Here is a 119,177-nt window from a genome sequence, read left to right on the forward strand (position 1 = left end):
TGTCCCAGTCTGAACTGGAGGTTACTGGTACAGAGATCCATTCTCACCAGTTATTCCCAGTATGAAATGGGAGTCACTGGTGCAGCTCCATCCTCCAGTCTGTCCCAGTACAAAAAGGGAGTCACTGGTGCAGCTCCATCCCCCAGTCTGTCCCAGTATGAAATGGGAGTCACTGGTGCAGCTCCATCCCCCAGTCTGTCCCAGTATGAAATGGGAGTCACTGGTGCAGCTCCATCCCCTGCAGCCTCTCCCAATATGAACTGGGAGTCACTGGTTCAGGATCCATCCCCCCAGTCTGTCCCAGTATGAAATGGGAGTCACTGGTGCAGGATCCATCCCCTCAGTCTGTCCCAGTCTGAACTGGGAGTCACTGGTGCAGGATCCATCCCCCCAGTCTGAACTGGGAGTCACTGGTGCAGCTCCATCCCCCCAGTCTGTCCCAGTACAAAAAGGGAGTCACTGGTGCAGCTCAATCCCCCAGTCTGTCCCAGTCTGAACTGGGAGTTACTGGTGCAGCTCCATCCCCCAGTCTGTCCCAGTATGAAATGGGAGTCACTGGTGCAGCTCCATCCCCCAGTCTGTCCCAGTCTGAACTGGGAGTCACTGGTGCAGCTCCATCCCCCAGTCTGTCCCAGTCTGAACTGGGGTTGTCCCAGCAGGGGGTCCTGGCCCGTTTATCAGAGGCCGATTAAGGAGGATTAGGAGCTGCAGCAGCGTCTGCCAGCCCCGGCTGCTCCCGGCCCTGCCGGGGGCTCCTTGGGCACCCCAGGGCCCCCCAAAAACACAGATCACCCCTTTGGGGCACCCCAAAAACACAGATCACCCCTATGGGGCACCCCAGGGCCCCCCAAAAACACAGATCACCCCTATGGGGCACCCCAGAGCCCCCCAAAACCCCAGATCACACCTATGGGACACCCCAAAACCCCAGATCACACCTATGGTACATCCCAGAGCTCCCCAAAACCACAGATCACCCCTATGGGGCAACCCAAAACCACAGATCACACCTATGGGACACCCCAAAACCACAGATCACACCTATGGGACACCCCAAAACCCCTTTGGGGCACCCCAGAGCCTCCTAAAGCCCAAGGTCACCCCTTTGGGATACCCCAGAGCTCCAGGTGACCCCTCTGGGATACTCCAGAACCCCCCAAATCCCCAGGTGACCCCTTTGGGACACCCCAAAAACCCCAGGTCACCCCTTTGGGACACCTCAGGGTCCCCCAAACCCCAAGGTCACCCATTTGGGACACCCCAAATCCCCAGGTGAGCCCTTTGGGACACCCCAAATCCCCAGGTGAGCCCTCCATGGCTGCAGGGATGCAGCCCCATCCCTCCTCCGCTCCTCCTCTTCATCCTTCAGCTTTTCCTCCTCCTCCTCCCACCCTGCAGCTCTCCCTGGTCCAGGCAGATCCTTCAATAAAGCTGCTCAAACCCATCCCTGCGTCTCCTGGCTCCTCCTTGGGTTTGCACTCCCCCCAAAAACCCACCAGGAATGGAGGGATTCACCCCAAAAAACAGCTCAGCCCCTGGGTGGGACAATGGGGGCTGATGGAGGAAGATGAAAATGAGATAAATTAAAAATAAAAAAAAGATTAAACCCCCCCAAAAAAATTCTGGTGATGCTCAGCAAACATGGGAGGGGGAGGGACCAAACCCCAAAACACCCTCCAGGAAGGGAGGGATGGCAAATATTCCCAAATATCCCCCAAATTCCCCAAAAGAAGAGTTGGACACCCGGGTAGAGACACATTTGTAACAATTTATTGAATGAGGCAATAACAGACACTGGGAAAACAAAGGGGGGTCCATGCTCTGCTATTTGCCTGGTTTTTGGGTTTTTTTATTAATTTTATTTTTTGGAGGGAGTGGGGATTAAAAGAACCTCATTTCATTGCCAAAGAAACACTGACTTGGAAAAGCCACCGACATCTTCACGACGACCATTAAAAAAATAATCATTAGAAAAAAAAATAATAATAATAATAATTAATCCAAGGAACTTCATAAATTGGAGAACCAGGACTGTTTCTATGGAAAAAATCTCCCTCCCCTCAGAAAGAACTGTACAAAGAACATTTTGATAGGTTTGTTTTTGTGTTGTTTTTTTGTTTTTGTTTTTTTCCCCCCCTCCCCCATATAAAACAAGTAAATACAAGAATCTGAAAATTTCCTGGGAGAGGTGGAGAACTTGGAAATCATAACTAAAAAAACCTCCCCAAAATAACCCCCAAAATTAAATCCCATGGGAAGTGCTTGAAGGGGGGAGGGGGGTTGGGTTGGGCACGAGGGTTTGAGTAAAAAAATCTGCCCCTCCCCCCAAAAAAGCTCCCCACCCCCACCCCAAAAGGTTTTTTTGGAACCCTCCTGGGAAGGATTTTGGGGTGCACAAGGCAGGAGCAGGGGGGGGTTTGCTCAATCCTCCCCTTTCAGGGGAAAATTCCCAGTGGGAATGGCAGGAGAGGTCAGCAGGGACTGGGATGAGGGAAAATCCTGGGAATATGGTGGGGAAAAAAAAAAAAAAAAACAACCAAAAAACGGGGAGAATGCAGCCAGAGCCCCTTCAGAGGCATTTCCAGGAAATAATAATAATAACAACGACAACAACAACGACAATAATAATAATAATAACAAAGAAAAAAAAAATCCAAAACAACCCCCAAAAACCCCAAGGGTGTAAAAGGCAGAGAACAGGAACAGGTCTCCAGTGTGCACCAAGGGCTCTCCACCCCCTGCAGTCACACATGCATTCTTTTTTTTTTTATTTATTATTATTTTAATTTTTTTTTCTTGCTTTTCCCAGGAGAGGAGTCTTTTTGTGTTTTTATTATTTTTTTTTTCCCAAACTGTTTGTTTGTTGGTTTTTTATTTTTTAATGTTATTCTTTTGTTCCAGGGTGGGTTTTGAAGGAATATAAAAGTCCATATTAAAATCTTTGATACCTAATTTGCTGTCGAGGTCGGTGCTGGCTGGGGGGTGCCCCCAACCTCCTCCTGCTGGATCCCACACGGGGATATCAAGGGTGGCTTTATTTTTATTTTCTTTTCAACCTCCTCAGAATCAAAGTCCCATCACAATTTGGCTCCTCCAGAGAGAGCAGAGCGGCTTTACCAAAATGCACTTTACGCGCCTTCTTCGCTTTTTTTCGTTGTTGTTGATTTAAAAAAAAAAAAAAAAAAAAAAAAAAAAAAGTTCTTTCATTCCAAAATGCCACCTGATTGCATCTCTGGAGAGGGGCAGGAGGGTCACTGGTCCAGGGTGACCACCTCCACGGCCTGGCCGTCCATGGTGACCGCAGTGTCCGCTATCCTGGTGGCCACCGGCGCCATGGCCACCTGCACCGGCCCGTTCCCCTGCGCCAGGCTGGTCACCACCGTCTGGTACATGCTGACAGGGATCTGCACCAGCCCTGGGGACACAGGGACACGGGTCAGGGCTGGGAGGGGACAGGGGGCACAGGGACATGTCAGGGGTGGGAGGGGACAGGGGGGACAGGGGGCACAGGGACACGGGTCAGGGGCTGGGATAGGGGATATGGGGGTTTGGGGGGACAGGGGACACAGCCACTCGTCAGGGGGTGGGAAGGGACAGAGAGACAGGGGGGACAGGGGACACAGGCACATGTCAGGGGCTGGGAGGGGACAGGGGGCACAGGGACATGTCAGGGGAGGGGGACAGGGGGACACAGGGGGGGCAGGGGATACAGGGACATGGGGGTTTGGGGTCAGGGGACACAGGGGACACTGCCACACGTCAGGGGCTGGGAGGGGACAGGGGGGACAGGGGGCATGGGGACATGTCAGGGCTGGGAGGGGACAGGGGGGACAGGGGGCACAGGGACACGGGTCAGGGGCTGGGATAGGGGATATGGGGGTTTGGGGGGACAGGGGACACAGCCACTCGTCAGGGGGTGGGAGGGGACAGAGAGACAGGGGGGACAGGGGACACAGGCACATGTCAGGGGCTGGGAGGGGACAGGGGGCACAGGGACATGTCAGGGGTGGGAGGGGGATGGGGGGACACAGGGAGGGGCAGGGGATACAGGGACATGGGGGTTTGGGGTCAGGGGACACAGGGGACACTGCCACACGTCAGGGGCTGGGAGGGGACAGGGGGCACAGGGGGACAGGGGGGCAGGGGACACAGGGACATGTCAGGGGTGGGAGGGGGACAGGGGGACACGGGGGGGGGCAGGGGATACAGGGACATGGGGGTTTGGGGTCAGGGGACACAGGGACATGTCAGGGGTGGGAGGGGGACAGAGAGACAGGAGAGGGGTCACAGGGACATGGTCAGGGGGCTGGGATAGGGGACACGGGGGAAACAGGTGTTGGGGGTTCAGGGGACACAGGGACAGGAGAGGGGTCACAGGGGTGAGTGACACAGGAGACAGAGGGACAGGAGAGGGGTCAGGGGGTTTGGGGACTCAGGGGACACAGGGGTTTGGGGGTTCAGGGGACAGAGGGGACAGCAGAAGTGACACAGGGGTTTGGGGGTTGTGTTTGGGTGTTTTTTGGGAGGTTGGGGAGGTTCTTTGGGTGATCGGGGATAATTTTTTGGTGGTCAAAGTTTTTTGGGTGGTTGGTGACATTATTGGGTTGTTGAAAGTTCTTTGGGTGGCTGGGGAGGATTTTTCAGTGGGCAAAGTTCATTTGGGGTGGTTGGAGAGGTTTTTTGGGTGGTAGGGAGGATTTTTGGGTGATTTGAGACATTTTTGGGTGGTTGAAGGTTATTTGGGAGGTTAGAGAGGTTCTTTGGGTGGTTAGAGACATTTTTTTTGGTGGTTGAGAGGTTTTTTGGGTGGTTGGTGAGGTTATTGGATGGTTGAGAGGTGTTTTGAGTGGTTAGAGACATTTTTGGGTGGTTAGGGTGGTTTTTAGGGTGGTGGAGAGGTTTTGGGTGGCTGGGGAGGTTATTGGGTGGTTGGAGTGTTTCTTTGAGTGATTAGAGAATTTTTGGGTGGTTGGGGAGGTTCTTTGGGTGGTTGGAGTTCTCACACCTGGAGGAGGGACCTCAACTCTATAAAGATGTGGAGCTGCTGGAACAAACCCAGAGAAAACCCCAGAGCTGCTCCAGGGCTGGAGCCAGGCTGGGAGAGCTGGGAATGTTCCCCTGGAGAAGGGAAGGATCCAGGGAGAGCTTCCAGCACATTCCAGGGGCTGCAGGAGAGCTGGAGAGGGACTGGGGACAAGGGATGGAGGGACAGGACCCAGGGAATTGGGAAAGGGGAGATTGGGGCAGGAATTGCCAGAGAAGGGAAGGGAAGGGGCTGGGATGGGTGACAGCACCTTGGGACCCTCACCCTGGGGAGGGAATGAGGATGAGGAGGAAAGGAATAATCTCATTTTCGGAGGAAGAACACAAGCCATGTTCAGGAGTTTTCAGCAGGAGTTACCCTGGGATTGCTCCCAGCCACCCCACAGCCCATCAGGATCACCCACTCACACTCCCCACACACAATTTACACTTGATTTACCCACAATTGGGAACTGTGGGGCAGAGAAAGGGAAAATTTGGCTTCTCCCATCCCCTGTAACCCTGCAGGTCACCAGTGGCACACGAGAGGATCCCATTGCTGTGCATCCATGAACCTTCAAAACCTTTCTCCAACACAACTCCCTTCCTCCTGCTCCCTCTCCATCCTCCTGCCCTCACAGGGAAAGGGCACAGTGGCACCAACAAGCCCAGACCAAGCCAAAATGGCACCATAATGGCACCAAAATAGCACCAAAACGGCACCAAAACGGCACCAAAATTGCATCCAAATGGCACCAAAATGGCACTAAAATTGCACTGAAATTGCATCCAAATGACACCAAAATGGCACCAAAATGGCACCAAAATGGCATCAAAATGGCACCAAAATGGCACCAAAATTGCACTGAAATTGCATCCAAATGGCACCAAAATGGCACCAAAATGGCACCAAAATTGCATCCAAATGGCACCAAAATGGCACCAAAATTGCCCCAGGCTGTTTCACATGTGTGTGGCACATCAAACACAGAAATGACATCCATCCCCACACATCAAACACAGAAATGACATCAGTCCCCACACATCAAACACAGAAATGACATCAGTCCCCACACATCAAACACAGAAATGACATCCATCCCCACACATCAAACACAGAAATGACATCCATCCCCACACATCAAACACAGAAATGACATCCATCCCCTGTTCTCTGCCCTTCTCTGGCCATGGGTGGCTCCAGCCAAGCACAAACAGCTTTTCCCAAGGCTGGCCCAGCTGCAGGAATGAGCAGATCAGCCCAGGCTGGGAGGAGTCCTGGTGATTCACCAACCAAGGTGACAACAAAACAATGGTGGAAAGAGGGAAAAGCAGCAAGGAGCACTGGGCAGAGCTGGGAAAGGCTGGGGAAAGGCAAATCCTGCAGGCTGGGAGGAGAAATTCCATGTTTTACTCCAGCATTATCCCCGTGCCCACCTCCACCTTTGGCTTGGCAGAGGGGGATTTGTTCAAGTGAGATAATTTAGACATTTCAGAACTATCCACACCTCTGCTGGGGGGGGGGGGGGGGGGAAATAAATACATTTTTTGAGGAGCAGCAGCATGGGATGGATGGGGACCACAGCAGGTTCCTGAGGGAGCTTTCCCAGAAAAATCCCTTTGGGTGAGGAGCAGAGCCCTGCCCTGGCCCAGGCACTGGTTTGGTAACATCGTGTCCTGGGATAACTCTGAGTGCAGACAGGAAAGCTTAGCAGTTAATCTTGCTGCCAGGGGCTGAGCTCCACTCCAGGAGCTGCTGCTGGAGGAAACAAAGGGGGTAAAGCAAGAGTGAGGGGTGCAAGGGAGAGAGAGTGTCCAAGGGTGTCAGAGCAGGAGAGAGTGGTCTCCTCTTACCAAGTTCAATCTCCTTTTCTATTGAATATTCTAATTTCCACTAACCAATCTAATATAAGATATAAATTCTCTAACATTTACATACAGCCTATAGGAATTGCTTACCACCATTAAAACATCATGTTTTACTGTTTCTTATCTCTAAACCTTATCTGGGACCCTTCCTGCCATGCCTGGGATGTTTGGAGCAACTGGAGTTATCCAAACAAAGGGAGAAGATCTTCAAGCATCCACATTGCTGCTCTCAGCCACTCAGATGAAAACTGCTTTCATTTCTATCTCACTTACAGTTTTTATATTTCTAGCATCTTTTGCTAGGCAATCATATCTACACAGTATTTCTATTTATTCCTCTCCTACACTCCCCACCCTCCCCTGGGGCTCCTAGAGTCTCCTGATCCCCCAGCCCCAGGATTGTGGCCACACACCCCAAACCCAGCCAAGGAATTGGATTCTTGGTTGTTCAGTAGCACAGAGGGAAGAGAGAGTTCTCAGCTCCCAGGGAATTCTCTGGTCAGAATTGCAGAAAAATGAGGAAAAAGAGCTCAGCTCCCTGGGAATTCTCTGGTCAGAATTGCAGAAAAATGAGGAAAAAGAGCTCAGCTCCATGGGAATTCTCTGGTCAGAACTGCAGAAAAATCAGGAAAGGGAGCTCAGCTCCCAGGACACTCTCTGATCAATGGGAATTGCAGAAAAATGAGGGAAGGGAGCTCAGCTCCCAGGGAGCTTTCTGGTCAGAATTGCAGAAAAATGAGGAAAGGGAGCTCAGCTCCCTGGGAGCTCTTTGGTCAATGGGAATTTCAGAAAAATTAGGAAAGGGAGCTCAGCTCTCAAGGAATTCTCTGGTCAGTGGGAATTGCAAAAAAATCAAGAAAGGGAGCTCAGCTCTCTGGGAGCTTTCTGGTCAGAATTTCAGAAAAATCAGGAAAGGGAGTTCAGCTCCCTGGGCACTCTCTGGTCAGAATTTCAGAAAAATGAGGAAAGGGAGCTCAGCTCCCTGGGAGCTCTCTGGTCAATGGGAATTGCAGAAAAATCAGGAAAGGGAGTTCAGCTCCCTGGGCACTCTCTGGTCAATGGGAATTGCAGAAAAGTGAGGAAAAGGAGCTCAGCTCCCTGGGAGCTCTCTGGTCAGTGGGAATTTCAGGAAAATGAGGAAAAGGAGCTCAGCTCCCTGGGCACTCTCTGGTCAGTGGGAATTTCAGGAAAATGAGGAAAAGGAGCTCAGCTCCCTGGGCACTCTCTGGTGAGTGGGAATTTCAGGAAAATGAGGGGAGGGAGCTCATCTGAGCCCTGCTGCTGGCAATCCCCTGCAGCCCCCTTGGGAGGGCACAGCCCATCCCAGCTGATCAGGAGCTGGAGGCTGGCCCGGGATGCACCTCAAATCCCTGCCCAGACCAGCCAACTAAGCCCTGGGGGCGACTGGGGAGTTAACCCAGACCAAAGGACAGGCACCACCCCAAGGCCACAAATCATCACCCCAAAAGTGCCCTGAGCACCCAGCAAAGGGGGAATTTGGGAAGGGTGAGAGAATTGAGTGATGGGTGGGGTGTGGGATTAGCACAAATCGCCTCAGCAGTGACGTGGGGCTGTGGGGTGGGGACAGAGCAGAGGCTGCAGGGGCTGCTGTGCATTAGAGCAGGGCTGATTGCCCTTGGAGAGAGACGATTAAAGCACTGAGATGCTGTAATCAGGTCTGGGATTGGCCCCACGCTGCATCTGCTCAGACCTGCGCCCTGATTAGCCCTAATCTAGCTGGCATATGTTAATCTAAAGCATGGATTTCAGAGCCTTTCAATTGTATTAAAAACAGGAAATCCATCAGACACACACCAAAAAAAAAAAACCTCACAGCAAAAAAAAAGTCACCCCCAAAAAAAATCCACACCCAAAAAAAAATCCCACAAAAAAAACCAACCCCACACAAAAAAAATCCACACCCAAAAAAAAAAAAACCCACAAAAAAAACCAACCCCACACAAAAAAATCCACACCCAAAAAAAGACCCACAAAAAAAATCCGCACACAAAAAAACCCCACACCAAAAAAAACCCAAAAAAAACCCCACCCCACAACCCTACACCAAAAAAAACCACCCCAACTTCTGGAATCTTTGGGAAATGCAGGAAAGTGGAGCAGGGAAATGGGATCCCATGGAATTGGTGGCTGCTGACAGCAGGGACAAGAGCAGAGCTGATGGGTCACACTCACAGCAGCACAAACCAAGGGCTCCCAGAAAATGCAGCCTGTGCTTCCCTTCCATGAAACCACCCCAAAAAGATGTGGTTTTTTTGGTGGAAGATCAGCTTTGGGAGGAAGGAGGGTCTGGGATGGGGGGAATGGGCAGGAGATGCCCCATGGGAGGTTTTGAATCAAAGATCTGGAGCTGAGGTGGCTGTGGCTGGACTCTGATCCTGGGCCAGAGAGTGTTTGCAGCTCAGGGACTGCCAGAGGAGAGAATAAAAATCCTGCTGCTGCAGCAGAAAACAGCTTTCATGGAAGGACAAGGATAAATCAGGATCTACCTGAGAGCAGAGACAGGATTCAGAGGTGAAAAGCCAAAGGAAATCTCACCTGGCACAGAGCACAAGAACTCCTGTTCTCAACAGGTGACTCTGTTAAACCACCCCAAAGGCTGCAGGGATGAGCTGGGGGTGATTCAGTGCCCAGGGAATTGGGACAAGGAGCAGAAATGTCCTGCACATCCAGGATGGTTTGGGTCACCAGTGCCACTTTCTGCCTGGCTTTTGCAGCTTCTCACCCTCCAAAAAGTGAAAAATCATTTTTTTGGTGGCACCAACAGCAGCACCTAGGAGTGATCAGAGAGCTGATCTCCCATGGGAGCAGCCCCTGGAAGGAGGGAAATGCTGCTCCACCTGCCCTAATCTAGCTGGCACAGGTTAATCCAAAGCATGGATTTCAGACCCTTTCAATTGTAATAAAAACAGGAAATCCATCAGAGAAAAAAAAAACAAAACCACATCCCAAGTTCTTGAGTCTTTGGAAAATAAAAAATTTCTGCAAAGAAAGTGGAGGGCAGCAGATATCATCTCATCACCACCCTCATTTCAGAGCCAAGGGAGATTTTTAAAGATGTGATGGAAGAATTCTCCTCAATGGTTCAGAACCATTTGACAGATTTTAATCCACCAAAAAAAACCCTCCAAAAATCGAGCCAGAACTCCAACAAATGAAATGTTTGAAATTAGTGGGCAGCACAACAAAAGGAAACTGGGCATGCTTTAATCTGCATTCCCAGGTGTAAATGCATCAAGGCTGATGCAGGTAAACTGGGAATAATCATCTTTTCTGATTGTCTTTTCCCAGTAAAACATGAAGTGCAGCATGTGCATTTAGGAGATGGGAAAAATCCAACAACAGCATAAGGTTGGTGAAGCTCTGGAGCAAAGTCTCCATCACTGGAGGTGTTTTAGAAGAGATAAAACCAAAGGTGGTTTGGGAAAAAGAGCAAAAACCATTCGTGTCCTCACCAGCTGCAGTTCTGGACATCACCTGGAGTTACTGCCAGCACTGCTCTGCACTAACAGGAAAATGTCACAAAATTGATTTTTATTGGATGTTTCCTTTGAATGGCAACTTGGTTTGTGAAGATTTAAAAAAAAAAATGAAACATTGTTTTCTGGGGAAGTGGCTGGAGAGGCTTCAAGAGGTGGAGGAGGGGACAATCTGGATTTTAGGGAGGGTCTCTAGCAGGTTCCAGCCACAGTGAAATGAGATCTCCCCAAATTTGGAGCATTTCAGGAATCCACCACACTCAGCAGGGACAGGGCAGCAGCAGAAACTCTCAACAGGGACTCTTGGTTTGAGATAACATGAACTGGAAGCTCAGCCCCCCATCTCTCACCACCTTAACTGCAAGAGCATCATGGAGTAACTCTAATTGAAATGTTTTAGATAATGGGAAGGATTTTTCCCATCCCTGGAAGTTTGGATGGGGCTTGGGGGAATCTGGGAGAGTGGAAGGTGTGGCTGGAACAGGAAGATCTTTGGTGCCTCCCAACCCAAGCTGGGTTTGGGTTCTGTGACATTGGCAAATCACAATTCCCACTGCAGGGATTTAATCTCAGAACTTCCCCAGGCTCACAGGTCACAGCTCTTCCCTCTGTGCCAAAGCATGAAGGGTTTCCCACCAAATTATCTGCAAAAATCCACAGTCCTCACCCAAGATCTTCCACCATCTCTCTTTTTAGGAGCTACTCTGGTCAAAACCCCAATAAAGAGCAATTCAATGAGGCACCTGAAGCTTTGATATCAAAGTTGAGTGAATTAAGTGTCTTGGGTTGCAATACAATGACCAGCAATGTGTGTTCTGTCCCAGCTGGGGCAGTGCCCCTGATCTCCTGGCACACATTATCTGCTCATGGGCATCTTTAAACCAGCTGGGCAATCATCTTTATCTTTCCCATGACCCACCCTTCATCCAGCAGGTATCACCTGTTAATGGGCCATTGTTAAAAACTGGGTGTGGCAGTGATTCTTATCACTGTGGGAGATATCTCCTGTTAATGGGTCATTGTTTAAAACTGGGTGTGGCAGTGATTCTTATCTCTGTGGGAGATATCTCCTGTTAATGGGCCATTGTTTAAAACTGGGTGTGGCAGTGCCCCTGATCTCCTGGCACACATTATCTGCTCATGGGCATCTTTAAACCAGCCCTGCCATCCCCAGCTGCACCAGCACAGCTCCATGGTCTCACCTCATCCCTCAGGCTGTCCCTGGGGTCACCTCCTGGTTTAACATTGCCAGTGATCTGTTTTTTTTCCTTTTTAAGGGAAATTTTCCATTTTCAGGGAATGCCTGGGCTCAGGGCTGGGGATGGGTTCTGAACATCCAAACATGATTTATCTCTAAATCACAGTTTGGGACCAAACTTTCTTCCCTAGCTGGGAGCACCAACATCTTTGGGATATTCCTGTTTTCTTTTTTCCTGTGAGGTCAGGAAGCAGCAGCACATTTACAGGGCTCATTCTTCCTCAGCTTCAGCAGAATGTGGGAATTTTGCAAAATGAGTTGTGTTAAATAAAATCTGAACATCCAAACTTGATTTATCTCCAAATCTTGGTTGGGGACCTATCTTCTTCCCTAGTTGGGAGCACCAGCACCTTTGGGATATTCCTGTTTTTCTCCTCCCTGCAGGAGGGAAAAGCCACAGCCTGGCCAAGCCAAGACCTGAAATATCTTTGGCTTAATCTCCCTTATTTCTTCCACTTTTTAATTTTTTTGTGGGGGCTTTTGGGGTTTGTTGTGGATGTTTAGAGAATTTTTTGCCTCCTTTTAAGGTTGCAGCACTTTGAGACAACAAACCCACAGGGCTGGAGCTCAAGATTTACAGGAATTATCTCCTGTGGAGCCTCAGAATGGGAAGAGGAAGATCCCAGTGAGCCAAGCTGATGCCAGACCCTTCCCTGGCACAGCAAAGACCCACAGTGATGACAAAAGTGTCCTTCACTGGTGCCATGGACCTGTTTTTGCAGTGGGGGCAGTCCCAGAAGGAAAAAAAAAAAAACCCTGCAGTGGTGTTTAATTTCAGGTTTAATGATGTGAAATCTTAGGATTTCTGGGTTTTTTGGATGGAAAAACTCCCAAAAAAGGGGGAAAGCAGAACAGCAGTTTGGTCTCACCTGAGGCCACCCCTGTCCCTTTCATGGGGTGAATTTGGAGCTGAGCATCACCTGAGGCAGAATTAAACTGTCCCTGCTTAATTAAGCTCAGTCCTCAGCTAGACCTGCCCCTCTAGTGCCGGGGGTATGGCACCTTGAACCAGAGTGGATTTGTCACTCAGGAGAGGTGACAAACCCAGGGAATGTGTCTGGCTGTGGGAAGGAAGGTTTTTCCTGGGCTGCAAGCTTAGAGAATCACCTGTCTAAGCCTCCCTGATGAGCTGGCTTTGGCCTGGACACACCTGAGAGGATTAGGAGTCTATCGTGGGCAATCACCTCCACACGAAACACAGATAAAAATAGAGAAACCCAGCAAGCCCAAAGGTGCTGGGACAAAACATGGGGCACATGGGGTTAACTGTGACCTCAGGATAAATCTCTTCTCAAAAATCAGGTGTTAAAACCTTGAAGGGGATTCTGAACAATCACCTAAAAATCACCCTGGTTGATTTTGCCATAAATGTTTTGCTGACTGCTCTGTTATGCTTTAAATATCCCCAGGGGCTCTCCCAGAGGAAGAGATTGATTCTTATCCTGCTGTTTTAAACAGCTTTTAGTGTTCTGTATTTTCCACAGGTTTTTATTAATGGCTGCTGTGTGAAGCATGGCAGGGCACCACCTAAAATTACAAAACCATTTTATTACCTGAGGGATATCACCACATCCCAAAGGCATTTCAACCCCAAATGGTGTCCAGGCACAAAAACCAGACAGACCCAGCCCTGAGAAACACCAAGAGGGACCTAAAGGTGCAAAACCAGCTAAATCCCAAACAAGCACCACAAAATTCCACTCACCTGGTGAGCCCTCTGCCACTCTCCACTTGAGACATGAATAATCTGCTGCTACCATGCCTGACAATGAAATGCAAGTGCAAAAAGTCTGAGAAAAAGGGAAATACTGCAGCTGAAGAGGGAGATTTAATGCATTCAGAGGAAATGAATCCTTTGGATAATAACTGGGTGAGAGCAAAAATTCAGTGCCCACACAGGAGCAGCACCCCAATATTAAATATTTCTAATTCCATACTGAACATTGAGTGTGGAAGTGGGAATAAGATACTGCCAGGTATTTTCTAAATATTTAGATAAATGGTTTAATTGGCCCAGAGAGGAAAGGCTGCAGCAGAGCAGTGAAATCCATCACTCAGCCTTCCCCAGCAAAACTCTCCAGCACAGAGGGATGAATGTGGAGCACAAATTGTGGAATTCCCACCCATCCCAAGAGCTTGGGGCTGGGAGTTGGTGGCATGCAGGCACTCCTGAAGGAGCCCCAGGTGATTTTAGGGCTCTCCTGGACTCTGGGGCTGGTGAATCCTGCATCCTACAGAGCACATGGAGACATAAAGCAGCCATTGTGCTGGCAGAAAGGCAATCTGTAACCAGATCCAGCTAAAAGCCATTTTCCCAGCCTTTTTTTTTTTCTTTTTTTTTTGCAGGTTTGCATCCCTGCCACGACAGGGTGCACATTGATGGGGTCCAACCCACAGCTTCTCCCCCCTGTGCCCCAGCAGAGCCTTTGTGCCAGGGAATTCTGTGCTCTGAACCCCCAGGATCCCCCCAGCAGGAGGAGAAATCCTTGGGAAGGTGTGAAAACTTTCTAAGGGGAGCTGCAGCTGGAGCCTCACCTCCCTCTAGGTCCTGCCCAGCTACCATGAGGTAAGTTTGGTTTTTTTCCTCAGGGGAAAAAGGGTTGGAAATGCACCTGAAGGCTCCTTTTTCCCCTTTTTCCTCACAGCACAGTCTCCAAACCCAGCTAGAAAAGCATCCCTGCTCCAAACCAGCACATCCCCTCCTTCATCCTGGTGCCCTTTATAGGACAAGGGACATTTGGCACAGTTCCCCCCAGGTAGGAGCTGGCCCATCCTAAATGAGGTAAGCAATAAATCACAGTGAACACACCACTCAGATGTGGAACTTCTCATGTAAAATCAAGTTTTTACAGTCCACATTCCTCCTTTTTTTTTTGTACACCACAATCTCCCACTGCCTGGCAGGTGGGATGGGTTCCCACCTCACTCTCCTCAGAGTATTTATCCCTGGAATGCTGCTGCCTCTGGCAGATTCCTCCCTCTTAAACTCTGCACATCTGCTGCTAAAAACACAAAGTTTGGGCTCTGGCCTGGTGGCTGAAGGCACAAAATTTCTGTGCCCAAACCATCCAAAGCTGGGGGTTGGAAATGTACTTTGCACACAGGACAAAGCAAAGATGGGTGCAGGATATATTGCAGGGAGAGGGATGAGTTTGATTTCCTAAAAAAAAAAAAAAAAAGAGATTTCCAGCTGTTTTTGTCCCTCTGGGTCTCACCCTGGATGTGCAAAGTGGGGATTTGTGGCACAGGGATAAAATTTGTGAGGAGAATTGAGCAGTGCAAGAGCCTGTCCTGTCCCTCCCAGGCAAACAGGTTGGAAAATGAGAGAGGTGTGGTGCTGCTGGAGAATTCTTTCTGGTTTTTATTTGCTGGCCTGAGCCTCACAGGGGAGGAAGCACATCTCCAGCAAAACACACACACAAACCCTCAAACCCAGTGAGTCCAAATCTTAATTTTCTGCTGGACTTCAAATCTCTTCATACAGAATTCCTATTTGCAAGTACAACCAATATATATATATATATTTTTTTTTTTTTTTTTTTTTTTTTTTTTTTTTTTTGGGGGCAAGGAAAACACATCAGGAAACCCTGAGAACATCAGAGCAATGGGAAATAACCCAGGCACCAAACTCAGTGCTGGCCCTGATGGCACAGAAACCCCCCTGGCTGCTGATCCCTGGGACTTGAAAGCAGCTGAACATCCCCTGCCCACAGCAGCAATAAAATCTCCCTTCCATTAGCTCCATGTCCACCACTTAAACACAGCCCTCCCAATTTCCACACCAATTACAGCCCCCCTGATGCTTGGGAGTACAAAAGCTTTGGGGGTTTTTGTGTGGGTTTTTTATTTCCTGATGGGGAGATGTGGAAGGGAAGAGAGATCAGGGGGCTCAGGGGAATAGCAGAGAGCCTTTCACTGCCAGGGCTCCTGCTCAAATCTGTCCCAGGCCACAGGAACAGATGGTCCCTCCTGAGGGCTGGGCTGTGGCTTACATCAAATGAGGGATTGTCTCAGGCCACTGGTGGACAATTTATTGCAGCCTCCAACACCCTGCTGGTGCTTTCTGCTGGAGAAACCTGGTCCCAGGCTCCTCATTCCTGCAGGGAATTGCTGCCTGAGAGGTGCAGGAATGTGGATCTCAGGCTAAAACCACCTGCTTTAGCTGTCAGCATCAAAACACACTCACTGAACATCCCCTGGGAGGTCTGGAAGGTTAAAATCAGGGGGGAAAGGGAGATGGGGAATTCAGGGGTATGAAAGGCACAGGGAGAGGAAGTTTACTGCAGTCTGGAATGATAAATCCATGATTAATTTGAAACCAGTTCCAAGCTAGAGCTCCCTCAGTCTTTTCCAAGACAAAACTGAACTTCCCATGGGCAAAAAGTCCACTGAGTATCCCAGGAGCCATCAGAAGGTGTTACCAGAGAGAGGAATTTGTGTAAGTGAGGGAATAAATGATGCCAAAAGATACAGAGGGAGGGAGACAGAAGTCAAATTCAAGCTTAAAAATGCCACTCATGGTTTTGGAAAAAATTCAGAGGAAATCACTTGAGGAGAGATGGGGTTTTTTAAATTCTTGGAACTTGTGCAGCTCCCTCAGTCTGTGTCTTCTCCAGGGAAAAACTGAACTTCACATGGGCAAAAAGTCACTGAGTAATTTAGGAGCCATCAGAAAGTGATACCAGAGAGAAGAATAGATATGGAGGGGGGGAGACAGAAGTCAAATTCAAGCTTAAAAATGCCACTCATGGTTTTGGAAAAAAAAAAAAAATCAGAGGAAACCACTTGAGGAGAGATGGAAATTGAACTGGAAATTCCTCTTGTGCAGCTCCACCAGCACTGTCAGGAGGAATCCTGGAATTCTGTGCTCCTGAGCTGGCTTTGCAGGGATGGTGCCAGAGATTTGCAGGGGTTGGAGCTGGGATGCTCCAGACATGCAGGGGTTGGAGATGTGCAGCTCTGGGATGTTCCAGACATGCAGGGCTGGAGCTGTGCAGGAGCAGGGATTGTTCCAGACATGCAAGGCTGGAGCTGTGCAGCTCTGGGATGTTCCAGAGACATGCAGGGGTTTGGAGTTGGGATGCTCCAGACATGCAGAGCTGTGCAGTTCTGGGATGTTCCAAACATGCAGGGGTTGGAGATGTGCAGCTCTGGGATGCTCCAGACATGCAGGGCTGGAGCTGTGCAGCTCTGGGATGTTCCAGACATGCAGGGCTGGAGCTGTGCAGCTCTGGGATGTTCCAGACATGCAGGGCTGGAGCTGTGCAGCTCTGGGATGCTCCAGACATGCAGGGCTGGAGCTGTGCAGGAGCAGGGATGTTCCAGACATGCAGGTTTGGAGCTGTGCAGCTCTGGGATGTTCCAGACATGCAGGGCTGGAGCTGTGCAGTTCTGGGATGTTCCAGACATGCAGGGCTGGAGCTGTGCAGGAGCAGGGATTGTTCCAGACATGCAAGGCTGGAGCTGTGCAGTTCTGGGATGTTCCAGACATGCAGGGCTGGAGCTGTGCAGCTCTGGGATGCTCCAGACATGCAGGTTTGGAGCTGTGCAGTTCTGGGATGCTCCAGACATGCAGGGCTGGAGCTGTGCAGCTCTGGGATGCTCCAGACATGCAGGGCTGGAGCTGTGCAGCCCCTGGCAGCTCCTCTCAGCTCTCCTGGTGTGTGCAGCAGGGAAAATAGGGCGATTCCCTGGAATCTTCCTGCACAGCTGTTCACCCACTGAGGATTATTCCTGCTGTCACATGAGCTGCTTTACAGCAAAGCCAAGCTGTCTGCAGCAGCTCAGAAGGTCACTGGGAGACAGGGCCCTGCAGGGACAGACACATCACCCTCCTGTGCCTCCCCAGAGGGACACAGGCTGCAGGAAAAGCCAGGCTCAGAGGGAAGGGTAGGTTTCACCTCCACGCCCTCTGCTCAGCTGCCACATCACAGGAGGGATGTCCCAGTGCTGAGCCACTCAGCAGGCTCCAGTCCAAGTGCTGGAAGAGTTCTGATGGTGACAAATTTCCCTTCTCTTCCTTAGGTGCCACCAATGTTTTGGGACACCAAGGTGCAGCTGCATCTCCTCCTTGTGCAACCTGCTGCTGCCTCAAATAACCCCAGAGCAACTCCTCAACCCCAAATCTAACAGCTGAACATCAAGGAAGAGGAAAGAGTTTCAGCTGGGAAAAGAGAAATCTGAAAGTTCAGCTCAGCCACTTGGGAAAATTCATTAAAAGCTCCAATTTTCCTGGCTCTGCCAAGGCACAGGGAAAACCTTCCTGCAGGTCAGGGCTCTTTACTGTGTCCCAGAGGCACAAGACAGATGGGGCTGTGCTTTAAAATCATAGCCTGCTCTGGAGATGTGATGAGGAGGAGAAATCCAGGCACAGAGAGATCCTGGGGATGTGCTGGGAAAAAAAGCAAGAGGAACTTGGGAGGTCAGACCCTGCTGAGGCACAAAAAAAGAAGGGCTGAGCACTTTTCAAGGCAAAGAAAACCAACAAAGAAAGAAAAGCTGGAGTTTGGAGAAGTCTATGCAGGAAGTGGGGAACTCACATTCCAAAGAGGAGCAGGGAGGGAGGGAGAACCCAAACCACAGGTCACCCACAGGGAGGAAACTTTGGTGTAAAACCAAAAAAAAACCACGAGTGTGGTGAATGAAGAGGCAGCAGAGCTGAGGGCAGGGAGCTGCTGCAGGGCATTTCTCCTTCCCCTGGCTGCCTGCTGGGTGGGGGCAGAGCTCACAAAGCCCCATCTCATTTCCTAAGATGCCTCCTGCAGCCACGACAGCTTGCTGGGATTTCAGCCAGCTTCCCATTTGGATCAGATTGCAGCCTGCAGCCACCACACAGCCATTAAGGGCTGCAGCTCCTGGAGTGCCCCGGGGTCACAGCAGCCTCCAGCCATTCCCAACACAATTCCCAGTTTCCAGCTCTGCTGACCCAGCCCAGCCCAGCCTGGAGCCAGCAGGGCACCTGCAGGGATGGCAGGAGCTGTGCCAGAGAGCCCCTCTGCACTGCCCTGGCTCAGGGAATTTATTCCTTGATTAATGTGCTGCAGCACTGACACCCCCAAGCCTTGCCTGTGGTGCAGAACTGCCCCTTCCCACCAGCACAGGAGGCCTTGCAAGACAAAATCTGCCAAAATCTGCACTGGGAGATGCTCCAGCTGCTCCACTCCTCAGGCCTGGGCAGTGAAGGTCAGCTGGGATCAGCTGAAGGAACTGCCCTGAACACAAATTCACACTCCAGCTCAGCTGAATTCACAAATTCCCAAATTCAGCTCAGCTCTGGGAAGCAGCTCACAAGGAGGGAGAGCTGGGATCTGTGTTTGGGTCTCCTGGAGGAGCAGGATGAGCAGAGATGCTGCCAGCAGCATCAAACCATGCTGGGATCTCTGCTCCTAAACTGGGAGCTCAGCTGCAGAAGCTGAGATGTGCTTGCCACACACTCCCCACAGTTTGGAGGGAGTTGTTACCACAGGGAGAATCCACCACGTGGGGATTTTATCCTGGGAGAAAGCAGCAGCAGAGCAGAGCTGGCTTTGATTTTGGCTTCATCTGGTGGGTTTGGATGCTCAGCTCCACACCCAGATGTGTCCAGAAATGGCACAGAGCTCTTTCCCCAGGCTGCTGGTGCCTGTGGCTCCCAGAGCCAAGGATCTCACCTGGGTTAGGCCAAATGTGGAGGAGAAGACCTGGAGTAAGGACAGAGCAGCTGGGCAGGGCTGGATTCCTGTCAGGAGAGCTCCCTGTCCCAGCCTGGAGCCCAGACACTGATCCCAGAGGGTGGCTCTGGTGAGATCTGCTTGCAGACACCCCTCAAATGCATCCCATCCTTTTCCAGCCCCATTCCTGGACTGGAAACAGTGGCAAACAAGGAAATGTTTGTCTGTCCAGCTCTGTGCTGCCAGATGGATTTAGGAAAAGATGCCAACTCTGCCATTCCTTTCCTGCCTGGATTCAACCACATTTCTTTTAAACAGGAGCTTGTCCAAGGTTTAAAATTCCCATCTGCTGCAGACACCCCCAAAAATTTGCTGTGACCACAGAGCCAGGTGCCCTGACAGCCCCAGACAACAGGAAAGCTCAGGGTGTGGCTCTCAAAGCCAAACTTGGGGATTTCATCACCATAAACTGAAAAAAAACCTGGAATTGAATGTGAATGTTGGTGGTGGTAAAGTCAGATGAAAAGTCATTAAGAAATCACAGAACTAGGGGATGGTTTTGGGTGGGAAGGGATGTTAAAGATCCTGGTCCAGGGACACCTCCCTCTGTCCCAGCTGCTCCAGCCTCAGAGTCCCACCTTGGACATCCCAGGGATTCTCTGGCAATGCCAGCCCAGCAATTCCTGCCCCAATCTCCCCTTTCCCAATTCCCTGTGTCCTGTCCCTCCATCCCTTGTCCCCAGTCCCTCTCCAGCTCTCCTGCAGCCCCTCCAGGGCTCTGAGCTCTCCCTGGAGCTTTGGTTTCCTGAAGACAGATAAAAGCAAGATCCAGGGAATACAAACACATCCCTTCACCTGCCAAAAATCCTCTTTTCAGCACCCACCCTGCACTGAGCTGCTCCTTCTGAGGCCACCTGCATTCCTGAGGGGCTGTGAGAAGAAGGTGCAGAAAAATCTAGAAAAATATCATACAAATCCACCAAACAAAGGGGCTTCAAATCCAACCTAAACCCACAAAAAATCCCAGTCAAGCATCACATTCAGAGTGTTCCCAGCCAGACTGAATAATTCCTGCTTTGGGGACAAAGAGTCACCATGTAAATTGTGGGATTTAACAAAAAAACCAACTGGGATCCATCAGATACAAAACTTCCTAACGTGACAACTCAGAAGAGTGCCAGATCTGAATTTTCCAAGGGAAGGAAATTCAGGATCAGCCAAAAGAATTTCAGCCAAAAGAATGAATTTCATGGCAAAGGTGGGAACTGCTCGAGGTGCTCAGACCTGCTTTAAATTCTTGCACCAGCCAACAGGCAGCTCCTCTTTCAAAATTTATGGAAGAAATCCTGCCCAGCCTGGAGTCCAGAACAAAAGGGAACATATTGCAAGTGTGCACAGAGAGAGAGAGAGGAGGGCTGCTGTCTGTTCTTGTTAATGCCCTGTAATCAGCTTTAATTTTTAATTTTTAACCCTCCTGTGCATTTCCCCTGATTCACGGGCTGGGCTGTGCCAGCTGGGGGCTGAGCAGTGCAGGGGAGGAAGGGGTTAATGTGGGGAGGGGGTCCCCAAAAGCAGCAGGGCTGGGGGGATGGTGGGAGTGATGGACTTGGCAAGGAAAGGTGGCACAGGTGGGTCCCTGCCCCAGGAATGGGGGATTTGGGGTGTTCTGTTGGGATTTTGGGGTATTTCTTGTGGGATATTGGGATATTTCTATTGGGATATCCCTTTTGGGATATTGCAATATTTCTTTTGGGATTTTGGGATATTGGGATATCTATTTTGGGATATCTCTTTTGGGATTTTGGGATGTTCTTTTGGGATTTTGGGGTATTCCTTTTGGGATATTGGAATATTTCTTTTGGGATATCCCTTTTGGGATATGGGGATATTCCTTTTGGAATATTGGAATATTTCTTTTGGGATTTTGGGACATCTCTTTTGGGATATTGAAGTATTTCTTTTGGGATTTTGGGGTATTCCTTTTGGGATATTGGAATACTGGAATATTTCTTTTGGGATATTGGACTATTTCTGTTGGGGTATCTCTTTTGGGATATTGGAATATTTATTTTGGGATATTGGGATATTGGAATATTTCTTTTGGGATATCCCTTTTGGGATATTGGAATATTTATTTTGGGATTTTGGGGTATTCCTTTTGGGATATTGGAATATTTCTTTTGGGATATTGGACTATTTCTTTTGGGATATCACTTTTGGGATTTTGGGATATTCCTTTTGGGATATTGGGATATTGGAATATTTCTTTTGGGATATCCCTTTTGGGATTTTGGGATATTGGAATATTTCTTTTGGGATATTGGACTATTTCTTTTGGGATATCTCTTTTGGGATATTGGAATATTTCTTTTGGGATTTTGGGATATCTCTTTTGGGATTTTGGGGTATTCCTTTTGGGATATTGGAATATTGGAATATTTCTTATGGGATATCCCTTTTGGGATATTTCTTTTGGGATATTTCTTTTGGGATTTTGGGGTATTTCTTCTGGGATATTGGACTATTTCTTTTGGGATATCCCTTTTGGGATTTTGGGATATTCCCTTTGGGATACTGGAATATTGGAATATTTCTTTTGGGATATTGGACTATTTCTTTTGGAATATCTCTTTTGGGATATGGGGATATTCCTTTTGGGATACTGGGGTATTGGAACATTTCCTTTGGGATACTGGGATATCCATTTTGGGATATCTCTTTTGGGATATTGGAGTATTTATTTTGAGATATTGAGATATCTATTCTGGGATCTCTCTTTTGGGATTTTGGGATATCCCTTTTGGGATATTGAGGTATTGGAACATTTCTTTTGGGATCTCTCTTTTGGGATATTGGGATCTCTCTTTTGGGATTTTGGGATAACCCTTTTGGGATATTAGGATCTCTCTTTTGGGATATTCCTTTTGGGATTCTGGGATATCTCTTTTGGGCTATTCCTTCTGGGATATTGGAACATTTCTTTTGGGACATTGGGATATCCATTTTGGGATATCTCTTTTGGGATATTGGAATATTTCTTTTGGGATCTCTCTTTTGGGATTTTGGGATATCCCTTTTGGGATTTTGGGATCTCTGTCACTGAGATGCTGAGCTGGTTTTTAGGGACAACATCAGCCCTGAGTCACTGTGGTGCCTCCCTGTGAGATCCTGGGTGCTCATCAGAGCAGAATATTCCCCAGGAACACAGAATGGTTTGGGCTGGAAGGGATTTTAAAGCTCCAGCTCCAAGCCCTTGCCAGGGGCAGGGATCACCTTCCACTGCTCCAAACCCCAGGGTCCAACTGGGCACTGCCAGGGATCCAGCCACAGCCAGGAATTCCATCCCAAAATCCCCTCTGACACTGGGAAACCTCATTCCTGTAAATCCAAATTTCACACAGGACAGATCTCCTGTAAATCCCCATTCAGATCTCCTATAAATCCAAATTTCACACAGGACAGATCTCCTATAAATCCCCATTCAGATCTCCTGTAAATCCCAATTCCACACAGGACAGATCTCCTATAAATCCCAATTTTATACAGGACAGATCTCCTGTAAATCCCCATTCAGATCTCCTATAAATCCCCATTCAGATCTCCTGTAAACCCCTATTCCACACATGACAGATCTCCTATAAATCCCCATTCAGATCTCCTATAAATCCCAATTTCACACATGACAGATCTCCTATAAATCCCCATTCAGATCTCCTATAAATCCCAATTTCATACAGGACAGATCTCCTATAAATCCCCATTCAGATCTCCTATAAATCCCAATTTCACACAGGACAGATCTCCTATAAATCCCTATTCAGATCTCCTATAAATCCCAATTTCACACAGGACAGATCTCCTATAAATCCCCATTCAGATCTCCTATAAATCCCAATTTCATACAGGACAGATCTCCTATAATTCCCCATTCCACACAGGAAAGCTGCTGTAAGATCTCCCTGCAGCCTTCTCTTCTCTGTGCTAAACAAAGCCAATAAAATGAGATTTTTCTCCCCCAGCAATGACCATGCTGTGTCCCCACCATGGGACCTGTGCTGGTTCCACCCCACAGCTGGAAGGGGACCCAGGGATGCTCTGCTCAGGGATGTGGGACAGCAGGGTTATTTTTAACCCCAGTTGGTGGGCAGACAAATCCTAATCATCATCATCATCACCACCACCAGCCTGGTCAGCAGGGCCAGGATGCTGGGAGGGGATTAGGGCTGGCAACCAGCCAGGAGGGGCAAATGCCACACTGGCTTCACAGGGCACTCAATGTGCCAGGGCTGGCTGCAAACAGGGGGGCTGGGGGCATATTTTGGGTTTTATTGTGCTGGGAGATGTGGGTGGTGTCCCCAAATCCCAGCAGGTGACATGCAGAGGTTGACAGGGAATGGGGGTGGGCACAGGGATGCAGTTGGGAATTCTCTTCTCTACAGTCCATGGAATTATTAAGGTGGGAAATATTTCCCAGATTGAGTCCCACCATCCCCCCAGCACTGCCAAGGCCACCACTGTCCCTGTCCCCAAGTGCCACATCCACAGGGCTTGGAAATCCCTGCAGGGATGGGGACTCCAACCCTCCCTGGGCATTTCCAGTGCCTGCCCACCCTTTCCATGAAGGAATTGTCCCTAAAATCCACCCTGAGGGTGTTCCCTCTCCTCCTGTCCCTGTCCCCATGTCCCCAAGTGTCACATCCACATGGTTTTGAAATCCCAGCAGGGATGGGGACTCCACCCCTGTTCCAATGCCTGGCAAGTCAGGAATTTTTGTTCCTAATATCCTAAACCTCCCCTGATGCAATTGGAGGCTGTTTCTTCTGCTCCTGTCTCTTGTTGCCCCAACACAGATTAAGCTCCTTTTAGCTGAAGTTTATGCCAAGGTATTTCACTCAGAACCCAACAGCCCTGCTGCTGATAATTATTCATGGATAATCAGCAATTTGTTCTCCAGGAAACCCTTCTCCCTGCTCCTGGAATTCACTCTTCTGCTCTCCTTGCTGGCTGCCACTGCCATCTCTTCTACCCTCTCATCTGAAACACACCTGCAAAAATGATTTTCCTCACCTTTCCTTCAGATTGGGATTAAATCCTACCTGTTTCAGGGTAAACCTTCATTAAAAAATTCTGTTCCCACCAGGGAGGCCCTACAAAAAGCTTGACTCTTTCCTTCCTGTCCTCCTGGATGCAAACATGCTGATCTGAACTTTGCCAAGCTGCTAGCGACTCATTTGGCTCCATCTTGCCTAAAAACGAGATCCAACAGGAAAAACATAAAATACTGCTTTGGAAAAAAGGGATATTTGCAGCCCCTAAGCCTCCCCCACCATGATATTTATCAAGATTTTGTGAGAAAACCAGCAGGTCTCATGGAACCTCCCTGTGCTGGGGAATCCCAAAGCTGTGCTGGCTTTTTCCCTCTGTGCTGGTGCTCTCTGGGAGGCACAGACAGCTCAGGGAACAGGATCCCAGTGCTGCTTTTCCCTCCTTGGATGTGTTTCCAAGTGCAAGCAGCTCTCAGAGAGCAGAGCTGTTCCCATTTCCCACCTGCTCAGCCTAGGCTGGGGACAGCCTCCCATCTCTTGGCTGGGTGTGAGAAGCTTTTCCAGCAGTTGAACCCCTTCCCCCAGTGAAATCAGCACCTGGAGCAGCAGCTGTGTCACCCCAAATCTGCTGGAGGCTCCCTGGTGCTGCTCTGACTCACTGGGAGCTCATAATCCCCCCCTGCCCACGTCAGCCCCTAATGCTCTCCATCACAAATCCTGCCTCAGCCCAGCCCTGAGCACCTCTGGGGCTCTGGAGAGCAGGGAGTGGATTTTTGGGATGGAGGAGGGCAGGACTCCTCTCAGTGTCCCCCTGGAGCATCTCCAGCAGGAAAATCTGAGAAGAGCAGCCAAGGGGGACAAGCAGGATCCACTGGATCTCTGTGACATCAATTCCCTGGTTATGGCTTGATCCCTCCACAGCTTCTTCCTTCCCATTCCATGGGTTTGAATCCCAGCTGCAGCTGGAGCTTTCCACTCCTCCCAGCTTCCAAAACAGCCCTGGATTTGTGGCTGTGAAAGGCTCCCTGGGCAGGGAGCTGCTCTGGGCCTCCCAGGCAGCCCAGCAGGAGCCTCATCAATATTTCAGGATGCAGCCAGGAACTCCTGGCACCCCCACAGCAAAATGGCAAACAAAGGAAGAGGAGGAGGAGGAGGAGGAGGATGCTCCAGCACCAGCACTGCTCCTTCCAGTGCTCCAAAAGCAGCTCCAGGGCACAGATTTTCCTCCCAGCACAACATTTCCCAGCATTTTCCTTGCTCTCCATCCTCTGTTCAATACCAACCACTTAAGAACAAAACCATCTGAGCCTCTGAGTGTGGGGTCACCAGTTCCTGCCTCCCCACTCAGAGCAGATAAACCAAAAAGCACTTAGGTGGTTTGACAGTGCATGGGAGCAGGAGATCTTGTTTCCTTCAGCTGGGAATGGAACAGATCACAGGGTTATGCACAGCCCTGCAAGAAATCCAGCCCTGGATTCCAACAGAGCCAGGAATATTCAGAGGTTTCCTCTTTTTAGCCATCTCAGTTGTCTTGTATTGTTCAAGATAATTCCAGAGAAGGGATGGGAAAAATGCCATAGTGAGAGAGGAATACAAAAAAAAAAAAAAAAATAAAGGAGAGTAATGACACTTAATGGCTAAAATCTGGAATGGAACTTCTTGTCTGAGCTCCAGGAGTTTTCATAGAGATCACAGAGTGTTTGGGTTGGAAGTGAGTTAAAGTGAGCCATGGGGACACCTTCCACTGTCCCAGATTATCCCAAATCTGTCCAACCTGGCCTTGGACACTCCCAGGGATGGAGAGGAGCCAAACTTATCAATAAGATGGAGATCCATTTCTATCCTACCCTTCCAGACAGCTTTTTATCCTCAGAAAATTCCTGCAGAAGGATAAGAGCCTTCCCAGAGAGAAGCATTTATTGGGAATATCAACAACAGCAAGAAGGGGGAGTTGACTGGGGCAATTATTTTCCCTAAAAATCACTCCCAAATCCCACTTTCAGTGGGCAGAAGGGCCCAGAGTGGATTTTTTCCCTGCTGCATCCATCAAATGGTGTCCAGGATGATGCTCCCAGTCTGGCTACAGAGATAAATCCTTGCTGGCAGTGAAACCCATCTGCTCTCCCTCCCCAGACAGAGAGAGCAGCAATGGATACCAACATCTCCATCCCTGAGGGACATCTATTAGCTGGTTACATAAGGAACCAGCAGCATGGAGCTCCCAAGGACTCCAAAGCCCTTCCCCTTAATACCAGCAGAGATTAGAGCAAATCGAAGGAGAGTGCAGAGCAGAGAGGGGCTGAGGGTGAAAAATGAAAATGCTGCAGGCTCTCCCCTTAATGCACTCTAAATCCCATCTGATTTCCAGCCAGGCTGATAGGAACTTTAAAAAAAAAAAAAAAAAAAAGGAAAAAAAAAAGAAGCCCAGCCTGTATTAAAATGATGTCAGTGAGGTGGAGTGACTCAGGGAGGGTGGGGAGAAAAAGAGTTTTAGGGGAAACATCCAGAGGAATCCAGAGTGGGAAAAAGATTTTGGAAGCAGAGCAAAAGGAGCCACAAAAGGGGTGCAGATCTGCTTTTCCAAATCTGATTAGTTGCTGGTTTTGAGCATGCAGTGTCTGATGAGCACAGCCCTGCTGCCAGATGAGCTGCCAGCCCTGGGATGGATTTCCCTTCATTCTGCTCCCTCTTCAGGCTGCCTGTCTGCACAGCAAGGGAACCAAACCTGCTCCCAGGAAATTCCCCTTCCCTCCTCTGCTGCAAACTGAGGTGTGTGCTGCTGGCTGGGGGGGGGGGTTGATGGAACTCACCTGAGCTCCCACCTAAACTCAGGAAAAATGACAATTCTGCCACCCCTCTGTGACAAGCTGTGTCCCAACAGCCTCACCCTGGAGGTGACAACAACTTTACAACTTCAAATTTCTTTTACAGCTTCACCTTTTGTGCCCTTTTCTGGCTGATTTTGACAAACCTCCTTCCACCTAACCCAACCCAGCTTGGGAATGATCCAGAGTGAGGCTGGAAAAGACCTTTGGGATCCCTGAATCCAACACCAAGGCACCAGTGCCATGTCCAGGTGTTCCCCAAACACCTCCAGGCTCAGGCAGAAGAAGCCCAGAGCAGCTGGAGGCAGTGGATGAACCCAAATTCACTGGGATTTAGAGATTTGTAGTTTTATTTCTAGTCTGAAGAGCTGCAGAAGGGTTGGAACAGGTGAGAGATGATGCAGAGAATCCCTGGAATCAAGACTGGGGTGGGAAGATGGAAAATGAAACAGGAGCAAAACAACCTGAGGTTGTCAGGAGAATAAAAAAAAAACCAAAAAAAAGGCCTTGAGAAAGGCAGGAAATAAGTAATAAAAATATTGGTTTAAGAGTTCTGGAGATGAGTTTATTATGGCACCAACTAATTGTGTTAATTGGTCAAGGCTCACCCTACACACAACATGGAGCAATTTAAAAAAAAATAAAAATTAAGGATATAGAGGAGGGAAAGAGCAGAGCACCACAGGAGCCAACAAGGAGTTAATGCTCTCTAGTGGTGTGTTGGTTTATTAATTTCAAATTTTTTTTTGTTGTGAGATAGGAGCAGGAGGAAGGTAATAAAGGTTTCATTTTAAATGGTATAAAGAGAAATTTTGTTATTAGAAACTGTAAGAAAAAAAGACTTAGAATAAAATTTTGGACTTTTTTTCTATACTGAGAACGATCAGAAAATAATTTAGTTATTAAGTTATTTAGTTATTATAATTTAGTTATGATCAAAGATTATTTTCTAAATAGTTTTCTACTAATTTATTTGGAAGATGAGATTTTTTTGATTTTGATTGCGGAGATTTTTTATAAGGAAAAGTTTTTTTGTTTTTTGCTGTTACAACCATTTGGGAGAAGGAAATTTTGATTATTATGTAAAAAAATTTTTTTACAAAATCTTTACAAACCACCACACCTGAGATTACAACTCACAGCTCAGTGACCCTTGCTGAGGAGTATTTCACCCAATAAAAAAGACAGGAAAAAGCTGGTTTTAAAACCCTAAATAAAAAAAATAAAAATACATTAAAAATATTTAAAAAAAAAGAAATAAAAACCTTTCCAGAGGCCTTACCATTGGCATCCTGGACTCCAGTGAGGGCCCCAACTGCTGCTGCAGTTTCCCCAGACAGGACAATCTGTCCCCCTCCCTGCAGGGTGGCCTCGGCCAGCGTGGCCACGGCGTGGGCAGCAGCTTCACTGGGGAGAGAGAGAGGGGGGTGAGCAACACAGAACCAAAAAAACCAGCCAGAGAGGAAAATACAGCAGGAGAATAACCCAGAGCAGGGGCTGGGGGAAATGCAGCCCAAGCAGGGTTATCCCAGCCAGGGTTATCCCAGCCAGGGTTATCCCAGCCAGGGTTATCCCAGCCAGGGTTATCCCAGCCAGGGTTATTCCAGCCAGGGTTATTCCAGCCAGGTTTATTCAAATCAGGAGTGAAATATTCATTCCAACCAGTTTTATCCCAATCAGGGTTATTCCAACCAGGGTTATCCCAGCCAGGGTTATCCCAGCCAGGGTTATTCCAACCAGGGTTATCCCAGCCAGGGTTATCCCAACCAGGGTTATCCCAACCAGGGTTATCCCAGCCAGGGTTATTCCAGCCAGGGTTATTCCAACCAGGGTTATTCCAAGCAGGATTATCCCAACCAGGGTTATCCCAACCAGGGTTATCCCAGCCAGGGTTATCCCAGCCAGGGTTTTCCCAGCCAGGGTTATCCCAACCAGGGTTATTCCAATCAGGGTTATCCCAGCCAGGGTTATCCCAACCAGGGTTATCCCAACCAGGGTTATTCCAATCAGGGTTATCCCAGCCAGGGTTATTCCAGCCAGGGTTATTCCAGCCAGGGTTATTCCAATCAGGGTTATCCCAGCCAGGGTTATCCCAGCCAGGGTTATCCCAGCCAGGGTTATTCCAGCCAGGGTTATCCCAAGCAGGGTTATCCCAAATAGGTTTATTCCAGCCAGGATTATTCCAACCAGGGTTATTCCAACCAGTTTTATCCCAATCAGGTTTATTCCAATCAGGAGTGAAATATTCATTCCAACCAGTTTTATCCCAATCAAGGTTATTCCAACCAGGATTATTCCAACCAGGGTTATTCCAACCAGTTTTATCCCAACCAGGGTTATCCCAATCAGGTTTATTCCAATCAGGAGTGAAATATTCATTCCAACCAGTTTTATCCCAATCAGGTTTATCCCAATCAGGGTTATTCCAACCAGGGTTATTCCAACCAGGTTTATTCCAGCCAGGGTTATCCCAATCAGGTTTATTCCAATCAGGAGTGAAATATTCATTCCAACCAGTTTTATCCCAATCAGGGTTATCCCAATCAGGTTTATTCCAATCAGGAGTGAAATATTCATTCCAACCAGTTTTATCCCAATCAGGATTATTCCAACCAGGGTTATCCCAAGCAGGGTTATTCCAACCAGGGTTATCCCAACCAGGGATATCCCAACCAGGGTTATCCCAACCAGGGTTATTCCAATCAGGAGTGAAATATTCATTCCAACCAGTTTTATCCCAACCAGGGTTATTCCAATCAGGGTTATTCCAATCAGGAGTGAAATATTCATTCCAACCAGTTTTATCCCAATCAGGTTTATCCCAATCAGGGTTATTCCAACCAGGGTTATTCCAACCAGTTTTATCCCAACCAGGGTTATTCCAATCAGGTTTATCCCAATCAGGTTTATTCCAATCAGGAGTGAAATATTCATTCCAACCAGTTTTATCCTAACCAGGTTTATTCCACACCAGCAGTGGAATATTTATTCCAACCAAGTTTATTCTACTCAGGTTTTATTCCACACCAGCAGTGAAATACTTATTCCAACCAGTTTTATCCCAACCAGTTTTATCCCAACCAGGTTTATCCCACACCAGCAGTGGGATATTTATTCCATAACCAGGTTTATTCCAACCAACAGTGAAATATTTACTCCAACCAGGTTTATCCCACACCAGCAGTGGGATATTTATTCCAACCAGGTTTATTCCTACCAGGTTTATTCCACACTAGCAGTGAAATATTTATTCCAATCAGGTTTAATCCACACCAGCAGTGGGATATTTATCCCAACCAGGTTTATTCCAACCAGGTTTATTCCAACCAGACTTATTCCAAACCAGCAGTGGAATATTTATTCCAACCACCATCAGTGAGATTTTTATTCCAACCAGGTTTATCCCAACAATGTCCTGTGAATAAAATTCTGATTTTGACCAGGAACCAGGAACTGTCCTGTTCCTGGCTGAAAATCTCTAATAAACCCCTAATAAAACCCCTAATAAACCCCTAATAAAACTCCTAATAAACTCCTAATATGCACTGCAGCTCATTCAGATTCTCCTGCATAAAGATTGAGGGGAAAAAACCCAAAACCAACAGCCTGTGGAGGAAATTCTGACTTTGCAGAGAGCAGGAACCAGGAGCTGTCCTGCTCCTGGGTGAAAATCCCAAATAAACTCCGAATAAAATCCCTAATAAACCCCAAATAAACCCCTAATAAACTCCTAATAAGCACTGCAGCTCATTCAGCTGCTACTGCATAAAGATTGAGGGAAAAAAACCCAAAACCAACAGCCTGTGGATAAAATTCTGACATTGAAGAGAGCAGGAAGCAGGAGCTGTGCTGCTCCTGGGTGAAAATCCCAAATAAACTCCGAATAAAACCCCTAATAAACGCCTAATAAAATCCCAAATAAACCCCTAAAAAACCCCTAATAAACCCTGCAGCTCATTCAGCTTCTACTGCAGAAAGATTGAGGGGAAAAAGCCCCAAACCAACAGCCTGTGGATGAAATTCTGACATTGCAGAGAGCAGGAACCAGGAGCTGTGCTGCTCCTGGGTGAAAATCTCTAATAAACCCCTAAAGAATCCCTAATAAACCCCAAATAAACCCCCTAAAGAATCCCTAATAAACCCCAAATAAACCCCTAATAAGCACATCACCTCATTCAGCTTCTACTGCAGAAAGACTGGGGGGAAGAAAACCCAAAAACCAATGTCCTGTGGATGAAACTCTGACATTGCAGAGAGCAGGAACCAGTTGCTGTGCTGCTCCTGGGTGAAAATCACTAATAAACCCCTAAAGAATCCCTAATAAATCCCAAATAAATCCCTAATAAACCCCTAATAAGCCCTGCAGCTCATTCAGATTCTCTTGCAGAACGATTTAAGGAAAAAACCCCAAACCAATGTGCTGTGGATAAAATTCCGACTTTGAAGAGAGCAGGAACCTGGAGCTGTCCTGCTCCTGGGTGAAAAACCCAAATAAACTCTGAATAAAACGCCAAATAAACCCCTAAGAAAATGCTAATAAATCCCTAGTAAACCCCTAAAGAATCCCTAATAAACCCCTAATAAGCCCTGCAGCTCATTCAGCTTCTACTGCAGAAAGATTTAGGGGAAAAATCCCAAACCCAATGTCCTGTGGATGAAACTCTGACATTGCAGAGAGCAGGAACCTGGAGCTGTGCTGCTCCTGGGTGAAAACCCCTAATAAATCCCTAATAAAATCCTTAAGAAACCCCTAATAAACCCCTAAAGAATCCCTAATAAACCCCTAATAAGCCCTGCAGCTCATTCAGCTTCTACTGCAGAAAGATTGAGCGAAAAATCCCAAACCCAATGTCCTGTGGATAAAATTCTGACATTGCAGAGAGCAGGAACCTGGAGCTGTGCTGCTCCTGGGTGAAAACCCCTAATAAATCCCTAATAAAATCCTTAAGAAACCCCTAATAAACCCCCCAAAAAACCCTAATAAACCCCTAATAAGCCCTGCAGCTCATTCAGCTTCTACTGCAGAAAGATTGAGCGAAAAATCCCAAACCCAATGTCCTGTGGATGAAACTCTGACATTGCAGAGAGCAGGCAGCAGGAGCTGTGCTCTGCTGGGCCCAGGTGCAGCAGCAGGGGCAGGTGTGGGGGCTGTACCTGTTGAGGGCCATGGTGACAGTGGCTCCCTGCTGCATCTCCTGCGACGCCGCCACCGCCGCCTCGGCCAGCGACGCCACCGCCTGCGTGGCCTCCGACGCCTGCGTGGTCTGGATGGTCATCTCCCCTCCCTGCAGAGTGGCCCAGTTCTGCTCCACCTGCCAGGGGACACAGGGAAGGGATGGGGTCAGTTCTCCAGGGGGGGGTGCTCCCCAGAATTCAAGGTAAGGATTGGTTTTGGCTGAGTTTGGCTCTGAGGTTGGGGGAAAAGGGAGGTGGTTTGCAGGTGAGGATGTGGCTGCACACTCCAGCCCTGCATCAAAGATCAAAAAATTTTCAAAAACCCAGAAATCCCTCTTGTCAGCAAAACAGGGCAGTGCTGGTGCTGTTTTTGTTGTTGTGCTCCACCTGCCAGGGCACAGGGAAGGGATGGGGGTCAGTCCTCCAGGGGGGGGTGCTGCCCAGAATTAGAGATTTTGGTTTTGGCTGAGTTCAGCTCTGAGGTTGGGAGAAAAGATTGAGGTGAGGATGTGTCCAGCCCTACATCAGCCTGAGGCTCAAAGATCAAAAAAATCCTCAAAAACCCAGAAATCCCTCTTGCCAACCAAACAGGGCAGTGCTGTTGCTGTCTGTTGCTGCTGCCAGCCTGGGCTGTTTGTTAATTAGCTGTGTTTAATTGCCATCAATTAAAACACAATCCCACCTCACCATGAAGGAATTTTTTCTTCCATGGAGAGTGGCAAAGAGCTCTGGAACAGCTGCCCAGGAAAGCTGTGGAGTGTTTCTGTCTGGAGACATCCCAAACTCACCTGGACATGTCCCTGTGTCACCTGCCTTGGACTGGATGATTCCCAAAAGTTTCCAATCCCAGCTATTCTGGAATTTTGTGTTTCTGCAGCACAGATTTCCCTCAGGGAAATGGGTTGTGTTTTCTTCCTTGTTTCTATTTTGGGGACTGGTCCATGTTCCCATCCAGGATTTATTTGGGCAGCACCTGTGATCTCAGATGGGATTGATCCATTTTGCTTAATAAAAGATGAAGGTGGCTGGAAATGTGCATTTATCCCAGGAATTTCAATTTCCCTAAGATAATATTCCTATTACCCAAAGTTCACCCAGTTGCTCATTTTTCCCCATATTTTCATGTGGAGCTTCACATGATAATGATTATATGGCCACAAAATCCACCAGGATGAGAATTAAAATATACTTTGGACATAAAAAAAGCAGATTTGTCTGCTGGCAAATCCTACTGGCTGCTTTGCAAGGTGAAGATCTCCCTCCACTCCCCATCCCTATAAACATTTTAGGACACTCCCCAAATTCTGAGATACACCAATAAAAATGTTGTAGGGGGTGATGAAATAAAACCACCTTGATTTGTTGGGGTGGAGATGGTTAAAAAATCCAGAAAAGCAGAGGTGACTTGAGGCTCAAGGTAAAATTTTGCTGCTTTTGGGAAAAAGTTTATCCCAACACAGGATGGAGAGAGGGAGGGAGGGAGAACCTGAAATTGTGGGTGGGAAGGGAGATCCCAGTGATGTCCTGGAGATCCCAAGGAGTTCCAGAACAGGGATGGATCAAGAAAAGAAGGAAAATGAGCTGGGACTGTCTCTACAAAGGTTTAGCTACAGCTAAAAGGGTGTAAAGGGAATTTAAATCCATCCAGATCCAGGGGCAGGGACACCTTCCCTTAACCCAGGTGGGACTAAACCACTAACCCAGCTCTACCCAGCCTTATTTCAGCAGCTCTCAGGAGATAAAACTGGCTCCTGAAACCCCTCAAAGTGTTTCAAGGGCACTCCAGGCTTCACTCAGGGGCTGAGATGGGAGTTTGTGGCCAGTTCTGTGCTGCCACCTCTTGCTGTGACAGCAGAGCAGGGCAGGAGAGGGTCAGAAAGAGACTCATTGAAAGGTTGGGACTCATTGGGGTTTGAAGCCAAGAGAGCAAAAAATAATCATCTTTATAATTTTAAGGGAATGGTTTCTAAACCCACAGAAAGAATTGTATTTTTAACATATTATTTGATTTTTTTTTTAAGAAGAGGGGAATAAATGTTTGCAAGTTTGAGCGTTGAGATTGAGGCAGAGAAATGAAAAAAAAAAAAACCAAAAAAAACCCCAAAAAACCAAAAAAAAAACCCCCAAAAAAAGAAAAACCAAGAAAAAACTAAATAATCTACAGGAGATATACTAAAAACCATGAAATTCAGACCTAAGGCTTCCACTATGATTGTGTTTGTGGAGTGTTGAGTCGAAATAACAATTCGGCGATTTCAGTATCAAAAATTCTGCATTAAAATTAAAAAAAAAATAAAAATTCTGTGTTAACCCTTAACTTGCTGTGAGCACTGGGATGCTCATGAGGCTCAGCCAGGACCTCACCTCTCCATCAGCCACTGCAGAATAATTGACTTGTGCCACGGTGACTGTGGTGGGCAGCTCGGAGGCGTCGGCCAGCGTGGCCACCGTGGCCCCTGTGCCAACCTGTGGAGGAGAAAATAAAGCATCTGTTACTGCAGGCAGTGTGCACAGCACTCAGGAAAAGGGGCTCTCAGGGGCTCTGAGGTTCAAAAGAATCAAGGGGTTTGATGTGAGGGTGGTAAGGTGCTGGGTGGAGGGAGGTTGGGGATGTTGCATTGCTGGAAGTGTCCAGAACAGAGCTTGGAGCAGCTTGGGATGGTGGAAAGTGTCCCTGCCCATGGATATTTAATGTCCATTCCAACCCTTTCAAATTCCAGGATTCTGTGGTTAATTGTAATTGCAGAGCTCACAGGAAACACAGAGCTGTCTCCAAAGGGGAGCAAACCCCAAGCTGGATGTTGTTCCACAGCAGATTCCAGATTGGAACCAAGGTTGGCACATCCCTTGTGCTGTCCCTACATCCCTCAGCCTCCTCCAAACCTCAGGAAGAGCAGCTATGGGAGCCTGGAGGAGTCAAATCCCTTCTCCCACCCACCCTGCAGTGGCTCAGAATTCCCTCCTTGCTCCCCATTCCCTGGGTCTCATCCCCAGGCAAACATGAGCTCATCCTCAATACCCCTTTGGAAATGATCTTTTTTCCCCCATTTAACAGCTGGAAGGACAAAGGCAGGGAGATGGGCAGCTTTGTCCCTGAGGAGAATTAAAAATAAATGCCAGGAAGTCAATGGGATCTCAGGTGTCCAGCACCTGAAAGGACAACAGTCAAAAGGAGATTGTATGGGCAGGTGAGCAAAGAGAACCAGCCTGGCAACTCTGCTGGGCCTTGGTGGGGCACACAAAACTCTAACAGCCACTGAAAAGCTGCATTTGGGGAAAAAAAAACTATTCACACACCCAGTTTTTATCTTTATTATGTCTGAGACTTCATTAAAAATGGGATGCTCAAGGAGGACTGGACTGGGCCAGTGGTGGTTTGGAGGCACAGGGGGAACTGAGATTCAAATCTCACTCCCACAAGGAATTTTTGGGAAGTTTCAAGAGAAAACCTGATTTTTTTTGGCAGAATCTGCCACCCCACACAGGAATACAGGGAAAACAGCAGCAGTGCTAAGAACAGGGTGAGAGGAACCCTTGTTCCATGAGGACAAACCTGTATTTGGTGTTTATAAAATATAACCCACTTCAGGTGTCAGATGAAGACCAGGGACACTGAAATACCTGATCTGCTGATTAAACTGAATTTCCTACCATTAAAGGAAGGCAGTTCCACCAGCCCTCCTCCCATTGCCACACAGGTGTGGTGGCACCAGGGACTGGATTTATTCTAAATCACAAATCCCTGAATGGTTTGACCACATCACAGAAATCCTTGCACTGAAAACAAGGGGTGGGAGTTGGGAAGAGAGAGGATGAGGATGGGTTTTTGTATAACACTGAACAAGTTTAAGCCACAGTAACATATCTGAACAAGTCCAAACTATATTTAGCTATTTTACTCCATATTTTGCTGTTTCTTCACACACTTAACTGTTTTTCTGTATATTACTTAGTCTAAACCAATGTTTATAACAAGTGCACAAAATAAGCCATTTTTAAGGGTTTTTCTGCAACTTGTTAAGACCCTTCAAAGTCACTAAAACAGAAATTCTGCTAAATCAAGAGAAAAAGAGCTAAAAAGAAAAATGTCAAAATTAAAAGACTGAAAATAAAAGTGGGCAGTGAAGTTCTAAACAACCACCAATAATCATGTCTGAAGAGCTTGTGCAAGGAGTGTAAACAACATAAAAGCATCAACCAAAAACTATGTAATTGTGTGAGCAGTAGACTTAAAATGTATAATTAAGGCTAAAAGGCAAACAATAAATAAATCAGCTTCTGCATAATCATATGTCTTAGGCTGCAATGCAGGATGTGGCAGCAATGTGTGTCCTGTCCCAGCTGGGGCAGTGCCCCTGATCTCCTGGCACACATTATCTGCTCATGGGCATCTTTAAACCAGCTGGGCAATCATCTTTATCTTTCCCATGACCCACCCTTCATCCAGCAGGTATCACCTGTTAATGGGCCATTGTTAAAAACTGGGTGTGGCAGTGATTCTTATCCCTGTGGGAGATATCTCCTGTTAATGGGCCATTGTTTAAAACTGGGTGTGGCAGTGCCCCTGATCTCCTGGCACACATTATCTGCTCATGGGCATCTTTAAACCAGCTGGGCAATCATCTTTATCTTCCCACAGCCCATCCTCCCTCCAGCAGATATCTCCTGTTCATGGCCACTGAGTCCCAGGGCATGGCTGAGAAAATTCCATCATCCCACTGGGAGATGCTCCAGCCAGGGCAGGAGCCAAGCCTTTCCTACCCAGAGAAAAACTGACATTTGGGACACCAAGGCACCTTCTTCCCACTGCATTCCAGAGGAAAACCAGAGCCTTGCACATCATCCCTGGAGCTTCAGAGGAAACTGCACCTTCTCCAGGAGCACTGCTCCAGCTGAGCCACATCTGCCCCTGCAGGAGGATGCAGCACCATGGAATGGGACTGTGCCACCACCCTGACTGACTGACTGTGCCAGCTTGGATTCTGACTCTGGCAGGGTTGGGATTGTTCTGTGTAATACTGCATTGCTATTGGAATTGTCCTAGTCAAGAACTGTTATTCCTATTCCCATCTCTTTGCCTGAGAGCCCCTTAATTTCAGAATTATAATAATTTGGAGGGAGGGGGTTAACATTCTGTATTTCAAAGAGAAACTTCTGCCCTTATTGGCAGACACCTATCCTTCACACCAGGACACCACATTAATTTGCTGTTCAGAAGTCCCGTTTCCCCGATAAAGACAAAACAAAGGATGAGTTTAACTCCTGACTTTCCTTTCACCCCTTCCCTGTGCTGGGGTGGGGAGCCAGGGGGTCTCACCTGGATGAGGGACACGGTGCCATCGGGGTTGCTGAAGGTCTGCACCACGGTCTGGGAGGGCACCAGGTGGGCGATGCTGTGCGTGGTGCTCTGCGGCGTCTGCTGGTCCTCGAAGGCGTACAGCAGGTCCTCACGCCCGTGCTGCTTGTAGCAGTTCTTCACTATGGTCCTCAGGGCCTGGGTCCAGGACACCTTCCAGCAGGGAGGAGCAGGGCACAGTCAGGGGGTTGAAGTAGCACAGTGCTGGGTTTGTGTGTTTGTGTTTGCTGGGGTTTGTTGGGTGGTTTGGGACAATTCATAAATTAACAAGTCCAGTAATTAATTTCCCTTTGGTTGTCCCCTCCTTTCCACAAGTGGCTTGGGCTGCAATGCAGTGATCAGCAATGTTAAACCAGCTGGGGCAGTGCCCCTGATCTCCTGGCACACATTATCTGCTCATGGCCCATCTTTAAACCAGCTGGGCAATCATCTTTATCTTCCCATGACCCACCCTTCATCCAGCAGGTATCACCTGTTAATGGGCCATTGTTAAAAACTGGGTGTGGCAGTGATTCTTATCACTGTGGGAGATATCTCCTGTTAATGGGCCATTGTTAAAAACTGGGTGTGGCAGTGATTCTTATCTCTGTGGGAGATATCTCCTGTTAATGGGTCATTGTTTAAAACTGGGTGTGGCAGTGATTCTTATCTCTGTGGGAGATATCTCCTGTTAATGGGCCATTGTTAAAAACTGGGTGTGGCAGTGACCCTGATCTCCTGGCACACATTATCTGCTCATGGGCATCTTTAAACCAGCTGGGCAATCATCTTTATCTTCCCACAGCCCATCCTCCCTCCAGGAAATATCTCCTGTTCATGGCCACTGAGTCCCAGGGCATGGCTGAGAAAATTCCATCATCCCACTGGGAGATGCTCCAGCCAGGGCAGGAGCCAAGCCTTTCCTAGCCAGAGAAAAACTGACATTTGGGACACCAAGGCACCTTCTTCCCACTGCATTCCAGAGGAAAACCAGACCCTGCCACATCATCCCTGGAGCTTCAGAGGAAACTGCACCTTCTCCAGGAGCACTGCTCCAGCTGAGCCACATCTGCCCCTGCAGGAGGATGCAGCACCATGGAATGGGACTGTGCCACCACCCTGACTGACTGACTGTGCCAGCTTGGATTCTGACTCTGGCAGGGTTGGGATTGTTCTGTGTAATACTGCATTGCTATTGGAATTGTCCTAGTCAAGAACTGTTATTCCTAATTCCCATCTCTTTGCCTGAGAGCCCCTCAATTTCAAATTTATAATAATTTGGAGGGAGGGGGTTTCCATTCTCCACTTCAAAGAGAAGTTTCTGCCTTTATGGGCAGATACCTGTCCTCCAAACCAGCAGAACAAGAACCTCACTTTGCAGAGCCACCTGTGACACACACCCACTCTTCCTTCTGCCCCTAAAAAGCCAAAACCACTCCCAAAAAGCAGCCAGAACCCCCTGTGCTCCTTTAGGAGGCAGACAGGGAGACACCCACCCTCTGCTTCTGCTCCTCCGTGCGGACGTCGCTGCGGACGTTGGCCCAGGGAATGTCCTCGGGCCACCAGATGGGCTTGCAGCTCTCCTTGCCCCAGCCTGGCTTCCCACGACCTGTGGAATACTTCAGCATCTCAGGGATGAAGGCTCTCAGCTGTGCCTGGAGCAAAGAAAAGGTTGGGAGGTGTTTAAGAATTCCCAGCTCCGGTGGTTTTGTTGTACAGAATTATTATTGTGTTCAGCCTCCTGTTGGAGGCAACTGGAAGAGGTTTGAATGGCCAAGGAAGGTGGGTAATATTTTGTCATCTTCTCCCAAGAGTCAGTTTGGCAGCAGGTGGAAAAGAAATAAAATTATATCAGCCAAAACAAAATTACAACACCAAGGCACAAACACCCAGTGTATTGACACGTCAAAATTTAAATACTACCAGAAAAGAGCCAACCTGAAATGGAAAAAAAAATTTAAAAATCACAATAACCCATTAAAAACCTCACACTGAAATGTTCCTACAGTGGCAGGAACTCAGGCATGAGCTGATATAACTTTTACAGAGGGGATGGAGCTTCAGTGACTGCTGAAATGTGGAAACCACAATCCCACACTTCTCCAGCCACAATAAATACAGAACTCACACAGGGGATTGTGACAAGATTGGTTTTGTACAGGGACTCCTTGGAGCACCAGGAAAAGGCTGGTTCAGCTGCAGAGCAGCAGGAAGGGGAGAGCTCACTTTATGTCAAGAGGAAATCACATCTAGAGCTTAAACACTGTATTCAGGAGCAGCTGAATCCCTACAGAGCTTTGGAGTAAATTATTTAATAGAATTTTAGTTGGAAAAGACCTTTAAGTTCTCCAGGACCCTGCCCCCAAGTGTCACATCCTGCAGGGATTGGGACTCCACCACTGCCCTGGGCAGCTGTTCTAATGTCCCACAACCTTTTCCATTGAGGAATTTTCCCCAAAATCCAACCTAAACCTCCCCTGTCCCACCCTGAGGCTGTTCCCTCTCCTCCTGTCCCTGTTCCTGGGGCTGTCCCCTCCTGTCAGGGGCTTGTGCAGAGCCACAGGGACCCCCTGATCCCCCTTTTCTCCAGGCTCAGCCCCTCCCCAGCTCCTCCAGGAGTTCTCCAGACTCTTCTCTTTGTGCTCCAGCATCCCCAGCTCTGTTCCCCTCTCTGCACAGTCTGGATGTTGCATCCATTGGCTCCAGGCTGTCCCTGAACTCATTTCAAGCTGCTTTTTCCACATGGAATATGGATTAAAGCAGCTTTTTCCCATCCTGATCCACCTTCCACTGCAGGGCCAACCCTCACCCTGACATGCTCCAGCTTCCCTGGGTGAAGCCTGGTGAAGGCAGAAGAAATAATTCCTTCACAGAGCAGTTTCTTTAAAAAATATATTTGAACTTGTTCTTCAGAAACAACAGCTGGGTTGGGGGGAAGAGGAAAAACCACAATGGAGCTGTAAAAAGCAGGGAGCTCACTCCAAAGGATTATTATTTAGCAATAACCCTGCCCAATAATTTATTCAAATAAACCCTGTTTGGGGTTTTTTTGAGTTGCCTGGTGCAGAAACAGTTAAAAGCTCCTTCCCTGCCCTGCCACCAGCAATGCTCCTTGTTTCCAGCTGGATCAATTACTGCTCCATGGGAGCTGAGGGCTCAAGCTACTCAAGGTACTTGTTAAGGAGGGCTTGTCTTTAATCCACAGGGGAGACAATCAGCAGCACTGTCAGGAGAGAGGACTTGGCTAATTAGTGCCCTAACGAGGCTCTGGCACAGGTAATGTCCCCCACACAAAGCCCCAAGTGGGAACATCCACCTGCAGGAGCCACAAAACCATCCAGGAGCCACCCAAAAATCTGCTCAAGAAAAATCCATTCCAGCCTGTGCCCTTGGCAGCTTGGAAAGGGCTCAGGTAACCCCCCAGGATGGAGGATTTAGGAGAAAAATCTGAGAAATGTTTCTTTGCCACCTTTTCACACAAGCTCAGTGTTCTCACTTTAATGTTAAATTCAAGAATTAATGGTGCTGAGCTCTCCCAATCCCAAATGGAACAGCCCAAAAAAATCAAATTAAAGGACAAATCACCTGTTCGTAAAACAGTGAGAGCTGACTGAAGCACTGAGCTCAGCTTGGTTAAACTCAGATTACCCAATTTTACTCCTCAATCACATCAATGAGCAACTGAGAAGAAGTTGAGGGGCAAACTCAGCTGTCAGCAAAGTCCAGAAAGCAGCAGGACTCCCCTGTGTGAGGGCTGAAAATCCCACTGCAGCACAGGGTGACACTCTCCATTGCCAAGGTCAGAGGAACATCTTTGCCCAGGCAAATAAAGGTTTTATTTCCCTCCAGACCACTGGGGAAGCAGAGCAATTAAAATCAGAGTTATTTTCACCTCCTCACTGATGACACCTCTACACCTGCTGAAAGCAGAGGCCTCATTTTTCCAGTCCCTGATTATATTTATATTTATTTTTGTTCAGGTTTTCCACGGGATTTTATGTAACTTAGTTGCAAAAAAAGCTGATTTTTTTACTAGAAAATACAGATAATTATACTGGAAGTTCTGGGAATCAAGATTGCCACAATAAATGCACAGCTCAGGAGAAACCTTTCCACAAAGTTTTTCTGAGCTACCTTCCTGTGCTGGAAAGATGAGGGCCATTCTTAAAAAGATTCTTGTTTTTCTATAAAGCAGCAGGAGAAGATTTGGAATAAGAGGTTCAACATCAGCACTTTGGGCTGGCTGAGCAAAGGAAGAGAAAAACATTTCCATGGGAAATGAGCAGCTCCTGCAGGTGCCACCTTTCAGAGGAGTTTAAAAATAAAAATAAAAAAAAATTAAATTTGTCTTTTTTGTCAGGGATTGGGGAAATGATCTGCACCAGCCAAAGCACATTTTAAAAAAAATTTTATTATGAGTGTGAGCTTGTGTGATTCCACTAAGAAATGGTGTTTTGAGCAGGGTGTAACCTCTGCAAAGCACAAAAAAAAATCTGCACATCTCTGCCCTGCTCTGACACCTCTTTGTGTGCTGCCCTTTTTATTTTGTGAAAAAATCACCTTTCAGCATTTAACATCTGTTATGGTGCCTCAGGCTGGGTGCACCCAGAGCCAAACCTGCCTGAATTGGGGTCCTGCATCCCTGGGGAGGGAGATTTTATGGGGAGTCCCCTCCACTTTCTCCCAGCAGTGAGGTCAGAAGGGGCTGGAGTTGGAGGGAATCTCAAATGCCCAGGGCAGATAATTCCCTGATATCTCACTCAGGGTCTGATCTGGGGTTAAATCTCTGGAAAACTCCCCTCTGCTCCAATGCACAGCAAGAAACAGAAGAAGGGATGAATTACAGGACACAGAAAGTGGAAAGACACAGAAGGACACAAGTGACCTTCCCAAAATCAGTGCTAAAGGTTGTGACAAAGAGTGGAACAAATTTCCCCAGTTTCTGGGAGGTACCAAACCCATCTCCAAAGGGAATGCTCCCAGTAGCAATTTTTTCACAGAGAAAATCATCATTAATAAAGCTCCACATCCAAGCACAACCTGAGCTGCTCCAACCCCTGGGGGAAAAGAGATCAGAGAATCCCCTGGAGATGCAGCCACACAAAACAACAGGATGTGCCTGCAGGGTGCCCAAGAGCCTGGGTGTGTGCCCAAGAGCCCTGTGTGTGTGCCCAAGAGCCCTGTGTGTGCCCAAGAGCCCTGGGGGTGCCCAAGAGCCCTGGGTGTGTGCCCAAGAGCCCTGGGTGTGCCCAAGAGCCCTGGGGGTGCCCAAGAGCCCTGGGTGTGTGCCCAAGAGCCCTGGGTGTGTGCCCAAGAGCCCTGGGTGTGCCCAAGAGCCCTGGGTGTGTGCCCAAGAGCCCTGGGTGTGCCCAAGAGCCCTGGGTGTGTGCCCAAGAGTCCTGTGTGTGCCCAAGAGTCCTGTGTGTGCCCAAGAGTCCTGTGTGTGCCCAAGAGCCCTGGGTGTGTGCCCAAGAGTCCTGTGTGTGCCCAAGAGTCCTGTGTGTGCCCAAGAGCCCTGGGGGTGCCCAAGAGCCCAAGAGCCCTGGGTGTGTGCCCAAGAGCCCTGGGGGTGTGCCCAAGAGCCCTGGGGGTGCCCAAGAGCCCTGGGTGTGTGCCCAAGCAGCCCTGGGTGTGTGCCCAAGGGCCATGGGTGTGTGCCCAAGGGCCATGGGGGTGCACAAGAGCCCTGGGTGTGCCCAAGGGCCCTGGGTGTGCCCAAGAGCCCTGGGTGTGTGCCCAAGAGTCCTGGGGGTGCCCAAGCAGCCCTGGGTGTGCCCAAGGGCCCTGGGTGTGTGCCCAAGCAGCCCTGGGTGTGTGCCCAAGCAGCCCTGGGTGTGTGCCCAAGGGCCATGGGTGTGTGCCCAAGGGCCATGGGGGTGCCCAAGAGCCCTGGGTGTGTGCCCAAGAGCCCTGGGGGTGTGCCCAAGAGTCCTGGGGGTGCCCAAGAGCCCTGGGTGTGCCCAAGAGCCCTGGGTGTGTGCCCAAGAGTCCTGGGTGTGTGCCCAAGCAGCCCTGGGGGTGTGCCCAAGAGCCCTGGGGGTGCCCAACAGCCCTGGGTGTGTGCCCAAGAGCCCTGGGTGTGTGCCCAAGAGCCCTGGGGGTGTGCCCAAGAGCCCTGGGGGTGCCCAAGAGCCCTGGGTGTGCCCAAGAGCCCTGGGGGTGAGCCCAAGAGCCTTGTGTGTGCCCAAGGGCCCTGGGTGTGTGCCCAAGCAGCCCTGGGTGTGCCCAAGAGCCCTGTGTGTGCCCAAGAGCCCTGGGGGTGCCCAAGAGCCCTGGGGGTGCCCAAGAGCCCTGGGTGTGCCCAAGAGCCCTGTGTGTGCCCAAGAGCCCTGGGGGTGAGCCCAAGAGCCCTGGGTGTGCCCAAGGGCCCTGGGTGTGTGCCCAACAGCCCTGGGTGTGCCCAAGAGCCCTGGGGGTGTGCCCAAGAGCCCTGTGTGTGTGCCCAAGAGCCCTGGGTGTGTGCCCAAGAGCCCTGGGTGTGTGCCCAAGAGTCCTGTGTGTGCCCAAGAGCCCTGGGTGTGCCCAAGAGCCCTGGGGGTGAGCCCAAGAGCCCTGGGTGTGCCCAAGAGCCCTGGGTGTGTGCCCAAGAGCCCTGTGTGTGTGCCCAAGAGCCCTGGGTGTGCCCAAGAGCCCTGGGGGTGCCCAAGAGCCCTGGGGGTGCCCAAGAGCCCTGGGTGTGTGCCCAAGCAGCCCTGGGTGTGTGCCCAAGGGCCATGGGTGTGTGCCCAAGGGCCATGGGGGTGCACAAGAGCCCTAGGTGTGCCCAAGGGCCCTGGGTGTGCCCAAGAGCCCTGTGTGTGTGCCCAAGAGCCCTGGGTGTGCCCAAGAGCCCTGGGGGTGCCCAAGAGCCCTGGGGGTGCCCAACAGCCCTGGGTGTGTGCCCAAGAGCCCTGGGTGTGTGCCCAAGAGCCCTGGGTGCCCCTGGCCCTGCTCACCTGGGTCATTTTGTCCACAGACACGGGGATGCCATCGATGGTGAGGGGTGGCAGCTCTGAGTTCACCTCCTGGGGGGCTGGGGCATGCTCAGCCAGGGCTGATTCCAGATCCTCCAGGATGGTGCTCTTGTACTTCCTGACCTGTGGGGAGTTGCCAGGCTCAGGTAAACAAGGGGAGCAGCAGCAGGTGAAGGCTCAGCCACATTCCCCAAGGAAGGAGCAAACAGGGGCACAGCTGGCAGGAAACACCCAGTGTCCCCAAGAGATTCAGCCCTAAGGATGAGCTGCTGATGAAATTTGGAGTAATACTGGCAAGGGAAGGATGTGTGGGATGGAAGGAAAAGTTTTGTCACAGGCAGCCCCATCAGCAACTCCCTTGGGAATTAAAACCTTCCACTGGAGGTTTTTTGCCTCTCATTCCCTTTTTAAGCAGTGCAAGAAATGGTGGCAGAAACTCCAAAAAAAGTGAAAGCAGAGCTGAGCTCAAGCATGTCATTGTTTGGGGTTGTTTAATCTGGAGAAAAGGGGGATCAGGGGGGACCCTGTGGCTCTGCACAAGTCCCTGACAGGAGGGGACAGCCCCAGGAACAGGGACAGGAGGAGAGGGAACAGCCTCAGGGTGGGATCAGCAGGAATTCCCCCATGGGAAGGGTGGGCAGGGGTTGGAACTGCCCAGGGAGGGTTGGATCCCCATCCCTGGAGTGTCCATGGAATTCCTGGAGGTGGCACTCAGAGCTCTGGGCCGGGGATTGCACTCAATGATCTTGGAGGCTTTTTTCCAACCTGGGATTCTGTGATCATGACCTGTCCCCTCTGATTTTCAATCCAGAGATGTGAGATGTGCCACTCTTGCACAGAGGAGAGAGAACCTCAGTGCTGCCCTCATGTCAGGGAACCACAGCAACATCAAGGCTGGAAAAAAATCTCTGAAACCACTGACTCAACCAGCACTGTACTCCACAAAACCCAAACTCTGTTTGCCAGGGTTTTTAACCCTCACATCCCCACCAGGCTGCCAAGGCTGCCCTGAGCAGAAGGAAATCTGCAGAGGAGGTGGGGGAGCTCTTTCCTCACATTTTTAGGGACACCTACCACGTTCTCCAGGGGTGCAGCACCAAACACTTTGAAGACAGGGTTGGGTTTGGAGGGTGAGATGCACAGGACGATGGCTTGCTGCCCCACCCTGGTGGTGTACTCATCCAGCGTGGCCCGGAGCTTCCTGGGCAGGGAGAAAACAGGGGAAATCATGGGGGAAACGTGGGGAAATCATGGGGGAAACGTGGGGAAATCATGGGGGAAATGTGGGGAAATCGTGGGGAAAACGTGAGGAAATCATGGGGGAAATGTGGGGAAATCATGGGGGAAACGTGGGGAAATATGGGGAAAATGTGGGGAAATGTGGGGAAAACGTGGGGAAAACGTGGGGAAATCGCGGGGAAATCATGGGGAAAATATGGGGAAATTGTGGGGAAATGTGGGGAAAACGTGGGGAAAATATGGGGAAAATATGGGGAAAATGTGGGGAAATGTGGGGAAAACGTGGGGAAAATATGGGGAAAAAAAGGGAAAATGTGGGGAAATCATGGGGAAAAGATGGGGAAATTGTGGGGAAAACGTGGGGAAATTGTGGGGAAAACGTGGGGAAATTATGGGAAAAATATGGGGAAAATGTGGGGAAATGTGGGGAAATAATGGGAAAAATATGGGGAAATTGTGGGGAAAACGTGGGGAAAAGGTGGGAAAAATATGGGGAAAATGTGGGGAAACATGGGGAAAATACGGGAAAACCGTGGGGAAATCATAGGAAATACATGGGAAATACATGGGAAAAAACATGGGAAAAAAAATTGAAAAAAATTTGAAAAAACCATGGAAAATAATTGAAAAAACCATGGAAAACCATGGAAAAAACATGGGAAAAACATGGGAGAAACACGGAGAAAAAAGGGGAAAAGATGGAAAAACATGGAAAGAAACATGGAAAAAACATGAGAAAAACATGGAAAAAACATGGGGAAAATATGGAAAAAACATGGGAAAATCATGGAAAGAAATATGGAAAAAACACGGAAAAACATGGAAAAAACATTGGAAAATCATGGAAAGAAATATGGAAAAAACACAGAAAAACATGGAAAAAACATGGGAAAATAATGGGCAAAACATGGAAAAAAACATGGGAAAAACACAGGAAAAAACAGGAAAAACATGGAAAAACCAGGGAAATAAATATGGAAAAAACACGAAAAAACATGGAAAACATGGGAAAAACATGGGAAAAACACAGAAAAACATGGAAAACATGGGAAAATCATGGGAAAAACACAGGAAAAAACAGGGAAATAAATATGGAAAAAACATGGAAAACATGGGAAAAACATGGGAAAACATGGAAAAAACATGGAAAAACATGGAAAAACACACAATAACATGGAAAAACACGGGAAAAACACGGAAAAAACATGGAAACACATGGGAAAAAACATGGGAAAACATGGAAAAGGCAGGGAAATACATGGAAAAAAAACACAGGAAAAAACATGGAAAAACAAGGAAATAAATATGGAAAAAAACCGGGAAAACATGGGAAAAACATGGGAAAATCAGGGGAAAACATGGAAAAAACATGGAAAGAAACATGGAAAAAACATGGAAAAAACACACAATAACATGGAAAACATGGGAAAAACACGGAAAAAACATGGAAACACATGGGAAAAAACATGGGAAAACATGGGATAAACATGGAAAAAAGCAGGGAAATACATGGAAAAAAACACAGGAAAAAACATGGAAAAACAGGGAAATAGATATGGAAAAAACACGGGAAAACATGGGAATAAACATGGGAATAAACATGGGAATAAACATGGGATAAACATGGGGAAAACATGGAAAGAAATATGGAAAAAACACCGAAAAACATGGAAAACATGGGAAAATCATGGGAAAAACATGGAAAAAACATAGGGAAAAACATGGAAAAAATGGGAAAAAACAGGAAAACCATGGAAAACCTATGGGAAACCATGGGATGGGATGAGCTGCAGATACACAACCCCTGTGAGGAGCAGCTGCTGCCACAGAGCTGTGTCCCTGCTGTGTCCCTGCTGTCACCCAGCAGCTCAAATGACAATTATTGTGTCCCCCCCCACTCTGTCCTCTTGTCACTGATGTAAAAAGAGAAACCACCAGAGCAGCAAGAGCCTGCACTGCCACTCTGTGCTGGCAGCATGGAATTGGTGTTTTGTTGAAGGATTCAGCAGAAGGAACCTGCAGACAGAGCCTGTTTTACATCCAGGCACAGCAGGGAAATTCTGCAGCACCAAAATCCTGCTCAAACCAGGTCTGGGGAATTCCAGCTACAGGATAAGTAAGAATTGGAAATATTGCAGAAATACACCTGCCCCATCAGCAACTCCCTGGGAATGAAAACCTTCCACTGGATATTTTCTGCCTCTTATTCAATTTAAAGCAGTGCCAGAGTCAGGAATGGTGGCAGAAAGTCCAAAAGCAAGAGAGAAGTTGCATTTTGCTCAGAAAACCTGAGCACTCCATGAGGTGACAGCTCAGCCCCTGCCCTGGTCATTTCAGAAGCTGCTGTTGCCAAAAAGCACCAGCAGATCCACAGCCAGGGGTTTGAAATCACCACTGGATTCCCAGGGCTGTGAAAATCAAACACAAACATGTGTTCAACTATCAAAGAGGGAAAAAAAGGATGTTTTGCCATTATCTTAATGTAGGAAAATGAAGTATTGTGTGAAAAGAGAAGTAATTGTGTGAAAGGAGAAATAATTCCTTCACTGAGCAGTTTCTTTAAAAATATATTATTCATATTTCAAGGGAAAAAAGGATTTCTGTTCTTCAGAAACACTGCAATAAACACAGCTGAGTTGGGGGAAGGATGAAAAACCAGAATGGAGCTGGAAAAGGCAGAGAGTTCACTCCCAAGGATTATTATTTAGCCATAACTCTGCCCAATAATTTACCACCAATGAGATCCCAGACAGCAGAAAAAGCAAAAATTGCTCTGTTCCAAAATCTAGGGAACAGCAGGAGGCAAAATTCCAAGTTTTCAGCTGGAATTTGAGGTGCTGCCTCCAGGGCTGTGCAGCCCCTTTGGCTCTGGTGTGGCTTGGGGGCCACCAGGTGGGCAAACAGCCTCAGAGCACCTGCAGCTCACAGGAGGGTTCTAAAACCAAAAAAAAAAAAAAGTTTCAATTGTGGCAGGAATCTCTCCTTGATTATTATTCCTAAATTTGTGCTCTAAACCCCCCAGGGGTTTGTCCAACAGCAAAGGAAATTTGGATTTGCACACTGAATTTATTCCCAGAATGGTTTGATCAAGCAGAAAAGACTTTTTTTTCTTTTTTTTTTTCTTGAGGCAGATAAATCCTTTGCAGAACTGGGATATGGATGGAGTTTCAATTTCTGCTGAAGCCACTGTGGATATCCTGCAATGTCACTGTGACAGATTTAACTGGTGATCAGCTGGGGTTAAAAATGAAAACACAACAATGGATCCAGAGTGTCAGTCCTGGTGATCAAAAAATCACTGCAGAGATGAGCAGGGCTGCAATTAAACCCTTTAATCCAAACTAAAACACAACTCTTTGTGTTCCAGAAAGACAATCTCAAAAAAAAAAAAAAAAAAACCCTGTTGGAACCCTGGGAATTTTGAAATTTTTGTGCTTTCTGGCACTAAACCTCAAAAGAACACTGCTGTTGATTTGAGGCTGTAGAGAAAGCTGCCAAAATTGAGAGATGGAGTTAAAATCACAGGTGTGTAGTAAAATAGAAGTGTGTGATTTGTGCAGAAGTGTGTGATTTCACAGGGTGAAGAGTTTTAAATTTGATGTTTTTATAGCATAGTAATAGGTTTGGGACAAGAGGGAGGTTTTGAGTGTTGTCTTTTTCTCCCTTCTTGTTCCTTCTTCTTCTTAGTTTTTGGTGATTTTTTTAATTTGGATAGAAAATCCCCCAGTGCAGGTCACAGTTGTTTGGTCAAAAGTATAAATAATACAGATATTAGTTTTTAATTGGATAATTAGGTCTTAAAAAACCTTGTCATGAGATCCAACATTTTCTCACTTTTAGCTCGTCAGCTACAAAACTCACTGCACTAAGAATGAATAAACTGCACACAAAAATCCTGGTTTTTTGTGCTCAATCCCAACTCTGACTGAAGGCAGAAGAAAGAAAAAAAGAAGATTAAGCACTAATAAGCCCTGAGTGCTCACCTGAGCAATCGAGTCTGCTGCCTTTTCCTTATGGAAGGGTTGGACTCAAACACATGAGGTCTCTTCCTTTTCTTCCCTGTTGCCACTGCAGCAGCTGCTGCCATCCCCACAGGGCCTGGAATTCAAAATACACAAGATTTTTAACTTTCTATGCTTTCTGGTATTAACTCTCAAAAGAGCATTTTTAACTTTATTCCTGGGAGAAACCTTCCAAATTTGAGTGAGAATCACGGGTGTGTAGGTGGAGGAGTAGTGTGTAATATCATATGGTAAAGGGTTTTGAATTTGGGGTTTTATGTTCTTAAATATTCATATTTGGTATAAATATCAAATTTATAAATAGCCAAATAGAAGTATTTTAAAAAATAGGTATGGGACAAGATAGAGGTTCTTGGGTGTTGTCTCTTCTTGTACTTTCTCAAGTGATACTTTTTTAGTTAGTTAAAAAGTACCACAGTGTGGGTCAAAAGTAATTACTAAGTCAAAAATAGAAATAACATAAATATTAGTTTTTAATTGAATGGTTAGCCCTGAAAAAACCTTGCAACTAGTTAAATACACTTCAATTGTCTCACTTTTAATTTGTTAGCTAAAGGTACTAAAGGAAAACCAGACCCTGCCACATCATCCCTGGAGCTTCAGAGGAAACTGCACCTTCTCCAGGAGCACTGCTCCAGCTGAGCCACATCTGCCCCTGCAGGAGGATGCAGCACCATGGAATGGGACTGTGCCACCACCCTGACTGACTGACTGTGCCAGCTTGGATTCTGACTCTGGCAGGGCTGGGATTGTTCTGTGTAATACTGCATTGCTATTGGAATTGTCCTAGCAAAGAACTGTTATTCCTATTCCCATCTCTTTGCCTGAGAGCCCCTCAATTTCAAAATGATAATAATAATTTGGAGGGAGGGGTTTAAATTCTCCATTTCAAAGAGAAGCTTTTCCCTTTATTGGCAGAACCCTGTCCTCCAAACCGACACTGATGTGATGATGATGATGTGATGATGATGGTGATGATGTGATGATGATGGTGATGATGATGATGATGTGATAGTGATGACATAATGATGATGTGATGATGAGGTGATGATGATGATGATGGTGATGTGGTGGTGGTGATGATGATGATGTGATGATGATGATGGTGATAATGTGATGATGATTATGAGGATGATGGTGATGATGTGATGATGATGAGGATGATAATGTGATGATGATGATGTGATGATGTGATGATGATGATGTGATGATGACAGTGATGATGTGATGATGATGTGATGATGACAGTGATAATGTGATGATGATGATAATGTGATGATGATATGATGATGATAATGTGATGATGTGATGATGATGATGGCAGTGATAATGTGATGATGATGATGTGATGATGACAGTGATAATGTGATGATGATGTGATGATGACAGTGATGATGATAATGTGATGATGTGATGATGATGATGACAGTGATGATGATGACAGTGATGACAATGATGTGATGATGACAGTGATGATGACGATGTGATGATGATAATGTGATGATGATGATGACAGTGATGATGTGACGATGATGATGATGATGACAGTGATAATGTGATGATGATGATGACAGTGATGATGATAATGTGATGATGTGATAATGTGATGATGATGATGACAGTGACAATGTGACGATGATGATGATGATGATGATGACAGTGACAATGTGACGATGATGATGACAGTGATGATGATAATGTGATGACGATGATGTGATGATGACGATGACAGTGACAATGTGACGATGATGATGACAGTGATGATGATAATGTGATGACGATGATGTGATAATGATGACGATGACAGTGACAATGTGAGGATGATGATGACAGTGATGATGATAATGTGATGACAATGATGTGATGATGTTGACGATGACAGTGACAATGTGACGATGATGATGAGAGTGATGATGATAATGTGATGACAATGATGTGATGATGATGACGATGACAGTGACAATGTGAGGATGATGATGACAGTGATGATGATAATGTGATGACAATGATGTGATGATGTTGACGATGACAGTGACAATGTGACGATGATGATGAGAGTGATGATGATAATGTGATGACGATGATGTGATGATGATGACGATGACAGTGACAATGTGAGGATGATGATGAGAGTGATGATGATAATGTGATGACGATGATGTGATGATGATGACAGTGACAATGTGAGGATGGTGATGCCAGCAGAGCCCACCTGCCGCCGCCAGGTGCGCGGTGACCTCGTCGGCGGCGGTGGAGTTGAGGATGTCGGAGTCGTCGTAGGAGGTGTCCTCGGGCGAGGAGGGCGAGTCCTCGTCGGCGCTCAGCATGCTGTGCTCCGTGTAGGTGGCCACGTGCACCTGCTGCACCTGCTGCGCCACCGCGTGCGCCTCCATGCTGGCCATGTGCTCTGCCTGGCCCACCCCGTGCTCTTCCATCAAGAGAGCCTGCACAGGGACACAGCAGGGCAGGGTGAGCGCCTGGGACCCTCCCAACGGCCACAGGGACAAGGGACTTCAGGGCGAAGGACAAACCCAACAGGGAAATGACTCTGCCGGGGAAAAGTCAAGAGGAAAATGGTTCTACCAAGACTCAGAAAAGGAACTTTAAGGTGAAGAGTTTGGGAAAATCCAAGAGGGAAAAGATTCTACCAGGAGATAGGAGAGGAACTTTAAGGTGAAAAGTTTGGGAAATTACAAGAGAGAAATGACTCTACCGGGACACAGAACAGGAACTTTAAGGTGAAGAGTTTGGGAAAACCCAAGAGGAAAAAGATTCTACCAGGAGATAGGAGAGGAACTTTAAGGTGAAAAGTCTGGGAAATTTCAAGAGGAAAATTACTCTACCAGGATGCAGAAAAGGAACTTTAAGGTGAAGAGTTTGGGAAAATCCAAGAGGAAAATTACTCTACTGGGAGACAGGAAAAGAACTTTAGGGTGAAGAGTTTGGGAAAATCCAAGAGAGAAATAACTCTGCCAGGAGACAGAAAAGGAACTTTAAGGTGATGTTTGGTGAAGAGTTTGGGAGACAGAAAAGGAACTTTAAGGTGAAGAGTTTGGGAAAATCCAAGAGGGAAATGACTCTCCCAGGAGACAGGAGAAGAAATTTAAGGTGAAGAGTTTGGGAAATCCAAGATGGAAATAACTCTGCCAGGACTCAGAAAAGGAACTTTAAGGTGAAAAGTTTGGGAAAATTCAAGAGGGAAATGACTCTACCAGGAGACAAGAAAGGAACTTTAAGGTGAAAAGTTTGGGAGATTTCAAGAGAGAAATGATTCTACCAGGAGACAGGAAAAGAACTTTAAGGTGAAGAGTTTGGGAAAATTCAAGAGGGAAATAATTCTGCCAGGATGCAGAAAAGGAACTTTAAGGTGAAGAGTTTGGGAAAATCCAAGAGGGAAATTACTCTACCAGGAGACAGGAGAGGAACTTTAAGGTGAAAAGTTTGGGAAAATTCAAGAGGGAAATGACTCTACCAGGAGACAGGAGAAGAAATTGAAGGTGAATTCACATTTAATCCACATTTCCCAACCAGAGCACCCAGGCATTGTTATCTCTGCTGGAGAAAAAGTCCCCAAGGATCCTGCAGCCCTGAGATTCTGTGTCTGCACCTTCAAGGGTCAAAGGTGGGACTTGGTTTTGACACATTCCAGCTTTCAGGGAGGGTGACACAAAGTCTCCTCTGACCTCAGTAGCTCAGGACACAAAGAGGATTCCAGTACAGAATTCCAGGATCACTGAGGATGGAGAAAACCTCCAAGACTGAGCCCAACCCAGAGCACCAACATCCAGGAATTCCTTGGACACCCCAGGGAGGCTCCACCACCTCCTTGGGCAGCCCCTTCCAAGCCCTTTCCATGGGGAAATTCCTGTGCTGTCCACCCTGAGGCAGATCCCAAATTCCCCTGGGACTTGTGCAGAGCCACAAAATTCCCCTGACCCAATTTTCTCCAGGCTGAGCCCCTTGCCAGCTCCTTCAGCTTTTCCAGACCATCCCAACCCAAGCACAAATATCACAAAAAGCTGATTTATTGAACCAGTGGTAAAGCACTGAGCAAAGTAGCAGCTTACAGAGTCAGCAGGACCCTGGAGCACAGATCTGTGCAGGACCAGGAGGGGAGGTGCAGGGATATTTATTTTCAGTCTGTGCCTGCTGTGCATTTGTGGAAAACAAACAGCACATCCCTAAGATATTTTCAAACAGGAGAGTGAAAATCTCAACCCTCAAAAACAGATTCCCCAAATGGAATCTGCTCCTGCTCAGGGCAAAGAGCAAAAAGAGGTGATGAGCTGCAGGGAATAAGAAAATAAATAAAATAAAGAGTCTGATGTTGTAAGATCAGCCATGGAATTCCAGCAGATCATGGAATGCCACAGAGGGGTCAGTGAGACACAGGAACCCCAAAAAAAAATTTATAAGAGGGATATTTTGACCAAACAAAGAGAAAACTGCAGCCAGGTGAGGGATGGTCTCTTCTCCCAAGCCACAGGACAGCAGCAAATCAGGGTTCAAGGTGTGCTGGGGAGATTTAGATGGGATTTTAGGGAATGTTTCTTCTCCAAAAGGGTTGTCAGTAGAACAGGCAGTTCCCTGATTTATGGGGATGTGGTTTAGTGGTGGGATTGGCAGTGCTGGGGAAAGTTTGGAATATTCCAGGGACAGAATTGTTGTTGAGAGACTGTCCCCAACCTACAGCTAAAGCCAAGCCAGCTCCAGACTCCCAACCCTCCTGAAAAGCTGCTGGAATCCCATGCCCAGCCCTGTTTACAGCTTGGGTTGTAATATTAGAACCACCCAAAAATAGCAGGAGTTCAAGGAAGGAAGGCACTGAGATGTTGAGGTACATTGAGACAAACTGAAAATATCTGGTGGAGAAACAATCAGCCCTAAGCTCCTTCCAAGAAACTCATTCTGCCATCAGCAGAGAAAAACAGGTGGGAAAAAAAAAATATTTCAAGTAAATGTTTATAGACCAGTTTAATTCCTGAAAGGGAACATGGCTGCTTTTCTTACTGGAGCAATGAAATGTTAGGTTTTTCTATTAAAAATTTAAAAATCCATAGGAAAATGTGATCAGAATATGATTGATAGAGCACATAAAGTCCATCAGACAAGAGATGATACCCCTGGAAGGAAAATTTGCACTCAAAGGAAACCTACACCTAACACCACAACCACTGAAAGCTCAGGAATTATTCAAATATTAATATTCAAATTATTCCCAAAGGATACCACCAGAAACCACCAGGAAACAACAGGAACTGGATGGAAACCCCATAAACTGCACACTGAATTTAAACCCAGATTGAAATGAATTAATTGTAATAAATCATAATCACACCCCAGAAAGAACAGGAACTGGATGGAAACCCCATAAACTGCACACTGAATTTAAACCCAGATTGAAATGAATTAATTGTAATAAATCATAATCACACCCCAGGAAACAACAGGAACTGGATGGAAACCCCATAAACTGCACACTGAATTTAAACCCAGATTGAAATGAATTAATTGTAATAAATCATAATCACCCCCCATAAAAACCCCACAGATCATCATGGTTAATGGGTGCTTCAAACAGAACCAAAGAAAAATTACACACCAAAAAAAAAAAAAAAAAAAAAAAGAGAAATGGAAAAACTCCTTCCTGGAATTATTTCAAATTTTTATCCCACTGAAGAGGAGACACAACTGAGACAGACAGAACCTGGAGATGAGCATTTATCCTCCAAAATATCAAATTATGAATCCATTTTTACCAACTCAGCCCACATCTCATTAATTTGAAACCCTGCTCAGATCAGCAATAAATAAAAGAATTTTATAATTAAAATGCAGGAATTAGCAAATTCCCAATGCAAATGGAGAGATCAGCACTCAACATGAAGAAGAAAAGATTCACAATTAAAACTAAAATTTTATAACTAAATTGAAGGAATTAGCAAAACCCAATGGCAAAGGGATAGATCAGCTCTCACACATGAAAATGATAAAATTCACAATTAAAACTAAAATTTTATAACTAAAATGTGAGAATGAGCCAATCCCCAATAGCAAAATGAGAGATGAGCTCACACACATGAAAATGAAAAAAATTCACAATTAAAACTCAATTTTTTAAATAAATAAAATGCAGGAATTAGAAAATCCCCAATGCAAAGGGAGAGATCAGCTCTCACACATGAAAATGAATATATTTCACAACTAAAATAAAGATTTTATAATTTGCTTTGTTTTTTTTTTTTTTTAATGAAATAATTTAAAGGATTTATTTCAGAGTCAACCCTACACTCCCAGGAATAATCCCTCTGCAGGGAATAATCCACTCCTGCAGGGAAATCCTGCTCTGGGTGTTCTCCAGAAAACCTGCAGCACCTCCTGCCCTTCTCCTGCTCTTCTGGGAGTTCATGGAGTCCAGGCTGTGCCAAAATTCATTATTTGCTGTGCATTAAACAACATCAAACTGGCTTTGTGGGCTGGGAGGTGGTGCAGGGCTCCTGTCACCTCTGCAGGAAAAAATCCTTAATTCAGCTTCTGGAAATGACTTAGAACATCCAGAACCAGGCTCTAGAACTGGTTTAGAACATCCAGAAACAGGTTCTGGAAATTATTTAGAACATCCAGAAACAGGTTCTGGAAATTATTTACAATATCCAGAATCAGGTTCTGGAAATTATTTAGAAAATCCAGAAACAGGTTCTGGAAATTATTTAGAACATCCAGAACCAGGCTCTGGAAATTATTAAGAACATCCAGAATCAGGTTCTGGAAATTATTTAGAACATCCAGAAACAGGTTCTGGGACTGACTTACAATATCCAGAATCAGGTTCTGGAAATTATTTAGGACATCCAGAAAACAGGTTCTGGAAATTATTTAGAACATCCAGAACAAGACTCTAGAACTGATTTGGAACATCCAGAATCAGCTTCTGGAACTGACTTAGAATATCCAGAATCAGGTTCTGGAAATTATTTAGAATATCCAGAACCAGCTTGTGGAATTTATTTAGAATATCTAGAACCAAGTTATGGAACTGACTTAGAATATCCAGAAAAAGGTTCTGGAAATTATTTAGAACATCCAGAATCAGGTTCTGGAAGTGGTTTAGAACATTCATAACCAGATTCTGGAATTTGTTTAGAATATCCAGAACCAAGTTATGGAACTGGTTTAGAATATCCATAATCAGCTTCTAGAACTGGTTTAGAATATCCAGGTTTCAAACATCCACAATCAGGTTCTGGAACTGGTTTGGAATAACCAGAACCAGTTTCTGGAACTGATTTATAATATCTAGAACCAAGTTATGGAACTGGTCTAGCACATCCAGAATCAGCTTCTAGAACTGATTCAGAACATCCAGAAACAGCTTCTGAAATTGGTTTAAAATATCCAGAACCAAGTTATGGAACTGGTTTAAAACATCCAGAATCAGCTTCTGGAACTGATTTAGAATATCCAGAATCAGGTTCTGGAACTTACTTAGAATATCCAGAACCAAGTTATGGAACTGGTTTAAAACATCCAGAATCAGGTTCTGGAACTGACTTAGAATATCCAGAGCCAGGTTCTGGAACTGATATAAAATATCCAGAATCAGCTTCTGGAACTGGTTTAAAGCATCCAGAATCAGGAAATTAGCTGATTTAGAACATCAAGAATAAGTTCTGGAAATTATTTAGAATATTCAGAACCAGGTTCTGGAACTGATTTATAACACTCAGAATCAGATTCTAGAACTGACTTAGAACACCCAGAACCAGCTTCTGGAAGTGGTTTAGGATATCCAGAACCAGGTTCTGGAACTCCCTGCTGGGAGGGAGCTGTGCTCACTCCAATTCACCAATTCTAAATTCATCTCCAGGAATCCCAGAGCAAAGCTGGAGCATTTTCCAGCTTCAATGAGAGTGGGCAGAAATTAACTGGTTTGGGATGAGAATGGGCAGAAATGAGCTGGTTTGGGATAAGAATGGGCAGAAATGAGCTGGTTTGGATGAGAGTGGGCAGAAATTAACTGGTTTGGATGAGAATGGGCAGAAATGAGCTGGTTTGGATGAGAGTGGGCAGAAATTAACTGGTTTGGATGGGAATGGCAGAAATGAGCTGGTTTGGATGAGAATGGCAGAAATGAGCTGGTTTGGGATGAGAATGGGCAGAAATGAGCTGGTTTGGATGGGAATGGGCAGAAATGAGCTGGTTTGGATGGGAATGGGCAGAAATGAGCTGGTTTGGATGGGAATGGGCAGAAATGAGCTGGTTTGGATGGGAATGGGCAGAAATGAGCTGGTTTGGATGAGAATGGGCAGAAATGAGCTGGTTTGGATGAGAATGGGCAGAAATGAGCTGGTTTGGGTGGGAATGGGCAGAAATGAGCTGGTTTGGATGAGAATGGGCAGAAATGAGCTGGTTTGGGTGGGAATGGCAGAAATGAGCTGGTTTGGATGAGAATGGGCAGAAATGAGCTGGTTTGGATGAGAATGGGCAGAAATGAGCTGGTTTGGGTGGGAATGGGGAGAAATGAGCTGGTTTGGATGGGAATGGCAGAAATGAGCTGGTTTGGGATGAGAATGGCAGAAATTAACTGGTTTGGATGGAATGGCAGAAATGAGCTGGTTTGGATGGGAATGGCAGAAATGAGCTGGTTTGGATGAGAATGGGCAGAAATGAGCTGGTTTGGATGTGAATGGGCAGAAATGAGCTGGTTTGGGATAAGAATGGGCAGAAATGAGCTGGTTTGGGTGGGAATGGGGAGAAATGAGCTGGTTTGGATGGGAATGGCAGAAATGAGCTGGTTTGGGATGAGAATGGCAGAAATTAACTGGTTTGGATGGAATGGCAGAAATGAGCTGGTTTGGATGGAATGGCAGAAATGAGCTGGTTTGGATGAGAATGGGCAGAAATGAGCTGGTTTGGATGTGAATGGGCAGAAATGAGCTGGTTTGGGATAAGAATGGGCAGAAATGAGCTGGTTTGGGTGGGAATGGGGAGAAATGAGCTGGTTTGGATGGGAATGGCAGAAATGAGCTGGTTTGGATGGGAATGGGCAGAAATGAGCTGGTTTGGATGAGAATGGCAGAAATGAGCTGGTTTGGATGAGAATGGCAGAAATGAGCTGGTTTGGGTGGAATGGCAGAAATGAGCTGGTTTGGATGGGAATGGCAGAAATGAGCTGGTTTGGGTGGGAATGGGCAGAAATGAGCTGGTTTGGGATGAGAATGGGCAGAAATGAGCTGGTTTGGATGGGAATGGCAGAAATGAGCTGGTTTGGGATAAGAATGGGCAGAAATGAGCTGGTTTGGGTGGGAATGGCAGAAATGAGCTGTTTTGGGTGAGAATGGGCAGAAATGAGCTGGTTTGGGATGAGAATGGCAGAAATGAGCTGGTTTGGATGAGAATGGGCAGAAATGAGCTGGTTTGGGATGAGAATGGCAGAAATGAGCTGGTTTGGATGAGAATGGGCAGAAATGAGCTGGTTTGGGTGACAATGGCAGAAATGAGCTGGTTTGGATGGGAATGGGCAGAAATGAGCTGGTTTGGATGGGAATGGGCAGAAATGAGCTGGTTTGGATGGGAATGGGCAGAAATGAGCTGGTTTGGATGGGAATGGGCAGGAATGAGCTGGTTTGGATGGGAATGGGCAGAAATGAGCTGGTTTGGATGAGAATGGCAGAAATGAGCTGGTTTTGGTGGCTCCTGGGATTCCAGACTCCCAATCCCATGATTTCCATTGCACTGGCATCTCTCACTGGGTAAATATCATTCATTAATTTGTATTTAGGGTGAATTTGATATCACTCCTGCATAAAATTGTGCCTAGAGGGACTCACCCCTTTGGGTTGGATAAGCAAACAAGACCATTCACCAGGATGAGCTTGATTAATATCTCACTTATTACCACAACTCTTTTAAAAAGGACATTCACATACCAAAATCCCATTTTCCATGCGGGGATTAAAAAAAAAAAAAATCCAAACCAAAAAAAGCTCCCTTGAAAACAGCAGCTTTTTTTTCCCCTCTTTTTTTTTTTTTTTTTTTTTTTTTTTTTTTTTTGTTTTGTTTTGTTTTGTTTTGTTTTGTTTGTTTGTTTGGTGGAGCACTTGCACCTCTGAAGGTTTTGGGCAGGAAAAACTTTCCAGGACTGGAGTCTCTGACTCCTATCAGCACAACTGATACCAGGTAAAAAAAAAAAAAAAAAAACCAACATGATAAGACACTCCAATTTATTCCCTTCCTATCAAGATTGAAGTCAACATCTTATTTTGCACAGACAGGGTGACTCAAGCACCAAGAGGAACAACAGGAACTGGCTCTGGTTCCACAGCGTCCTCCTGTGGCATAACATTAGTAAAATGATCCTTTTAATTAGCATGGGGAACAAAAAAAAAACCAAAATCCCAATGCTCCCAGAAATCCAATGGATTCTAACAAATAAACTCAATTTTTTTTTTTCTATTATCGAGCTCTCTTTGTCACAATCTCACATCAAAGAGCAAAGAAATCCCCCTGCAGGAAAATCTTTAGGAAAAGAAACAAAAGATTTCACAGGTACTTATTAGGATCAAATCTCCTGCCTGCTGCTGAGAGCTGCCCTTGACAGGACACATCACAGTGGCATTAAAAATTCCTTTTTGCAGCTAAATTTCAGATATTTAGCACCAAAACCAGCAGTGAGCCAGGGGTGAACACAAGGATGAGTTTCCTGAGTTTTCTTGATGCCTCTTCTCAAACTTTTGCACCAAGAAATAACATCCCAGAGCAACCAGCCCTAGCCAGGAAAACCCCAAGTGAAGAAAAAAAGCAAATTTCACATTTGGAAATGCACATCCCAGCCTGTGGCAGCCCAGTGTAACCCAAAACTGGGAGTGAAACTGCACCCCAGGACTGCAAAGTAATGGATGGAATTCTCATTTAGCATTCCTGAGCCTGCCCCAGGCTCTGCAGCATCCACAGGGTGGATTCATAAGTTTGGGGTGACCAGCAGCACCTTCATCCCTAAAACCTTTCTGCATCCCTAAAACCTTTCTGCCACAAATTTAGCAACCAGACCATGATAAATGCCATCCTCTGAGGTAACACTCTGCCACCTTACACACCTTGGCATTTTATTTAGAGCCACACAGAAATCCCAATTTTAACCGATTTTCCTCAGACCTGCAGAACCCAGGAGTTGTTTTAACAGCGTGGAGTGAGTTGCTCATTTTTAGTCGATTCAGCTTTTTTTTTTTAATTAACAGGCAGAAGTGTTAAATGTAAGAATTCTCAACCCAATGAGCACAGGCTGCAGTTTGGGGCTGGTTGGGCACAGAGGCACACAACCCTTGGGATTGCTGCTGGAAAAGACAGAGCAGGGCCCTGGCTGCTGCTGGAAGGTGCAAATGTTCCCAGTTTAATCCTATTTTATGGAGAGAGAGAGGATTAGTGGTTCTGCTGGAGCACAGGAGAATGGGAAGGGGTGACACAGAGAAGGCTGAGAGGAGGGGGTGACAGAGAAGCTCTGGGGGTGTGAAGGGTCACCAGTGTCCAGTGTGGCCACATTTGGGGACATCCTCAACTGGAAATATCCTCAGGGTGTGGGATCCTGCCCCTCAACTGGAAATATCCTCAGGGTGTGGGATCCTGCCCCTCAACTGGAAATATCCTCAGGATGTGGGATCCTGCCCCTCAACTGGAAATATCCTCAGGATGTGGGATCCTGCCCCTCAACTGGAAATATCCTCAGGATGTGGGATCCTGCCCCTCAACTGGAAATATCCTCAGGGTGTGGGATCCTGCCCCTCAACTGGAAATATCCTCAGGATGTGGGATCCTGCCCCTCAACTGGAAATATCCTCAGGATGTGGGATCCTGTTCCTCAACTGGAAATATCCTCAGGATGTGGGATCCTGCCCCTCAACTGGAAATATCCTCAGGGTGTGGGATCCTGCCCCTCAACTGGAAATATCCTCAGGGTGTGGGATCCTGCCCCTCAACTGGAAATATCCTCAGGATGTGGGATCCTGCCCCTCAACTGGAAATATCCTCAGGATGTGGGATCCTGCCCCTCAAGGTGTGGGATCCTGCCCCTCAACTGGAAATATCCTCAGGGTGTGGGATCCTGCCCCTCAACTGGAAATATCCTCAGGGTGTGGGATCCTGCCCCTCAAGGTGTGGGATCCTGCCCCTCAATTGGAAATATCCTCAGGGTGTGGGATCCTGCCCCTCAACTGGAAATATCCTCAGGGTGTGGGATCCTGCCCAACAATCCCACCCCGAGGGTGCCCAAACACCCCTGGAGCTCTGGCAGCCTCAGAGCTCTGCCCATTCCATGCCCAGCAGCCTCTGGAAAGATATTTTCCCTGATTCCCAGCCTGATCTCCAAGCTGAGCCTCCCCTGGCACAGTTTCACAGCATTCCCCCAATCCTGGGCACACAGAGCTGCCCCCTGAGGGAGCTGAGCCTCCCCTCAGCCTCCTCTGTCCAAATCCTACAGCCCTTTCCCCATCCCTGAGCTCCTCCTTTGGACACTTTCTGGTACCTTTGTACTTTTTTTTCCTGCCCAAAATGGTGATGGATCACCTTAAGGATGTGGCATTACCTCAATGAGATCAGCACATGGTAGGAACAGACAGTACAGTCCTGACCATGTTTAATTATCAAATTTCCACCCAAAATGGCAGCCTGGTCACCCTTTCTTGAAGTCCAAGTGGTTCAAGAAGGTGTCTGCAAAATATGCACTTGAGGAGGAAAAATTCCCCCAAAAAATCTAATGGGAATTAATGAACATGAGAATCTGGAGCTGCTGGAGCAAATCCAGAGGAACCCATGGAGCTGCTCCAGGGCTGGAGCCAGGCTGGGAATGTTCCCCTGGAGAAGGGAAGGATCCAGGGAGAGCTTCCAGCACATTCCAGGAGAGCTGGAGAGGGACTGGGGACAAGGGATGGAGGGACAGGACCCAGGGAATTGGGGAAGGGGAGATTGGGGCAGGAATTGCTGGGCTGGCATTGCCAGAGAATCCCTGGATCCCTGCAATGCCCCAGCAAGGATTGGAGCAGCCTGGGATGCTGGAGGTGTCCCTGCCATGAGCTTTGAGCTCCTTCCCAGCCAAGGCAGCCCAGGATTCTGGGATTCAGGACACTCAGCATCCATCCAGAGGGGTTTGGATGGACAGTGGGCATGGAAAAGAGAGGAAAAGGGAAGGGAGAGCCTGGATGGTTCCCTGAGATTGCAAGGGAAGGCCCTGGATCCATCAATGCCTTGGAGAGGAGATGGATCCAATGGGAGGTTGTGGAGAGCTGGGAATTGGCAGCCTGGAGAAGGGAAGGATCCAGGGAGAGCTTCCAGCACATTCCAGGGGCTGGAGGAGCTGCAGAATTTGGAAATTTGGGAAAGGGACAGAGGGACAGGACCCAGGGAATTGGGGAAGGGGAGATTGGGGCAGGAATTGCTGGCTGGGCTGGGATTCCCAGAGAATCCCTGGAATTGTCCAGGTGGGACTCTGGGGTTTGGAGCAGCTGGGACAGAGGGAGGTGTCCCTGCCAGGGCACAAGATGAGCTTTCAGATCCTCCCAACCCAAACCATTCCATGGTGAAAAGGGGAAATGTCCCCTGAGCAAAGAGCACAGCGAGCAAATCCAGTGTCACCCTCACATCCAACACCATCCAAAGGGACAAAAATTCCATTTCCAGCCCAGCTGCAGCAGAGAGATTTCCCTGTGAGCCCTGGGGGTGCAAACAGCCCCAGGCTGGCTTTGCAGCTGATCCCACACTGCCTGCTGAGCAGGGCTGGCTGCTCTGTCCCTGTCCCTGTCCTCAGGGGACATCCCTGACCCACCCCAGCTCTGCTTTTCCTGCTCTCAGCACAGGATGCAAATCCTCTGGGGATTCCCACAGCTCCTGCACCAGCCAAAATGGACTGTGGGTTTGTATTTGCTGCTGCATTTTGTTCTTCAGATGTTTTCACCACCACCTGCTTCTGATTAGCAACTATTAGATTATGAAGATTATCAAGTATTCATTCCTAGAGAAATTCAGCATTTCTTTCTGGACCAAATTCACTGATTTGCCCCTAAATCCATGGGAATGCTCATGATGCAGAATTAAACCTGAAAATAACTCAACTTTCAACACAAAGCAACATCTGAATCCACCAGCCCCTTTCAGGGAGGGAAGGGAGCAGCACTATTAAAACCCCTTCTCCTTCCAAAGGAAAATCTGGAGTCACAGGATTTTCTTGGAAGCAGCAGGAGACTCTAAAGCTGACACCAAAAAGAAATTTCATTTACACAGAATAAATAAAACATGGGCACTCAGGGCTGGGGTTTTGTGAGTATTTTTGACCCAGAGCATGGGGAAGTTTTCCAAGTCATCCCAGTTTGATTCCTTTAATTAGAATGTTGTGTAATGAACAGTGGGAGGGACTCAGTTACTTCTGGATTGGTCACACTGGTGACAAGCAAAGGTGGTTTGGGAGTGAAAATACATTGGATGGGTTCTCCCTTCTGTGCTCCAGGTCAGGTGGGTTTGGTAGGACTGAAAAAAGTTGAGTTTCCCTCTGGTCTGCAGGATGTGAGCAACCCATTTATTATTTATAGGCAGCACAGGCAGCACACAAACAGGTAAAAGAATTCACACATCTGGCAAATAAAAATAATCCTCTGAAACAAGGGGATTCCTGCTTCTATTAAATAAAAATAATGCTCTGAAACAAGGAGATTCCTGCTTCTGTTAAATAAAAATAATCCTCTGAAACAAGGAGATTCCTGCTTCTGTTAAATAAAAATAATACTCTGAATCAAGGGGATTCCTGCTTCTGTTAAATAAAAATAATGCTCTGAATCAAGGAGATTCCTGCTTCTGTTAAATAAAAATAATGCTCTGAAACAAGGAGATTCCTGCTTCTGTTAAATAAAAATAATACTTTGAACCATCCTCCAGCACAAAACCAGGCTCCACTCCCAGCAAAAGCAGCACAGCCCCTGGAAAAGGGGGGAGAACAAGGAGATGCTGGAATTCCCAACCCTGAGATGGAATTCATCTGCCATCCTGAGCATCCTAAGGGGATTTTGTACAGCTATTTTTATATATTTTTTTTCCCCAGGAGGGATAAAAACAAGATGGAATTTCATTGACATCAAAATGTCAGTGTGGATGAGAGCTGTGAGCTCCCCCAAACCTGCAGCTCCATCTGGCAGTGCAAAGGATTCCCTCTTGGAATTCTTGGATTCCTTCTCAGAACCTGGCAAGCAACTCATCCACAACAAACCCAGAACTGCCTCAGAGTTTTTCCCAAAAAATAAAAAAACTCAGCTGCAAATCAAAGCAGGAGCACAGCCTGGGGTTACCTGGGCACCCTCTCATATTCTGGTGAAGCACAGGGATTGTTCCTGCAAAAATTCCCAAAATATCATCAGCTCTGAGCTTTCCCAAAATTGGGAAAACTCCATCCAACCCTGCCAGTGGGACTGCTCAGCTGGCAGCTGCATCAGCACCAGCAGTTTTGGGGAAAAAAAAACAAAAACAAAAACAAAAAAACAACAGAACTGAGGAATACACAAATATTGAACCCCACAGAAAAAAAAAAAAATCTGAATTTTTTTCCCCAAAGCTGGAAGGTCCTGGATGATCCAAATTGAGCCTGGACAGGTGAGAAATTCCTTCACTCCTGGATCTTAAAATTTTTCTCACTCCAGCCTTGAGGTTGGGATGTGGTGAGAGCTCCTGGTGGAAGTTTCAGTTTCAAGAGATAAAAGACACCAAGGATGTTCTGAGTTTTACACTTGGAGATATTTGGAAAGCAGAGGGGGTTTTGCCAGGATTTATTCACCTGGTTTGGACTCACAGGGAAAAAGGAGCTGATGAAGATATCTATGAGGGCAGACACACAAATTTCATCACTAAAATAAGAGATAAATGGAGCAGGGGTGTGGATTTAATGCTTTGTGGGACAGCATTAAAATGACCCAACAAAAAGCTGGAAAAAAAAAAAAAAACCTAAAAAATTGTTTTAAATTATTTCCTTAAATACATTGGGTAATGGGTAACACTAAATATCTGAAATATGCTTTTTCTTTTTTGGGTTTTTTTTTCCCACAGATCAACTCCAGAAGCAGCCTGAGGAAGATAAATCCAAGGCTGAATTTCACAGAACTCCCTGCACCAAAAAAATCATCAACATAACTCCAGCACTCCTACTGACTGCACAAGATGTTCTCACATAGAAAAACCTGGATTGAATTGTCTTGGTAAAAGGGATTCAGGAGTTCACTGTGCCCTGCTGCCTTCCTGGAAAACACTTTTCCAAGATCACAGAAGAATAATGCACCAAAAATTAATAATCCCCAAACCCTCCAAGAGAGAGAGAAGCATGGAAATCTCCCTGCTTTGGAAAAGCAATGGGAATATTCCCAGATGTAGAAATTGGACAACTGGGAGGGAGGTGGACACAAAAAGGGATCCCAGTATTCCTACAATCCTGAAATATTCCAGGTCTGAGCTTGCCACAAGTTAAATTGCCTGGTTTAAGGGTGAAAAAAAGGGTTTAAAAAGGGATAAAATCTCAACATGTGAAGAATTCCTCACTCCAAGGCACCTCTGGGAATCAGAGCAGGGCATGGAGATCCTGCCCAGGGAATTCCAGAGCAGTAACTGGCAGGGAAAACCCAAAGTTTGCTGGTGGAATTATGGAATTGGGAAAGTTGGGAAAACCCTTGGAGAGATGGAGTTCAGTCATTAACTAAAACTGTGTTCACCAGCAAACCACAGCCTCAAAATGCACAGGATTTCAAAAATCCCAGGGATGGGATTCCAGGAAAATCCCAGGGATGGGGATTCCAGGACAATCCCAGGGATGGGATTCCAGGAAAATCCCAGGGATGGGATTCCAGGAAAATCCCAGGGATGGGATTCCAGGATAATCCCAGGAAAATCCCAGGGATGGGGATTCCAGAGCAATCCCAGGGATGGGGATTCCAGGATAATCCCAGGGATGGGGATTCCAGGACAATCCCAGGGATGGGGATTCCTGAATAATTCCAGGAAAATCCCAGGGATGGGATTCCAGGAAAATCCCAGGGATGGGGATTCCAGGACAATCCCAGGGATGGGATTCCAGGAAAATCCCAGGGATGGGGATTCCAGGACAATCCCAGGGATGGGATTCCAGGAAAATCCCAGGGATGGGGATTCCAGGACAATCCCAGGGATGGGGATTCCTGAATAATTCCAGGAAAATCCCAGGGATGGGATTCCAGAACAATCCCAGGGATGGGATTCCAGGAAAATCCCAGGAAAATCCCAGGGATGGGGATTCCAGGATAATCCCAGGGATGGGGATTCCTGAATAATTCCAGGAAAATCCCAGGGATGGGGATTCCAGGATAATCCCAGGGATGGGGATTCCTGAATAATTCCAGGAAAATCCCAGGGATGGGGATTCCTGAATAATTCCAGGAAAATCCCAGGGATGGGATTCCAGGAAAATCCCAGGAAAATCCCAGGGATGGGATTCCAGGAAAATCCCAGGGATGGGGATTCCAGGAAAATCCCAGGGATGGGGATTCCTGAATAATTCCAGGAAAATCCCAGGTATGGGAATTCCAGGAAAATCCCAGGGATGGGGATTCCAGGAAAATCCCAGGGATGGGGATTCCTGAATAATTCCAGGAAAATCCCAGGGATGGGGATTCCAGGATAATCCCAGGGATGGGGATTCCTGAATAATTCCAGGAAAATCCCAGGGATGGGGATTCCAGGATAATCCCAGGGATGGGATTCCAGGAAAATCCCAGGGATGGGATTCCAGGAAAATCCCAGGGATGGGATTCCAGGAAAATCCCAGGGATGGGGATTCCAGGACAATCCCAGGGATGGGGATTCCTGAATAATTCCAGGAAAATCCCAGGGATGGGGATTCCAGGAAAATCCCAGGGATGGGATTCCAGGAAAATCCCAGGGATGGGATTCCAGGACAATCCCAGGGATGGGGATTCCAGGACAATCCCAGGGATGGGATTCCAGGAAAATCCCAGGGATGGGATTCCAGGAAAATCCCAGGAAAATCCCAGGGATGGGGATTCCAGGAATATCCCAGGGATGGGATTCCAGGAAAATCCCAGGGATGGGATTCCAGGAAAATCCCAGGGATGGGATTCCAGGACAATCCCAGGGATGGGGATTCCAGGACAATCCCAGGGATGGGGATTCCAGGAAAATCCCAGGGATGGGGATTCCTGAATAATTCCAGGAAAATCCCAGGGATGGGATTCCAGGACAATCCCTGGGATGGGGATTCCAGGACAATTCCAGGGATGGGATTCCAGGAAAATCCCAGGGATGGGGATTCCTGGACAATCCCAGGGATGGGGATTCCTGGACAATCCCAGGGATGGGGATTCCTGAATAATTCCAGGACAATCCCAGGGATGGGGATTCCAGGACAATCCCAGGATAATCCCAGGGATGGGGATTCCTGAATAATCCCAGGGATGGGGATTCCAGAGCAATCCCAGGGATGGGGATTCCAGGATAATTCCAGAACAATTCCAGGGATGGGGATTCCAGGATAATTCCCTGGGCACTCTCCTCACCTTCATCCCAAATTTTCCTGCTGGATCCACACAGAGGTGCAGACTCCAATCCACACCAAGGATCCTCACTGGCTTTTCCAGGATGGTTTAATTTAATTTCTGGAATGGGGTGTTTGTTGTCCTCTGTCAAACCACACATTTCCTAAATCCTAAATAATTCCAAATAACCCAAATAATTCCAAGAGCTGCACAAAACCTTACAGAGACACTCAGCAAAACACCAAACACACAGAGAAATCACAGAGGAGGAGAAGAGGATTTAAATGAACTCTGCACTGGATGGAATTATGGAATGGTTTGGGTTGGAAATCCCATCAAATCCCATCAAATCCCACCTGCCACCATCCCAACCTGGCCTTGGACACTTCCAGGGATGGATTAAAACAAGATTAAAACAGAATTAAAACCTTTAAAAATCAACTGCTTTATACAGACACCACCATCACCATCATCATGCACTTCCTCTTTCAGCCTTAATATAAAATAAAAAAATAAATTCTCCCAGTTTCACCACCAGCACAAAAATTTCAATTAAAGAAATGAACAACCAGCTATTTCCTCAATATTTGGGAATTCAAAGTTGACTGTGAGAAGAGATGGAAAGGAGGAATTGTGACGTGGATGAAGAAAGGTTAAAGTGAGGATGGAGATGAGTTCATGTTGGGAATTCACTCAGGATTTGGGAAAAGGGTTTAAAACTGAGCTCAAGAGACCAGCAAGGCTTAAAAACAAAACCACAAACAGCCAGGCCCTGCCTAAGGGATTAAAAACTCCCAAATTCTGCAAAAAACATCTCAGTGAAATAAAAAAATAAAAAATAATAAAATTATAAAGCAGAATTTCCAAAGTTGAACAGAGAAAACATTTCCCCACACTATGAAAATCACCTGTAGCTGCAAGAAATCTTAAACTTGGTAACCTCAAATGCAGGAAGAGTCTTGAGCTGAATTATTTCTGTCCCTTAATTATTATTTACATTTAAAAAGTCCTGAGCACCTCAGTCACAGCCACATATTTCAGAGCCCCTTTTTTTTTTTGGTATTTTAATACATACCCAGTTACACCCCTTTTTATAGGCAATTTACACCCCTTTTTTTAATATTAAATGGAGAGGAGGGGAGTGATTAACACTTTTCAACTTGCTCCAAAATTTCCTGGACAGAGGGAGGAAAATTATAAATGTACAAAATGTAAAGGAAAATAAAGGGGAGGGGAAAAGGGGAAAAAAGGGGTGGCAGAAAAAAAATAAATAGGGAAAAGGGAGAAAAGGGGGAATTTCATCAATGAGCTCAGAAGTGTTTTCCAAACTAAATGGTTCTGTAATTTTGGGGGGAAAAATAGGAGGTGAAGGGGGGAAAAAGGGGCATGAAGGGAAACTTCAGGAAGGTTGGATTAATTTATCTCTGAGGTTTCTTAAAATCTGATTATTGGGGAGGGGAAGGGAAAAAAGAGGGGGTGAAGAGTGGAAAAAATGAGAGATTAAGGGAAAAAATGGGGGGGGTGAAGGAAAATAAAAAGGAGTTAAGGGAAAAAAAGAGGGGATTAGGGGAAAAAAATGAGGGGGTGAAGAGTGAAAAAATGAGGGGTGGAGGGAAAAAATTAAGGGAAAAAATAAGGGGAGAAAGAGTAAAAAAAAGAGGGGGTGAAGAGTGAAAAAAATAAGGGAGTGAAGGGAAAAAATTAAGGAGGTGAAGAATAAAAAGTGGGGGTGAAGGGAAAAATAAGGGGGTGAAGGGTAAAAACTGGGGGCGAAGGGAATAAAATCAGGGGGTGAAGGGAAAAAATGAGGGGGTGAAGGGTAAAAAAATGGGGGTGAAAGCAAAAAAAAAGTGGGTGAAGGCGAAAAAGTGGGTGAAGGCAAAAAAAGGGGGGATGAAGCAAAAAAAAGGGGAGTGAAGAAAAAAAAAGAAAAGTGAAGGGGGAAAAAACAAGATAATGGCGAAAAAAAAAAAAAAAAGAAGAAGGTGGTGAGAGCTACAGGCAGGAAAGAAGGGGCTCCCAGAAGAGCAGGAAGAAGGGCGAAGCCAAGCGCCGCCAATGCCGCGGGCTCGGCCCCGGCTCCCGCTCCCGGCCCCTCACGGCCCCCGCGCCCCCTCAGCGCCGCCCCGGCCCGGTCCCCCCGCGGGCCCGGCGCGGCCGGGCGGCGGCGGCCGCCGGGGGAAGCGGGCGCGGGCGGCGGGGGCCCCGCGTTGGTGCGGCTGCGCCGGGGCTGGAGGAGATTGCGCGGTAGGACGCTCACCTCAGAGCGGCTGCGCTGCGGCGGGCCCGCGCCGCGGGGCCGCGGCGGGCGGAGGGAAGGCGGGCGAGCGGGGCGAGCGGGGCGGCGGCGCGAGTCGCCCTCGGCCGCCGCGGTGGCGAGCGCGGGAGGCGGGGACCGGCGGCGGCGGCGGCGGCGGAGGAGGCCGGGGACAGCGAGAGGGGGGGGAGCGGGACGTATGGCGTCATAGCGCCGCGCCGCCGCCATCTTGGGGAGGGCGAGGGCGGCGGGAGCGGCCATGAGGGGAAGGGCGGGGCGCCATCTTGGGGGGGAGCGGGGCCGCCGCCATCTTGGGAAGGTCGCGGCCGTTCCCGCCTCAGGGGCGCTGAGGGTCGCGGGGTCTCGGCAGATTTATTAATTTTTTTCGCATATTTTTTGGCGGAAAAATTAGTGTAAAATAGAATTTTTTTCCATTTTGTTTTGGGGAAAATGCAACTGAAGTTGCGGAAAAATCAGTTTAAATTTGGGGGTGTTTTTTTGGTCATATTTTTGGGGGAAATCCAGTTTAAAATGAAAGTTGTGGAAAAATCAGTTTAAAATTGTTTTTTTTTCCATGTTGTTTGGGGGAATAATCCAGTTTAAAATGGAAATTGCGGATAACTAATTTAATTTTTTTTTCTTTTTCCATATTTTTTTGGTGGAAAAATCAGTGTGAAATAGAATTTTTTTTCCATATTGTTTTGGGGAAAATGCAACTGAAGATGCGGAAAAATCAGTTTAAATTTGGGGGGTTTTTTTGGTCATATTTTTTTGGGAAAATCCAGTTTAAAATGGAACTTGCGGGAAAATAATTTTAAAGTTTTTTTTTTTCTTTTTCTTTATTTTTTGGCAGAAAAATCAGTGTAAAATAGATTTTTTTGTCTTTTTTTTGGGGGGGGGGGAAATCCAGTTTAAAATGGAAGTTGTGGAAAAATCGGTTTAGGGGGAATTTTTGTTTTTGTTTTATTTTTGTTTTATTTTATTTTTGTTTTGTTTTGAGGGGTTTTTTTGCCATATTTTTTGGTGGGAAAATCCAGTTTAAAATGAAAGTTGTGGAAAAAAATCAGTTTAATTTTTTTTTTTGCCATATTTTTGGTGGAAAAATCCAATGTGAAATGGAAGTTGCAGAAAATCAGTTTAAAATGGATTTCTCTTTTTTTGCCATATTTTTTTTGTGGGAAATCCAGTTTAAAATGGAAATTGAGAAAAAAAAACAGTCTAAAGTTTTTTTCCCATATTTTTTGGCAGAAAAATCAGTGTAAAATAGATTTTTTTTTTTCATATTGTTTTGGGAATAATCCAGTTTAAAATAGAAGTTGCAGAAAAATCAGTAAAAAAAAAAAAAATTGCCGTATTTGTGTTGGGAAAATCCAGTTTAAAATGTAAATTCCTGGATCAACGTGTTTTCAAATAAAAATTCTGAATAAAAATCTGTTTTAAATAGTGTTGATGTGGTTTGTTTTGCTATTTTTGTGTGGGAAAAAATCACATTTAAAATGGATGTTTCTTTCCTTGTTTTGATGGAAAAAATCCATTTTAAATTAGAAATTGTGGGGGAAAAAGCCAGTTCAAAATAGAAATGTTACACTTGGATTTTGGTGGAAAAAAATACAGTTTAAAACAGAATTTATAGTTTTTATTTATTTATTTTTAAAATACAGTACAAAAGGGAAATGTTCCCTTTTTTGAGGGAGAACCAGGTTTAAAATTTACATTTTTTTTTTGTGGGAAAATCCACTTTAAAGTTTATTTTTCCTCATTTTCTGTGGAAAAATCCAGTTAAAAATACAAATTAATTCCATTTTCTGTGGAATTCCCAACCCACCTCTCTCTGTCCAGGACTGCCAGTGGGGCTGGAAGGTGTTAAAAGTGTTTTCCAATAGAAACAATTCCATATTTTTGGGAGCTGAAAAATAAAGGAGAAGGATTTAAAACACAGAATGGAAAGCAGCTGAGGGAAATAATAAAAATATAAATTAGTGAGGTTTTGTGCATTGAGGTGGGAAATAAAAATATAAATTATTGGTGATTTTCGTGCATTGAGGTGGGAAATAAAAATATAAATTAGTGGGATTTTTGTGCTTTGGAGTGGGAAATAAAAATATAAATTAGTGGGATTTTTGTGCTTTGGAGTGGGAAATAAAAATATAAATTAGTGGGATTTTTGTGCTTTGGAGTGGGAAATAAAAATATAAATTAGTGGGATTTTTGTGCTTTGGAGTGGGAAATAAAAAATATAAATTATTGGGGATTTTTGTGCTTTGATATTCCCTAAAGTTTGATTTATTTTTCCTCAGGAATAACAACAGGAAGAGACACAAGGAGAAGAATTCCCAGAATTTGCTGGAGAACAGCCTGGAAAACAAAATATTTTTGGGGTGTCCCTTCATTAAAGAACCATTTGTGTTTATTTTCAGGTTAAAAAAAAAAAAAAAAATTATTATTTGGCTTTAAATGAATCACAAGCACATGTTGGGATCCCCACAGGAGGAACATCCTGGAAAAAAAGTGGATTTAGGTGAGCCAGGAAAACCCCACAAATCTCAGGAGACAGAACTGGACAGAGCTTGGGAATTCTGATTTTGGGGGATTTTTTTTTTTCCTTTTTAGTCAGGGGTTGAGTTTTGTGTTGGACTCAGTTGTTTATTAATTCTTATTTATAGTTCAGTGAGTGCTACAGCACTGCTAGCTGAAAAACTAAAATAATTAATTAGCTAAAAATTAAAAACAAAAATTTGAGCACTGTTTTGCTCATTAAAAGATTTTTTTTTAAGATCTAATTACCCCATTAAAAACAACTAAATTATTTTTATTTTTTACTCAATGACCAAACCCACAGTGTGGCATTTTCTATGCAATTAAAATTAAAAATCCCACCTGAACCCAAGAAGAAAAAGGAAAAAAAACCAAAACATCTTGATCCCATATCTATTAGTATATTTTAACTATAATTTAGATAAACATAATTTCCCAGTGGGAGCAAACCAACCTTTTCTCTATGGAAAGCTATTCTGGAAATCCACAATCCTACATGAAAAATTTGGGAAAAAACTCGAGTGGCCAGCAGGAGGAAAGGAGGCTGGAGATTGGTCAGGAAATGCCAAATTCGGTGTGCAGGGGAAATTTAAATGTTTAAATTCCTGGGTCTGGGAAGGGAAAATCAGAAAAATGGTGGAATGGGATTATTTGGGAGGGAATTTGGGGATAATCCAGTTCCAATAATCCCAGATTCCTCCAGCCTGGCCTTGGGCACTGCCAGGGAGGTGGAGTCCACAACCTCTGGAAAAAAAAAAAACAAAAAGCAAAAAACAAACCAACCAAAAAATAAAATAAAATAAAATAAAATAAAATAAATTTTTAAAAAAGGCCACAAAGAGCATTTTTCAAACACTGACCATAGAGATGGGAGTGAGAAGAGCAGAGCTGCAGCTCCTTGGCCTTTTTCTTTTCTCCCTCTTTAATCTTTTTAGATTAAAAATGAAATAGCACCCAGTGCTTTCCCTGTGTGGGATTGTTCAGGAAGCTGCACTCTGCCATTTTTGTGTAAAAACCAGGATGGTTTTCCCACATCCAGGGGGAATTTTGGGGGTGCACTGCCTTTGTTTTAACTGGAGCTGACCAAAACTGAATTTTGGGCTTGATTTCCTGTAGTGAAAAACTCTGTGAGAGATTGGAGTTCCCAAAATCTCTGATTGTTCTGCTGCTGCTGGGAGGGGGATTTTGGATTCCTGCAGCATCTCGGGGCTTTGCAAATGCACATTTCTACAATCTGCAAACTCACATTTCTACAATCTGCAAACTCACATTTCTACAATCTGCAAACTCACTTTTCTAAAAAATCTGCAAACTCACTTTTCTAAAAATCTGCAAATGCACATTTCTACAATCTGCAAACTCACTTTTCTAATATCTGCAAACTCACTTTTCTAACAATCTACAAACTCACTTTTCTAACAATCTGCAAACTCTCATTTCTAACATCTGCAAACTCACATTTCTAACAATCTGCAAACTCACTTTTCTAAAAAATCTGCAAACTCACTTTTCTAAAAAATCTGCAAACTCACTTTTCTAACAATCTGCGAACTCACGTTTCTAACATCTGCAAACTCACTTTTCTAACATCTGCAAACTCACTTTTCTAAAAAATCTGCAAACTCACTTTTCTAACAATCTACAAACTCACTTTTCTAACATCTGCAAACTCACTTTTCTAACATCTGCAAACTCACATTTCTAAAAAATCTGCAAACTCACTTTTCTAACAATCTGCAAACTCACATTTCTAAAAAATCTGCAAACTCACTTTTCTAACAATCTGCAAACTCACTTTTCTAACATCTGCAAACTCACTTTTCTAAAAAATCTGCAAACTCACTTTTCTAACATCTGCAAACTCACTTTTCTAACAATCTGCAAACTCACTTTTCTAAAAAATCTGCAAACTCACTTTTCTAACATCTGCAAACTCACATTTCTAAAAAATCTGCAAACTCACTTTTCTAACAATCTGCAAACTCACTTTTCTAAAAAATCTGCAAACTCACTTTTCTAACATCTGCAAACTCACTTTTCTAACAATCTGCGAACTCACGTTTCTAACAATCTGCAAACTCACTTTTCTAACAATCTGCAAACTCACATTTCTAACATCTGCAAACTCACTTTTCTAACATCTGCAAACTCACTTTTCTAAAAAATCTGCAAACTCACTTTTCTAACAATCTGCAATCTCACTTTTCTAACAATCTGCAAACTCACTTTTCTAACATCTGCAAACTCACTTTTCTAACAATCTGCAAACTCACTTTTCTAACAATCTGCCAACTCACTTTTCTAAAAAATCTGCAAACTCACTTTTCTAAAAAATCTGCAAACTCACGTTTCTACAATCTGCAAACTCACTTTTCTAAAAAATCTGCAAACTCACTTTTCTAAAAAATCTGCAAACTCACTTTTCTAACATCTGCAAACTCACTTTTCTAACAATCTGCAAACTCACTTTTCTACAATCTGCAAACTCACTTTTCTAAAAAATCTGCAAACTCACTTTTCTAACATCTGCAAACTCACATTTCTACAATCTGCAAACTCACATTTCTAACAATCTGCAAACTCACTTTTCTAAAACATCTGCAAACTCACATTTCTACAATCTGCAAACTCACTTTTCTAACATCTGCAAACTCACTTTTCTAAAAATCTGCAAACTCACTTTTCTAAAAAATCTGCAAACTCACATTTCTAATATCTGCAAACTCACTTTTCTACAATCTGCAAACTCACATTTCTAACAATCTGCAAACTCACATTTCTAACAATCTGCAAACTCACTTTTCTAACATCTCCAAACTCACTTTTCTACAATCTGCAAACTCACTTTTCTAAAAAATCTGCAAACTCACTTTTCTACAATCTGCAAACTCACTTTTCTAAAAAATCTGCAAACTCACTTTTCTAACATCTGCAAACTCACTTTTCTAACAATCTGCAAACTCACTTTTCTAAAAAATCTGCAAACGCACATTTCTAAAAAATCTGCAAACTCACATTTCTAACAATCTGCAAACTCACTTTTCTAAAAAATCTGCAAACTCACATTTCTAAAAAATCTGCAAACTCACTTTTCTAATATCTGCAAACTCACTTTTCTAACAATCTGCAAACTCACTTTTCTAAAAATCTGCAAACTCACATTTCTAACAATCTGCGAACTCACGTTTCTAACAATCTGCAAACTCACATTTCTAACATCTGCAAACTCACTTTTCTAAAATCTGCAAACTCACTTTTCTAAAAAATCTGCAAACTCACTTTTCTAACGATCTGCAAACTCACTTTTCTAACGATCTGCAAACTCACTTTTCTAACGATCTGCAAACTCACATTTCTAAAAAATCTGCAAACTCACTTTTCTAAAAAATCTGCAAACTCACTTTTCTAACATCTGCAAACTCACTTTTCTAACAATCTGCGAACTCACTTTTCTAATATCTGCAAACTCACTTTTCTAACATCTGCAAACTCACTTTTCTAAAAAATCTGCAAACTCACTTTTCTACAATCTGCAAACTCACTTTTCTAACATCTGCAAACTCACTTTTCTAACATCTGCAAACTCACTTTTCTAACATCTGCAAACTCACTTTTCTACAATCTGCAAACTCACTTTTCTAACAATCTGCAAATGAGGCTGAGGGAGGACAGAGGCTGAGGGAGGATGATGTTTTTCTCGGGATAATGAATTCCCTGATCCCCCGGGTGTTCAGGGAGTGTTTTTGTCGCCGTGTCCCAAAGACTCACCCTGGCTGGTTTCCTTTCAGACACAGAATATCCCAGAATTTTTTACCCTGCACCCCATTTTTTATCCAAAGGTTCATCCTGGCTGGTTTAGACACAGAATATCCCAGAATTTTTTACCCTGCACCCCATTTTTTATCCAAAGGTTCACCCTGGCTGGTTTGGACACAGAACATCCCATAGTTTTACCCTCATCATCCAACACGGAGTTTCCCCATTTTCTCCCACCCCTTTCCATGGCCTTTAGCCCAAATTCCTGAGGGCTCAGCCCTGCTCATGCTGATTTCCCATGTCAGGAAATCACTTAAATTAAAGAACTTACATTTCTGCAGCCAGGCTAAATTTTCATTTGCTTTCCCAGCAAAATCTTATAAATCAGGGATTGATCTCACCAAGATTCCATCCAAATCCCTCTGGGTGGATCCTGAGTGTCCTGAATCCCAAAATCCTGGGTGGGAAACTCACCACAAACATCACAGAGCAGAAATCCCCTGCAGACAGAAAAGTTTAATTTTTTTATTTTAAATTTTAATATTTTTTTCATTATTTAATTTTTTTCCCACAATTTAAGGAATGAGCTTTTTTTTTTTTTTTTTTTTTTTTTTTTTTTTTTTTTTTTTTTTTTGCCACGAGTGTGACAAAGAAACATCTTTTTTTCTTTTTTTTGGGAAGTGGCCATAATTTGTTTTTCCCACCTTTTTCTCAGCCTGAGCAGCTGCAGAACTGCAGGGCAGGGTGAGATAATCCACATTTAAATCCTCTCTCAGGTGTGTTGGCCAGGTCAGCACTGAGAAAACTCCAGGAAACCTCAGCTGCAATAATTAATTTGCTTCATTTGCTTAATTGCTTCACTGACACAGCTTTAACTCGAATATATCAGTGTTGTAATTTCTGATTTAACATCTTTTCTGCATAGAAAAAAACTCTTATTCCAGGCTGATTTTCTCCATCCTTCACAGAACCTGTTAAATAATGTGGGAAAAATGCCCCCAAAATTTGCATGAATCATCCTGAGACAGAAAAAAAAAAAAAAATATTCTGAAATTCAATGTAATTTTCAGCTTGTACTAAACTTTTGCTTTCTTCAATTTTCCATGTGTTGCTGTCTCCCTGCTGGTATTTCCTGTAGGATTGTGAAAATTAATTTAAAATGATACATCAAAATAAATATTTATTTAATAAATAAATTGAATAAATAAATTTTATTTGTATAATAAATATTTAAAATATAAAAATATTCAGCAGTAAATGCAAGTGAGCTTTTGAATATTTGGGTTGGGAATTTCCACCACAGAACAAACTGCTCCACTCATGGCACAGGATTCAGAGAATTCACAGAATTTAAATATTTCCCTTTTTTTTTCTTACACATTTCTCTCTTTTAGTGCCAATTACACCTCAAAGACAAATGCTGACACTTTTTTTTTTTTTTTTTCATAAAAATTTCATGCTTTGTTTACTTAACTTAGTTGTGAATGTATTAGACTTTAAATTTAAATTTCTCTTTTGGTTAAAAGGAGCACATTCATTTTAAGGGCTTTTATTTTATTAAAATAAAGATATATTTTGGACAAAATTACGTGGAAAAAAAAAATTAAAATTCAAGGAAAAAGGTGTTTTCTCCCCAGGATCCTTTTGTGGTCTGAGGCTGTACTTTATATGTATAATATTTCAATCTATATTTATTTTATTTTTATTATATTTATATTTATATTTATATTTATATTTATATTTATATTTATATTTATATTTATATTTATATTTATATTTATACTTGTATTTGTATTTATAATTATATTTATATGTATATTTTTATATTTATATATATTTATTTATATTTATATTTGTATTTATATTTATATTTATATCTTTACATTTCTTATATATAATTATATTAATATCTATATATATTTTATTGTTATCATATTTATTTTTATTTTTATATTTACATTTATGTCTATATCTATTATATTTATATTAATATAAATATTACATTAAAATTATAATTATAATTAAATTATACGTATATTTTCTTGATTATATTTAAATACAAATATTTATATTTTATATATTATATTTTATATTTTATATTTTATATTTTATATTTTATATTTTATATTTTATATTTTATATTTTATATTTATAATTATATAATTATATTTATTTCTATAGTTCTTTTATTGTTATAATATACTTATATTTATTTTAATTTTATTTTTTTAGTGTTTTAATTAATTTTTTTTAACCCAACAGCACAAAAATGAACCCGTGAGCACCAACATCTCCTGAGCTGGGACACACACAGGGAATCTCCAGACAAACCTCAGTGGGTTTGGGCAGGACAGGATTTATTGTCATGAACATCTTAAATCCTGCAGCCCAGAAGTGCCCAGCTGAGAGCCAAAATGTACAGGTTGGGATAAAACAGGAAACAAAAAACAGGAACAAATGTCCCAATGCAGCTGTGGGGACTCTGTGGAGTCACATCCAAATTTTACAGGTTGGATAAAGCAGAAATAGCTGCTATTTTCCTGCTGCAGCTGTGGGGATTCCCTATAAAATCACATCTGAATTTTGCAGGTGGGATAAAGCAGGAATAGCTGCAAATGTTCCCCTGCAGCTGTGAAGATTCCTTATAAAATAATATTTGAATTTTACAGGTTGGATAAAGCAGGAATAGCTGCAAATATCCCAATGTAACTGTGGGGATTCCTTATAAAATAATATCTGAATTTTACAGGTTGGATAAAGCAGGAATGGTGCAATTTTCCTGATGTAGCTGTGGGGATTCCTTGTGAAGTTACATCTGAATTTTACAGGCTGGGATAAAGCAGGAACAAATGTCCCAATGTAGCTGTGGGGACTCTGTGGAGTCACATCTGAATTTTACATGTTGGATAAAGCAGAAATAGCTTCTATTTTCCTGCTGCAGCTGTGGGGATTCCCTATAAAATCACATCTGAATTTTACAGGTTGGATAAAACAGGAATAGCTGCAAATGTCCCAATGTAACTGTGGGGATTCCTTATAAAATAATATCTGAATTTTACAGGTTGGATAAAGCAGGAATGGTGCAATTTTCCTGATGTAGCTGTGGGGATTCCTTGTGAAGTTACATCCAAATTTTACAGGTTGGATAAAGCAGGAATAGCTGCAAATATCCCAGTGTAGCTGTGGAGACTCTGTAAAATCACATCTGAATTGTACAGGCTGGGATAAAGCAGGAACAAATGTCCCAATGCAGCTGTGGGATTCCCTTTAAAATCACATCTGAATTTTACAGGTTGGATAAAACAGGAATAGCTGCAAATGTTCCCCTGCAACTGTGTGGATTCCTTATAAAATAATATCTGAATTTTACAGGTTGGATAAAGCAGGAATAGCTGCAAATATCCCAATGTAACTGTAGGGATTTCCTTTAAAATCACAGCTGAATTTTACAGGTTGGATAAAGCAGAAATAGCTGCTATTTTCCTGCTGCAGCTGTGGGGATTCCCTATAAAATCACATCTGAATTTTGCAGGTCGGGATAAAGCAGGAACAAATGTCCCAATGTAGCTGTGGGGACTCTGTGGAGTCACATTTGAATTTTACAGGTTGGGATAAAACAGGAATAGCTGCAATTTTCCTGCTGTAGCTGTGGGGATTCCTTGTGAAGTCACATCTGAATTTTACAGGTTGGATAAAGCAGGAACAAATGTCCCAATGCTGCTGTGGGGACTCTTTGTAAAATCATATCTGAATTTTACAGGTTGGATAAAGCAGAAATAACTGCAAATGTCCCAATGCTGCTGTGGGGACTCTGTGGAGTCACTTCCTGCATTGCCTGCAGCACTTTTAAGCCAATCCAGCCATTTGAAGTCCAAATTTATATCTTTTTTATTAACCATCAGGGAGATGGGATTGCATGCAAGATTCAGCTAAGAGGTAAAAGAAAAAAAGAGTGGAAAAAGAAATGTTTGATTTCTCAGTCTGGGATTGTTGGGAGGGTTTTTCATCTGCTGTCCAAGAAGTGAAAGGCAGTTTTCAGATGCCCTGGAAAGCAGAGTCTTTGTCCTTTGCACTTCACTGCTGTGTTCAGTGGCATCATGCTGAAACCAGAATTTTTGTTGAAGAGAGAACAAATAATAACAGTTACTGTTATTTCATAAATATTCCAGTAGATTTTGGATACTGGGAGTTTTGAAACCATTGTAGCTCCAGTTTACCACAGATGTAAAAATAACCTTGCTCACTTTTAATCATCCTTTACCACATTGTGCAGTTCCTACTTCAGTGCTCACAAACATCTGTCCCTAAAAGCTCTGTATGGTAAATATACCCTAAAAAATGGAATATTTTGAGTTTTTAATTTTTTTTTCTCAGCTGGAGATGCAGAATGCAGAGGTTACAGTGGATCTCTGGCTTTAGAAAGCTGATGACAGGAGGAAATGGCTGCGAGCTGCCGTGACCAGAGACTTCCTGCTGGGTGGTGGGGAAGTGAGAGAAGGCTGAGGAGGAGAGGAAGGTGCAGAGCTGAGAGCAAAGTGGGGCTGCAAACCACATCCCTGTGTCATCAGAGCAGGGCAGAGGCAGCTGATCAGCACAGGAACAGGAAATCTGCAGCCTGGGAGTCCCTGCTGGGGGCTCTGCTCAACACCAGTGCTGGGCTCAGGGCTGGACTGGTGACTGGTGTCTGCCAATAAGGGCAGGAGCTTCTCTTTGAAATACAGAATGGAAACCCCCTCCCTCTAAATTATTATCATTTTGAAATTAAGGGGCTCTCAGGCAAAGAGATGGGAATTAGGAATAACAGTTCTTTGCTAGGACAATTCCAATAGCAATGCAGTATTACACAGAACAATCCCAACCCTGCCAGAGTCAGAATCCAAGCTGGCACAGTCAGTCAGTCAGGGTGGTGGCACAGTCCCATTCCATGGTGCTGCATCCTCCTGCAGGGGCAGATGTGGCTCAGCTGGAGCAGTGCTCCTGGAGAAGGTGCAGTTTCCTCTGAAGCTCCAGGGATGATGTGCAAGGCTCTGGTTTTCCTCTGGAATGCAGTGGGAAGAAGGTGCCTTGGTGTCCCAAATGTCAGTTTTTCTCTGGCTAGGAAAGGCTTGGCTCCTGCCCTGGCTGGAGCATCTCCCAGTGGGATGATGGAATTTTCTCAGCCATGCACTGGGACTCAGTGGCCATGAACAGGAGATATCTCCTGGAGGGAGGATGGGCTGTGGGAAGATAAAGATGATTGCCCAGCTGGTTTAAAGATGCCCATGAGCAGATAATGTGTGCCAGGAGATCAGGGGCACTGCCACACCCAGTTTTTAACAATGGTCCATTAACAGGAGATATCTCCCACAGAGATAAGAATCACTGCCACACCCAGTTTTTAACAATGACCCATTAACAGGAGATATCTCCCACAGTGATAAGAATCACTGCCACACCCAGTTTTTAACAATGGCCCATTAACAGGTGATACCTGCTGGATGAAGGGTGGGTCATGGGAAAGATAAAGATGATTGCCCAGCTGGTTTAAAGATGCCCATGAGCAGATAATGTGTGCCAGGAGATCAGGGGCACTGCCCCAGCTGGGACAGAACACACATTGCTGTCACACCAACCCAACACAATTGGTGATCTCTCAATTTTTAATGATTAGTGATTATTTTCTTGACATGTTGGGAGAGGCTGAAGCAGTTTGTAGCTTAGACATTGCTGAAATCGTCTGAGGCTTTTCCCTCACTACAGAAAGCTGCAAAAACAGAAGGCTGGTGGTCACAGATATATGTGAGCATCTTTAATTGGAATGTTTAATTGGAATGTTGGGTTTTAAACCTGGGATAAGACAAAGGTGCTACTTCCTTTCAGTTATGCCAGGACTGAGGAGAAAAATGGATCCACAAGAGAGAGAGAGATGCTGGCAGCTCAAACATCCAGGGGACAAGTTACTGTGCCAAGGAGCACAAACTGATAAGGGACCCTTTATCAGGTCTGAGTAGGGCACTGCCTCTGTCCCTGCTCCAGGGAACTCAGGGATCACTCCCTGCCCTGGAATATCAGGACATTCACAGGTAGCCCCCAAGTTTTCCCCTTGGCCATAGTGGTGAGCTGTGCTGGTACAAAGGGCAGCAGCATCACCTTTGGAGGTGCCAGAGTCCCAAAGTGTGACCCAGAGCATTCCTAGATCCAGGCAACTGCCCACACCTGAGCCTGAGTGAAAATAAACTCAGATTTTGTGCATTTTCTGTGCATTCCTCCCACTTCTTCAGGATTTCCCCTCCTCACCTGCTGGATCCACCCTGTGAAAACCAGTTGGACCAACAGACACTGAGATTGCAACAACCAACTCTCATCACGAGACCTGTGGGTGGTGAGATCCTTCTCTTATCCCTTCCCTCTCTTTCTTTTCCTTATATCACATTTTCTTAAGTGTTATTTTTATGCTTTCATAGTCATAACCCTAGAGATAATAACAGCCAAAATGCCTACATGGCTGTTTTCCTCTACAACCAAATTGCTCTAAAATAAACCCTTCATATACATATATATTTTTTTTTCCCCTAAACACCAATTTTGGTTTTTGGGGTGAGTTGTACCACATGTAGATGAAAGAAACCCAGTGGAGTTTGCAGCTTGCTGATAAATAATTCCACCAGTTATGATTTTCCCTGGTCAAAACCTCCTGAGAGAGGGAATATTTTAGGCTGGAGAAACAGCAGCAAGATTTCCAGGCCTTTATTGGCTTGGAAATGCCAATTGACTGGTAGCTGGAACAGGAAGGTAGCTGGAAGTCAGAGGGGTGGAAAGGCCTGGCAGAGAGACACTGAGCTTGGGGGCTCTGAGTGTGACACTGAGCTTGGGGGCTCTGAGTGTGACACTGAGCTTGGGGGCTCTGAGTGTGACACTGAATTTGTGGGCTCTGAATGTGACACTGAACTTGGGGGCTCTGAATGTGACACTGAGCTTGGGGGCTCTGAGTGTGACACAGAGCTTGGGGGCTCTGAGTGTGACACTGAGCTTGGGGGCTCTGAATGTGACACTGAGCTTGGGGGCTCTGAGTGTGACACTGAATTTGTGGGCTCTGAGTGTGACACTGAGCTTGGGGGCTCTGAGTGTGACACTGAGCTTGGGGGCTCTGAATGTGACACAGAGTTTGGGGGCTCTGAGTGTGACACTGAGCTTGTGGGCTCTGAGTGTGACACTGAGCTTGGGGGCTCTGAGTGTGACACTGAATTTGTGGGCTCTGAGTGACACTGAGCTTGGGGGCTCTGAGTGTGACACTGAATTTGTGGGCTCTGAGTGACACTGAGCTTGGGGGCTCTGAGTGTGACACTGAGCTTGTGGGCTCTGAATGTGACACAGAGTTTGGGGGCTCTGAGTGTGACACTGATTTTGGGGGCTCTGAGTGACACTGAGCTTGGGTGTCCAGCCAGGATGTTGGGGCTGAGAATGGTCACAGTGAGTGACAGCCTGGGGTGGGTCTAACAGAATCCCTGGGGAAATTCCTGCTGATCCCACCCTGAGGCTGTTCCTTCTCCTCCTGTCCCTGTTCCTGGGGCTGTCCCCTCCAGAGCCACAGGGACCCCCCGATCCCCCTTTTCTCCAGGCTCAGCCCCTCCCCAGCTCCCCTCATGACTGACTCTGTCAGATCTCAGGGACTCCTGCCATGCACAGGAGTGGCAGCAGGGTGGGTGACTCCAGCCCCAGCAGGGCACAGGGTGAAGTGACAATGGCACAGTGTCCCCTGCCCTTTGTCACTGTGCATGAGCTGCAATAGCAGTGTCTTTGTACAGACACAGGAAAAGATTTGAGCTGCTCACTGCAGAGCCAGGGTGGGTTTAATCACAGCAGGGACTTGGCTGAGTTCACTTCTTTTTCTTCCCCTTCTTTTTGAGAGAGCCAGGCCAGGGATGGCCCCTGAATTCCAGGAAGGCAGCAGCGTTGTGAGAGATGTAGTAAGCATTGAGCATGGCAGCTGGGCTGAGGAGAAACACTTCCTTCACATCCTTGGGAATTTTGGGGAGCTTTTTGCGTTTGCCCTTGGATTTTTTGCCTTTGCCTTTGCCTGCCTGCAGAGAGAAAATGACCACAAAGCCACTCAGTTTTGGGTCTTTGTTGTCTCATTTCTGGGTAGAGGATTCCAGGCTGAGAGACTGAGAGAGCTGGGGATGTTCAGCCTGGAGAGGGATCCAGGGAGAGCTTCCAGCACATTCCAGGAGAGCTGGAGAGGGACTGGGGACAAGGGATGGAGGGACAGGACCCAGGGAATTGGGGAAGGGGAGATTGGGGCAGGAATTGCTGGGCTGGCATTGCCAGAGAATCCCTGGAATTGTCCCAGGCCAGGCTGGATGGGGCTTGGAGAAATCTGGGACAGCAGAATTTGGTTGCAATGAGATGAGTTTTAAGGTGCTTCCAGCCCGAACCATTCCATGATCCCAGAGCAGCTGGTGTGTTCCCTCTTAGTCCTGGCTCAAGCATTAGCTCAGACCCCTCACCCTGCCCCCAACACTTTGTGATTTTATGGAAGGGCTCCTAAAATTAATGAAACTTCAACCCCTGTTTGCTCTGCAGGCTGTCAGAACCTCTAAAACCATCAGACTGAGCTGATCACTGTCCCCCCGTGCTCCCATCTGGCTAAAAAAGGGTTTGTGCACAAAGGAAGCCAAACATTCTTTTCCACTGATTGTTATTTTTTTAATTACCACATGAGGATGCAGTCCTGAAGTAACTTGGCCTGTGCTCATCCACTCCTGTGTGGCTGTTTGTGACTCTGGATCTTAAACCAGGAAAGCAGAACACCCTCCCACAGTTTCCATGGATCTGGGATGGAGCTGCTCTCCCACCACTGGTATTTTCCATGTGACAATTCCTAAAAACTCCTTTCACAGCTCAGCACTGCTCAGTGCAAAAGAGGGAAACATTTGTGCTCTGAGGGGTGAGAAAAGGGCAGAATCCTCTGAATCAGCTGGGGCCACGGTGTGAAAGAATATGAAAAGGTAAAAAAAAAGAATTTATTAAAAAAACCTAGAAAATCAAATTTTCTATATAAAACACACAAACCCTCTATTAAAGAAGCAAAAAATAGAAAAAATAGGAGTGTAAACTGCAGCTGATGGCAGAGTATTTGCAGAATGAAACTACTTGAGCTCAGCCATATGTTTGAGATGAGAGACAAGCCTCTTTCACAGACCTTAAGTGGACAGAATTTGTGAAATACTTCACATGCTGGAATGTTCCCCCTTCATGAATTGTGACTCAGTCACCTGACTCCCATTCCTTGTTTGCCCAGGGTCTCTGGTGGATTTTGTTGTAAATTCCCAGTAGGAATTCAGCTTGTAGCTGATATCAAAGATGCTCACAGGCTTTATATGCTGTGTACAAAATTTTACAGCCTGCAGCCAAGAACAAAAAAAAAAGCTAGAAATCAGAATTAGGTTTACACTTGCACACAAAGTGAATTTGTGAACCTTTTGGATATGAACCCTTTTCCTTAAAAAAGGTTTATCAACACTTCTGAAGGATCAAAGGTGTTTTACCATTGCTGTGTCCTTTAATGGAGCAGCTGGGACTCCACATCAACCCTGGAAATGGATCCTGCAACACAAAATTACACGGTTGGTTACACAGGGTAAATAAAGCAGTGTCTGTGTCAGTTCCTGCTAAACTTTGAAGGGAAAAAGGGAAAAAAAAAAATAGTTAGTGGCTTGCAAAAACAGGTCGAGGGAGTCATCCCTAAAAGCTGATAGCTGTGAAATCAGCTACTCGTCAGATTCCAGGACTCTGAACTTTCAGCAAAATCAGCTGTAAATTGTCAGATTCCAGGACTCTGAGCATTTCAGCAAAGCCCTCAAAGTTTGCAGTCACAGAATTCTGGACAAGACCTTCAATCCAAATCCAACCATCACTGCCAAGGCCAGCAGGGCTGGACAACTCTTTCATGGAAGGAATTTTCCCCGTATCCACACTAAACCTGTGGCACACCTTGAGGTTGGGAGCAGAGCCCGACCCCCCACCTTCCTGTCAGGGAAGCAGGTCCCTCCTGACCCTTTTTCTGAGCCGTGTAGAAATGGCAGAATCTCCCCTAGAAACAGCAGAATCTCACCTTCCCGTCCCCACATTCCCGCGGCTCTGAAGCGGCCGCGGCGCCTCTTCCCCCTCAGAGCCGCCACGGCCTCGCCTCCTTCCCCTCAGCGTCGCGTTGCCATAGTGACAGGGCGGGGTCTGCGATGATTGACAGCCCATCTGTCCAATCAGCTGCTGAGGCGCCTGCCCATTGTCCAACCGGCTGCTGAGGGAGGCGGGACCAGCGCGGTTCCCGCCGTTGCGGTGGTGACGGGGGAAAGGGCGGGAAAAGCTCTGAGGGGGTGCCGCCATTACAGCCCGTGTGCCACCCACAGCTAAAATCCTCAGGGAAATGTCACAAGGAGGCGAGAAAATCGCCGCCACGACAGCTTCGAGCTGAGAGGAGGAGGGGAACAAGTCGTGCTTTCCAAAGATTTTGGAAAGATTGGCGTTTTCTGGACTATTAGTGGAATATTCACATTATCGCTGCGTGACACGGGAGAGTCTCTGTTTAATCTGACTCAGCCTCCTTCACCACAAAAAATATTTCAAAAAAAACCTCTGCTTTGTCTCTTTTCAGGACAACAGGTCCTGAAAATTGTGTGTAATGGAGGTTGGATATTTGCAATAAATCCCCATAAAACGAGGCCTGAGACACAGGATGGAGGCAGAGGGGTCTGAGGGACATGAAGGGTTAATTTGGTTCTCTGGACAATTTTTAGACACAACAATTTTATCCAAAGGTAATAATGCTTCTAAAAGTGAGGTGATTTTTAAATTTGGGGGAAAAAAATATATGGGAGACAGGAGTTTCTCCTGTGTAATAAAAAGACTTGGTAGTGTGGCTCAGGAAAAAAAAAATCTGCAGATTTGGGAGTAAAATTCTCTTGAATGAGCCTTGGATAATGAAAGAAAAATAATTTAAAAAAATTATTTCCGCTCTGTTCAGGGAAAATTTGTGTCATTTATATTGACAAACCACACAGCATAAAAAGATCATATTAAACAATTATTAAATTAATAATTAATAAATTAATATAATCAGCCTGACCTCATACAGTAATTTCTGTGGTTACAAGTGGATAAATACAGAGTCAGCCAGGACATCTCAGTATTGTTATTTTTATGGAAATATTCACAGGAGAAAATAGAAAAAAAAATTATATATATTTTTAACACTGTCAAGCTGAAGGGAAAAAAAAAAACACAGCAAAACTTTCAGCAACCACTTTTAGGGTGAAAACAAAAAAAAATTTCTTTATTACAGTTACAAGAGGAACACTGGAGGTTTCCTGGAACCAACAGTCCTGTTGGGGTGAGATAACAGATGTTCCTCCAGATGTGCAGAAACCACCCAAAAAATTCATTCTGAAACTGCCTTGCTGAACATAGAAAAATATTATTCTTTAATTGCTGTCCCCTCAAAAATTTTGAGAATTTTGAAGCAGGAGAAAATCCTCATTGTGAAGCAAAAAAAAAAAAAAAAAAAAAACCAAACCAAACCAAACAAAAAAAAAAATTTTGAAACTGCTGCTTGCTTGCCAGGATGGGACATAAATATTTCAAATATTTCAGGTTTTCTGTGATCTCTCTCTCTGGGGAGCAGAAAATTTGGTGGTGAGGGTTTGAATAAATTGTAATCCAGGATAAATTTGTACCATCCTACACCAGCCAGACATTCAGGTAAGGATTTGTAGTTTTAATTTCTCTCAGTAAAAAGAACTGAAAAGCACAATTTCAATATAAAATATAGAAAAAGGCACATTGGGTATGTACTGGTTATTTTTTTTTTCAACATATTGTGGGGAAAAAAGACACTTTTGGGGGGAAATAAAAGGTTTGAGCCAAATACCAAGGGTTTTTCTAAGTTTCTTTAGTAATTAATTAAATTTTCTCTTGAGTGGAGATGGGCAGGGATGAGGGCTGAGTTTGGGGGATGTTTTTGTCCTTAAAAAAAAAAAATTAAAAAGCATTTAAATTAAAACACAGAAAGAAAAAGCTTAAATAAAGAGTTACCTTTAAAAGTTGTTTTATTTTGAACAAAAGCGTCATTTAAAAGGTTTTAAAATGTTTAATGCCATTTCCATGGACAAGGCCTCGAACAAACCTCATGAAAGAAACATTCCCAGGTTAATTAATTATTTAAGCAATTAGCACAAATCCTGCCATAACAAACATTTATTTATTTAGGGCTTCCCTGCCCTATGTGAACACACAGTGCTTTGACAAATGCCACCCTCATGCAACACAGCTTCACCCAAGAGTAGTGTTCATTATTTAATTTAAGTATTAAGTTATTAAACTGATAGAAAGTTTACAGCTCAATATCCTATTCATTCTGAAATTTAGGGATCACAGAATCCACTCTTGAGCTCCTAAATTGTTCACCAAAGCACTTTCCCCCCTCAGGGCACAGACATTCCCCCAAAATCTGTGTGAAAAATCAGGTTATTTACCAAGGTATTTGTTGTCTCCTCAGGGCTGGGAAGGGGTGAAGAGGATTGTGGAATAATAACAACACTCAGAGAGCAGAGAAATGGGATGTCCAAGCACAAAGGTGAGTGCAGGTGGAGGTGCAAAGGGTGGGTGGGTGTGCAGGGGACCCAGGGCTGAGGGACCCCAGGGACAGCACAGGAACCTTGTGTCCATCCCAAAGCACGTGTAGGCAGCACATCCACAATCCAGAATGGATCCAAAGCAAGGAGAGATGGAATTCCCAGCTGGGAATCCTCACACTGAGCTACAGACACACCTGAGCTCACCTGTGACCTCCTCCATGGCCCCTTTACAGTCACAGCCAGGGACAGGAATGTTGTGTCCATCCCAAACCATCCTGGTGCTCCTGGTACCCCAGGGTGGTGTTGGCAGCACATCAACAATCCAGAATGGATCCAAAGCAATAAGAGATGGAATTGCCAGCTGGGAATCCTCACACTGAGCTACAGACACACCTGAGCTCACCTGGAAACTCCCCCGTGGCGCCTCTACAGTGGCAGCACCACCTCCATGAAGAGGTGTGTGTGCAGAGCGCCAAGTTCCACCCCGGGTGTCCGAGTGTGCGGGGACACACACGGCTGTGACAGCGCCGAGTGTCCGAGTGTGCGGGGACACACACGGCTGTGACAGCGCCGAGTGTCCGAGTGTGCGGGGACACACACGGCTGTGACAGCGCCGGGTGTCCGAGTGTGCGGGGAGGGACACGGCTGTGACAGCGCCGGGTGTTCGTGTGTGCGGGGACACAACAAATCGCTGCTGGTATCACTGTTACCAACCTAATCCCGTTATGGGTGCGCCTCAATCTGAGATATCCCATCAAAATGTAATTATTCCTGCTTTGAGGACTCTCTGTAACTAATAGTATATTATATTACGTTATATTATATCACGTTATATTATATTATATTATATTATATTATATTATATTATATTATATTATATTATATTATATTATATTATATTATATTATATTATATTATATTATATTATATTATATTATATTATGTTTATTTTATTAATATATTAGATTATTCATTATTTATTAATATCATAATATATAATATATATAATACACAATATATATTATAAATATAATATGTATTTATTGTATAATTTATTATATTTTATATTACATTGCATTACATTATATTACATTGCATTACATTATATTACATTATGTTACATTATATTACATTACATGACATGATATGATATTATGCTATATTATATTTTATTTAAATATTATATTATTTATGATCATTTATTAATATTGTAATATATAATATATATTATAAATATAATAGGTATTTATTGTATAATTTATTATATTTTATGTTACACTGCATTATATATTACATTATATTATATTGCATTACATGATATGATTATGCAATTTATTATATTATATTATATTCATTATATCATATTATATTATATTATATCATATCATATTATTTCACAAATACAACACCACTTCTACTCAAAATTTCCACTGACCACTGAAGCAACTTTTAAAACATTTAAAACCTCCTGAGATTATTATGAGCTCCTAACCCAAATTTTTTTTAAAAAATTGGGCAAATGCAGCTATGAATGATGTTGAAAAGCTGCAATAACCATGACATTATGTTGTGTTATCCAAACAAGTAACATGAAAAAATCTCAGTATTTTCAAAGCTCTAAATCTGACAGTGCCATAAAACTTTGGAAAAAATCCCCAATTTTAGTGGTTTTTGGGCAAACCAAGTAAAGTTGGTTGTGTTTTGGTTTAGTTTGATTTTAGTTGGTTAATGTATTAATAAGTATTATAGTTTAGATTTGTTAATTTCAATATAATTATTTTTTTGTTGTGAGAATTATGAGTGAAAGCAAGGCAGGCTTAAAACTTAAAAGTGTGTAAAGGAAAAAAAAACCTTACAAACAACACAAAATAATAAATTCAGAATGAAACCTTTATACTACCCCCTCCTCCCCCTTCCACACTTTGTTAACAACATACAGAAACACTTCAGTTAGTTACTAACTTGAATGATCTTTTTTAGTTTGCATCTTTTTTTGTTTGGTTATAGAGTTTTTTCTACAAGAAACAAACCAGTTCTTTTCTGGCTTTATTTTTCACTAACTCCTGATTTCACAGCTCTTTTGAACTGTGTTTATGGGATTTGGGGTATTTACTTGTAAGAATGAACTGTTTAAAATAAAATATTATTTTCGTTTCCTTTTTTTTTTTTTTTTTTTTTTTTTTTTTTTGTTTATACTTCATTCTCAGGACAGAAATCCTCTTTTTTTTTCAGGGTAAAGGATCTTCCAAACTGGATTCCAGAGGAAAACCAGACCCTTGCACATCATCCCTGGAGCTTCAGAGGAAACTGCACCTTTCCAGAGGATTGTTTGGATTTGCAAAGCAGGATGTGACCAGCAGTGTGCATTTTATCACCTTTTTAACCAGGTGGGGCAGTGATCTTTATCTCTGGGGGGGATATCTTCTGTTAATGGGCCAGGTGTTAAAACCAGGTAGGGCAGTTTTCTTTATCTTCCCACAGCCCATCCTCCCTCCAGGAGATATCTCCTGTTCATGGCCACTGAGTCCCAGGGCATGGCTGATAAAATTCCATCATCCCACTGGGAGATGCTCCAGCCAGGGCAGGAGCCAAGCCTTTCCTAGCCAGAGAAAAACTGACATTTGGGACACCAAGGCACCTTCTTCCCACTGCATTCCAGAGGAAAACCAGAGCCTTGCACATCATCCCTGGAGCTTCAGAGGAAACTGCACCTTCTCCAGGAGCACTGCTCCAGCTGAGCCACATCTGCCCCTGCAGGAGGATGCAGCACCATGGAATGGGACTGTGCCACCACCCTGACTGACTGACTGTGCCAGCTTGGATTCTGACTCTGGCAGGGTTGGGATTGTTCTGTGTAATACTGCATTGCTATTGGAATTGTCCTAGCAAAGAACTGTTATTCCTAATTCCCATCTCTTTGCCTGAGAGCCCCTGAATTTCAAAATGACAATAATTTGGAGGGAGGGTGTTTATATTCTCCATTTCCAAGAGAATCTTTTGCTGTTTTGCTCCAAACCAGGGCTGTGGCTGTGCAGCTCTCTCCATTGCCATAGGCTCAGTCGTTGTTCATGTGGTGCTGCACCTTCTGGTAGAAGGCTGACATGGTCTTCATGTTGCTCTTCCTCCACTGCCTGCCCAGGTGCTTGGTCTGGATCTTCAGCAGCTTGAGCACACAGAGCTGCATCATGGCCTGCTGCACCTTCAGGATGGGGGCTGATGTGAACACCACCAGCATCTGCCAGGAAAGCAGTGAGGCATGCAGAGTGCTCAGGGCAGCATCACAGACTGTGCAGCTTTGGGCACCAGCACCTGGGGCTGGTGAGCCACAAAGGGCCAGAAAGAACAGGAGTGTGCAACACAACCAACACTGTTCAAAGGGCCAGAAAGAACAGGAGTGTGCAACACAACCAACACTGTTCAAAGGGCCAGAAAGAACAGGAGTGTGCAACACAACCAACACTGTTCAAAGGGCCAGAAAGAACAGGAGTGTGCAACACAACCAACACTGTTCAAAGGGCCAGAAAGAACAGAAGTGTGTAACACAACCAACACTCTGTATGGGGCTTCAAAGGGCCAGAAAGGACAGGAGTGTGCAACACAACCAACACTGTTCAAAGGGCAAGAAAAGAGAACAGGAGTGTGCAACACAACCAACACTGTTCAAAGGGCCAGAAAAGGGAACAGGAGTGTGCAACACAACCAACACTGTTCAAAGGGCCAGAAAGAACAGGAGTGTGTAACACAACCAACACTGTTCAAAGGGCCAGAAAGAACAGGAGTGTGTAACACAACCAACACTGTTCAAAGGGCCAGAAAGGACAGGAGTGTGCAACACAACCAACACTGTTCAAAGGGCAAGAAAAGGGAACAGGAGTGTGCAACACAACCAACACTGTTCAAAGGGCCAGAAAGAACAGGAGTGTGCAACACAACCAACACTGTTCAAAGGGCCAGAAAGGAGAACAGGAGTGTGTAACACAACCAACACTGTTCAAAGGGCCAGAAAGAACAGGAGTGTGCAACACAACCAACACTGTTCAAAGGGCCAGAAAGAACAGGAGTGTGCAACACAACCAACACTGTTCAAAGGGCCAGAAAGAACAGGAGTGTGCAACATGAGAGGAATGTTGCATTTGTCTTTACAAATAAGTTGTAGATCTGTTGGTAAAGTTAGCACAGAGAGATAAAAGAAACAATGGAAGGGATTTCACTGATTGATGAATGGGAAAAGGGATTTGCCTTACAAACAAATGTAGGTTTGCTGGTAAATGAAATTGGATATTGGAAGATGAAAGAAGCAATGGGGAAAACCGATGAATTATATAAGAATTAAAAATTAAAAGGGAGGGTTATAGATTAGAGGGGAATCTCAGGTGTCAGGTGTTTGGGAAGTCTGTGCCTCTCAAGTACCTCAGCCAATGGGGAAAGAGAGAGGGAAAAGGGTCAGGAAATTGGGATAAAAGGAGGCTGAGTCCTCCAAAAATTTGAGAGATCCCAGGGGAATGCCCTATGGCCTCTCCCTTTATTCAAATAAAGGACTCCCCTGTCTCCTTTTTGGACATAAACCTCTGGTGTTTGTGGATTAATTTTCCTTACAAACACAACCAACACTCTTTGCATGGGGCTTGAGGGTCACAGCAATATTTGCAGGAGAAAAAGTATTTTTCCATGTAAGGCTCAATGTGTGAAAGAAAAGGGAAACTCCATCAGTCCCACAAGAAACCCTGAGCACGAGACTGGGCTGAACCCACTGTGCAGAGCCAGGGATGTGCTCCAGGTGAAATGCTGGAGGGTCTCAGGGGAGGGGACACTCCTTCCCATTGTCCTGGAGTGTTTCCACTTGGTCACCTTGTTGAGGATCCTCAGCAGGTTAATGCAGGAGAACAAATTCCTCCTGCAGAACTGTTTGTTGTCTCCAGCTTCCTGCAGAGAGAGGGGGAGAAGTGCAACCCTGACCAGTGTTCATCAGAGATGTCCTTGGGCAGAAATCTTTATTTTTATTGTCTTATTTGTGAGGGAGGACATGCAGCAGAGCTGCCTCCTCACTTGGGTTATCATCAGCAGATTCTGAGGAAAACCATTCTGAAAATACTCCAGTTTAATCTGCTTTTAGAGTAAGAGTTAATAATGGGATAAATCACATTATTCCACCCTGGGAGATACATTTTGTGGTAGATTTGTATTCCCTGTTTACAGCCAGAGAGCAAATTGCAGCCTGGTGATCAGCACTGCTTTTGGTGACTATATAAATTAATTCATGCTTAGAGCACACATTACAGACCACTAAAAGGAAATCACAAATCCACACAGGGTGACAAATAGCAACGTTTGTATCAAGAGGACCAGACTTTTCTGTAACAAAAATCCCCTCCAGGCTAAGTGCTGCTGAGACATTGTTTTAAATATTAGGAAACTGTAAATGCCTCCAGCTCATGGAAACATTGCCCCTGGCACTTCGAGCAGCAATTCCACCACTGCAGTAACTTGCTCCATGTTTGAATAGCTCCAAGCACAGGAGAAATATCCCACAAAAATCCTGTTTGGGGATTAATGCAAAACAAGGGTTGCTGAATTTATAAACCACTCACAGCCAGCTGCAGCATTCTTAACTTGGGACAAAAACTCAAACTCAGGCCATTCCAGGATCTGGGCACCCTTGGGAGGAGTTTGGGGGAGCTGCTTCTGTCAGAGTGTCCAACCCAGCTGTGAAAGCAGATTTACCCAAGAAAACCCCACCAGCACAACCCCTTTGCTTGTAAAGGCAATGCCAAAGAGAATCAAGGAATCACTGAGGCTGGAAAAGCCTCCAAGGTCACAGAGTCCAAGCTGTGCCTGATTCCCACCCTGTCCCCAGCCCAGTGTCATGTCCAGACCTTCCTTGGACACCCCCAGGGATGGGGACCCCAAACTTCTCTGAACAGCCCCTGCCAGTGCCCCAGAGGTGGGATGACACCAGGATGTCACCAGGATGTCACTGAGGTGCTCGTGGATGCTGCCTGGTGCTTTGGGGGTCCCAATCTGCAATATCACATTGTGCCCAGGCCTGACCTGCACCCTCTACACCAAGAAATTTTCCCAAAGATCCCAGTGGAATAAGCCAATATCCATTTCCCAGGCTGATGGGTTTATTTGTCACCAGACAAGGGTCTTTCCATCAGGTTTATGGAAGGAGGGAACAGGCTAAAGAGACTTGAACACCCCTTTTAAAGGGTGGATCAAACCCTTTGCAGAGCCCTCTGGAGTGACAGGGGACATGGGACTGGCCAGGATTTGAAAAACCTGTCCCACAACAGGGTGGGTGAATCCCCCCACTCCTGATTTACACCAGGAGGGAGCAGGAGTTACCCCTGGGATACCCCAGACACACATCCCTGTGCTCAGCCCACTGAGAGCACAATCACCTGTTACACCCTCTGAGAAATGTGTTAGGGGTGTTAAAATCACCAACACATGAAGTGCTGGCTGAAAAATATAAAAATGTTCACAAATGAACACCTCGAGTACCAGGGTGTGTCTAATTCCTATTAATTCCTTATTTCCAGGGGTCTCTTCCCAAAGATGAACCCTGGTGGTAAAATTCAAGTTGGTTTCTGCATATTTTCTAATTAAATTGCTCTCCCTTGAGGACAACATCTATCTGCTGGAGGAAAGTGAGAAGTGCTGTCCTTGAATGTGACAGCTCCCAAACTGTCACGACTCTCCTGGGAATATTTTCCCTAAAAATGTTCAGTTTCTCCCACAGCCTTAAGGCTGCCTGTGAGGATCAGCAGGGAGCCCTCAGTGATGTGTCACTAGATGTCCCCATCAGCCCAGGATAGGATGGAGTCTGCAGGGCTGGGAAAATATTTCTGATTATTTCACACACCTAAGGAAAACTAAGGAAAAAAAATTAAAAAAAAGATTGCAGCAGCACCATGAGATCATCTCTGCCTGGACTGGGTTTGCTCAGGGTCCTTTTTAATGATTTAGGGTCTCCATTCCCCTATCCATTATTTAATAATTTAGGGTCTCCATTCCTTATCCATTATTTAATGATTTAGGGTCTCCATTCCCCATCCATTATTTAATGATTTAGGGTCTCCATTCCCCTATCCATTATTTAATGATTTAGGGTCTCCATTCCCCATCCATTATTTAATGATTTAGGGTCTCCATTCCCTGTCCATTATTTAATGATTTAGGGTCTCCATTCCCCTATCCATTATTTAATGATTTAGGGTCTCCATTCCCATTCATTATTTAATGATTTAGAGTCTCCATTCCCCTATCCATTATTTAATGATTTAGGGTCTCCATTCCTTATCCATTATTTAATGATTTAGGGTCTCCATTCCCATTCATTATTTAATGATTTAGAGTCTCCATTCCCCTATCCATTATTTAATGATTTAGGGTCTCCATTCCTTATCCATTATTTAATGATTTAGGGTCTCCACACCCTGTTCATTATTTAATGATTTAGGGTCTCCATTCCCATTCATTATTTAATGATTTAGGGTCTCCATTCCCCATCCATTATTTAATGATTTAGGGTCTCCATTCCCTGTCCATTATTTAATGATTTAGGGTCTCCATTCCCCATCCATTATTTAATGATTTAGGGTCTCCATTCTTTATCCATTATTTAATGATTTAGGGTCTCCATTCCCCATCCATTACTTAATGATTTAGGGTCTCCACTCCCTGTCCATTATTTAATGATTTAGGGTCTCCATTCCTTATCCATTATTTAATGATTTAGGGTCTCCATTCCCTGTCCATTATTTAATGATTTAGGGTCTCCATTCCCATTCATTATTTAATGATTTAGGGTCTCCATTCCCATTCATTATTTAATGATTTAGGGTCTCCATTCTTTATCCATTATTTAATGATTTAGGGTCTCCATTCCTTATCCATTATTTAATGATTTAGGGTCTCCATTCCCATTCATTATTTAATGATTTAGGGTCTCCATTCTTTATCCATTATTTAATGATTTAGGATCTCCATTCCTTACCCATTATTTAATGATTTAGGGTCTCCATTCCCCATCCATTATTTAATGATTTAGGGTCTCCATTCCCTGTTCATTATTTAATGATTTAGGGTCTCCATTCCCCATCCATTATTTAATGATTTAGGGTCTCCATTCCCTGTTCATTATTTAATGATTTAGGGTCTCCATTCCCCATCCATTATTTAATGATTTAGGGTCTCCATTCCCTGTTCATTATTTAATGATTTAGGGTCTCCATTCCCCATCCATTATTTAACGATTTAGGGTCTCCATTCCTTACCCATTATTTAATGATTTAGGGTCTCCATTCCCATTCATTATTTAATGATTTAGGGTCTCCATTCCCCATCCATTATTTAATGATTTAGGGTCTCCATTCCCCATCCATTACTTAATGATTTAGGGTCTCCACTCCCTGTCCATTATTTAATGATTTAGGGTCTCCATTCCTTACCCATTATTTAATGATTTAGGGTCTCCATTCCTTACCCATTATTTAATGATTTAGGGTCTCCATTCCCTCTTCATTATTTAATGATTTAGGGTCTCCATTCCCATTCATTATTTAATGATTTAGGGTCTCCATTCCCTGTTCATTATTTAATTATTTAGAGTCTCCATTCCCATCCATTATTTAATGATTCAGGGCTCTGGGCTGGGGACAAGGTGGTGGTTGATCAAAGATTGGACTTGATGATCTTGGAGGTTTTTTTCAGCCACAATGATCTCATGATTTCTAGATTTCTAGAATTTGTGATTCTATTCTGTCAGAGGGAAAACCCTAAGCCCAATTATTTTTATGGGGTGCCCAACACCAGCAGTGACTCTTCCCCACTCTTCACAGTGATTTAGAATAGTGAGGGAGGAATTTTTAAACCTGGAGAGGAAAAAAAAAAAAAATCTAATTTTGGAAAAGTTGGGGGGTCACAGAAAAAAAAAGGCAGAGAACAGAGAAGCTAAATCCTTCCTCATGCTGGAAGGATTTGTGGAATCCTGGCCACAAACCCCCTTTCTGTGCTGCTTACCAGACTTTCTGCTGTGAGCTCAGGCTCACAGTGTGGATAATCCAGGACAGAGATGCTGCAGAAAACAGGAAAGAAAAAAATTAGGAACCAGCTAACACAAGAGAAATGTTTAATATCAAGTTTATCATCATGCCCAGCAATCTGTAACATTTTTCCTGCTCTGTGCCTGGAAATGCAACAAGTAATGAGGGTGGGGAACAATCCCATCTCCAGCATGTGGAGAGAGGATCCAAACAGGATCCCAGCTCCATCCTGAGTGCATTAATAAGGACTCAGAGGATTTGGATCCATCAAGACAGGACAGATGAATTATTCATATGCATATTTAAAAAGGGGAAAAAAAAAAAGTAAACAACATAGATCTGAGGTTTCAAAGGTTGGCAGCAAGAAAATTCATGGTGAGTGAATATTCAGAGTGTCAGGTTTTTCAAAGCCTCCAGGCTTATGGAATTTGTAAAAGTTGTTAATTAAATACACCCAAAACTGGAATTTACACCTGCCTGGCTCAGAGCATGCAGCTGCACATCCCACCTCACTCACAGGTGCATCTCCTGTGAAACCTCCACCCCAGAGCAGGAGAGGGAGCTCAGTGCTCCTGGGATATGTTTCCTCCTCCACTTAAAACACAGGGGCAAAAGTGGAAATATTTATAGCAGGAAGATCAACATATCACTTCTATTTTTCCATATGTGCCTCCTCACACAGACACAACCATACCAGGCAGGAGACAGACACAGCCTACACAGGCAGCTGAAGAGAAACAAAAAGAGCATCAAAAAGGAAGAAAAAGGATTTTTTTTATCATTCCAACTTCCCTGTGGAGCTCCTCTCCAAAAGAGCAATCCTGCCCTGGTGAGCTGTGAAGGATCTGTGCTGTCTCAGGTCCTGCTCCAAACAGAGCTGGTGCCTCTCAGAGCAGCAGCAAAAGGCAGTGACAAGAAAGGAAAACCTGAAGGAGTCAGGAAATCTGAATTACAGCTGGAAAAAGTGGGGAACACCTGGAAGATCCCACCTCATCTGGCCTTGATGAAGCTGTGGCTCCCCAGGAGTCCATGTGAAGATGAAAACTACTTTATTTCAAAGATGAAGCCTGTTTTCTTTCAGTTTTATTGCAGCAGCCCAAGCAGAGGTTGGAAACCCAGCATCCAGCCATTCTCATCGTGCCAAAGGGATTTGCTCCCTCCTCACATTTCTCTCTGTCCCCAGCAGGGGCTGTACCTGTTTGTGGCAGTGATGGAAGACATGATGTTCTGGTTGAAGAATTTCAGGATCAGGGGGATGCAGTTGGCAAACAGCAGGTGTTGGGACACATATTCAAACTGGGGAAGAGAAGGGAAACCAGGTCAGCTGGGAGTGGAAACCTCTTCCCAGCCAAAAGCACTTGGGGTGGTTTGCCCCAGACACCTCAGAGCATTTTCTCCCTGAGTTTTGCATCATGCACAGCAGCTGGGAAATTCCATTTGCCATGGAGAGGACAAATTTCACAGCTGCACCTCGTGGCTTTTCAGAATTAAATCTGTGCCCAAACTGTGAGGGGAAGAGGGAAGGAGTTGTAGCTATTACATGAGAAAATACAATATTTCCTATTGCTCTCACACACTAATCCCAGCTCCCTTAGAAATTTTGATTGAAATATCATCCCTGTTTTCCTGCTTGCTTTTAATTTCTCTCTCTCTCTCAAAGCACTAAATGATCTTCCAACCCAAGCCATCCTACAATTCAATTATACAACAAATCTCCTGTGCTCTAAAGACACAAACTGCAGCAAGCCCAGTCCTGTCCCATGCAGATCTCCACTGGAGAGGGAAGGAACAGTTTGTTCTCCTCTCAGGCTGGTGCCAGCTGCCAGCATTGGCACACCACAGATGACACACACTGGGATGTGCTGGTGAGTAATCAACCCTTCCAAACCCAAACCATTCCTGGTTCTGTGATTCCTTCATTTCAGACCTGCTGGAGTTCTCACGGTGCTCCCTGAGATCACCTTTGTCACAGAAAGTACAAAACCTCCCAGATCAGCCACCAAAAAAAAAGCAAAAAAAGCAGGATCAGGGGAATTAAACCCTGCAGCTTTCACCAGGCCTCCTGCCTGGGGGGAAGAAAGGAGGGGAGCTGCTTTGAAGTGAGAAAAATTAATGAAGGGATGTGGTGGGGGGGAGCAGAACAAATGTAGGATTGTAAAAAAGTGGGAGTTGGTTTCGTTCTACCCAATCCAATAAGTGGATTTTTATTTATCCTCAGTTAAATATCAGAGGGGTTTGTGACACAGAGGGATTTGTAGTGTGCTGAAAGCTTTAGCAGAAAAAAATTAGAAAACTCTTAATTGTTTGATTTGCAGAACCAGTGGAGAATTGGGCCACAGCTCATATTAGTCCTTGGGTTTTTGAACCAAGGAAAGCCCTGCAGTGGGTGCAGTTTGATGGAACAAAAATCACATTGGGAACAAAAATCAGATTGCAACCATGACCCAGATCTCCTGCCTCTGTTGAAACTGGAGCCCCAAGAACCTGATCCTGCCAAAAGCAGATTGGGTGACCTCCTGAGCTCCTTCCCAGAACTATTTCTGGGCTTTGGGGATGACAGAGCAAAAGAGAGTCTTGCCTAACCCCCTTCCTCTTCCCCCTTCTGCCAGGGAGGCTCGTGCTGTCTCCTAAATTTAACCTGAATGGATATTCCCAGAAGTCTAAAAGCTCCTGCCACAGGAGTAGAAATGATATTGTCAAAGCACAACATCATTGGGATATCCCCAAACGAACAAATCCTGGAGTTGTGGAAATGTGATTACAGCTCCTCATGGAAACTCTCCCTGGAAATCTTTTAGGAGAGGGTTGAACAGGACCTTTGATCCCAGCCTGGCAGTGACCATCCCCTCCTCTGGGCCCACCTGGTAGATGTGGTTCAGCTTGAAGTGCTTGAGGAGCAGCAGCAGCAGGGCTGAGATGCTCTTCACAATGATCTGCTTGTGCCTGTGGACAGCAATGCCCAGCTTCATGCTCTGCAGGATGGTGATGCTGGGTGGAGGGAGGAACAGCACGGAGGCCAAGGCATGTGGGGTTCCTGTTCTGAGCCCTACAAAACCTCCACTGCTCCCATTCCCACCCATCTCACTTTTTAACCCCAATGGGTTAAAAAGGAGGAAGGAAAAGGTGGATTTTCCACCTGTGCTGGCACATCTTTAGGATTTGGGTCCATCAGCAGGGTTTTATCATTTCTGTCACTTAGCTTGGAGTGGCTGCACTCAAATCATCATCACAGAGTCACTTCCTTGGCTTGGACAATCAGATACCCCAAACAAGGAGCCCCCCACACCTCTCAGCTCTCCTGCTTGGCCCAAGGCTTGGTGGGCAGCTGGAGGGGCACTTGGGGCATCTCCTCAGGCAGCACATCTGCCAGGATGCTGATGGGGTCACTCTTGGCCTTGGGGCTGGGTGCAGCAGCCAGGAGGATCTTCAGCAAAGCAATCTGCAGGGGAGGCAGGGGTGAGGAGATGGGCCAGGAAAGGGAATTCCTTCCTCCAGCTTCACCTGCCAAAACTGGACAACTCCAAGCCAGGGTTTCACCACACCACACCAGCTCTGAGGGACAGGATGAGTGTGGGAGCTCACACAGCTCTGAGGGACAGGATGAGTGTGGGAGCTCACACAAGGTGAGGGACAGGATGAGTGTGGGAGCTCACACAGCTCTGAGGGACAGGATGAGTGTGGGAGCTCACACAAGGTCTGAGGGACAGGATGAGTGTGGGAGCTCACACAAGGTGAGGGACAGGATGAGTGTGGGGAGCTCACACAAGGTGAGGGACAGGATGAGTGTGGGAGCTCACACAAGGTGAGGGACAGGATGAGTGTGGGAGCTCACACAAGGTGAGGGACAGGATGAGTGTGGGGAGCTCACACAGCTCTGAGGGACAGGATGAGTGTGGGAGCTCACACAAGGTGAGGGACAGGATGAGTGTGGGAGCTCACACAAGGTCTGAGGGACAGGATGAGTGTGGGAGCTCACACAAGGTGAGGGACAGGATGAGTGTGGGAGCTCACACAAGGACTGAGGGACAGGATGAGTGTGGGGAGCTCACACAAGGTCTGAGGGACAGGATGAGTGTGGGAGCTCACACAGCTCTGAGGGACAGGATGAGTGTGGGAGCTCACACAAGGTCTGAGGGACAGGATGAGTGTGGGAGCTCACACAAGGTGAGGGACAGGATGAGTGTGGGAGCTCACACAGCTCTGAGGGACAGGATGAGTGTGGGGAGCTCACACAGCTCTGTTTGATCCTTCACCTAAGGCATCACCTGTGCCTGAGTGTGGAGTGTGGGTAAAACAGCACAAGGAACACCTGGAATTTAAATGCCCTTCAATCTGTCTGTCCCTACGTGACCAGCAGCCCTGAATCCCTCCCCTTGGGCTGTGCTTTCCTCCAACTCTGCTCAAGATTGCACCAAGATCTCACTGTTCCAGCCCTGCTGAGCTCTGCAGCTCCAGCCTGGCTCCTCCAGAGCTGCTCCTTCCTTTTGGGGCTCACCATGTTCTGGGGGAGGTTGGACATTGCTCCACACAGCACCTCACAAGGGGTTTCTTAGGTTTCCTCTTCCCCCTAGGGCAGAGCAGCATTCAAAACAAGGGGAAATGAAGTAAAAATAAGAATGGGTTTGCATGACACCTTGGAAACCTCCCATCCTCCCTCTGGTGATGGGGTGAAGCAACTTCCTTCTTACCAGAGACATGGGGCACTTCTCCAGCTCCTCCTCGTTCTTGATCTGGACATCTGAGATGGAAACGTGCTGGCCAAACACACAGACAGAGCAGAGCAGAGGAGAAACAGAGCCAGTGATGGTCACAGCAGAGCCAGTGATGGTCACAGCACAGCCAGTGATGGTCACAGCAGAGCCATGATGGTCACAGCAGAGCCATGATGGTCACAGCACAGCCAGTGATGGTCACAGTAGAGCCATGATGGTCACAGCACAGCCAGTGATGGTCACAGCACAGCCATGATGGTCACAGCAGAGCCATGATGGTCACAGCACAGCCAGTGATGGTCACAGCACAGCCAGTGATGGTCACAGCAGAGCCAGTGATGGTCACAGCAGAGCCATGATGGTCACAGCACAGCCAGTGATGGTCACAGCACAGCCAGTGATGGTCACAGCAGAGCCATGATGGTCACAGCAGAGCCAGTGATGGTCACAGCAGAGCCATGATGGTCACAGCACAGCCAGTGATGGTCACAGCAGAGCCATGATGGTCACAGCAGAGCCAGTGATGGTCACAGCAGAGCCAGTGATGGTCACAGCACAGCCAGTGATGGTCACAGCCAGAGCCAGTGGTGGTCACAGCCAGAGCCAGTGATGGTCACAGCAGAGCCAGAGCCCATCCCTGCCTGGAACATCTGCCCCTGAGGCCCCTCTCACCTCCTGCCTCTGCTTACCTCCACCTGCTCCTTCCAGGAGCTCTCTGCAGGGAATCAGAGGGACAATCACCCCCAAAAGCCAACCCAGACCTCAGACAGGGTCAGCTGGGCTCTGGAGGGGTCTCATTCCCCATGGAGGGGTCTCATTCTCCATGGAGCACTGAGCAGCAGTGTCCCCCCCTGGGAACAGCACTGGTTTGGGAATGCACCTCCAAACCCAGCTCTGAAACTGCCATTCTCATGGCAGACACTCACCAGGAATGCTGCACCTTGGACAAAGGGGAACTGAAAATGCTGCAGAGGCTACCTGAGGACTTAGATTTTAATTTTTTCCCCACAATTGCTGCAAGAAGCTCCAAAAGCTTTTCAAGTGATAACCAGCTTTTTTCTCCCTGCAGTAACTGTGTTTGAGGGAGGTTGGTCAGGAGGATCCATGGTGGATTCCCATGGTGGATAACCCATTCCAGGAGGATCCATGGTGCATTTCCATGGTGGATTTCCATGCCAGGAGGATCCATGGTGGATTTCCATGCCAGGAGGATCCATGGTGCATTTCCATGGTGGATATCCCATTCCAGGAGGATCCATGGTGGATTTGCATGGTGGATTTTCATTCCAGGAGGATCCATGGTGCGTTTCCATAGTGAATAACCCATGCCAGGAGGATCCCTGGTGGATTTCCATGGTGGATTTCCATTCCAGGAGGATCCCTGGTGGATTTCCATGGTGGATTTCCATTCCAGGAGGATCCCTGGTGGATTTCCATGGTGGATACTCCATGCCAGGAAGATCCATGGTGGATGCCCCATTCCAGGAGGATCCCTGGTGGATTTCCATGGTGGATTTCCAAGCCTGGATGGGATCTCACCTGCCTCAGGGTCTTCACGCTCTCGTGGATCGGCCATGTGAGCCCTATCAGGGTTTCAGTGTCCCTGGGAAGAGGAAAGAAGGTCAGCACTGAGAAGAACATCCATGTCCAAACATTTCTGTGTCATAACAGATAAAAGAGGGAGCCTGGAGGCTGCTGGATGGATCCCAGCTGGGTCAGGAATTGGGAGAGGTGTTGCTGCCCTCCCACCTTCCTGTCACAGCTGTATGGGAGAGGAGAGACATTGGGGTGGAGAATTGGGGTGAAATCAGATTGAATCAGAACTGGGGTGAAATCAGATAGAATCAGAAATAGGATAGAGCCATTCTGAGCCCAGCACTGCACCTAAAAATGAATGTACCCTGCTGGGCCTGTCCCAGGATGACTCTGCACCCACAGCTTGATTTATCCACAAAATCTGCTGTGGATACCAAACTGTCTCAGCTGCTTTTTGCATCAAACCAGCTCCTGGCTTGGGCCAGCAGTCACTTATTCTGGGCTAGGTCTGATTTTTAATACAAAGAGGTCTATGGGGGCCAGTGTCTCCAGGAACACGTTTTTCTAGCACTGCCTTCATTGCTGCAGCTCTGGCCAAGCCAGCACTGCCTCATCCTGAGCATGTCTTGAGCTTTGTGGGCACCTCCCAGCACTGAACCCCTGCTGGGGAAGCTCCAGGGCAGATTTCATGGATAAAACACTCACTGGCCCAGCGTGAATCCAATGAATTTGTTCCTGCTCCCTTCCAGGAAATGCTCAATGTCCTTCTGTCTGATGGAACAGCAGAGAGACAAAAACAAGAAGGTTGGAAAACAGCCACATACAAGATCACAACCTCAGACTGAGTCCTAGAGATCTCAACAGCTGAGGAACATAAACCATTTGTGTTTGCTGTGCAGCTCCATGGGAATGTGGGAGCAGAGTGCACCTTTTGTCTCCCCCTCCTGTGCTGGAAGGGGTCTCTGAATTCTTCCAGGAGAAATCAAGGTGCAGGGATTGAATTAAAGCCTTTGGATGGATTAAAGTATATTTAAGCCACTCACACATAAAGTAGACATTTAAGTAAAAGTAAGTCAGTAAGTTCTGATGCTTTTAGTGAATAAAAGGTCTGGATTCCACAGTGGCAGTGAGTGTTCTAGTGAAGGTTGGAACACACTGATATCTTCAGTAGAGGCTTCAGGCCCACAGTTATAGACAGGATTTAAACATAATAGAGCTATAGTAACAATATTGCTGATATTTCTTAGATAGAACAGGACAGAGTGTATGTGTAGTGTTATAGGTAACCTGGTGAGCTAAGAAACTGAAATTCTAATAGCTTAAAGAGTGGTCTGAGTTTGCTTGTTGGAAAATCCTGTATAACAGTGTGGACTGGGAGAGTGTATTTAGCTCTTGGCTTTTGCCAGGGTTTCCAACCATTATTGCTGCTGCTTTTGCCATTGCTTTTGCTATTGCCTGTTGAGACTGATGAGATTTGCAATGAATAACATTTTTAACTGTTAACTGCTTTGCTGATTTAAGATTACCTGACAAGTAGGGTCCCCAGGGTGCTGAGGGCAGGGCTGGTACCTTGGCTGTGGAAATCCTCCTGGAAGCATCTCTGGTTGTAGCTCAGCTCGGGCTCCTCAGTGTAGCTGAACAGCTCTGGGGGAGACAGGGGCTTCACCCTCCTCATCCTCACCCCAAATTCCCTGGCAAGCGCCCCTGTGCACCCAGGCAGGTGTGGGACAGGCACCCAAACTGGTCCCTGAGCTCTCCTGCACCTTGGAGAAATTCATTGGCCACCATTCACCAAATTCCTGATGGATCCAGGTTCATCACCTTCATCCCCATGTCCTGGCTGGGCTGCATTTGCAATTTCTTTGGGTTTTTGAGGGGACATTTGAAGTCTCACTTCAGCAGTTTTGGAATGAAGGGAGTGCAGGAAGACCCAGGCAGGACCTGCACTCATCCCACACCCAGCAGCTTTTTTGGGTCCTGCAAAAAGGGGCTGGACTTGGAGGGACAGGATGTTGCACCTATTCCTACAGGATTCCTGCCTGTTCCTGCAGGATTCTTACCTGCTCCTACAGGATTCTTACCTGTTCCTGCAGGATTCTTACCTGTTCCTACAGGATTCTTACCTGCTCCTACAGGATTCTTACCTGCTCCTACAGGATTCTTACCTGCTCCTACAGGATTCTTACCTGTTCCTACAGAATCCCTGCCTGTTCCTATAGGATTCTTGCCTATTCCTATAGGATTCCTACACTCCTGAGGTGCTGAGCAGCATCCCAGAGACTGAAGTGATCCTGCAGGGAGGGAGGAAGGATCCCTTAGCAGAGGAAATGTGTTTTTGCCAGGGCAGCTCGTGCAGCTGAGACACACCAAGCTAAAAAAACCCCGATTTTCTGCGGGGCCGGGGGTGAGGGAGCAGCAGCAGCACGGCAGGAACCCGGGGGACAAGGACACGATGAAGGGGGACACCCCCTGGGCTGTGTCACCGGACACTCCGCCCTCCTGCCACCCTCCTGCCCGGGGTGTCCCCGCGTCCCTTCGGTGTCCCCAGGGCGTGAGTGGCTCCCTGATAATAAACCCCGCTTGCTCTATTGCTGCAGGGACCGCATTTAACACCCATTCTCCATCCTACATCCCCCATCCCGGCGGGATTTTCATTCTCCCCGCCTGCCGGGCACTTATAAATCACAACACTCCCAAACCTGCTTCACCTGCCGGCTCCGCGCCGTGCCCGTCGGCATCTCCGTACTCAAATTCCAGCCTGGGACAATCCACGGAGCCCTGCGGAGAGCGGGACGGGGTTGGGAGGGGGGCTGGCACATCCCTGGGGGTATTTTGGGATGCGGGATTGCTGCCAGCACTCGCAGCCTTTGCGCCAAAGCTGCTTCAGCCGCCGGAGCAGCGACCGGCACGGCCGGGCTGGAGCGGGGAGTCCGTGCGAGGCCGCTGAAAACACAGCGAAAAAGTGGAAACCGCGTGTAAAACCAGCATTTTCCAAAGCCCAGAGGAAGCAGAGCACGACACAAAACGCCGGGGGATATCGGATGCGTTTCAAAGCCATGAAAACAAACCCCGGGGCTGTTCAAAGCAGAAAGCCGCGGGAGGATGCTGCGGATCCCCGAGCGTGCAGATCCCACAGCTCTCGGGGCCGGGCTTCCCGATCTCCCTCTCCTCCCCTGAGGATGAGGAACTGGAACATGAAACTTGGCCGGAGGATTCCGGCGGGGCAGACCAGGCAAAGCCGCCCTGCCCCGGGAAAGGGAACACGCGAATGGCTCATTAACCCAATTAACATAATTATCCATCCCGAGTCTCAGCATCCCTGCTCGGCAGCCGGGCTGGAGCTGATGAGCATCGCCGTGATGAATATTGATGACCCAGGAGGATGAGCGGCCCCGGGCTCAGAAACGCCGCTTTTTCACCCCGTTTCTGCAGCCCAGCCGGGGATTTAAAGCCGCTGAGGAATTCTAATCCGCTTGGAGAGACCGAGCCAGGGGAGCAAAGCAAACCCCAAAATTCACGAGTTCGGGGCATGACTTGGACAGGGATCCTTTTGGGGTGAGGGAGCCCCTCCACCCTTTCCTTGGTGGGAAAGAGAAGCGTTCCCGTCCTTTCTCTCGGGGGTCCCGCGGGGGCTTCACGGTGGCCGAGGACATCAGATCCCGCTGGGATCCTGTGACCCGGTCCCGGTGGGATCCTGTGACACGGTCCCGGTGGGATCCCGTGACCCGGTCCCGGTGGGATCCCGTGACCCGGTCCCGGTGGGATCCCGTGACCCGGTCCCGCTGGGATCCCGTGACCCGGTCCCGGTGGGATCCCGTGACCCGGTCCCGGTGGGATCCTGTGACCCGGTCCCGGGGTTTTGGGGCAGAAGGGGTGCAGGGGGTGTGGTGGATCCCAGGGCCCAGGTGGGTCCCCAAAACCCTCCTGCCGGCTCTGGGCGTGGGCTGAGCCAGCACCCCAAAACTCTGCAGCTGGGTCTGGGGAGGCGGCAGCGCCGGGAGCGCCCCCGGGCACCGCAGGACCCTAAAGCCACCCCTGCAGGAGCCCTGAAAGGTCCAGTTTGGGGCACGGAGCACCCCCAGCCCCGGATAAAGCTCCTTCCGCAGGGAGCAGGGACCCGTCCGAGCCCGGGGGGCGCCGGCACCGAGCGCCGCGCTCTTACCTCGGACCCCTTCCGCTGGCTCCTGAAGAGCTCCCGGCCCTTGGGCAGTGTCTGGGCTGTGCCTGGGGCTGGCCCGGTGTCGGTCCCGGTGCCGGTGTCGGTCCTGGTGCCGGTGTCGGTCCCGGTGTCGGTCCCGGTGCCGGTCCCGGTCCTGGTGCCGGTGCCGGTCCCGGTCCTGGTGCCGGTCCCGGTCCTGGTGCCGGTGTCGGTCCCGGTGCCGGTCCTGGTGCCGGTGTCGGTCCCGGTCCTGGTGCCGGTCCCGGTCCTGGTGCCGGTGCTGGTGCCGGTGCTGGTCCCGGTCCTGGTGCCGGTCCCGGTCCTGGTGCCGGTGCCGGTCCCGCGGCTCCGCCGCCGCCGCCAGCACGTGCGGCCGGGACACGCCCCCGCCCCGCCCCGCCCATTGGTCCGCTGGGACAGGGGCGTGGCCTAGGGACACACCCCCGTATTGCCATTGGTCGGGAAAGGGGTGGGCGGGGCTGGGGGTAACGGGAAAGAATGGGGGGAATTATGGGGGGAGTTATGGGGGGCTGGGAATGGGGAATGGGGGAATTATGGGGGGAGTTATGGGGGGCTGGGAATGGGGAATGGGGGAATTATGGGGGGAGTTATGGGGGGATGGGAATGGGGAATGGGGGAATTATGGGGGGAGTTATGGGGGGCTGGGAATGGGGAATGGGAGAATTATGGGGGGAGTTATGGGGGGAGTTATGGGGGGCTGGGAATGGGGAATGGGAGAATTATGGGGGGAGTTATGGGGGGAGTTATGGGGGGATGGGAATGGGGAATGGGGGAATTATGGGGGGAGTTATGGGGGGCTGGGAATGGGGAATGGGAGAATTATGGGGGGAGGTATGGGGGGAGTTATGGGGGGCTGGGAATGGGGAATGGGAGAATTATGGGGGGAGTTATGGGGGGAGTTATGGGGGGATGGGAATGGGGAATGGGGGAATTATGGGGGGAGTTATGTGGTGTCCCTGGGAACAGGGAATGGGGGAGTTATGGGGGGAATCATGGGGTGTCCCTGGGGTGGCAGGAATATGGAATTCTGGGATGGGGAGCTATGAGTGTCTCTGGGGTGCTGAGAACAGGGAATGTGAGAAACAAGGATTTATAGGATGTCCCTGGGGTTTTGGGGTACGGAATGCTGCCCTGGGGGGTTTTGGGGTGTCCCTGTGGTTTTGGGGTACGGAATGCTGCCCTGGGGGGTTTTGGGGTGTCCCTGTGGTTATGGGGTACGGAATGCTGCCATGGGGGGTTTTGGGGTGCGGAATGCTGCCCTGGGGGGTTTTGGGGTGTCCCTGGGGTTATGGGGTACGGAATGCTGCCCTGGGGGGTTTTGGGGTGTCCCTGTGGTTTTGGGGTACGGAATGCTGCCCTGGGGGGTTTTGGGGTGTCCCTGGGGGTGGCCATGGAGGGGTGGGGGGGCAGCCGGAGGTTGGGGTCCCCAAAACCACCCAGTCAGCCCGAACCCCGTTACCCCATTCCGGTCCCGGGCCCTGGAACAGGAGTGGGGGCAGAGCAGGATTCCCGTCCCAGTAAAGGGGGGCGGGGGGTGTTTTTGGGGTGCCCGAGCAGGTTTGAGGCTGGGGAGGCACCGGGTGCCCGACACCGGGTCCCAAATCCCTTCAACGGCGAGGATGGGCTGGGAACTGCCCAGGGCAGAGCAGAGCAAATAATGGGATTGTTCCAGAGCAGATAATGGGATTGGGATGGTTCCAGAGCAGAGAATGGGATTGTTCCAGAGCAGAAAATGGGATTGGGATTGTTCCAGAGCAGATAATGGGATTGTTCCAGAGCAGATAATGGGATTGGGATTGTTCCAGAGCAGATAATGGGATTGTTCCAGAGCAGAGATTAGGATTGGGATTGTTCCAGAGCAGAAAATGGGATTGTTCCAGAGCAGAGATTAGGATTGGGATTGTTCCAGAGCAGATATTAGGATTGGGATTGTTCCAGAGCAGATAATGGGACTGGGATTGTTCCAGAGCAGAGAATGGGATTGGGATTGTTCCAGAGCAGAGAATGGGACTGGGATTGTTCCAGAGCAGATAATGGGATCAGGATTGTTCCAGAGCAGAGAATGGGATCAGGATTGTTCCAGAGCAGAGAACAGGATCAGGATTGTTCCAGAGCAGAGAATGGGATCAGGATTGTTCCAGCACCACTTCCCAAGGCCACCCCAGCCCAGGAGCCCCAAGGACACGGCCCCAGAGCTGCTTCCCCAGCTGGAATTATCTGGAGCTCAAGGCTTGGGGGACAACCCCCCCATCCCTGACCCCTCCCTGCCCCCCACCCCAAAATCCATCCCAAGGATGCTCGGGACAGGCTGAGTTTTCCAATGATTTATTTGTGTTTTGAGATTACAGAGTCTTTATTGCTGATCTAATACAATCACTCAGACATTAATATTTAAAACATCCTTTTGAAATGTTACGGCTGCGACGGTTTTGTTTCCTCGCTGCTGATGACGAGTTTTGTCTCATTATCTCTAAAGTTCAGAACAGAATTAATTTCCTTTATATGATTTTGCTGGTGTTACCTAAAATCTCCTTTTTCCTAAGTCTTGAAAAATGTGTTACATTTAGGAAAAAAAAAAAAAAAAAGAAGATAAAAGAAACCAAACCCCATTACACGTTTAATTTAGAGATGATCATAGGATATGATTCCAGGTTGATTAGGAAAAAAGCCAAGCGAGCCAAAAAGCTTTTACAGGAGAAGCAGAACATGGAGAAGAGCTTTAAAAATCCAGGTGGGAAAAGCCAGTTGGGATTTTAGTATTAATATATATATATATATATATAATTTTTTTTTTCCCTTCCTATCTACCTGGAAGATAAAAGGGGTTAAAATTGGGCACGAAGGGATCTGGGCTGGGCAGAGCAGGCACAGGGTGGGACACGGCTCTGGGGATGAAAGGGGCTTTTCCAGGGGGCTTGGGATGGGATTCCCATTCCTCCCAAAGCTGCTGAGCCCCAGTGACCCCACTGGGATCAGAGAGCAGCAGGGGCTGGCACAGACCAGGATCCAGCTCGGGGAGAAAGACCTGGGCTGGTGTCTCAAACAGCTCAGGGGATTCTTCCACCCCAAAAAAAGAAAAAAAATCTCAGGATCTGGGTAAAATGAATGAGCAGAGATAATTTCAAGTCTGTGGTTAGTGATCAGTCCATGTGGAAGCTTCTCAAAGCCCTGGCACCTTCCCAAGGTCTCCTCAAGGTCTTCTCAAGGTTTTCCTTCCTGATTTTGAGAGGTTTCAAAGACAAGTTGGAATCAGCCAGCACATGGGAACGTTGGCTCTGGAGATGAGCGACTTGTGGCCAACCTGACTCCGAATCTGAGAGCCACGGGAAGGACTTGAGGCTGGAATTCCTCTGTTCTCCCTTCTTGTGCGTGAATGAGCTGCCACAGAAAAGTTCTCCATGATGGCAAAGAAGCCCAGGAGGAGCAAACACGGGGAGAAACTCGGGAACCAAAGAGGGAGGAGAGAATCTTCTGTGCTCTGGGGGCTGGCAGGTGAATTTTGGAAAGGTCACATTCCCCATGTGAGGGACAGAAGTGACCCTGCTCAGACACTTGGGAAGGGTCACGCTGTCCTGTGCCATCCAACTCTGCCAAATTTATTCTCCATCAGCTCTGACACTCCGAGGTGCCCAGCGAGCATCTCACCCGTTCCAAAGGGGATTTCCAGAATTCCAACACCAACACCACCAGTCGATAAAACCTGGGAAGGTTTCCAGTGAGGGCTGAACGCAGCTGGAGGAGGAGCTGGCTCCTCCCAGCCCGGCTCGGCTCGGTTCGGTTCGGCTCGGCTCGGCTCCTCCCAACCCGGCTCGGCCCGGCTTGGCTCGGTTCGGTTCGGCCCGGCTCGGCTCGGCTTGGCTCGGTTCGGTTCGGCTCCTCCCAACCTGGTTCGGCTCGGCCCGGCCCGGCTCGGCTCGGCTCGGTTCGGCTCGGCTCCTCCCAGCCCGGCTCGGCTCGGCTCCTCCCAGCCCGGCTCGGCCCGGCTCCTCCCAACCCGGCTCGGCTCGGCTCGGCCCGGCCCGGCTCGGCTCGGCTCGGTTCGGTTCGGCTCCTCCCAACCCGGTTCGGCTCGGTTCGGCCCGGCTCGGCTCCTCCCAACCCGGTTCGGCTCCTCCCAACCTGGTTCGGCTCGGCCCGGCCCGGCTCGGCCCGGCTCGGCTCGGCTCGGCCCGGCCCGGCTCGGTTCGGTTCAGTTCGGCCCGGCTCAGCTGTGCAGGAGCCCCCGGGCGCCTGAGCAGCAGCGGTGGGCCAGGCTGTGGCAGCAGCCCGGGGGCTGCCCCGACCCCCGGCTCGGCTTTGGTAGATTTGGAGTTGTTGGCACTCGGAACGGCAGCGGCTCCTCCCTGGCTCGGGGCTGGGTAAGGCGACATTCCCCGGCCTGGCCGCAGCCAGGATTCCCAGGCTGGAGGCACAGCCCGGGGGATTTTGGCTTTGTTGTCAAAATGGGTGGAGAAAAACCAAAAAACGACCCTTGTGCGTGGGGTGGGTGTGAGCAGGGATGGGGGAATGAATATTCCACAGCTCGATTCCAGCAGCTTCCTCCTCCTCCTCGCCTTCCCAGCCCCGAAAAAGAAGGAACCCAAAGAGAAAAAAAAAACAAAAAAACCCGAAAGGAACGGAAAGAAAATTCCAGCGTCTCCCAGTGCCGCGGCAGGACGAACACCAGTGGCAGAGGCCACGTGAACAGTATTTCTAATTTAATAAATAAATAACCTAAAACACACTGTGGACTATGGCAGCAAGCCCGGCTCTAGCGGGGGAAGCTGGCGCTGTACAGTAGCTGAGAAGGACTCGGGTGCTGTGGCTGCTCCTGGCGATTCCCCGGGAACTCAGTACCTGGGAAAAGGAGGAAAAACGGGTTTGGGCAGTGGGGAAAGGGCAGGAGCTGCCCCGGCTCGGCACGGAGGCTTTGGGAGGGGAGAGGCTCAGGAGAGGAAGGGCTGAGGAAGGGACTCGGCACCTCTGAGGTGCCCACGGGAGTTTGAGAGCAGGGAATTCCCTCAGTGGATCCTGATCTCACACAGGGATAAACCCAGCTCAACAAGGCTGGGCTGGGTCAGACATCAAACCAGGGATAAACCTCACTCACAAAAAGATGAGCTGGGTCAGACATCAAATCAGGGATAAACCTCACTCACAAAAAGATGAGCTGGGTCAGACACCAAAACCAGGCACAAACCTCACTCCCAACCAACCTGAGCCACACCAGGCACCAAATCCAGGAATAAACCTCACTCCTGACAAGGCTGTTAGGACAGACACCAAATCCAGGAATAAACCTCACTCACAAAAAGCTGAGCTGGGTCAGACACCAAATCCAGGAATAAACCTCACTCCTGACAAGGCTGAGCCACACCAGACACCAAATCCAGGAATAAACCTCACTCCTGACAAGGCTGAGCCACACCAGACACCAAATCCAGGAATAAACCTCACTCCTGACAAGGCTGAGCCACACCAGACACCAAATCCAGGAATAAACCTCACTCCTGACAAGGCTGTTGGGACAGACACCAAACCCAGGGATAAACCTCACTCCAAAAAAGCTGAGCCAGACACCAAACCAAGGACAAACCCAGCTCCTGACAAGGCTGGGCTGGACCAGACACCAAATCCAGACACAGGAATTGAACCAGAGGGAATTCCTGCACAGGCAAGCATCAGGTTTTTTGCAAGGAATAAAGCTCAGGATCTGGGAAAACCCAGTGATCCCCAAACTGGGAGTGTTCTAGTGCTCCCTGCCTGCCAAGAAAATCCCATTTTCTGCAGGAAAAGGATCTGGGCTTCTCCCTCCCAAGCAGATCCAAGTTTGTGCAAAGTAATTTAATTTTCACAAGGGAAATTCATGGCAGTGTTGGCTAAAAAATGTGGAAAGGGAAGCGATCCAGGGGCTCCTGCTGGAAATGATGATTATTTTGGGGACCTGCCCAGCCCATGCTCAGGAAGGAGCCAAGGAGCTGAGCCCATGGCAGCAGCCCTGGGGCCACCTCATCTTCCATCAGACTTTAAAAACAAAGCTGCCACTGAGCTGGTGGCATCTGCCACGTCTGGGTGACAGCACAAGGACTCCTGTCCCAGCTCCAGCTGCAGCAAACCCTGCCTGTCCTCACTGGGATGAGCAGAGAGCCTCAGCACCTGCCCAGGGCATGGGCAGGGCTAAACCCCAACCCCTCTGACCCCACGGGTACCAGGGCAGGGGACAGGGCTGGAGGGCACTGGGAGGAGCAGAGGAGGGCTGGAGGGTTCCATGATGGGAGCAGGGGCTGGGGACACCAGGAGGATGAAGAGCAGAGGCTGGGGACAGCAGGAGGATGAAGAGCAGAGGCTGGGGACAGCAGGAGGATGAGGAAGAGGAGGAGTAGGGGCTGAAGGGGCACAGGGAGGATGATGAAGAGCAGGGTGTGGCACAGGGAGGATGAGCAGGGTGTGGCACAGGGATGATGATGAGCAGGGTGTGGCACAGGGAGGATGATGAAGAGCAGGGTGTGGCACAGGGAGGATGAGCAGGGTGTGGCACAGGGAGGATGAGCAGGGTGTGGCACAGGGATGATGAACATGAGCAGGGTGTGGCACAGGGAGGATGATGAAGAGCAGGGTGTGGCACAGGGAGGATGAAGATGAGCAGAGTGTGGCACAGGGATGATGAAGATGAGCAGGGTGTGGCACAGGGATGATAAAGAGCAGCAGGGGTGGCACAGGGATGATGATGATGAGCAGGGTGTGGCACAGGGATGATGAAGAGCAGCAGGGGTGGCACAGGGATGAAGATGAGCAGGGTGTGGCACAGGGATGATGATGATGAGCAGGGTGTGGCACAGGGAGGATGAAGAGCAGCAGGGGTGGCACAGGGATGATGAGGAGCAGCAGGGGTGGCACAGGGAGGATGAAGATGAGCAGGGTGTGGCACAGGGATGATGAGGAGCAGCAGGGGTGGCACAGGGATGGTGAAGAGCACCAGGGGTGGCACAGGGATGATGAAGATGAGCAGAGTGTGGCACAGGGAGGATGAAGAGCAGCAGGGGTGGCACAGGGAGGATGATGATGAGCAGGGGTGGCACAGGGATGATGAAGGGCAGCAGGGGTGGCACCTGTAGTAGTTGGGTTTGAAGGGCCCGTTCTTGTTGAGCCCCAGGTACTTGGCCTGCTCGTCCGTCAGCTCCGTCAGGTGCGCGTCAAAGGTGGGCAGGTGCAGGCTGGCCACGTACTCGTCTGGGGGGACAGGGAGGGGCTGAGCCAGAGGGACAGGGAGGGACAGGGAGGGACAGGGAGGGGACAGGGAGGGGCTGAGCCAGAGGGACAGGGAGGGGCTGAGCCAGAGGGACAGGGAGGGACAGGGAGGGACAGGGAGGGGACAGGGAGGGACAGGGAGGGACAGGGAGGGGCTGAGCCAGAGGGACAGGGAGGGGACAGGGAGGGACAGGGAGGGGACAGGGAGGGACAGGGAGGGGACAGGGAGGGGACAGGGAGGGGCTGAGCCAGAGGGACAGGGAGGGACAGGGAGGGACAGGGAGGGGACAGGGAGGGGACAGGGAGGGGACAGGGAGGGCACAGGGAGGGGCTGAGCCAGAGGGACAGGGAGGGGACAGGGAGGGACAGGGAGGGGACAGGGAGGGACAGGGAGGGACAGGGAGGGGACAGGGAGGGACAGGGAGGGACAGGGAGGGGCTGAGCCAGAGGGACAGGGAGGGACAGGGAGGGGACAGGGAGGGGCTGAGTCACAGGGGAGGGACAGGGAGGGGACAGGGAGGGGACAGGGAGGGGCTGAGTCACAGGGGAGGGACAGGGAGGGGACAGGGAGGGGACAGGGAGGGGACAGGGAGGGGACAGGGAGGGGCTGAGTCACAGGGGAGGGACAGGGAGGGACAGGGAGGGGACAGGGAGGGGACAGGGAGGGGACAGGGAGGGGCTGAGTCACAGGGGAGGGACAGGGAGGGACAGGGAGGGGACAGGGAGGGAACAGGGAGGGGCTGAGCCAGAGGGACAGGGAGGGACAGGGAGGGACAGAGAGGGGACAGGGAGGGGACAGGGAGGGACAGGGATAACAAGGGGACAGGGAGGGACAGGGAGGGGACAGGGGACAGGGGACAGGGAGGGGCTGAGCCAGAGGGACAGGGAGGGGACAGGGAGGGACAGGGAGGGGACAGGGAGGGGACAGGGAGGGGACAGGGAGGGACAGGGAGGGGACAGGGAGGGGACAGGGAGGGACAGGGAGGGACAGGGAGGGCCTGAGCCAGGAGGGACAGGGAGGGACAGGGAGGGGACAGGGAGGGACAGGGAGGGCCTGAGCCAGGAGGGACAGGGAGGGACAGGGAGGGGACAGGGAGGGGACAGGGAGGGGCTGAGCCAGGAGGGACAGGGAGGGACAGGGAGAGGACAGGAAGCGGCTGAGTCACACGGGGAGGGGACAGGGAGGGGCTGAGCCAAGGGAGGGGACAGGGAGGGGCTGAGTCACACAGGCAGGGGACAGGGAGGGGGCACAGCCCAGGTGACAGCTGGGGGTGACACTGCACCCAGCACTGGGACAAGGCAGAGCTGCCTCAGAACCACAACTGCCAGTGAAAGCACAGGGGGGAGGGCAGGGGTGCCTAGGGTGTCCTGGGGGGGTGACAGTGCCACCCCCAATGGGACAGTGACACCCCCAATGGGACAGTGACACCCCCACCTGTTACAGTGCCACCCCCAGCCCTGTCCCACCCCCAGCTGTCCCAGTGCCACCCCCAGCCCTGTCCCAGTGTCTCCCCCAGCCCTGTCCCACCCCCAGCTGTCCCAGTGCCACCCCCAGCTGTCCCAGTGTGTCCCCCCAGCTGTCCCAGTGCCACCCCCAGCTGTCCCAGTGTCACCCCCAGCCCTGTCCCACCCCCAGCTGTCCCAGTGCCACCCCCAGCTGTCCCAGTGCCACCCCCAGCCCTGTCCCAGTGTCTCCCCCAGCCCTGTCCCACCCCCAGCTGTCTCAGTGCCACCCCCAGCCCTGTCCCACCCCCAGCTGTCCCAGTGCCACCCCCAGCCCTGTCCCAGTGTCTCCCCCAGCCCTGTCCCACCCCCAGCTGTCCCAGTGCCACCCCCAGCTGTCCCAGTGTGTCCCCCCAGCTGTCCCAGTGCCACCCCCAGCTGTCCCAGTGCCACCCCCAGCCCTGTCCCCCCCATCCCTGTCCCCCATCAGCTCCTCACCCATTTTTTTGGGCAGCAGGTACACGTCCTGCTTGTAGCGACCCTCGGGGGCATTGTAGAGCTCAATCAGAGCCAGGGCCTGCAGAGGGGACAGCAGGGACACTCAGGGGACACTCAGGGGCTGTCCCCAGGGCAGGGCTGGCCCTGCCCCACCCCTCACCTGCGTGGTGGCAGTGATGGACAGGACAAAGGTGGGCACGGTGGAGCAGCTCAGGTTCAGCAGGCGGCCCTGGGGAGAACAGGGTGTCAACAGGGCACCAAACCAAAGGTGTCACCTCTCAGGAGGGACAGGGCCAGATGATTGTCACCTGCACTGTGTGGCTGCCCTTAGGAAGAGCAAATCTCCCCGTGGGAGATCCCCTGGAATGGGATAAATAAAAACTGGGGAGTTTTCCTTTGTCCCAGGAACTCAGTGGGGACCTTGTGGCTCTGCACAGGATTTGGGATCTGCCCCCAGGGAACAGCCTCAGGGTGGATTTGGGGGGAAATTCCTCATGGAAAGGTTTGTGCAGCCCTGGCACAGCTGCCCTGGGAGATTTTGGGGTCCCCACCCCTAAAGGAATTTCCAAGCCCTGCAGATGTGGCACTTGGGGACAGGGTGGCTTTGGAAGTGCTGGGATGGATCCAAGGACTCAACAATTCCACAATTCATCCCATGAGCTGCATCCCCCTGTCCCCTCACCTCTGCCAGCAGCACAATCCTCTTCCCATCTGGCCAGATGACATGATCCACCTGGGACCTGACCCGCTCCCAGGTGAGCTCAGGTGTGCGCAGGCTGGCCTGGCAGAGACCAAAAAACCCAAAAATGGGGAAAAGCCAGGGGGGAATGGGGTGAGAGCAGAGCCAGAGCCCCCAAAAAAACCCAAAAATGGGATAAAACAGGCATGGATACAGGGGAATGGGGTGAGAGCAGAGCCAGAGCCCCAAAAAACCCCCAAAA

The 119,177-nt window shown here is 47.0% G+C and overlaps 3 protein-coding genes and 1 long non-coding RNA gene across 6 annotated transcripts in view; 1 reads left to right on the forward strand and 3 right to left on the reverse strand.

Moving 5' to 3' along the window:
- Positions 1-2,706: 2,706 nt before the first annotated feature.
- NRF1 (nuclear respiratory factor 1) lies at positions 2,707-70,910 on the reverse strand. Of its 3 annotated transcripts, none has more exons than XM_079304023.1 (12): positions 70,695-70,894; positions 52,102-52,333; positions 49,851-49,965; positions 45,703-45,829; positions 44,611-44,751; positions 39,172-39,330; positions 37,658-37,849; positions 34,705-34,806; positions 32,320-32,477; positions 28,448-28,572; positions 24,392-24,541; positions 3,218-3,415 (listed from the first exon to the last, which is right to left on the reverse strand). In XM_079304023.1, the coding sequence occupies exons 2-12, from the start codon at positions 52,322-52,324 to the stop codon at positions 3,252-3,254; spliced, it is 1,656 nt and encodes a 551-aa protein (XP_079160149.1). In that variant the 5' UTR covers positions 52,325-52,333; positions 70,695-70,894; the 3' UTR covers positions 3,218-3,251. The 3 variants fall into 3 exon arrangements, with proteins under 3 accessions (XP_079160150.1, XP_079160149.1, XP_079160148.1); XM_079304022.1 differs by lacking the exon at positions 3,218-3,415 and adding an exon at positions 12,699-13,408 and having other exon boundaries at positions 70,695-70,910; XM_079304024.1 differs by lacking the exon at positions 24,392-24,541 and having other exon boundaries at positions 2,707-3,415; positions 70,695-70,887.
- A 21,738-nt stretch (positions 70,911-92,648) lies between these two features.
- On the reverse strand, positions 92,649-119,123 carry LOC306801414 (uncharacterized protein; the record flags this gene model as incomplete). The annotated part of the gene is made up of 14 exons (XM_079304482.1): positions 92,649-92,828; positions 94,403-94,516; positions 98,618-98,672; positions 99,836-99,936; positions 101,502-101,686; positions 104,042-104,067; positions 106,415-106,532; positions 107,597-107,666; positions 109,051-109,297; positions 116,157-116,277; positions 118,237-118,315; positions 118,397-118,465; positions 118,919-119,017; positions 119,118-119,123. 14 exons carry the CDS (start codon positions 119,121-119,123, stop codon positions 92,649-92,651), a joined length of 1,470 nt encoding a protein of 489 aa, XP_079160608.1.
- On the reverse strand, positions 114,053-114,597 carry LOC306801392. The gene is made up of 3 exons (XR_013774078.1): positions 114,551-114,597; positions 114,299-114,347; positions 114,053-114,148 (listed from the first exon to the last, which is right to left on the reverse strand). It is a non-coding gene; the product is annotated as an uncharacterized lncRNA (long non-coding RNA).
- Positions 119,124-119,135: 12 nt separating the features above from the next.
- Positions 119,136-119,177, forward strand: part of SHANK3 (SH3 and multiple ankyrin repeat domains 3) — a gene marked incomplete at its 5' end in the record, with an annotated part of 112,189 nt that continues 112,147 nt past the window's right edge. The window contains 1 exon segment of the mRNA XM_079304483.1: positions 119,136-119,140. Within this exon segment, the coding sequence (XP_079160609.1) occupies positions 119,136-119,140 (5 nt within the window).

Source organism: Erithacus rubecula (genome assembly GCF_903797595.1).
Source record: "Erithacus rubecula genome assembly, chromosome: 4".
In the NCBI taxonomy this organism is placed as follows: Eukaryota; Metazoa; Chordata; class Aves; order Passeriformes; family Muscicapidae; genus Erithacus; species Erithacus rubecula.

Coding starts and splice junctions, on each gene's coding strand:
- NRF1 (XM_079304022.1), bottom strand. CDS start 52,324: ATGGAAGAGCACGGGGTGGGCCAGGCAGAGCACATGGCCAGCATGGAG. Junction 32,478..34,704: donor CTGCAGTGGCTGATGGAGAG/GTGAGGTCCTGG, acceptor GTCCCCTGGCAG/GTGGAGCAGAACTGGGCCAC. Junction 13,409..24,391: donor GAAGGTTTACCCTGAAACAG/GTAGGATTTAAT, acceptor TTTCATTGTCAG/GCATGGTAGCAGCAGATTAT.